The sequence below is a fragment of the Notamacropus eugenii genome, chromosome X (assembly GCF_028372415.1).
Source record: "Notamacropus eugenii isolate mMacEug1 chromosome X, mMacEug1.pri_v2, whole genome shotgun sequence".
NCBI lineage: Eukaryota > Metazoa > Chordata > Mammalia > Diprotodontia > Macropodidae > Notamacropus > Notamacropus eugenii.
In genome coordinates this window covers 77,583,875-77,728,053 of record NC_092879.1, presented here as the reverse complement: position 1 = coordinate 77,728,053, position 144,179 = coordinate 77,583,875, and the positions used below count along the sequence as shown (strand labels likewise).

General features: G+C 43.7%; 2 protein-coding genes across 2 annotated transcripts; both read right to left on the bottom strand.

The window, feature by feature from the left end:
* Window positions 1–10,030: 10,030 nt before the first annotated feature.
* LOC140516189 (TLR adapter interacting with SLC15A4 on the lysosome-like) lies at window positions 10,031–20,574 on the bottom strand. Its single transcript, XM_072627211.1, has 2 exons — window positions 20,020–20,574; window positions 10,031–15,323 (listed from the first exon to the last, which is right to left on the bottom strand). The coding sequence occupies exon 2, from the start codon at window positions 15,279–15,281 to the stop codon at window positions 14,376–14,378; it is 906 nt and encodes a 301-aa protein (XP_072483312.1). The 5' UTR covers window positions 15,282–15,323; window positions 20,020–20,574; the 3' UTR covers window positions 10,031–14,375.
* Window positions 20,575–29,603: 9,029 nt separating this feature from the next.
* Window positions 29,604–117,164, bottom strand: SH3BGRL (SH3 domain binding glutamate rich protein like). Its single transcript, XM_072627019.1, has 4 exons — window positions 116,876–117,164; window positions 42,854–43,039; window positions 39,414–39,494; window positions 29,604–32,628 (listed from the first exon to the last, which is right to left on the bottom strand). Exons 1-4 carry the CDS (start codon window positions 116,918–116,920, stop codon window positions 32,596–32,598), a joined length of 345 nt encoding a protein of 114 aa, XP_072483120.1. The 5' UTR covers window positions 116,921–117,164; the 3' UTR covers window positions 29,604–32,595.
* Window positions 117,165–144,179: the final 27,015 nt, after the last annotated feature.

The following is a 144,179-nucleotide window of genomic DNA, read 5'->3' as shown; positions in this document are numbered from 1 at the left end:
GAGGCTGAGACATACACTTTTATACATGGTCAAGGTTGGAATTTATCCTGCTCAATTAGGCATATTTGTTACAAGAATTTTGCTTTTCTTTTTTTTCCAGAGGAGGAGTAGGTAGAAGCTCCGGAGAAAAAAATAATGCTTGATAATTGAAAAACTTCATTATTTTAAGAACCAAAGTCTCTGTTTGTTTTCTTTAAAAAGGCATAAAGAGTAAAGGTAAAGGAATTGGAAGAGTTTAGTTAGAAAAGAAAGCTAAGACATAAAGGCACTGTCATCTCCAAGCATCTGAAGGATATTTATGAATGGAACACGAGAAAAGGATTTAAATGGAAACAGGAGAGCCTTGGGTATTTCAAGGCCTTCACAATGACTCCAGCCTACATTTCCACTCTGATTTCACATTCTTCCTTGTCAGGCCCTCTATGCTCGAGCCAAACTGGCTGACTTGCTACTTCCTATGCACTCCCTGCCATTTCCGATCTCCACACTCTTGCACAGCTGTCCCTCACCCCTGGAATGCTCTCCCTCCTCAATCCTCCCTTTGGAATCTCTACTTCCCTTCAAGACTCAGTCCACTTGCCACCTCCTATATAAGGCTTTTTCTGATCCTCCAAGTTGTTAGAGTCCCCCAAAAAGTTGCAATGTATATACTTTGTATATATTTTGTATTAATTTATCTGTGTACAAGTTGTATCTCACAAGTAGAACTAGCATCACATAAACTCCTTAGGGGCAGGGCCTTTTCATTTTGATCTTTGTATCCCCAGCCCTTAGGACAGTTGTTTTTGTCATTGCCATTCACTGTTCATTTTCAAAGAGGATCAATGTGATGTCTTCACTAGCAAGTGAACTGAATTTCAGTGAGGCAGAGCTGCACAAAGTCACCAGGTGCACTCTCTTCCTGAGTCATAGAAGTCCAGTGGCAGGACAAAAGTCAAGACCACTGGTGATGACCCAGAATGCAGTGGATGATCTCAGTGTGTAACTAGGCTCTAAATGCTCCACAGCACCTGCTTCGGCCGCCTTTGTAGCCACTGTTCTAATCTGCCCATTCTGCGGAGGAAGTCTCTGCATGCTTGGGGTAGACGTCCCTCTCCTTAGCACAGTACCAGCACATAGTAGATACTTAATACATTTTTGGATTAAATCAAAAACTGAAATGAAGGATCACAAGAAGTTGTGGAATCTTTCTCTTACTGGATTTACTTATGAATGTATGGATGAATGAAAAATCATTTATTAAATGCTTACTATATCAGTATGCTAAATGCTAGGGACATAAATAGAAAAGAGAGACAGTCCTTGCTCACATCCTAATGGGAGACATCACATATAGGAGGCTTCAGCTGCCAGTCAAATGGACAGGTCCAGTGGTCCTTAAGGAGCAGTGGGCAGACAGATGGTGATGGAGCTCCTTTAATGTCATTTTTTCACTAATAAAATAATATCCCTTCTGTTCCTGAATCATTTGGCAGGTCAAAGACTTTCTTTTCCAGGTCTTTGATATCTGGAAAAGTCCCTTCAGTACCTCAGACTTAGCCAACTGAGGCCTTTGTCTGTTGTGTGTTTGGGGCTCTACTTGTTGGAGCTTCCTTACAAAGGGAAAGGCCAGAGTGTTGTTGGGCTCATGGAGTCTTGTGAAAGATGTTCCCTCTGGCTGAGCTTTGCTGGTCCTGTGGCCTCAGCCCATCACCAATAGGGCAGTTCTGGAGGACAGAGCAGTCTGTACAGGAGCTGTGGCACAGAAAAGTCAGCCAGGGAAAGAGAAGTAGATGATTAGTCTCATTTTCACTTCCTTCTAGACATCAAGGATTTGTGATTACATTGGTAGGGAAGAAGATAGCAATCATAAGATCATGGATTTAGAGTTGGGAGGGGCCTTGGATGTCATCTAGGTGAGGGGTGTCAAATTCAAATAGAAAGAAATTCCTGTGGGCCACACATTGACTTAGAAAACCACATATTAACATTATTTATGTTGTGGTGTATTTTTATTTATTTTGTTAAACATTTTCCAATTACATTTTAATCTGAGGCATGAGTTTGTTACCTCTGATCTAGGATATTCCACTCATTTTAAAGAGGAGGAGATGGAGGCCTGGAGAAGGGAAGGGATTGGGCTAAGGTAGCAGGTGGTAGGGCTAGGATTCAATCCTCATCTTTTGCCTCCAAGTTCAGTGCTCTTTCCACTGCACTACCCTGACATGCTCTCCATGCTCAGTCCAAAGCACTTGTCAGTGCCAGAGGGTGACAAGAGTAAGGGCATGTGCCAGGCAAGTCAAATGATCACCTCAACCACCACTGTCCCTCACACCTGGCTAGAGACAACTTTTCTATCTTGTCAGTCTCCTTTGCTGAATCTTTATCTAGGTCAAGCTTGCTAATAGTAGGTGGCCCCCAAGGCTCTGTCATGGGTCTTCTTCTCTTCTCCCTCCATAATATCTCACTTGGTGATCTCATCAGCTCCTGTGGATTCAAAGATCATCTCTATACAGGTGGTTTCCCAATCTCTTTATCTTGCCCTAACCTCTCTCCTGACCTCTAATACTGCATCTTCAACTGCCAATTGAACATCTCTGATTGGATGTCCCATGTTGTTGTTGTTCAGTAGTTTTCAATCATATCTGATTCTTTGTGACCCCACTGGGGGTTTTCTTGACAGAAATACTGGCATGGTTTGCCATTTTTTTCTCCAACTCATTCCACAAATGAGGAAACTGAGGCAAATGAGGCTCATTGACTTGCCCAGCATCACAGAGCTAGTAGGTGTCTGAGGTTGGATTTGAACTCACTAAGAGGAGTCCTCCTGACTCAAGGACCAGCTATCTGTTGCATCACCTAGCTGCCCTACCTGTGCCTGCCTAGCTCGTAGATTAATAAAAGCTTGTTGACTTGATTTGATTCTCTAGACTTGTTGCTTCATGTGTGAAAGGAGGAATTCTGACTATATGGTGTCTCTAAGATCCCTTGTAGATCTAGATCTTATAGAATATAGTACAGGAAAGTGTTGTCAGTCAGTGGGGGGATCTGACTTTCAGAACCCAAATTCTGTGCCTGGTTTGGCCTTTCTATAAGTGGTACCTTATCCTTGCCCAGTGGACTGTAAGCTCTATGATAGGAGGGGCCGGGTCTTGTCTTAACTTCGTGTAACTGGGAGTCAAAGCCTGAGCCATCCCCATTGGTGGAGAAGCTGAGGACTTAGCAGTCACTTAGCACAACTGCTTAGGAGGAGAGAGATTTTCTTCTTATTTCCTGCTTCAAAAGAAGATACACATTCCAGACCCTTAGGGAGAAACTGAAAAGAAAAAGAACAGACTTTGGAAACAGACAAGTAGAGGAAAGCCATCCTTCCAGGTGTGTGCTGGTAAATGTTTAGTAATTGACTCTTAGGGAAAGCAGGCCATACTTTTTAGTTGGATTGGCACTGTTCACATTTTCTCCCTCATTTTATTAAGTCTAGACAACCAACAAAACAATAAATTAAGCCTTGCCAAATTCTGAAGTGTAAATGCTTGCATGGACAGTTTCATGGACAGGATGAGCTAGCACCAGCATACCCCTACATCTCCCCCGACTTGTTTGACTTCCAGAATCTGTTCCCTTCCTTTGGAAATTCTCCCCAGAGAGGATCTGGGAAATCTCTCTCCTCCCAAGCTGGTATGCAACAGTGAGTCTTTACCAGTGAAGGCAGTCATGCAAACGATCCAGGCTTAAACTTCAGGTTACGTTTGTTTATCCTCCACAACCAATATAGGGTTCTAACCAGTGGAGGTATATGTAGCAACAAAGTTTGGATGGATGGATGGATGGATGGATGGATGGATGGATGGATGGATGATTCTTTTGCTGTGTTGTGACAGACCTCTAAGAAGTAAGAGAACCAGTCTTAGGTAGTAGAACAGGGCCTATGTATCAGAAGACCTGAATTTGAGCCCTGGCTCTGCAAAAAAACTTGAAGTATGACCCTGGGCAAGGCAAGGTCATACTTTATGTGCCTCGGTGTCTAAAAAGAGGAGGGGAGCTCACCCAGTGGGCTCTAAGGCCCCTCTTGGCTCTTCCGTGGTTCTCACTCAACTTTTCTGTGTCCCCCATGGGTTATCACCCACATGGAAAAGAATATTATTATTGTCGTCATTCAGAGCTCATTTATCTGGCCCTTTCTCTCCATTTCACCAGAGTCTCAAAGTACCCAAGGGAAGTGAGTGCTACAAGTATCAGTGTCCCCCATCACAGTGTAGATGACTTCACCACAACCACACAGCTAGTATCAGAAGTAGGATGTAAACCCAAGTCTTCCTGACTCCAAGCCAACCCTGCTATGTGGTCTCTCAAAATAATAGAGATTTTTTAGCATTGAAATGAGAGGCTTAAACTGAGTGTATATTCCAGGCCTTCCTTACTTTATTGCCCTTCCCCACCCAAATTTCTTCAACAAAAATCACGTAGTACAGGAACTGTCTTCGTAGTACAGGAACTGTCTTCAGCAGTTGGGTCTCTTTCCTTCACTTCCACAAGGGACAGCATTAGTCTAGCCACATCATAAACTTTCTATCTGTAACTGTCAACAAAGCCGACAGGATTGGCCCAAGGGTCCTTCTCAGCCCTAGGAGCCGATGCCTGATCTCAGCACTTGAAGTGAAGTCACAAACCCAGTACTAATTTCTTTCAGATTCAATGGAGTAAAATGCATTGAGGAGGTTGAGAAATTTACAAAGGGTTAGTACAGGGAGGCCTATGGGACTAGCTGCCATGTCTCTAATGCTTTACAAGCATTATCTGGTGTGAGCCTCATGAATACCCTTTGAGGTAGTTATTATATACGTGACAGAGGAGGTTCAGAGTAAGGATGTGACTTGTTCATGATCACAGTGACAGAAATGGAATATGAACTCAGTTTGTCCTCACTGAGTCTCCCCATAAAAGCATTAGAGCTATGAATGAATGAATGAATGATAAAGCATTTACTAAGCACTTACTATGTGTTAAGCACTAAGCTAAATGCTGGGGGTCACAAATACTAGAAGCAGATAGTCCTTGTCCCCAAGCGCTTAGTGAGAAGACACACAGTGGGGAGTGGTGGCTAGGGAGAGGCAGTTTGGTCAGAACATATTACAAGGATGACCAGTGGGGCCATGGGAGTTGATTGACACACCCCATCCAAGAACGATAGCAGGGTGGTTTGATCATGGTTCAGAATTCAAGAGCTGGGTTTGGGTGAAGGGGAAGGGCGGAGGAGGTGAGATGAGAAGGCAGATAGTGAGACTTACAGAGGAGATGGGAGGGAAGTGATGTATGGAAAAGCAAAGAGCGAGGCTCCATCTAACTTTCTGTGATACATCAAGAGACAAGGAAGCTACTCCCTCTAAACTGTACTTCTATCCAGCTATGCCCCTCCATTTTGCATTTATGCATGTACACACACATACACACACACACACACACACACACACACACACACACACACACACCAAGGAAGCAATCATCCTGCTTTTCCATAACAGAGCAGTTATGTAAACCCTTCATCCTTTACCCAAGTAAAAAATCGTCCATACAAGGTTGCCCAAGATATTACAATATGACAGAGACATTTTTGCAACACACTCAAGAATCTTGCCAGGCTGATTGAGAAACAAGTGCCTAGCAGACTTCCCCTTCACTGGCCTCCCTCCCCATCTCAGCTTCTCATCATCCTGATATGATTCCACTCTGACGGCTCTACTATTAATCACACGATCTCCCTTCCATCACCTCCCTTCTATTGGATCTGCAGCAGTTGCCCTACCCCAAGGGAGAAATCTACCAGAGCACTTTCCCAAAACCCATGAGCTCAGCTAGACCTGGAGGGAGGACAGAGTAGCTGATTAGTAGGGTCCCAGCCTCTGATGATTAGTGTTTCCTAGGCTTGATTTTTCTATGTGGTAATACGTTCTATCTCCCTCTCATAGACACCAGACCCTCTGGTCCTATTGCAGTTACCTGGACCCCAACCTTCCTGGATTGATCCCAGACATCCAACACTAGAACAACTCTTTCAAATCTAGAACTACCCTTGGATATCCAAGACACACTCAGTCTCTTTTCATATCTTTAGGATCCCTGGGAATTGGCCTCTACAGGCTGTAAGGGACCATAAGAGTTGTCTACTCTAGCCTCCTACGTTGTGCAAAAAGTTTCTCCCAGACTTCAGAAAAACCTGAAAAGATTTACATGAATTGATGCTGAGTGAAGTGAGCAGAACCAGGAGAACATCGTACACAGAAACAGCAACATTGTGCGATGACCAGCTTTGATAGACTTAACTCTTCTCAGAAATACAAGGATCTAAGACAATTCCAAAAGACTCATGATGAAGAAAATGCCATCCACATCCAGAGATAGAACTATGGAGTCTGAATACAGACAGAAGCAGACTAGTTTCTCTTTCTTTTGGTTTCTTCTTTCTCATTTTTCCCTTTAGTTCTAAATCTTCTTTACAACATGGCTAATGTGGAAATATGTTTTTTAAAAAGTCTCTCCTACAATGACTCTGATAGCTTCTATGTGAAATACTCCAGTCATAAAGAACTCATAACCAAACCAAGCAGCCCATTCCCTGTGGGGGTTTCTAGACACTTAGTACGTTCTTCCTTACATTTAGCTGAAATCTGCCCTGTAGCCTCCAAGTTCTCCCTTTTTAATACTACCCAGAATAAATGTACTCCCTTTCCTATGGGATTTAGATACTTTTACCGAACTTAGAAAAATCCACATAGATGTTCCTTCCATCTGGTACAGACTGCCACCCAGTCAGGTCTTCTCATCCTCTACAACCCCTGGTCTTGTTTCTTCTATAACTGTGTGAATACCATCTCTAATCATGGATGTCTTCTGTCACATGAAAACCTTTCACATACTCAGAGGCAGCTCACAGGAGGGCTAGCCAATTCCAGAAGTTCCTGAAAAAAGTAGCCACCCTCTGACCTTTTGGCATTCCCAATAGGGTCAGAACCAATCATTCTGGAGCCTGCAGCAATCAAGAAGTATATACCAGGGTAAGCAGCAAAATCTAATTTTTAAGGGGAAGGGGAAGGAAGAGACCTTGAAAGTCAAGACACAATGCTGTGTGCAGAGAGGCAGGGAATAAGGAGAAAGAGTCCCTAGAGACACATGACCAATGTTGGAGGTCACAAGGGGAACAAAGCAGGGAAGGCTGGAAAGGAATGCGGGGGGTAGTGGAGAGCCACAGTCCAGTTAACAGCTTCCTATTTAAACTAATTTTGCATGTTAACTAGGGTTTCAAGCTTTATTGGTTTCTACCTGCTGAAAGAGTTCAAGAGTTGTAAATATCCTCTAAATTTCAGTACCTTGGGGCAACACTCTTATCACCCCACCTTAGTTATGGCGGATTCCCAGACTAGCCTGCATGTTCATTTGCATTTATTAGTCACACATGATATATTTCCCCCAATTATTTAAGGAAGTAAAAAGCAGAACTGCATCAACACTCTATAGAGTTACACACTTATCTGCCTTATAAAGAAGCAGCATAACATTTCAAAAGGTACTGGCCAGAGCAATGACTCAGTGGAAATGAAGCTGAGGTTTATGCTTTCCTAGCTTGGTTGTGTCACTTCCATTGAGACCACATTTCTATACACATTCTTCAAGAGGATAGTAGGGACCAGACCTCTGGTTTTACTGGCAATGGGAACTATTGGATGAGCAAACTCCCTCCCCCAACACAGGGTAATACCTTCTGTACAACTCGCAGTCTTAAAGAGTTGCCTAGATCACTGAGAGTTTACGTGACTTGCCCAGTATGTCAGAGCCAGAACTTGAACTCAGGTCTACCTAGCTCTGTGACTTGTTCTCTATCTACCATGTTATATGGTACAAGAAAAAATGGCTCTGGGGTTAGGAAGAACTAAGTTCAAATCCCACCTTTGGCACTTAATGGATAAGGATCCATAGTAGACGTCTTTTGAGGTCTCTTAGACTGTTTCTTCATCTTCAAAATGGGTATAATAGCACTTGTGAGACTCAAATGAGAAATGGTTTGTTGTACACATTTTTCAATATCGTAACTAAAGCAATGTCATTGTACCAGAGGAAGCACTATCTCCACGGTCACACCATAATAAATTCTTTGGAGGCATTTAATAAGGACGTTTAGGAAAGTTCTCAGTTCTCTTAACCTGCCAGGCTAAGTGGAGGCCCAGGCCATCTCTGATGATCCCTCAGATTCTGATCTGTTAGATCTCAGGAGGGCAGATGCCCCCATGGGCCTCCCACCTTCCTCATCTGTCCTGCCTTGTTCTCAGTAATATTATGAAAAGGCCCAGAGGATGGCTTTCAATGTGCCCATCAGAAGGACAGGTCCTCTACAAAGGAGCTATGGGTAGACAGTGACAAGAATGCCACAGGGTAGGTGGACGGGCTTCATATCACCAAAGGGTATGGCCACAGTACTTGCATGACAGAGCCACTAATTCATGGGAGTATTTGGGCACAATTCAACCCACATTTATTAAGTGCCTGGTTATTATTATCAATAATAATAATAGTTATGTGCCAGGTGATGTGTTGGGTGCTAAGAATACAGAGGCAAAGCAGATCAGCCTTTGCCCTCAGAGAGCTTACAGCCTTTTGGAATAGGATACAATATGTATGCAAAGAAGCAAGAACAAAGCAAACATAAAGAACTGCAAAGCAATTTCAAGAAGGAAGGAAGGAAGCAAGCCTTTATTAAGCATCTACTGTGTGCCAGGCACTGTGCTAAGCACTTCACAAATATGATCTCATGTGATCTTCACAAAAGCCCTGGGAGGCCAATGCTATGGTTATCCCCATTTTACAGAAGAGGAAACTGAGCCTGAGAGAGCTTAAATGGCTTGCACATAATCACAGACCTAGTAAGAGTTGGCAGTAAAACCTAAGCAGAGGTCTTTCTGACTCCAAGCCCAGTCAACCATCTCTCCATTGCACCACCTGCTGCCTCTGTGACAAAGTGTTAAGAAGGGCAGTAGATGGAAGTGGGGGGGGGAGGGGGAACAGAATAGCCAGATGGGCAGCTTGACTGGACCCTCTAAGAGCACACCCAATGAATTGGCTAATTTTGCATGTAAGTGACCATGCACTGCTACATGATCTTACTTTTAATTTTCATTTAAGATCTATACGGATTTGAGTTATGTGGGTTGCTTTGAAACTGAAACCCAGCTTTGAGTCATTTACCTTTTGGTTACTCCATTTCCCAGTTATATTATTCTCCCTTTCCATCAACCCCAAATTTATCAATATTTATCTTCTAAAGAGGAAAAAGATCTGGACTCTCTCTGGAAAACAATACATATATGGGCCCGATCTTGCCTTGAAGTCCCATAGCAAGGTAAATATCCCAGAAGACTACTGCCCTGGCCTCTTCATGGCCACAAACCAAACTGGCTCTGACCCAGGTCAGGAAGGGGAAGGCCAGAGAGCCTTGGGACTGTGCTGTCCTTGGTATCAAAGACCCCTGGGAGGTCAGTTTGTCTGTAAACCCAATCCAAAGGTCTGGATCCACCTTAAGCCAAGCTTGCACGGCCCCAAGTCAACCACTTCCTAACACCCCAGATCCTTGGGGCTGTGTACACATAGGGGAGGACCTTGGGCTAAACTGCCAAGAGATGGTTCAATGTAGATCTAAGGGAGGAACTGCACTATGGGGAGCTGGGACAGGGGAAGGCATGTGGATTCCCAGTCAGTTTCAGGTTGGAATCTCACCACTACTGTTCATAACCTAGTTTACAGCACATCCTTGGGCAAGTGCCTCAGTTTCATCTTTCAAATCAGGGGTAAGACTAGATGGCCCCTGAGGTCCCTTCCAGCGCTACATCTAGGCTCTTATGGTGCGTTCAGTGAAATGTTAGGCTCTACAGAGGACAACAAAGGATAAGAGAGGCTTAGTGGAACAGTCGAAATCGTACAAGTTCTGGACTCAGAAGCCCTCAGTTCAAATTCTGCCCCTGATGTTTATTCCTCACACAAGCTTGGCCAAGTCACTCAATTTACCTAGGCCTCAGTTTCCTTGCCTGTAAAATGAGGGCGTTAGACTCAAGGGCCCATAGAATTCCTTTCCAGCTGTAACTCTGTGATCCTATATGTGACCTTGGGCAAATCATTTCACATCCCTGGGTCTTTCAGCCCCCTTATCTCAAAAATGAATAGTGTGGACTGGTCCAGGGATATTAAATGCCTGTCACTAATCCATACATAAGGATCCCCGCCAAGCCCCATGCTGACTTCGTTTTAAAATGTGATATTCTCTGTTTGCTTGTGTTTTTATTTCTGTCAGGTATTTCCAATGATATTTGAATGTGGTTGAGGCACTAGTTGGGAGTATTGTCCCACTGACCCCTCAGACCTGGGTGGCTTTGGTAGTCCTTTCCAGCTCTGAAGCTCTATAGAGGAGGGTGGCAACTGCTGCAAGGCAGGCCACACTGGGCCAGACCGTAGCCTGGGCTGGTCCCTTTTCCCTATCTTCCTCGCCAAGGCACCTGGAGATGCTCCTCCTCAGTTGGTCCCAAACCATCTGGCCTATTTGGAGGCACCAACCTGATAGCTTGCCCTGTTCCCGGCCTCTGCAAAAGCATATGGGTCTCCTTACAGATTATGGGTTAAATGATGGAAAGGGAACCATGTAGGCTGGGCCAGGAAACAACCCAGGAAGAGAAACGGAATCATCTGTGACAAAGCATGGTGTCCCTGATCCAAAACCCTGAGACACGGTCATGTCATTCAAGGCCTGAAGTCTGCAGAAGCAACCCATCACGACTGGAAATGGCACCAGGCTCATCATCTTCTCTCCTTTTGGCAATATATTACCTATTCCACCTGCAGCATGACTCAATATCTGGCACAGAGTTCTGGCCTTGGACACCTATGTGACCCAAGGCAAATTGTTTCTCTTCTCTAAACCTCAGTTTGCTCATCTGTAAAATGGGGATAGTAAAAGCATCTACCTCACAAGGTTGATGTGAAGACTAAACAAAATCATGGACATGAAGGGCTAGGGCCATCGCAGCCTTTCAGGGCTCAACCCAAGGATGACCTACACCAGGCTTGTCCTGCTCCCCACTCCGCATTCCCAGCTGTTGATGTTTCCCGCCCTACACTCAGAAATTACTTGGGATACATTTTATATAGTTTCCCCTCTGCCACTCCCCCCAGTGGAAGCTCGGGTTTTTCGTTTTTTGTTTTTTTGTCTTTCTATCCCTGGCACTTAGCATAGTGCCCAGAAGAAGAGGTGCTTGAGAAATGTGGATTTGAGTAAGTGACTTATTTCTTCTGTCATTAAGAAAGAACAATTAGATGGGTCTAGCACTAGAGGGTAACCTAAATTGACATTTTTGAATCAGGGAGGAGGTTAAAAGGGGCACTATCTTGTTCGAATTCTCGCAAGCTCCACGTTGTTATGACAATCACTTGTTCTGACAAATTAAATGTTAGTCTAATAGTGTCTAAAAAAAGTGTTCCCCACCAGTGATTTTGGCTGATTAGTCTTTATTTACATCAACAAAGTTGATATATTTGAAGCATTAATTAATTTTACCATTGTGGTGACCTTTCCATTAAAAACAAACAAACTTTAAAAAGAAACAGAAAAACAGACATTTGCTTGTCAGTATTTTCAATTCACTCAGTCAGTTTTTCCAAAATCTTGACCCTTGGGAATATTCTGGGAGTGTCCAAAGACTCCAAGTTTCCCAACAGCTGGATGAGAAGGGCAAGTAGGGTATTGCTACACCATTTTCACTTACCAAGACACACCAAAACCATTCAAAGTGCTTTAAAAACATCTCATCTTTTTAGTCTTCAAAGCCCTACTTAACAGAAGGGTAGACTGAGGCAGAAAGCCCAAGTTAGTGGCAATGGTTCCATGGTTCTCTTCACCAGCCTGCCCATGCTGGGAGTGGGTAAGAATGTGTGCCAAGCAACCTTCCCAAGGTCATGACCTGCAAGGACAGGCAAAAACAAGCCTGTGGGCCAGCAAGATGGGGGAGGGCTGTGGTTTTATTTGCAAGCCAACATAGGTATCTGCATATTTCAGGAATATTATGCTAACTTTGGATTTCATAACCTTATCAAACCATTCTGAGCTCTATCCTGGGCCAGCAGTTGGCACTCTCCTACCAGCAAACCAGAGGATGACCTCAGGCCATTATCTCTAGCCTCACAGGCAACACTGTGGAGCCCACTCTAGAGAAAGGCCCCCAAGGAGCCTCCTCTGCCCCATAACAGTGTACATTCAGCCCATTTTCTGTCTTCATCTCCCTCCAGTGTCCCAGGGAAAAAGAATGCTGCACTTAGAGTCAAGTTTTGAAATCTGGCTCCGCCTCTCTGTGCTGCTGTGGCTTGGGACAAGTCACCTGTCCTCTCTGGGCTCATTTTCCTCTTTTATAAAATGAGGCAGCTGTATGAGCTGAGTTTTGAGTCCCTTATGGCTCTAACATTCTATGAATCAGAACAATGAAAACATATTGCCAATGGCTATCTCAGAACAGTGCAAAGGCATCAAGTTCCAACATCAAGTACACTGTCACAGGCAGTTCACTTTCCCTCTCCGTGTCGATGGAGCCCGGCAGAAGCACTGGCTTTGGAGACAAAGGACTGGATTCAAATCTCAGATCTGCCAAGTGTTAGTCGTGTGCCCTTGGGCAGTTCAACTCCTTTCTTTGGATCTGTTTCTTCATCTATAAGAGGAGGGGAGTGGAAGAGATGCCCTGTAAGGCCCATTTCAACTTTAGGCTTGAGGATCTGAGGAACTGAGTCAACCAAGTCCTCTGTCAGTGCCCCACTAAGGGCATGAAAGTGACCCTGGGTTCTCCAGGGTCATGCTGGCAAAACATAAGTACAACCAAGTCCCATCTAGCTGAAAGAACCTGGAGAACAAGCCGGCAAGGAACCACCGTGGATTATCTGTGGGCTTCGACTTCACCAAGTTCCTATGGCTCTTGAGGCAACCACAGTCTAATGTTTTGACCATAGTGGCTCTCTCAGACCCTGTCATAAATCAGGGAGGGGTGGAGCCCTGCCTCAGTGGACCAGAGCCTGCTGGTAAAGACCCTGGTCTGTAAAGGACTATTTTCCTTGGTGGCCCACTCTCAAGAGTAAATGTCATCCCATCCCTTGGCGTCCTTCACTGCTAAGGGGGTGTGCCGACCATGGCTCAGCCTCTGGTTGTCTGAGCTGCCAGGGCTCCCCTGACTGTAGTGGCAAACAAAGCTGTCAAAGGGAAGGCAGAGGCAAGGGGGAAGTCAGACAGTAAATGAAGCAGGCATCCCTTTGAAGCAAAAAGCAATTGAGCATCTCAAAGATACCTCTGTCACAAAACACAGGAGTTCATCATTTGAAGGGGGGTCCCGAACCTGTTGTGGTAGATAGACTCATCCAGCTGTCTTACAGTCAGAAGACCTAATGCTGAGTCCTGGCTCTGTTACTTCCAGGGAAAGTTACCCCAGGAAAGTCACCAACTTTCTTAGGCCTTGGTTTCCTCATGTGTAAAATGATGCTAATGGTACTTGCTCTCCACACCCAGCACCAGAGACCAAATCAAACTTTGATTTTACAGATTAGGAAACTGAGGCCCAAAGAGGGAAGGCAACTGCATAGAATACCAGCCTCCCAGGATCTCACAGTTGGAATGGCTTTCAGTGACCATCCAATTCAATCCATACCTGAAAAGGACTCCCCTCTGCAATATCCCCTGGTGATGTACAGGAAGTCTTGAGTCTCTGCCATATGAGAATCAGTTAAAGGAAACAGGAAGGTTTAGTTTGGAGAAGAGACTGGAGGGAAACATGATTGCTCTCTTCAAGTATTCAAAGGACTGTTATTAGGAAAAGAGATCTGACTTGTTCTGTTTGGCCCCAAAAGGCAAAACTAGAAATATAGGGCACACGTTGCAAAGGGGCAAGTCCAGGTTGGATGGAATGAAAGGCTTCCTGAAGTGCAATGGGAGGCCTCAGGAGGTAGGGGGTTCTCTCCCTTCCTGGAGGGCTTCACATAGAAGCTGGATGTCCCTTTGTTGGCTGTGGTGTAGTAAGGATTTGTTATTTTGCTCCTGGGTAGGACTTCATGCCTCAAAGGTCTTTTCCAACTGAACAATTCCGCAAGTTGGCGTTCCTGTCATAATGGTAGCAGGCAATGGTAGGGTTGTGATTTCAAAGTGGGTCCAAAAAAGCTGAATTCAGCACCTTTCCAATGTACCAGAGCCGATGTGAGAAAAGCACTTTTCAACTCTGAGCTCTCCAGAAATGTCTCCCTACATGCAACAATACCTCCTCCCCCATCCCTGAACTGAAAAGGCTACTGGGGCAGTCAATCTTCTGCCCCAGTAGCAGCCCAAAGGATATCACCTATACCTTCGGCAACTTCTCCCATTTTGTCTGACTGGAGATCTGCAGGTTGGGAGTGCTGAGCTCTGAGCTGTTTCCTTTGGAAGCATAGTACAGACTGCGCAAGGCCATAGACTGTAAGAGGGCCTCTCGAGCTCGGGACACCTCAATGTTTTGTTCTTGTGAGATCTGAAGGCTGATGTGATTCACGTTGTTCATCAGTAGATTGGAAGCCACAAGACTGGTCACAGAGTGGCACCGGGTCAGGTTCTCTTCAAAAACCTGCTTGTAGAGCTCATCCACCTTCTTTTCCATATAGCTGTTAAGCACTGAGTTGGACAGGGGCTGCTTGTGCAGGAGGATGCTTCTGTCTCGAACCTCATCCCCAGGCAGGAACTTGTATGCCACAGGGGGTGGCCTGCCAGGGATAGAAGAATGGCCCTGTGGGATGTCCTCTGAGAGAAGCAGAGGCCCAGTGAAAGCCTCATCATGGACATGGTCCATGAAACAGCCAGAATCATAAGCATGCCCTACACGATTCCCCCCGATATGGAGGTCAGGATAATTCTGGCAGATACTGGTACAGGACCATGAACGATACAGATCCAGCTCCTTTTCTTCTGGTGGGGCTCTTTGGGGGATCTGCCAAGCTGCAGATGCATTACCCTGGGGGGCTGCACCCTGCTGGCCCTGCACTGCTACCCCATCTGCTGATTTCTGCAGGCATGCATTTTTCCTGTGTTCTGGGCAGCTTGCAGGCCGTCCTCCGTCCAGCCTTTTTGTTTCAGTGTTAACATCTTCACTCTCCAAAAGCTGGTTTGTCCAAGTTTCCTTTTTCTCTTTGGGGTTCTGCTTACATATGTGTGGTTTGTATGGCTTAGTGTGCTCTCGGTACAGGATACCAGGCAGGAAAGCTTCTGCTAGCATTTTGTCAGACAAGCCTGCTAACCAGCAGGGTGCAGTATAACCCTAAAAATCAAGAGTTCACATAAGGAATAGTGAGAAAATGGGCAGGGGAAGGAATCCCATAGACCCTAGGCCTGCAGATTTTTTTTTTTTGATTGAGTACCCATATCAGTAAGAAAAAAAATTGATTATGTAGCCCCCAGTAACCACCTATGTTCTTATCTATAAATTACACACACACGCACGCACGCACACACACACAGCTGGCCATTTCTGGACTATCTTCTACCCAAGCTGCCCCCACTCCAGTCACCATCCTCACCGCTCCCCCCCCATAAACTTGGAATCTGCCCTCCCTCTACCCCTCTCTGAGAGGTAAGATTGTCCCTGCCCTTGCCCAGGCCTCCATCCAACCTGCCCTTATCTCCATACCATCCATCACCTCTTTTCAGCTCCCCTTGACATGATGCCTTTTCCCATTAGAACGGAAGCAGGGACTGACTTGCTTTTTAACATTCGTGCTTGCTGGGCTTAGCACAGTGCCAGGCACATAGTGCTTACTATCTATTAAGCTATATGCCTTATAAAACTTACATAGAAACAGCAATTAAAAAAGGATGAGATCAAACATTTATTAATTTCCTAATAAATCAATGATTTATTAAGCGCCTCCTATGTGGGCCAAGAACTGGTCCAGGTGCTGGTAACATAAGCACCAAGAATCCCTCCTCTCAAGAAGCTTCCCTTGGGGCAGACAACAAGTACATATCAAAAACATCTGGGGCAGATGTAAAGCAAATGACCATACTGAACAGAGAGACAGGAAAGGGAGTGAAATACAAGGCACCTAGGAAGTGGTGTAAGCAGTTTTGTGAGAGCAGCAAAGACTTTGTGCAGAAGGTGGTGCTTGAGCTCCATCTTCATGAAAGAGAAGGCCTCTAAGAGGAAGGTGAGGAGAGAACATAACCCAGGTACGGGGGATGGGCAGGGGGCCACCATGGAAAAGGGAGATGAACAGAGATAATTCTAGTTGGGTCTGGGAGGGCAGAGGGCAGGAGTGACAAAGAAACACTGAAAAGATAGGTTGGGGTCAGGTTGGATTGGGATTGAGAAGCTAACACAGGACTTTGGTTTGGATTGGATTATTCCAGAGGCCACAGGGACCCACCAGAGTTGGCTGAGTAAGACAGGTGCAGTAGGGCAGCTGTACTTCTGGATAATTGCTTTGTGTCGGCGTAGAGAATGAACTGGATCGGGGAGAAGCTGGAGAGACCAAGCAGGAGGCTGCTATAGTAATCTCAGGGACAGGAGAGTAGAGAGAAGGGGTGAGATAGGAGAGATGTGAAGGTAGCAACAGCGAAATCTGGAAACTGATTGGATGGGTAGAGCGAGGGAGAGGGAGGAGTGGGCCTGGGTGAGTGAGTGGATGATTTTGCCTTTGACAGAAATAGGGAAGAAGAAAAGGTTTGAGGGGAAACACTGAGTCCAAGATGTCTGTAGGAGATCCAGTTGAAAATGCCCAATAAGCAACTGGTGATATGGAACTAAAGCTTAATGGAGAGAATGGGGCTGAAGTCATCCACATAGACACTAACAGTTAAAGTCATGGGGTCTGATGAGGTCACAGAGAGAGGACAGAAAAAGGGAAGAGAAATCATGCCAGAACCTGGGGGGACAGTCACGTTAGGGGCCAGGATTGTGGATGATGAGTCAACAAAAGAGGTTGAGAACAAGTAGCAAGAGAGCTAGGAGGTAAACCAGGAGAGCATAGCATCAGGAAACCCCAGAGAGGGAAGAATATCCAGGAGAAGGAGGTCAACAATGTCAGATTTCGAAGATAGGTCAATCTGGATGAAGACTGAGAACAGATCATCAGACTGGATCATTAAGAGATGGCTGGTACTTTCAGAGACTAGTTGAAGTCAAGTGATGAGGTTAAAAGACAGGCTAAAGGGCTGGGGACTTTGAGAGGAGAGGAGGTGAAGGCAGGGAGACAATGTTTAAAAGAAGAACAGCTAATAACAGGAGGAAAGATACAAGGGATTGTCGAGGGATTCAAAGAGTCTAGTGAAGATTATTTTTTTAAGAATGGGAGAGTCTTGTCTGAAGTCAGGAAGCAGGGAAGCAACTAGTTGATTGGGAAAGACTGATGACTAGAGGTGGGGGGGAGCGGGGGGGGGGGGGGGGAGGGAGATGACTGTAGGGAGATTTAAGTGATATGTAGGGGAGGTGGCCTTGGCCAGGAGAACCCCTCCCTCTTTGTGAAAAACTGGAGGAAAGGAGACAATGTGAAATGACAGAGAATGGGACAAGAGGGAGCTCCATTTTTTTTTCAGTAAATAAGAGTCAAGGTCCTCAGCTGAGAAAGAGGGGGGAGGAAAAGGTGTAAGGGGCTTCAAGAGTGAACAGTAGATTTGAAATAGCTTCTGCGAGAGTGAGATAGGGAATCAATTAGGGATGAATAAAAGAACTGCCCTGCTTGAGTGAGGGCCCAGCTTCGCTTGGAAAGTCAGCATGGTTGTGAGATTTCCTCGAGCTTTGTGCGGCATCTCCAGCGTAGGAATGAAGGAGGCAGATGGGGGTGAAATAAGATCTGATTGCTGGAATTTATTGGGTAGAGGGAGTGACATGTTCAGGCCTGTGCTTTAGAAATATCATTCTGGTAGCTTCAGGGAGGGGGGTAAGGCTTGAAGCAAGGAGGCCAAGGAGGCTATTGCAAGAGTCCAGAAAAAGACCGATGACGGATGGAACAAAGGTGATGGACATAAGAGCTGAGAGAAGGGGATGTATGCAAGAGATGTCAGAGAGGTAGAAAAGATAAGATCTGGCGATGGGTTAGGCATGGGTATTATGGGAGTGAGGACACAACTGATTGGGAAGGGTGGATGCTGAGTGACTGAAGAAGATGGCACCTTCAAGATAGGCAAGTTTGGGAGAGAGGTGCCATTGGTGGGAAAGGCCTTGGAATGAGTTTGTTGACGAAGATCACACCCCAGTGATGCCATCTCATCCTGTGTGACTTACTTCACTCTCTCCCAAAACAAAAAGGGGGAGGAGGACCCTTACTCTTTCACTAGTGCTCAAGGCACCTAGCCAAGCCATGAAGTGATTTGGAATCCGAGGGGTGGAAACTGGGGGGGCAAGGTGGAGGTGGATGGGGTTCTGCTTGGATCTAGTTAGGTAAAAGACACCATAAGGAGTCAATCCTACCTGTGCAGCCTTAGTGGGCCAGGGTTGGAGGGGAAGGAGAGGAGTAGCCTTGAGTGAGAATTAGAGAAGGGAATAGAGTTAGAGACAAACCCAAGATTGTCACTGATGCCATACTACTTCCATTACTTTGAAAGATCTGCGTACAGACAAATTGCCTTAGGAAAGCAACGTTTTACAGACAAATGAAAGTTGGCTTAGGACTGAGAAGGTTCAGACACTTCATGCATTGGCCCACTTGCCCCTTCCTAGTCAACCTCTCATCTCTGCACCTTTGCACAGGCCCCATTTGTAGAACACACTCCCTTGGCTCACTGCCACTCTCTTAGAATCCCTGGCTTCCTTCTAAGGCTCAGGTCAAGTGGCAGTTCCTATACACAAGGTCCTTCTTTTTAAAGCCCTTCACACCCTGGTCCCAACCTGCTTTTCCAGGCTTGTCATACATTATTACCTTGCATGGTGCCTTCTAGTTCCTCATACACAACATTCCCATCTCCCCCACCTCCATGCTTTTGTAGGACCTGTCCATCATGCTTGGAACGCACTCTCACCTCCACTTCACAGAATCCCTGATGGCTTTGAATACTCAACTCAGGTACTACCTCCTTCATCACCTAACTGCATCAGCTACTGATGCCTCTCCCTCCCCCCCACCCCAATTACCCTGTCTTGAATTTATTTATTTCTATGTGCACCATGTCTGCCTCAATTAAAAATGAGCCCCTGGGAGGTGGGGACTATTTCACGCCTGTCACATAGCAGGCATTTTTTAAAAAATAAATGCTTATTGAATGATTGGATAAAATAAAAATTCAATTAAAATATAAAGTTATATGATAATTAAAATAAATAAAATAAACTACATCACTTCTAAATGTTTTCACACATATAAATGTCCCCAAGACAGTACTAGAACCTAGGAGTCCTACTACAGGAGGTTCCCATCACAACAGGGACTGTATCTATGCTTATATTGGTATAAGGAACTCTCTCCCTCATGAAAAGGATGCTGGTGCCCTGGCACTGTTGCCCGGGAATTGTCTCTCCTCAACTTATCCTAGAGCAATTTGAGCTTAAGTGATCTGCCCAGGGTTACCCAGCCAGCATGGGTCACAGGCAGGACCAGAACCCTATCTTCATGGCCAACTCTCTCTCTACACTGCCTAGGCACCATACTACCCCACAAAGCTGACTTGGCTTCCAGGGAAGTGGGGCTGAATAGGCCACGAATTACTAATTTTTTGAGTCCTAGGTTACTGACAAGTAAAGGTAGCTCAGAGTGGGGCATTTCACTGTCCCTAACCCTAGAGAGCTGCTACGGTTTGGCATTTTGCCCAGTGCTCCATTTGTCAGCATGCCCATTGACTGGTATGCCTTGAGAAGTCCCTTCCTCGGAGTCACAGGGAAGCCCTGGGAGCTTCCCCGTAATCAAAGCCTGAAGGAGGGCACAGAATACAGCCAGGCTCCCTCTCTGTTCCAGTCCTAGGCTGTGATCTCTAAGCTTGGAGGGGGCCAATTCCTTGGGGCCAGGGTTCGAGGGCCTGAGGCTTACCTTGCTCCGAGGTCCCAGCAGTGCAGCACATGCAGCCACTCAGGACTGGCTGCCTTTTCTTGGTTCCTGTCAGAGCTAGCCCTGACCACCGAGCACTCCTTCCCCTTTGGTGGCCAACCCAGTGGGAGAACTGCGTGGGCGGGTCACAAGGGCAGGACTGACGCTTCGAAAGAGGATGTGGGAATGTGAGGCCCGAGGGCCCAAGGCCAGGGTTTTCCCGGGAAGTGGGAAGCCTTCTTCCGGGAGTGGAAAGACGCCCCCCACCTCCGCTGTCCTCGGGGCCCCCACACATGGACACCCACACCGACGGAGCGGGGGGCTGCTGGCACCCCTGCGGGTACGGCCCATTCAGCAGCCTCATTAACCCTCACACTATTTGTGCACATGGGATAGAGAGTGGTAGAGCAGGTAGGGCCCCAAGTAGGCCCTCGGCTTTTGACAGGACAGGAAACTGAGGCTCAGAAGGCTAGGGGACTTGCCCAGGACGCTGTGATCAGTGAGTGACACTGCGGGGCCGCACCCAGCGGGGAGGGGCGAGAGGGAGGGGAGGGGCGTGGCCTGCTCGAGCTGCCGGAACACGGCGGGGCTGAAGGGGGAGGGGGGTGGAGTAGGGAACGGATGTGCGCGTGCGTAAGGAGCGGAGCGGCCGGGGGCGGAGCTGGAGGGGGGGTAGGGAGGGACTAGCGGGTGGCGCCCCTCCCATCCTCGAAGGCCGGCCCTGCCCAACCTCGCTCAAATAGGCAGCTCTGTGAGTATAAGCCCGCCCCGTCTCCTGCTCTCGACTTCCTTCTCCTTGGTATTCCTTTTTTACTAGGGAGCAACTCAGACGAGGCTTCAGAGGACCTGGATTCGAATCCTACCTACCATCCTTGTGACCTTGGATAAGTCACTCAACCTTTCTGGGCTCAGTAAAATGAGGAGGGAGGGAGTGGACTCGATGAACCCTGAGGATCCTACCAGCTCTAGATCTATGAGTGCCTGTCAGGTCCCCAGGACCTAAGGATCCTAGATCACCCCTGAAGTTACTGAAACAAAGAGGTGGGGGAATCTAGTCCAACCCTCAGGTAGTACCAAGGAGTAAACTGAGGTCCCGAAGAGGGGCATCGACTTGGCCTAGATCTCACTGCTAATCAGTGGAACCCAGGTCTGCTGATGCTCTGGACTCCTTTCCATTCGCCCACACATTTCACTGTTTATGAAACCTGCAGTCACAATACACCCCAAAGTGATCGAACTGTTCTTTTTCTCCAACACCAGGCTTGGCCATTTGATCGCCTGGTGGCTGGGACCGATGGATGGCCAAGTCTGAAAATGGGGGAGGGGAGAAAAGGAGACTAGGGAGGGGGCCGAGGAAGAAGAGGGTGGGAAAGAAAAAGAGGAGCATGTTCGCACAGCCCACTGTTTCAGATGATTAATCGCAGAACGGCCCTCTGTCATCCACAGATACTGAGAATTGAAAACAGAAGCCCACTGTCCTGTGCTGACCAATCAAGGGTGCCTCGACTGGTTTCCCTTAGCAACAGGAGAAGTGGGTGAGGGAGGGCGCTCCTCTTGTCTTCTGGTCACCACCAGTGAAGTAGCAGAACCCAAGCTACCCCCCTCAGACGTTGCAATGAACATCTCTAGCTCTTTATTAAAGTTTATTACATCAGTCAGTCCCAGTCCTTAGAGAAAAGTGAAACAAGAGGAAAAAAGAAAAGATGAAAGGAGGAAGGAGGTCATAATCTCTCCCTGGGAGTCAGTCATTTCATCTGTAAAATGGGAAACCAAAATGCTGACCTCCCAGCATGGTGGTAAAACATTCCATGTAACTCCAGAGAAATGGGTAGCCCCCCCTTCATTTTACTGCCCTTTCCTCAGTTTATCATGTAACTTAGAAACATGTTTCATCAGGGTAAACATATCCTTAGGCCAGTATCCTAGACACAGTTGCTTTCCCAGGGGCCCAAGCACTTTCAGGTCATCTCTACTGGAAATGGGAGGAACAGGGAGAGAGAGAATGTGAAAAAGGTTCAACCCCAGAGCTGTCTCCTAAGAAGCAGGTGTATTTGGCCAAAAGAAAACGTCAGCCTGATGAATTGAGGCAGAATGGGGCAAAAGGGATGACTAGCATCTTCTTCATCTAGCACCCAGATAGATACCTTTCTTAGTCTGCTCCAAGCTGGCATAAACGATCACAAAGTGCATCACCCTTCAAGGCATCTACAAACACAAATTGGAGTGGGAAGGGCTGAAATACATACCTGGGCTTAAGCCACCTGTATTGGCCAAAGCTGAGCAATGACAGGACCAGGGTGCTTCAAAAGGGCTGCTTTATTTATTTCACCAGCCCTCTTTCAGTAGGTGTGAGCTGGGTTTTTTTTTAAACTTTTATAGTAGTATAAACTTTTCATTTATAAGATGCAGCATGGTGTACTGGAAACCACACTAAATTTGATGTCTGAGGTCTGAGTCTGAATCATAGCTGTAGTACTTCCTATCTGTGTGACCTTGGTCAACTCACTTTCATGTCTCAGTTTCTTCCTCTGTAAAATAAGGAAATGGATTAGACCAGAGGTATCAAACACACAGCCTCCACATTACTGCTGTAATATTCCCCACTGTTCCTGGAACTGTATTAAGTGTAACTGGGAAATATTAAATGAAATAAATACAATGGAATAGAGATAATGTTAATATGTAGTTTTCTAAGGCAATATGTGGCTGTAGGGATCTTTGCGTAGTTTAGTGGCCCTGTTTTTACATGAGTTTGACACCACTGAATCAGATGATCTCTAAGGTCCCTTCCAGCTCATCATGGTATGATACCAGGAAAAGCCCCCGCAAGGAGGAGGACAAGTACTCGCTGCCAAACTTCCGATTCAGCATGGACTCCCTGAGGTATTCTTCCCTTTCCCACAGCATAGGTCAGCACCCCGGATCTCCTGAGGATGGAAGTCCCAATCTATAACATTTCTGCCCATCCTAGCCCAGCATCACCGTCTTCCTGCCTGGAGTCCCTGCTTCCCCAAGCTGAACTTGATGGTTAGATATTCATGGGGAGTAGAAAGTAATCTTTAAAAGAAAATGCTTTGGAATGAGGAAGTCAAGCATGGCATGGAAGGAGGTGGGGAGGAGTAGATACAATCATCACCCAGAAGGCATCCCTGCTGCCCTCTTTGAAGTCAGTACAAATTATTGTGGCAAAACACTCAGAGGAAGGAGACACCACGGGGGCAATTTTGGAATATTCTCAGCTATCCTACCAAAATGTGTAGGCCTTTCTAAGTAGGAATGGGTTAAATTGAATTTTCGTTTTATCCTTCCCATAAGGCAAGGCCAGCCATAAGCAAAAAGCCTGACAATGACTCCTGGGCAAAAATAGCATTGAGCTGGAAAGGAGGTGAAAGAACAGCGAATTTGGAGACAGAGCTCAGAGAGGACCTGGGCTTGAAAACCCAGCTCTTTTCAACTAGCCTGATCTCAGGCAAGAGGGGCAATAAATCCCCAGCTTTTATATACTGCTTTAAAGCTGGCATAGTGCCTTATCCTCACAGTAGTCTTATGAAATGAGTGTACGAGTATAGTCACACAAGCAGTAAGCAAAGGAGGCAGATTTGAATTCAAGTCTTCCTGGCTCCAGGTCTGGCACTCCATTCACCATGCTATTTAGGTACCTCAAGCCCCAACCTCGCCAAGCCTCACTTTTCTCATCTGTAAAAGGAGCCCAACATTGACACCACCTACCTGTGCAATCAATACTCTTTAAACTTTGAGGCATTAGGGAAAATAAGCCATTTCCCTAGAATTCTAGCACCTCAGAATTGGAAGGGACCCGAGAGGCCCTTGGCCATAATGCTTATCCACCTGCAATATGAAATTGAGTCTTTGTAAGTTGCTCTAGGCCCAGATCAGGGAACTCGAACAGGAAAATCCCCCAACTTCCTGTTCAAGGGGTTGTTTGCAAGCTCCTTTGCATACACTGGTTTTGCTGAGGCAATTGGGAAGGGGGAAAAGCCATTCCACTCTACTCCTTGTCTCTGTATCTTTCCAGGTGAGGCAAAGATAATCTGCTTTTTAGACAGAAGCTACGTGAAATATGAGTTAATCGATGTATCAATCAATGACAAAATCCTTCAAGAAATGAGGACAAAGACGGGTCACCCCAGGCTCAGCACCCCACCCCACCCCCAAATATTCAACAGGTGACTACTGTGGAATAAGAATAAAGTCAGATATGGGGTTTTATTTTTTTAACTTATTATTTTTTAACTTATTTTTTAACTTCTGCTTTTTCTCATGACATCATAGATAGGTGGGGAAAGTACTGTATTTCTAGGATCTTGAGGAGCAAGAGGAGAGTTCCCCATCTTGGAAGGTATAGTGACTGCCCTAGGAGAAGGGCAGTCTGTCGAGGGTGATGGCTGCCCCCCCAAATCTTCCTGATGCTTACTGGTGATATGGGATGTCCTGTCATGGATACAATCGATGGCAGATCGAACCAAGCTGCAAAGGCTTTGGGTATGGGTATGGGTATGTCTTTGAGGAACCATCTACCCAGCAAAGTCCAGCCCAGATAATTCTAGGAAAGCTAAATACCAGGTGATGAAAACTTAGGTCACCGTGGTCTGGGAAACACAGAACAATTTGCATTTGGATACGTAGTGTACTTGATGTCCCTTGATTTTTTTTTTAAGGTCTTTTATATGGAAGCCATTTGGGAGGGGGAAGGGAACGAAACTTGGGAGGGATACATGAAAGACTTGCAAAATATCCAAGCTCTTTATGTTGCAAAAGCTCTTTCATCATGTATTTGTGTTAAGTTTAGAAATAGGATCCAGTGACATATGTACTCTAAGGAAACTCCCCAATAAAAAAGAGGCGCATATTTTGTGAATACTTAGGTAACAGGCTAATTTAGGAATATATCTAGACCCTTCTGTGGAAGGAATGCCACCTCACTGAGTATTATCAGCATTAACACAACAATTCTATTTTAATTGCTTTCAGAGTTTGGAAATGTTTATTAATGCAAATCAATAAAAAGAGATCTAAGACTTCCTGAGGCTGTCAGCAGTGAACAACTGAAGACATGGAAATACCCAGACAGGACTGTCTAGCCTCCCAGCTCTCTAATTCATTGCTCTGTACTCCAGTCATGTTTTTTTCCTTTAAAGTTGTGATATAGATTGGATTGTGGTGACTCTAACCTGTGCCATTTTAGCATTTCGATTTTATAGAAAAACAAGGCAATATGGCATGGTAGAAAGAGAGTTGGTCTTGCGATCAGGAAGCCCTGAGTTCAAGTCCTGACCCTGACACAAATTGGCCGTGTAAAGGAGGGCACATCACTTAACCCCTTAGTGACCCAGGCAGCTCTTTTGAGACTACAACTAGCAGACAAGATTCTTATCTTCAGGTGAAGGGAGTAGTCACACAGGGAGGCCCCTACCCTGATGAAATAACAGATCCACATCCCCTCCTCCATCCCAAATAGAAGGGATTCTTCAAACCATCATCAAGGCAGCACCATTTGGGCTGTCATCAACTTGTCACTGTCATCAAATTCTGAAAGTCGTTTGTACAGGGGAAATCAAATTATGCTTTGATATATCCTTCAAGGGCTATCTACATGGAGACAAAAATATCAACTTTATTGCTGGCAAGGTTCTTGCTAGAGTCCTCCTTAATAGGCTGATCCTTCACCTGGAAGATGGTAATACACCTGAGGCCCAGTGTGGCTTCAGAAAGGGCTGAGGAACAGTTTACACGGTGTTTGCAGCCTGACAACTCCAGGAGAAATGCCAGGAGCAGAACAGAGGTCTGTACGCAACGTTTGTAACTCTGACCAAGGCCTTTGACACCGTTAGTTGTGAGGGCTTATGGAAAATTATGTCAAAATTTTGTTGCCTGGAGAAGTTCATCAATATTATACAATTTCATGATGGCATGTTTGCCTGGGTTCTGGATAATGGACAATGCTCTCATACTTTCCCAGTCACCAATGGAGTGAAACAGGGCTGTGTACTTGCTCCCATGCTTTTTAGCATGATGTTTTCAGTCATGTTGTCAAGTGCTTTCAATGAGGATGAACACAGCATCAAGGTCAACTACTGTACTGATGGCAAGTTCTTCAATTTGAAAAGGCTACAAGCCAAGACCAAAATGGAGGTAGTGTTGGTGCATGATTTTCTGTTTGCAGATGATTGCGCACTCAATACAGCCTCTGAAGCTGAGATGCAACAAAGTATGGATCAATTCTATGCTGCCTGTGCTAATTTTGGTCTAATAATTAACACCAAGAAAACACAGGTGCTCCATCAGCCACCACCACACCATCCATACGTGGAATCATCAATTATAACAAATGGAAAAGTTTTGAATGTTGTAGATTACGTTCACTTACCTTGGTAGTGTACTTTCCAGGGATGTACACATTGACAACGAGGTTGATGCACACATTGCCAGAGCTAGTTCAGTGTTTGGGAGGGGTCAAAGAAAGGTTTGGGAGAGAAGAGGTATTAGACTGACTACCAAACTGAAGGTCTACAGAGCCATTGTACTGACTTCATTGTTATATGCTTGTGAAACATCAACAGTCTACCAGCACCATGTCAAAAAACTGAATGGCTTTCATTTGAACTATCTTAGGAAGATTCTGAAGATCACCTGGCAGGATAAGGTACCAGACACTGAAGTCCTTGCTCGAGATGAACTGCCAAGTATTCAAACTATGCTTCAGAGAGTGAAACTCCGATGGGCTGGCCACGTTGTTCGAATGCAAAATGTACACTTGCCAAAAAAGACTATTTTATGGAGAACTTGCATGGGGCAGGTGATCACATGGTGGCCAGAGGAAGCGATACAAGGACACTCTGAAGGTCTCTCTCAAGAACTTTGGATTTGATTGTGCAACATGGGAGACACTGGCACAGGACCACTCATCATGGCGTACCCACATCAGAAAGGGTGCTGGGCTCTTTGAGCAAAGCAGAATTGAGACGGCACAAAGTACATGCAGGATGTACAAATTTGGGATATCTACCCCAAATATTCACACAGACTATCTGTGCCCAATCTGTAGTAGAGCATTTCGAGCCCGTATTGGTCTAATTAGCCACAGTCAGACACAATGAAATTTCACTTTCTCATGGTGATGTCATTTTGGTCCTCTTCGAACATGAAGGACAACAACCAACCAACATGGAGACAAAAATATCAACTTTAGGACATCTGAAGACTTCCTAATCTGATTTTAGTTCACTGTTTATGTCTTTGAGTGATGACATATCTGTGTCTTTGTCTCTATCTCTCTGTTTCTCTCTGCTCTATTTCAGCTCTCCATCTCTGCTTTCTCCACAACTCTCTTCTATGTTTATATATACATACATGTATATAATACATACACACACATATCCATGTCTGTCATCCCATCTCTTCATCTCTGTTCTTTCTCCCTGTTTTCTCCACCTTTGTCTCTTCTATTTCTCCATCTGTCTCTCCATATCTCTTTTTCTACTCTCCCTCCTCGTCTGTCTCATTCTCTGCTGTCCATCTCTGTGTGTGTGTGTGTGTGTGTATATACATATCTGTATATATGTCTCTCCATCTCTGTCTATGCTTTCTCCTCCTCTTTACATCTCTCTCCATCTGTGTCTCTCCATCCATTTCTCTTTTCTCCTACCTCTGTCTCATTCTCTGCTCTCTCTATCTCTCTCTTGTCTCTTTCTTGCTCTCCTAAACACTATCCACTAAAGTCCTCCTCTGCCTCTGAGTCCCTCTCCATTGCAGCTTGGAATGCTGAAGGTTCCACACAAAATGAGCCAATCTTCGTGTTGACAAATGGCTTGCTTAAATGCCCTGCCTGCTGGTAATGAATAAAGCATTGGACTTTGGATCCCCAGAGCTTAGCAATGCTTGCTCACAGTGTGTGTCAGTGACATTGGGTACGTAGCTTCCCTTCTCTAGCCTCAGTTTCCTCCTCTGTAAAATGAAGGAGTTGGACTAGATCTGAGGACCCTTCTACTAATAGTTCATTATTCTATGCATAAATGCCTGCCTCGAAAACTTTAAGCAAGACTTTGAAGGGAAGGACATATACTGGAGAGAGAGGAAGGTGCTCCCTTCAGTTCTACTCGGGAAAAGTCCAAAAGCCAAGAAGCTGGTGCCCCATATAACCGTTCTGCTCCACTCCTAGAAAGGCTAACTTTGATCTTGTAGTCAGTCATTGAGCTTAACAGACAGGATCTCAGTAATAACGTTTTGGTTTTCCTAAATTACTCACATAATTTGTTGCTTCAGAGCTCCATCTCAACATGCCTAGAGACCTTAATTCAAGTTAAGAAATGCAGATTTATTCAAGCATTCTCCATCCTGACTGTATAAGGAATTAAAAAAACAAGAAATGTACCCCCTTGATAGTAAGGCAACTCAGCATATAGGATGGTCTTATTTAGAGAATTTCCACAAGCAATGCATATACTGTGCTTCTTAGATTGGCACAAGGGAATTGGGAATTTCTGCTGCCATGGCAACAGCAGCATTCAGGGCCCCAGGCTCTCATTTATAAATTCAAGTCAACGAGAAGAAAAGGTTTGACATCTTGAATTTTTCCTTACAGCCAACTTTTCAAGAACACATTTTATATATGGAAGGATACTTGTGGCAAGGGGCCTGAAAAAGGGGGGGGGGGGGGGGCTGAGGGGGGATAAGAATGGAAAGGATTTTGTTTTCCCTCAGCTCTAACCCAACCCCCAGCCACCCACTTGTCTACCACTGTGGGCTTAAAGCATGGCAGAAAGGAGAGAGGAGAGGAAGGGGAAGAGGCAGCCAGGGGGAAAGGGGAGAGAAAGAATGAAAGAAAAGCAAGCAGAGGTAGGCTTTGCTCAGGAGGAGGGGGAGGAATTAAAGAGATGGAAAGAGATTTAAAAAAACCCCTGCTACCCTTCCATTCCACTGCCCCACTCCCTCCCCCCTCCCACATACATATCCCTGCAACCCTACAGGGACCCAGTCTGGGAAGAGGGAGTGGCCTGGCGAGCCTTTGAGAAGCTCAGTCCTCTCCAGATTTTGAGAAATACATTTTGGTCGAGGGTGATCTAGGTGTAAAATAGCGGCATTTAAGGAATTAGTCATCCCACAGGGATATTTACATTTTAATAGGGACTTGGGAGAGAGTGGCATAGTTGTAAAGGTCATGTTCATTACTTGACACTTTGGGGGCATACTTCCAAATATCTTGGTTTATGCTGAACCTAATTGAATTTTATATGTACATACAGATAGATAGATAGACACATACACATACACGTGTGTACAAGCACCCGTATGTATGTATATATGTGTGCCCATATGTGTGTGTGTGTATATATATATATATATATATATATATATATGTGTGTGTGTGTGTCTTTATGTATATAATGAAATCCTATCTGAAACAAAAAAGGGGATGGCGCTAAGTGAGATGGAATATGACAATCCTGGGAATGCTATTTTAGGTAGGAAGCCATATTTTCACTTGTGAAATAGAAGGGGTGGAGGAGTATATTTCTGTTCATATTTAGGGCCAGATCAAAGAGACTAGACAATCCAAACATCCAAAATGTGAAAGCATCTTAAAGAGTTTATTGGAATGGTAAATCATTTGTTTCAAAGCAAAGAGATTTCTATTTAGGCTAAAAAAAAAAAAAAAAGATGGGGAGAAGGGGCACAATGCCAATCATTCAGAATCTTCAGCGTTCATAATCGAATCAGAAGCACAGCACAGATGAGCTGCAGTTTTTCCCTTGCCTCACCTTCCTTTGGATTCCACCCTCCCCCTAGAGAACCACCAGGGCTCGGGCACTGGTGGCAGGGTCTTTAGCTCCTCAGAAGCAAGCCTCAGGCATCTATGGTTCTTAATATGGGGGACCATGGATTCCCAATGGACATTTGGATAGATTTCAGGGGTCCTGTGAATTTGGGTGGTAAAAAATGCATTTTTATTTTCATTAACCTCTTGTTGAATTTAACGTTTCCTGTATTTGTGATTTTTTTTTAAATCGTTCTGAGAAGGAGGCCATAGGCTTCAACAGAGTGCCTACAGGGTCCATGACATCCAAAGGTAAAACTCCCTCCTAAAGCATGAAAGCCATCTGTAGATACTAGGCTAACAATCCTGCTCTGTTATTCTCCAACCTGATGGAATAAATCTATTTTTCAGAGAAAAATATTAGCTCAAACACCTGAAAGTCATCTTTTTAGATTGATGGTCAACCAACAGATCTGATCCACCAAAAAAGTAATATGCCATGATCTCCCCTAAAAAATTCAACATCAGAGGGGAGGTTTTCTAAGGCAATCTGATTTTCTTTTCTTATCAAAACTCCCTCTTGCCATTCTGGTTTTCACTTTCTTATCTACTTTATTTATCAGACCTGGCTATAGAGGACACAGCTAAGGAAATAAAGAAGTACCCTTTAGTATTAAACTCAAATAACTGGGCAGGATAGACAGTGGTTTTTTCCATCTTGGATGAATGTGTTGCTTTATCAGTTGTGAACCACTTAGCTGGAGGCTAGTCACTCCACAGAATCCCCTCCTTTGGCTAGCTGCCTCCCTTGAGACCAGGATAGAGTTAGAAGTGCAGCCAGACAGTATTCTCTTCTACATGGGAAGATAAGGCTAGGGACGGAACTGGACCTTTGATTTCCCTGCTATCTGGAACGTGTGGAAAGTCCTACCAATGCAAGTTGGCATCTTCTCCAAGACTTAAAGTCTTCAAGAGTTGCCCAGAGCCACACAGTCAGGATAGGTCAGAGGGAAGACTTGAATTCAGGTCTTTCTGGCTTCGAGGCCAGCTCAAGAGCCACTAAAACCTGTTTCCCTCTCCTGCAAGGAAGCAGAGCAAAATCATTTGGGGCCCAAACATTTCCATCTGTTAGCATGTGATCCCCCACTATTCACACATAAGTCAGTTGAACATTTGGTCTTGAAATGTCTTTGCTGATGGCAACTTCAGAACCCTGAACAGGACTGCCGAGCAAACTTAGAAAGGAATATTTAAACAGTTTTCTTTCCACTGTTTCCTGTTCCCCTCCCTCCCCCTCAGAAGAAACCACATACTATTCATCTGGCATTACTCCTATTCATTTCAGATCCCCAGCAGTCTGTAATTTCTGTTTCTAAAAATGTTGCTCTCACTTTAAAGCGCTGTGCCAATGTTGAACCTCCATAAACAATGCCATATATTCATTACATGTTGATTTTGGCAAATGACACAGCAATGCATACAGTGCAGGGTAATGGAAAGTCACTTAAAGGAAAATGGGGGTGCCCATGGGGTGCTTTTAGGAGCAAAGGCTCTATGGTAAGAAAACTGCTCCCTAAGTAAGTGATGGAGGCCATATCGCTCCTTGCCCTTTTATCAGCCTTGAGGGTTATGGTTTTAAATTGGTCCCTTGCTTGGATGGATACTCTTATTGGATGTTTGCTATTACTGAAATGTAGAAAAGATAAATCCATCTAAACTTAATGTACTCATGAAAAAATATGCTTCACATGCTAAGAAAATGCATTTGCACAGTTGAGTTTCTAATTCCTATTTGCCAATTTCAGGAGCTTAGTGGCATGGTGATGTGTCATTTGAAAATTGAAGGGGAAAAAACAACAACCCACAAAGCCACAGTACCAATTATCACCTGGGGAACATTTGCTTCTTAGCTCCTCCCATGGAAACTCAGGCTCCTTGGGCGATGATTTTCTGCCCATTTTTCAACCATATAATTGAAGGATTCTGCAGCACCCATGTTGACTCAAAGCCCAAGGGCCAAGCGCTCAGACACAGACCAGTCTTTGCACACATTGAAAGAGAAGATTAAGCCTCAGCTGGGTAGTCATGCCAGGGATCCGTCACCTAAATGTTTTCACAACTTCTTGATGGAAAGGGGCTTGTTTCTGTAGATCACCAAAATGAGCAACACAGGGATATGCTAAGGAGCCCCAAGACTTTGTGTCATGCACAGTACACAGTTCCCATCTACAAAAGAATCAGAATATTGGAATGGCTATAAGTCATCATGACAGGTGCCAAATGATGAACATTGCTTATGGCTTCTTTAAAGACCACAACAGAAACACTTCAAAATTGTACACAAGTACTTGCTCGGAAAATCCAGGAGGGCACCAAGGGCACTGAATTAATTAGACAGATTCTCTTCCCCTCCCATTTTATTTGGGATTCTCATATGCTTAACGACAGGAGCTCCAGAGATATTTAAGCTGCAGTAACCATAAAAAATAATAATATAAAAAAGAGGGTTTTGCATGACGATTACAAAAAAGAGGGAGGCATGGATGCCCAGACAGATCCCAATACCATTCCATCACATCTACTTGTAATAATCAGCTCCCATAAGCTCTAACCATATAACATTCACATTTTAATCATGTATTCCATTGGCTATTGTTTGGACACTGAGCACACCAAGCAACAAATTGATGCTGTAGACATGAATCCTATTGTTTTCTGGAAGCCAAGATCATTCTGCTATTTTAGAAAAGCGACTGCGGTGGCGAATCCCTCACAGGAGCCATAGGGCCAGAAGGCAGAAGGGTTCACGCTTGCTGCTTTGCCAGGGCTTGGGCTTCCTAAAAGACAAAGATGAAGTCAATTAAAATGCCCCCCAAACAGTTGCCTGGAGCTACCAGGATGAAACTGGATTAGTCTAAATAACTACCAAGTTCCTCATGTTCCTCCACACCAGTTGCTTAGAAAGTAATTGTAGTTGAGTCCACAGATGATCATTCCTAAGTTCAGAAGGATGTGATACTTGCCAGTTTATAAAGTTCATAAACTTTACAACCGCAGAAGCTAAGAAGGGTGAGGATTATTAAACCCATTGTACAGATGCTCAAACTGAGGGTCAAAGAGGTAAAATAATCTGCCCAAGATGATTCAGGGAGTTAAGTAGCACAGTCAAGTCAAAGCCAGACCCTCTGACTCCAAGTCTACTGCCCAAATGTAAATGAGAAATCAGCAGCCTTTAATCTGGAAGTCTCTAATTTCAGAAACTTGTAAGATGCCTTTCCCACAACTCCAGACCTTCTCTGATGCTTTGTTGAGGCCCAGAGATGGCTCTGAGGTGTTGAACACTTGGAAAGTTCAAAACCCAAGGAGATGGAGTCTGGGAATCCTCCAAGGGCTACAGGGCTGGTCACAGCAGCTCCAAATAGTGGCAAAGAAGGCACAGAGGTGCTTGGCAATGACAGGCCTTCTGAGATCCCATGGTTCATGTGGTTCATGTGGATACTCCAGCAAGGGAGTACCCGATATCAAACATGGGGTAGGTCTGCAACAAGCCACTGATGAGCCCAGCGACTCAAACATCTGTAAACAAAACCCTTGTAGTTGAAAAGAGGCTGACAAAGGTGCCTGGCACACATGGAAGGACCAGTGCTGGGACTGGCAGGGAGCTTTCTATCTCTCGACAACACACGACATTTTGGCGGAGCTTTGAGGTCTTTCACAAGACCAAAGAAAGTGAAATGCACAAACTTCCTTCTCCAGCATCCATTTTTTTCGGGGGGAGTGGGGTGGGGAAGTAAAGAACCCTGCAGCCAGAGGTGAGAATTCGTTATCTGTCCTGAATGGACAAATAAGTTTGAGAAGGACAACAGAGTGTAACAGAAAAAAAAACAAAACAAACCCGCTGGCTAAGGTCTGAATACTGGCTGTCTCTTACTACCTGTGAAATCTTGGGTGAGGCCTTTCCCCTCCACAGGCCTCAGTTTCTTCATTTGGAAAATGACGAGACTGGGCTAGATGGTCTCTGAGGTCCCTTCCAGTCCTACCTGTGTGAGGCCCTGATCACATGAACAAAAAAACCCAAAAATAAGTCTCTACCAAAATCTTTGGTAAAAGATGAGACATCAATGCTTTCTGTCCTAGGAAAGACACAAAAACAGAAACTCAACCCTAACTGAACAGCACCACTGACTTTAAAGATAGGGGAAAAACAGAATGATGTGACCAGATTGGGCTAGACACGCATCTCCTTCAACAGCAGGCTGTCTGTCAGAAAGTACAAACTTTGCTGCGCAAATATTTAGACAGAAGCTTCATTGAAAGTGGGCAGGAAGTCCCGGGGGGGGTTTCAGCTCCAAAGGTGAGCAGTTCTAGACAGGCCATTTCTGGTGATTTTGGAAGTTCAGTTGGAAAACAAACAGATTCCAAGCGCCAAGAGAACAGGGGCCTAAAAGCTCATTAAGACACTTCATTGAAGTCCCCTCCCACTGCCCATTCCAGGGGGTACTATGATTCCCTGAAGCCAGTCTGTATCCAGGATGGAGAGCTGGCTCTGTATAAACCAAAGGAAGGTCAAGCCGACTCCAAAGGAGGCAGAGGACCTGGCTTGGAATCCTGTCTCCAACATTTAAGATCTAGTGAGCACAGACAAGTCATTTCATCTAGCTAAGCCTCAGTTTCTACAACTGTGAAATGGGGCTGTTACAACTCTCCTTCTACCTACCTCCTAGGGTTGTAGGGAAAGTAATTTCTAAACCTTTCAGGGCCACAGAAATGTGAGTTATCTGCCATCAGGAATTCCACCTGGTCTATTTCACAATGGTGGGGTAGAGGGGGACAGGGAGAATGTCAATAGGCAAGAATATAAAAAACGAAATATATTGTAACTCCAAATAACAGGGAAATGGACATTAACCACTCAATAAGAAAACCTTTCCTTGGTAAGTGAAGTAGAGCTGGTCCTCCTACTTTCCAGAGGGGTGAGAAACTGGGACTGTACATTAACGCTATTGCTGGCTGTGTCTCTAAGGCCAGGACTTATCCAGTACTGGATGGCAAAGTCCCATCTGCTTTGGGGGTCCCAGATCACCCTGGTGCCAATCAAGTGGCCTGGATGCATGAGCAACAAGCTGGGAAAAGGTGCCACCTGCCCAATGCAGCCCAAGGAAGGCCTCTGCTACAGTTGGCCAGTGGCCCATAGACACACAGTGGCTGTTTCTCATGCTCTCTCCCTTGTCACTTTTCTTACCTCAGCAGCTGGGCCTTGATTAACCAGAATGCTCAGGGAAATGGGGCTTGTGGTTAAATATAACTTTCTGGGTAAGTGAATCAGCCTCAAATTTCCATTTCAATTCTCATAAACAATGTTTCTAAGCAGCATTAGTGAGGAAAAGCCAGGGGTCAGGGTTGAGTTTGGTCTTTGCTGAGCACCGTGCTCACTGTCCATGTGGAAGGTTGGGAGAGCCTGCTGCATCTGGGCTGACTTTGCATCTGCAGAGTCATTCTCCAGGTGCACATGACCCATCTGCCACCAAATTACACCATCTCTGGTATGTAGTGCGAGCATCTTCAGTTCGGAAATGAGCAAAATACTACAGAACAAGGCTGCATTTGGCATTTTCTTGCCTGTCCAGATGTGGGAAAGTGATGGAGAAGATATTAATATGGCCAATTAAGCTTAAAAGTGTGTCCTGTGTCCGGGTTTTGTTTTCCTTTGTTTTCCTGGTTGCTAAACACCCTTCTCCATTCACACATGTTCACCCCTATTCCAGGTTATCACCTGCTGCCACATTACTGCAAAGGGCTTTAAGTCTCTCCACAGGGCACACAGCTGTGAAGGACATTTTCCTAAAGCTTAGGTCTGACCATGTCATCGTCATCTCCCTCCTTAATGAACTCTAGTGGCTCCCTCTAGAATCAGATAAAAAACTCACCTGTTGTGTATTTAAAGCTCTTAATAACATAGGTCTTGTGATTTCCTCCCCTCTACACATCCTATGATCCAGCTATACTGGTTCACTTACAAGTCCCTTTGGTTTCCTACCTCCTTGCCTTTACACTGGCCGCCCCCTATGCCTGCAAGGTTCTGGTCCCTCACCTCACCCTCTTAGTTTCCCTGAAATCCTTCAAGTCTCAGTTCAAATTCCTCCTTCTAGAGGAAGTCTTTTCTTCTCCCTTCCCCACTCCCCAGAGTGTCTTTCTGTTGAGATCACCTGCAACTTAAGCTGTATTTATCTCATATGTATCTTGTAGGTATCTAGTTATTACCAAATCATTTCCTTCATTAGAATGGAGTTCTGTAAGGGCAGAAACCATTTTTGTCTTTTTTTGTGTCCCCGATTAGCACAGCACCTAGTAGGTGCTGCTTAAATACTAAGTGACTTACTGACCAACACCAGAAGCAGTTTTTCTTGAATAAATCCATAGAATCAACAGGTTTCCTTATGTTTTCTGCTCCCCCCCATCTAGTTATTTGGTCATTCTGGTTAGTTGGTTTTGGGTTAAATTGAAGTTGTACCATATTGAGGAAATGTGCCCTTTTTTCAGGGCTGCTATTTTTATGTCCTGTCAGGTTGAAAAGAATGGCTTGGGGTAAGGGATCGCTTGGAGATCACATGACCATTACCCTTGTCCAGGCCTTTATTACCTCTTGACCTGACTGCTGTGATCACCTCCTAGCTGGCCTCTGGCCTCTACCCTTTCCCATCTACTGAAAGACTACTACCAAAATAAGCTTGCTAGAGCCCAAGTCTGACTATGTTGCTCCCTGCTCAACAATCTTCAGGGGCTGTCTGCTGTCTCAAAAATAAAAAACAAGCTTCTCAGCTTGCCACTTAAAGCACTGGCCTCCACTCTCTGTCTCCAAGTTGATTTCATGTCACTCCCTTTACCACAAATTACCATGTACCTACTATGCACCCATTTATCTGGGAGCAAGAATGATGACATCATTTAGCATCTGCCTTTTAGCTTTCAAGTCCACGTTCCCAAGCAAAGATGACACTGAAAAACTAGATTTGGAATCTTTCATGGGCCATAACCTCTTACAAGGAGGCTGTAACACAGGCCTCAAGAAAGTCCCCTCCAGTGGAGGGCTGGGTCATCAAAGTGTCCCTAGCTTGGTCACATGCCATATAGCTTGTTCAAAATTTACTTGTCTTTTTATAGAATAGCCTTCCAGAAACTTCTTCATAGAACACAATGGATTCTATAATCAATTAAGGCTCCTCAAAACCCAGGCATATGTAGTTAATGTACCAGTCAAACAGTAAAATAATGGGGTCCTAAAGTGAGTCAGCTGTGAGGAGGGAAGGAGGGAAGGAAGGAAGGAAGGAAGGAAGGAAGGAAGGAAGGAAGGAAGGAAGGAAGGAAGGAAGGAAGGAAGGGAGGGAGGGAGGGAGGGAGGGAGGGAGAAAGTGAAGGAAAAGGAAGAAGGGAGGAAGGAAGGGAGGGAAGGAAACAAGTATTTATTAAGTACCTACTACATGTCAGTCACTGTGCTATGCTCTCTTTACAAATATGACCTCATTTGATCCTTACAACAACCCTGGGGATAAGTGCTATTATTATGCCCACTTTACAGTTGAAGAAAATTAGACAAACAGATTAAGTAACTCACCCAGGGTCACACAGCTAATAAGTGTCAGAAGCCAAATCTGAACTCAGTTTTTCTTGACTCCAAGCCCAGCACTCTATCTCCTGTGCCACCTAGCTGCCCCATGAGGTACAGAACATTTGATCTCAAATCAGATGATCCAAGTTGGAATCCTAGATCTGTCCCTTGCTTGACCTTCTCTCCAACAGGATAGTCCATCTCCCATGTGCACACCTCTGCACTGGCTAGCCCACCATGGCTAGAAGGCTTTGGCCTCTCAGCTCTGCCTCCTAGTTTCCTTCCCTTCTGCAGGAGGCCTTTCTCCAAGTCCCCCTCTGACAGTGTCTTCCCCTCTGAGATTACCTTCCAACTCCTCTGCATGTATATTCTACATACATGTTGTTTGCCTGTTGGCTTTTTCCCCTTTAGAACATGAGTTGCTGGAGGCCAGGTTCTGTGTTTTTGTCCTTTGCATCCCCAGTGTTTGGCACAGTGCCTGACATAGCACAATACTTGTTCACTGCTCTGGTTTTCATTTTTCTCCTCTGTTAAACGAGGGAGATGATTCTTAAGGTCCTTTCCAGGAGGAAAAGGTCTATTATTTTACTCATGAGAAAGTGCAAATGTATCTGAGGAATTAGCTTTCTGGAAGCAATACAGATGAGAGAAATGCTCAAATCATAGGATATTAGAGCTCAAAGGGGCCTGAGAAGCCCCTTGAATAGCTTAAGCCGACATGGTCTCAGTACAAGAGAAGGAGTGTCACATTTGGAATCAAGATGCCTCTGTGACCTGGTGCACGTCATTTAACTTCTCTGAACCTGGGCACTCATCCATAAAATGGAGACGGTTTGTTATGAAACTCAAACAAGATAATGTTTGGAAAGCACTTTGTAAGACTTTCAGCACTAATTACTGATCTAATTTGAAATGAAGGGAAGGAGCCACCATATCTGAATATACAGCAGCAGCAGTAGCAATAGTAGCCAGAGTGGTGGTGGTGGTGGTAGTGGTAGTAGTAGCAGTAGCAGTTTTAGTAGTAGTAGTTGTATCAGTATCAGTAGTAGTAGTAGTAGTAGAAGCAGCAATTAGTAGCAATAGCAGTTGTAACGATGATAACAACTGACATTTTGATAGTACTTTAAAGTCTGTCACATTTGAGACTCGTAGCAGTGCTGTCTAACACACAACCCCTGACCTGCAATTCACTAAAAAGCTTTCCATTGATGCCCCTACTTGGCCTGGGTATCACTAAGACATTTACACAGTAAAGTCTCTGAAGACTTAAATTAGACAGAGCTTAAAATAGGACATTTCATCCATGGGAAAAGCCAGTTTGGCCAGGATTAGACTCAGGAGGGTGACTCAGATCAGCACTCATGGTCTCCAGTGAAAGCAATAAGCATATCAAGCCCGCCTCTCTACACTGGAGGCAGAGTGCCCATTAGCTGTGCTGCCTACCAGGGAAATAGAGAGATATCACCAAGGGGCCATTCTTTACGGTCTTTGTTTTTTGGCTTTGTCTCTTTGATTTGGGCTCTCCTGGGATGACACACTTGAAAAGGAGTCTGCCTTTGGCAAGGAAAAGGTCCCAAATTCAGCCAGCAGTTCACTGGCCAGCTTTTGAACCCTAGGGTTCACTTGTCAGGCTCACCAATGGAGCCCTCTGTAGCATTTCTCCTCGCATGCTGCCAAGAAAAGGACCGTGGCCTGGGACACATGTTGTAACTGAGGAAGGGACATGACAGCTCTAATAATGGAGTCTTTAACATTCTTTGTGCACAGACCAATGGGAAGTTGGCTGCCTGCAAGAACTTGGTGGGCAACTCTCACTGCTGCCTCTCTTAGCCTGGGATGTGATCGGTCACGTTTTGCTGTCTAGTCAGGGTGGAAGGGGATCGCCAGGATCGCCTTGCATTCAGGAGGAGGGGGGAGTGCCGATTGGGATAGCCTACACTGCCCCCAGCCTCTCAATAGGACTGCCGTACATCATCAGAAATCATCTGGCAACTAGGAAGCAGAAGGAGAGCCTACCTTTGACCCAGGTGGGGCTGTCAAGCCCAAAAAGGCATACACTGCATTGTTTTCTCTGGCTTCAAAGAAGGCATCGTAATCCTAAATGAAGAAGAGGGCAGAGAGAATTAGGAATGTTGAGGACCATGAAGGAAACAAGGATGGCAGACAGTAGAACTGGGCTGACTTTGGTGGCCCATGGGTAAGACTGATACTTTGTCCTTGCTGTAGAGTGATCTCAATGCCATGGTGCTATGCTATCAGGAGATACAGCAAAGGGGCAAAGCTCAGGTCCATGGCAGTACTGGGGGCTTTGGAGGCAACGTCAGCCCATGTCTAATTTCAAGCCACTTTGGACAGCTGCATCTTGGGAGAACCCTACAATTTCTCAGTGAGTAGTAGTTCCCTCTCCCCTTTGCTTAGAAATGGTCTTCCCCCAGACTGCTTCTCTCTCATTGTGAATCAGAGAAGAAATGTTCACTAGAGCCTCAGCTAGCTTGAGCTTCTGAGGAGGTCCTTAGGCAGAGGACGGAGGATAGTGGGTGCTGAGGTTAGATCCCCATGTGAGGCATCTGGGGACCTGAGCAACAGCAGTCAGACTTCTGAGAAGTTAGAAGCCGGGCTACATCAGGGCCTGGAAGGTTGAGGGAGGCTAGAGGTATGGTTACCTGCCAGGTCCACAGACCTTCTCCTAAGTGACTGAAATAATCACTCAAACAAGGCTGTAGGACATAACTCAAATTGTGCCAACCTAGCAAACAAGTGGCATTTTCAGATCTTGCCTGTCATTTAAAAAACTGTAGCAAAGTCAGCCTGCTGCTCTACCTGATTTATTAGAAGTGAAAAAGCAGTCCTGATGGGTTTGCTTCTCCAAGATGACCTCTCTCCCAGCTTGTCAAATAGAGCTGAGGCTCCCAGCACACACACTACAGCCAATGTTTAGGACCCCCTGGGGCTTTGTGGTGCCTCACCCCAAGAAGCCCAAGCAGTCATTACTCTTATTCTTGGCTCCTTTCAACAAGCTGGGGCTTGCTTTTGCCACATCCAACATTTTCTCCAGAAATCATGGCATCCATTTATAAGCAATGTATCTCATCAAAGCCACCCCAACTATCATCAATGCCATCTAGCCTTTGAGGGAGGGACACCTCCAGATGAGAAGCTGACTCGTGACATCAATGGCTCGTAAATAGTTCAAGACAAATTATGCAATTTTACAGGGGAGACAGCTAGTTCAACCCATACCCAAAAAAGAATCTGCCAAGTAGTTTCTGTTTGAAGATCTCCAGGAGGTAGGGAACTACCTCCCCAAGCAGCCTCTTGTACTCTGGGATAGCTCAAATCGTGACGAAGTGCTCCCTTACATTAGGCCTTTATTTGCCCCTTTGAGGCCTAACAGACTAAGTTTAATCCCTCTTCTACCCATAATACCTGACTTAAGAGTAACCTTGAGCCCTCTACTGTTTTAAAAAAAAAGTCTTCTCCAGATATGTTGGTCATTTTTGTTGACTGTCTCCAAAGCAGCAAACACACGTCACCTTGGACTCCAGTAACAACTGTGAAGACAGGAAGCTTTCATGCTAGTTCAGAATGGGATCAAACCCTGGTTTGACTGTAGCTGCTGCTACAGTCTGAGGATCTCAGCTATGAGCCCTCTGTCACATACTGGCTGCTAAGGGCCACAAATCTCGGGAGCCTGAAAAGGTCCCTTCCTATTTGAAGCTTCAGTAACATTTGAGACATGAAAGAATCAAGGCTTTCTCAAAGAAAAAACCATCTTTTTATTTTTCCCACCTGAAAACGAAGCTGGTGGGCCTTGGACTGCACTAGCACAAGACAGATGGGATCCCCAGGCCTTTCCTAATAACTGACAGACTCTCTTGTGGAAAAAAGCTGGTCGTGCCAGCTCAGGCTCAGGCTCTTTCTTGGCACTTCTCCCCAGGCTGCTGCTGCTGTGGATTGGCACAAGGAAGAACAAAAACTGTCCTTCCCTGCCCTCCCCAATCAAGACCAGTGGCAAAGAAGGGGGAGGTTAATGGATGTGAAAACATCCATCTGGGCACAGGAACCGGAGCAAGCTAGGAAGGTCTCCTTTTGCCTCAAGGCCAATGGTACTTACCTAGGATTTCTCTGCACAGAGAGGCCATTTAACAAATGGCTGTTGAACTGAATGACATAATGGCCGCTTTAGAATTTTTTTAGGTGCTTGATAAGTGCCTGTACACTTGGTTCATAGATGTCCCTTTTGTCTCTCCAATTAGACTGTAAGTGCTTCAAGGGCAGGGCCTGTGTTTCAACATCCTCTTATCTCTACCTGCTGGGGCTCAGCATGATGCCAGGCCCATAGCAAGTGTTTAATAATCCCCTTCTGGAATAAAGGAATATCTGAATAAATGTAAACATGAATGAATGAATGAATGAATGAATGGGGGCAGGGAGAGTGTTCTAACTTCTACAAGCCTTTCAATTCTTTATGATGTCACAGGAGCAAGTAAATATTTGTTGAACTGAATTGAGTAAGACATTCTAAGCAGCCAATAATAAAAAAAAAAAACCAGTCAAAATAAGAGTGCCATATGGCACTGTTTAGGCTCATGTTTATCATACCAAGAACCTGGCAAGACAACAGGGGAAGATGAACACATGAGAGCAAAGGTTACTGCCCAAAATGAAGCTGCCTAATGGCCAGCTGGGATTCAAACCCCAGATCTCTGGAGGCTGCTAAACCTTCTGGTGGCAATGACAGGGCTGCTGGAGCTGACCTCCATTCCACATGGCTGCCCCAAGCAGACTCTCCTACCAAGAAGCGGAGCCCCAGGGGCTTCTGGAACACTGTTTGGAAACTGCCTCCCCTACATCCTTCTATCAAGGCCTTATTTCAAAGGCATTTAGCTACCAGAGATCACAAACTGTTAGCACGGCTTCTGCAAGAGCAGGTCAGGCTAGATGACCCTTGTTTCTTTTTGGACAGGGTTACTAGACTGCTGATTTGAAGGAAAAAGGACTCCATGCCTCACACATCAAACCTGGCACTCCATCATAACCAGTACCTATGATTATGTGGAAACCTGATGGCCGAGTCAAAGACAAAAAAGATCTTGAAAACCTCCTCCATGAAAACAACTATGGACTATGAGAAAGGACGAGATGGTTGGGTCTTTTTTTTTACCTACTCAGAGTCAAGTAATGAGAGGAGTTGAATCCTTTCCAGGGGCTTCTGCCATAGACATACCAGAAATAAAACACCTAGTTGCTCTGACTGGAAGAAATCAGGATGAAAGGCTAGTAAAGGAAATCTGAGATCAAATTCCTTTCTAACGGCACTCCATTTCCTGTGGAGGATTCATGTGTCTGACAGCAGACAGGCCAAAGAAGCCTCCAGCCTTCTGAGACAGCAGTTGAAGAGGGTGCAGGGGAAAGGACTAGCTAAAAAATGGACAGAATTCCTGAAGAGCTCTTACCCCACGGTACTGGCACTCATTGAAGATCTGAGGGGGAAGCGGGTTCCCTGTGGCTGGACGATTTTCTTCAGGTACGTTTTCACGCATCCATTTCCGATTCTCTTCATTGGCTGCGATATCTTTCTCCTCAAATCCTATCTTGTTTGCTTCCAAGAAACCCAAGACATCCTGCTGTTTCTTCTTAATCTAGAATATAAACATCATTTCCCCCCACACCAAAAAAAAAAATTACTGATGAACCGACAAACATGACTTTAGACATGTGGATTTCAGGTCAAGTGAGTGGGGGGGGATTAAAAGAATTGGAATGAAGAAGGAGGAGCCTCTCAGCAGACAGCCTGCTTTCCTTCCCACACCTGCTTACTGAGGAGGCCCCCAAAGTTTTTTCTGAGCCCCAAACTATTTCACTCCCCCCACACAGCTGACAGCCATGAATAGCCTTAAGGAACAGATCTAACACTGCTCAGTTGACTTACAATCCAGAATATTTTCAATATAAGTGATCCTTGCCCAGCTCTTCTGCATACAGCCACATGTTTAGGGTGGTATGGCCTGCCAAGCAGCCATCATGTGATGCTAATCTTCTCATTCCCTCGTGGGGCTTAAACTGAAGGGACTACACTGAACAGATGTGGTTGAAAACCATACACTCCAGGCACAATTCGGGGTGAAAATGACACAGATTTTTCTAACAAATGAAATATGTATCTCCTCCAGGAAAAAAAAAAAGACTTTGGGATTATTGCCATCCTCTTTCGGACATGGATGCAATTTGCAAGTAGATGGAGGAGGCACCCAGGAATGAAGCCCCCAACCCAGAGAACACTAAACCACTTCTGGCCATGTGTCAGAAGTCTGAGATTTAAGGTACCTTTCCCCTGTGCCCCAGCCCAGAGCAGAGCAAGGGAACAATTGCTGCCTGGAGGGAACAGCTGTTCTCCAGCTAGCTATGCTAGGCTTCTCCTCTGTCCTGCCAAGGGTCAAGTTTCTTTGAAAGAATGGAAACTCACACTGGCTTGGGGATGACTGACAAGGCTTCTGCTTTAGAAAAAACCAGTGTGAGCATTCAGAATGCCAAGGGAAGAACAAAACCTTGCTCCCGATGTTGCTGCAGATGCCAAATCCAGAGCTACTTTAATGAAAGCAAACGCCAACCAAACACAGAACAGTTCAGGCCCAGGGGAAGGGGGGTGGGTGGGGGTGGTTTGACCTCATTTTATAATTGTGCCATTATGTTTTCACAATGAACACCTTAATAAGTCCTGAAAGAGACAAATATCTAGAAGTGACTGACAGAGACTACTTTTTGTTATTGTTTGATAATATGATACGGGCGAAAAGAAGATTCCGATATTAAATTAGTGGCATTATTATTGAATGCCTACTATGTGTGAAGAGCTGTCCAAGGTACTGGGGAGCATAAAGGAAGTATACCACCACAGATTACCTTGCTCTCAAGGAGCTTACCATCTGGATGGACAGACAAGACATAAACATTCAATAATAAGATGAGATAATGATGAGATGCAGCCTAGTGTGGCAACAGATTTAAGTCCTGCCTTTCACTCAGACAGGCTATATGACCACAGACAGATCACATCACCTCTCAGCATAGCAGGCAACTCTTCAATCTGCACCTGTGGAAGGAGCTCCCTATGTTGGGAGATCCAACCCCCACAAAGAAGCCAAGAGATTTGATTAGACAGTATCGAAAGAATAGTGCTAGGAGGTTCAGAAGATGGCATGAACATTACTCAAATTATTCACTCAACAAATATTATCTATCTATTGTGTGCCTAGCACTGTGCTAGTGCTGCGGGAAGAGACATAAACATGTAATACAAGGCCTCTTACTTCAAGGAACTTACCATCTAGTGTAGGAGGGGAGCATGACATGTACATAGATAAAGAAAGAAATTAGGATATAAATACAAAAAGAGTATTGTGAGAGGCAGCCCCAGGTTCAAGTCATGTCTCTGGTGCATACTAATGCCCCAAGCAACAGTCTAAAATTAGAAGGCATGAAAAAGTTGCCCATCTGAATTGATGAAGGGAATTTTCACTATTGGAATTCACAGCACTAAAGTCACAGATCCAGACCAAAACAAAACAAAAACCAGTTCAAAGGCTTGAGGATCAGTTGAGAAATCCAAAATGCTAAGAGAACAGAGGAGGGATCACTTCTTCATTAGCAGGATTGGGTTTAATGGTAACAAGGCAAATGTTGGCTAGATCGGACTTCCCACAATTGGCCTGGATCCATGATGTCATCAGTGACCACTCCATCCAACAACACAGATTGCAACAACTTCCTTCACCTTAGAGTAGACTGTTTCATGAGCTATTGTGACCAAAGGAATGCAGCAGCTGGTCTGGGTCACTGGTCTTCTGGGAATGAGCACTCTCAGGGCCCTTCCCCCCAACAGGACCTGGCAGAGTTTGTGCCTCAGACTTTGAGGGGCCAGACTCACCTCCAGGCCATCAATCGATCGATCAAAAAGCCACTACTAAGTTCTACATGGAGGAGTCAGAGTAGGAAGTGAATGGAAATAGCCAGACGCATTCAGTCTGTGGATCATGAGAATCTACCCTATGCAGTTTGAGTTAACTCACCTTCCTTGAAAACAATGAGACAGCATTAAAGCTTCAACAGATCCTTCCAATGGAGCACATTAATACTGGAAGGGATCTTGACAATAATCTAAACCAGGGGTCAGCCAACCATGTCCCCTCCTTTTATAAAAGGGGAGAAAAAAATGGAGGCTCCCTGAGGGCAAGGACTGCTTTGTTTCTGTCCACGTGTCCCTACTATCAGTACTTGGCATACAATAGGTGCTTACTGAAGACCAGTTGAAGTGAATTGGATGAATGATCACAATTTCTAATGTTCAACTCTGAATTTACAGACTAGAGCCCACAAACGGATTTTTTAAGAAGACACGTCAGAAAGTGGATTTAAAAAATCTTCTCCTCCTCCAAGTGGTACTGTTTCTTTTCAAAGGCCACTTCAGGAAAGGCCGCACCGCTTCCAGCAGAGTGAGAGGGAGGGTGTAGGAAAAGCATGGCTGTTTACCTAGCAGGCTCCTCCAAATTTACCCTGGGACAAAACAAGCTGACATTTCATCCCATAAAACACTCCTGAAGGCAAAGTCGAATGTGGAAGCCCTGCCCCCAGTCACTGGCCAGGTCACCAGGCTGATCCTGGGACTGCTTTGAATGACTGTTATCATGGGACCTTAACTCCCTGGCTCCCTCTTGCTCAATCCGATCACCACAATAAGACCCACTTGTTTCCAGCTGTTCATTCTGCAATGTTTTCAAGGGTAGCCAGACCAAAACTCTTTCTTCACATACTCTCCTCAGTTCAGTCAAGAGGCCGGGACGGAGATGACAACACACATGGTTTCTCGTCCCCCTGGGATCACTGGATCTCTCCTGCCAGAGGACCCAAGCATCTTCCTGCCACCAGGGAGACAACGTCAAGTGCTCTGCTGACCTCTGTCCCTTCCTCTTCCGGCAGGGGTGTGTCTGCAGAGTTGTGGAGTGAGAAAGGCTAAGATCACTTAGTGCAAGGCCCTTATTTGACAAAAGAGGAAACGGAGACCCAGAATGGAGGAAAAAAGTTTCCCAAGGTCACACAGGAAATACGTTGTTGTGTGCAAACCCATACATAAGTGCCATCACATGAGGAGAAAAGTTAGTGGGCCCTGCTCCTAAGTACACGGACCCTGGGGAAAGAACCAGAACAGCTGCTTTGAAAAGAATAAGGCTCCAGGAAGCGCAGTGAAGCCAGAAGAATGCTTAGCTCCCTGGCAGTCACAAGATTTTGCCTTCTCATTTAGCTCTGATTCTTCCTAAGTTCCAGCAATTGGTTTGCCTTCTTTTCTCAGTCCTAAAGATCAGCACCCCATCTGTCCCTAGCCACCAAGCCAGATTGCCTTCCCAGCTTCCGGTGACCCACTTCCCAAATGAGGCTCCACCCCCTCAATTCCCAGGCTGGGAGAGCCAATCATCATCCACACCCCACCAGGTCCCAAAGGCAGTAGCAATGGCAGAACTGGGATAGGAACCCCAATTCCTTGACTCCCAACCCTGGGATCTTCCCACCGCCACCTCTGATAATATTTTAGCACATGCTGTTTTCCATTTTCCCATAAAAAATTAAAATTCTCTACAGAGCTAAGCCAGGCATAATTAAAGAACATTTGATTCCTAAGATGATACAGAATTAGACTGAGATTTGAAGAAATACAAACCTAAGAACAGTTTGGTACCTCTCACTTTATTTCTAAAGAGATGCCCAGAACTGTGGTGGTTTCAGAATGAAGGTCTGGTAATGACTTCCCTGGAATGATCAGGTAAATACCAATTGTAAGGTTGCTTCCCAAAGGGTCCCTTATGGCTCAAGTGTATGGGGTAGCCAAGACATCCCAATGCCCCCTCCTTCTAGCCCTCTCTAGATGAAATGCCAGCACGAACCAACCTCATCTAATCAGCCCCTCATTCATGTGACCAAGCCCAGCTCTTCATCTGTGGCTGTCCCAATTAGGCTCCTTGAAGGTGGGGACAGTTTTGACCTTTCTTTAGATCTCCAATGCCTGGTACATACTAGGTCCTTAATAAATTCTTATTGACTTGACAACTTGACTGTGTAAAGAGCTCTCTGGTACCTTTCCCACCATGGGCAGGACCAGCTAGCATTAGGTGAAGGTCACATGGTCTAATAGAGGGAGACCCCTTCACCTCCAAATCTCTCCTCCACTGATTGTGAACATTTCTCCTCAAAGTATCTATTTCTATGGCATAAGCATTGCCCTGATCCTCACCTCATATGTGACCTCACTGAAAATGGTACAGATGGGGAGAGCCACTGAAGCTTCGCAGAAGGTTATGGCTAGAAGGGATCCTTTCACAGAGGAGATAACTGAGGCCCAGAGAAGGGAAATGACTTGCTAAAGCTCACATTTAGGTGGCAAAGCCAAGACTCAAACCCAGTTATATTTTGGCTCTTTCCTCTATCCAACACCTTCAGCTGCCAACATTCTGCCCTACACAAAACATAGGTGCCCACATGCGTTATGTGGGAAGGAGGCTGCTAGGTCAGTATAATGAAAATGAAGCAGCTCAGTAGGTCTGGAGCCCAGGTGCTGCCCAAACATAGCATTGTGATGTATGAGGCATAGCCCTCGCCTATGAGAAGGCCCCCACCTCCCTCGGGATGTGGTACACACATAAACCCACAAGAGAGTCAATGACCTGGCACTCAGCAGCAGAATGGCCTGTTAGCAACATGAGAGCTCAAACAGCCAATTTTCTGGACAGATACTAGCCAAGCAGATGGTGTTTATTTCCCCAGGCTGCAAAGAGGTATGACTGTACTTCCCCTTGTTCTAGGCCCCCTTCTTTCTGACAATCCCGATCCGACCGCACCAAAGACCTGGAGCCCCTAACATGCTCTGACTCCAAGCACGGCTCAAATGAGCACACAAAAGCCCGGGGGGCTGCATTTCCTCATAAGCTCTGCTATGAAAACTGTATCTTTCAACTGATCCCTGTGTAGTTATAACAATGACCAAGTTTGGTTTTCAAGATGAGATGAGAAAATGCACCTCCCTCTCTCCTTCCTTTGAAGAGGTGGGGGGCTATGCATGGGGAACACTGCATACACTATCAGACTCAGTTGATGAGAATCGGTTCTGCTGACCTTCCTCAGCCTCCCTTTCTTTTTTGAATCTTTGTTGCAAGGGAAGATTTACTGGGGAAGGTGGGGGGAAAGAATCCATCTGGAAATGAAGGCGATGTAAAAACACAAGGCATCAATAAACATTTTCTTTTTCAAAAGAGAAAAATGGACCTTTTGTCTTCCCTTGCTTAGTGCCCAGGTCCTGTCTAGGCGGCATCATGGGAGCTGAGGGTTGTGGGCAAGGACTCCAGCCAGATCCACCAATCTTATCTAAATGGGAGAATGACTACAGAAGTCCCTATTCACAAAGTCCTTCGACACTCTAGATGTGCTAGGTGTGCACAATTCTGTTTGTTCTTCAGAGCAGACTAGTGAGGGATGGCAGCTGCCACCTGATGATGGTCCTGGCCACATGGGAAAGGCACTAGAGGGCTGCCCAATGGTCATGGGTGGCAGCAATGGTCCCCCACCTGCCTAGATGGAGGTGTCCCCTCAGGAGTATAGTAGGTCCCAGAAGCCAGGGAAGGCTCCAGGCATGAGCTAGGGGACAGGCATGCCTGGCAACATTCTAGAAAGGAAAGTGAGAGGGCCAGTGGGCATCTCAAAAGTTGGAGCTGATAAAAACTCCACTAAAGCATAGAGACAACAGAAGGTCCCTACAGCTTGAGAAAGATACAAGGAAAAGACACAAAAAAAAGGTTATGGGGGCTACATGCATTTGACAATATTATGGATGGGGGAGGAGGAAGCTGCCAAGCAATTTAAACTGTTTTCACACAGTTGACAAGTAAATTGGAAGAAAGGGAGATCATCAGATGTTTTCATGACAATTTCAGTGATCTGTCACAAGCAGGCGCTGTTGGAAATGGACATTTCCCAGATGTGACCTTGGCCAGTGATTTCATCTCTTACAGCCTCAGTTTTCTCATCTGTAACATGGGGGTAACAATATTTGCACTGTCTTCCTAGAATCATGGAATATTAGGCCTATGAAAGGCCTTGCGTCATATTATGCTACAACATGACACAGCTTCTGACACATGGCCATGACCACAATCAACATGCTTTATTTCTCAATTCCCCTGGCAACTCTGAAAGACTATATCACAGATTACTTGTACTGGGAGAAGGGGTTTCTCTCAGTAGGACTTTCCTACAGAAATGAAATCATGGGTACAGGCAAAAACCACAAGAGACTTTCAAGATCACCTGTCATCCAACCTCTTCAGCACCCAGCATCCTACAGAGGACAGCACTTTGGCCAAGGTCACAGGACTGAGCAGTAGCAGATGTGGGCCTGGACTCTAGGTCTCCTTGTACCCAATCCAGTGCTCTGTCCGTTTCACCAGGGAAGTGGGAGGAAAGTGTTCAAGAAACACAAGCCTATGTTGGCCACTGGAGTCAATGTAGGTGACAGGTACCAATATACACGATGAAGTCCTGCTACCAAACGTTGTGGATTTCTGGAGGACAACAGGTGAAGTAGAAAGCACTGTGACTTAGGTGTCAGAATCCCGACTCTGCCCACTGTGAGTTGCTTCCCTCAGTTTCCACATCTAGTATGGTAATGTTTCCATTACCTCCCTCACTGGGTTGTTGGGGAAAGAAGACTGTCAACCAGAAAGTACAATAGCAGTATAAGCCACAAGAAGACAGGGTCCTAAAGTGGCAGCAAGTTAAGTAATGAAATTTACCCCAGCCTATAGATCCTTGTCTTAGGGCAAAGTGTTTCTATCTTTGTTAGACTCTGGCTCAAGAAAATGGGAATGTTCTCCAAGCTGTCCCCTTCTCCTCACATCAGCTGAGACAGGGGCCAACCTGAGTGGGACAGGACCAAAAAAAGCTGCACTGAAGACAGCTGCTGGGCTCCTACTTCAGGTCCCCTTGATTACCCAGGCAGCCTTGCCATATTTAGATGAGCAAAAAAAAAAAAACCACATGAATTCTCCAACAGACTGACGTGAAGTCATTGGACAGGCAGATGAGCACCAAATATGGTAGCTAAACTCTCCTGCTTGCAACAGACACAGAGAACGAACACTGTAGTCCCAACCTCAAGCTAGTACTGCTCAAACCACAAGCCAACTACTAAGCAATCAATGGAAAGGCATTAGTGTTCAAGACCCACATCTAGGGCCCAGCCCATCTGCCCAGCTGTATAGCCACTTGGCTTGTTTTCCTTTCCCAGGAAGCAGCTGTGGAGGAGCCAGGGCTACATGATGGCAAGAGCTCTGGGCCAAGAGTCAGGACACCTGGTTTCCAGCCCCAGCACCTATCACAAATTTGGAAGGGATCTTGAGCATTTGGGTATACTCCAAATGGCAGGGAGGTATGGGATGAGGTAGGCTAGATGGTTCAAGGATCACTCCAACAACACAGACATGACTTTGGCCCTGGGAAATCTCCCTGGTGAGTCTGGAACCTCTTCTGGAAGCAAAGGCATAACAGGACCTGAAGTCATTTTTATCAACATGGACACCCTTCCGGAAATGTGGCTCGATAGTCTGCCACACCTCAGGAAAGACTTCTCATGAGTTGTTGTAGCAACTATCTCCATTTTACAGTTTAGAAAACTAAGCTTTCTCTTACCTCAAGCCAGAATCTGCTGCTTTGTAACTTGGACCAACCTGGACCCCTCCACTCTCATGGTGAGGAAGCTTTGGCCCCTAATACTTGAAGATGCCTAGCAGATTCCCCTTACGTCTTCTCTTCTCCAGGAAAAAATGTGTCCAATCCTTTGCTCTGATCCTCGGAAAACAGGGACTTAAGGCCCAGTCTTTACCATGTTGGCTGCCCTCCCTTAAATAGTCTCCAACATATCAATGTGCTACTCAAAACTGACCCCAATGTATTAGATGTAGTCTGATAGCCAGGACTGGCACCCTTCTTACTTCCTGCAGCCCAAAATCACAGGAGATTTTTTGGCTCCTTACCACCGTACACCATTAACTTATATTGAGCTTATGGTCCACTAAAACGCCTAGATCTTCAACAGAACCACTATCAGGCAATACCTCCCCCATCTTACACTTGTGAGGTTGATTGTTTTTAACCCAAGTGTGACACTTTACATCTGTCCCCATTAAATGTCATCATCTTAATTGACTCAGGGCACAGACTGGGACATACATTTTTGGGCAAGGCCACTGCAGAACTTTAATTTGCTTGACTATGAATGTTGTTATAAGGACTTTTGTTTTTTCAACTAGAATGAAAAAGAGAAAATCTACTTCTATTCATTGAAAAAGTAAAATAAAAAATTTTAAAAATTTCCGCTTGAGAGATTTGGCCCAGGATACTAGCCTGCTGAGATCTTTCTCTGGATCAGGATTCTGTTGTTCCAGATGTTCGCTATCCACCTCTTCCCAGGTTTCTGACATCTAGAATCTGATAACCATGCCAACAATGCCTTTATCCAAGTCACTGGTAATAGCACAGGATCAGGCACAGATCCCTGGGGCACTCCACTAGAGACATCCAACCATTAAGAAGTTCTTTGGGTCTGGCCATTCAACTAGCTCTGAATTTTCCTAACTGTACTTTTGTCTGGCTCACATCTTTTCATCTTTAAGAGAGAATGTGGAGAACAATAATATGAGATGCTCCGTCAAAGGCTTTGTAAGAATCTGTAGCATTCTTCTTATCTACCAGTCCAGTAACACTGTTAAAGGAAAAGAGGTGCGTCTGACATAACCTGCTTTTGATGAAGTGATGACTCTTTGTGATCCCTTCTTCCTCCCCTTCCCTTCCCTTCCCTCCTCCTCCTCCTCCCTATCTCACTCAAGCAGGACCCAATCCCATTGCTGATTTGTGTGGAAGCTTTGGACTGTTTCGCTTTCCCAATATGAACCTGTTGGTCCCTCCTTAAGCAGTCTGACAGCTACATTCCCAGGGACTCAGCATCTTGGTGCCTCTGTCTTAATGCAGACACGAGATCCATTTCAGTGCCACTGTAGCTCTGAACTCCAAACTCAAACAATGCACCAACCTCAGCCTCAGCAGCAGCAGGGACTATGGGTGGACAACACCACACCTGGCTCTGCTTCTTTCTTTAGATCCGAACTAACCATCTCTTCAATAAGACATTCTAGAATCTCACTAATCATCTAAGTCAAAATCGGAGGTCCTTGATTTGAAAACACAACTTTCTTTCCTAGGGGTGGAACAGGACTTTTGTACTTCATCAGGGCTCTGGTATCTTTCTGATTCTCCACAACCTTCTCATCTAGCAATTCTTTCAGAACTTATCTCCTTTACTAAGCTCAGGAATCAAGTCCCTCTTGGTTACCTTGGCTCCATTCTGCCCAGTCCAAAGATCATTCTCCTTGGCAGACAAAACAGAAGTAAAATAACAATGGATCAGCCTTGTTTTGTCTCTGGAATGAATTCTTATCACCCTCCAAATGCTAAGCAATAGTCCGAACTGTACTCTGATCCTCATCTTTTCCCCAAAACAGCTTTGAATGCCCTGTCTTGGTCATCTTTAGCCCATTTCAGCTCATTCTGAGCTCTGGAGGTGACACTCACCTTGCAGGACTGGGCCACTTTTTTGGATTCATCCCTCATTCACTGTTTCTGCTTCCACTTCTGTTCAAGTCTTTTAACAATCTAAGTTTCTTAGTGAGTACCCTGTGCATCCATATTGGTTCCCTTAGATGCCACCTCCCTGTTCCTACTCAGAGCAACTGCTTCTCTTTGGATCTTCAGAATTTCATTCTTAAATGCTTTTCACCAGTTGATTTTACCTATAGAATTTTTGTCCACGGGATCCTAAACTATCCTTTCTCCAAATCCTTTGAAATGTGATGTTCTACAATCTAAAACAGGGGTGGGGAACCTGTGGCCTCAAGGCCACATGTGGCCTTCTAGGTCCTCAGGTGCAGTCTTTTGGCTGAGTCCAAGTTTTACAGAACAAATCCTTTGATTAAGGGGATTTGTTCTGTGTGGTTTGGATTCAGTCAAAGGGTTGCACTTGAGGACCTAGAGGGCCACTTGTGGCTTTGAGACTACAGGTTCCCCACTCCTAGTTTAGAGTATATTTGGGAGCTAACCACTCCCTTCTCTCACACAAATGTCATTTCCCCCAAGGCTCCTATTGTTTCCACCCCAGTTACCAGTTCCTCTTTGTTGGTGAGAATCAGATCCAGAAGTTCCTCTAGTTGGTTCCTCTACCTTTTGAAGGGTGGAATTATTAAAGAAAGTCAAGAAATGTTAGCTGTTCTACTTTTGGCTGCCAGCTGAAGGCTTCCATCACAGAAGCCTTGTGCCAGGCTTCTGACTAAGAGACGGTGTGCATAGAGGAATCAGGAAGATCTAAGTTCCAATTTCACTTCAGCCATTTACTAATTGTGTGACTATGGGCAAGTCACTTAACCTCAGCTTCAGTTTCCTCATCTGCAAAAAAAGCCTAAGAGAAGAACCTATCTCAAAGGGTTTTAGTACGGATCAGCTGAGATAATGGCTATAAGGCACTCTGCAAACCTTAAAGTGTTATATAAATGTGAGTATCGCTATTATTCTCTTGCATCACATCCTCATTGAGACCTTCCCATTCACTCAGAATCTGAGCTCCCCCTACCCCTCCCCCACCCCCATTAGAGGGTAAGCTCCTAGAGCAAGGAGGGTCTGGCTTTTTTCTATTTGTATCACCTACACTTAGCACAGTGCTTGGCACATAAATACTTCCTTATTCATTCATTCAGTCAGTTATATTCCAATGACAATGTCACTTGTTTCTGTTTCCCGAGATCCGGGTAGTTGAATGCTGTCCACCATGCTGCCCCTATCTTGTTCCTGGATTTCCTTCTTAATACAGAATCTCAACTCCAATCCCCACTCTGCCCCATCCCCCTGGCCCTTTCACCCAACTAGTTCCTTTTTAATCAAGGGTATATCCTTCCAAAGCTCGATTTCCACTGATTTCCTGGGTCCTATCTCACCAAGTCTCAGTAATGCTTACTAAGTTAAATGTGTCCTCTTGTATTAGGAGCTAGACTTCACCTTCCTTGGTACCTATGCTTCATTATTATGTACAGATACATAAGGCCATGGGTGTTATTGCTGGCATCTTTCTTGAATTTGAGGCACTATTCTGCCTATACCATAAGTAGGCTACTCTCTGTGGTAGCTAGCACCATTTCCTGCCATACCAAGTTAACAGAGCTTAATGTGTTTATGAAAGTAACAGAGTCCATAATGTATTTGTAAAAGCTATTTGCAAATGTATGGGGCCTGTTCATTTTGGCAGAGATAGAGCATTCAGCAGATGCACACGATTCTCTGCTTCGATAGCCAGATAAAAGAAGTCCCCTATCAGTACTCTATCATGCCTCAGTGCGTGCCAGGCTGGTGATTGAGAGGCTTCTATGTTTCACCCAGACTTCAGCATTAACACAGGAAAGCTTCCACCCCCTAAAAATATAAACATGGCCACCCTCTAGGCAAAAGCCTTAGAATTCAAGTCAATTCAATAGCATATACTCAGTCCATACCAAATGCTTGTATCACACAGTCAGGAAGGCCCAGTTTGGTTCTTTCCTATCGGTGCCCAAACATTCAAGTTTGCATCTCATACATAAAATGGCTTCCTCCTAACACAAGCACAGGGATTATTAGAACCTCCCTTCACCACTGCTCTTTCCTGAACCAAGCGTTCTTTATTAAATTAAGAAGCCACATTGATTAGACAATTCTCACAAACAAAAAGGTTTGAACAAAGCAAGGATAGAGAAGGACAAAATGAGAAAACACAGAACAGACAATGAATGACTCCTACAACTTTGTCAGGTCATTCAATTTGACTCAACAGATGTTTATTATACGTTGGCTATGGGCGAATTACCTGCCCCAACACTTTCCAAGTCAAGCCCACAACAGCTCATTTTCTGAGGCAGCTAGGTGGCCCAATGGATACAGCACTGGAAGTGCTAAAACTAGATACAGTCAGAAAGAGCTGAATTCCAATCCAGCCTCAGACATTTACTAGCTGGGTGACTCCATGCAAGTCACTTCACCTCAGTTTGCTTCAGTTTTCCCAATGGCAAAATGGGGATTATGATAGCACCTACCTTTTAGGGTTGTGGTGAAGATCAAATGAGATAATCTTTGTAAAGTGTTAGCACAATGCCAGGAACACAGTAGGTACCACAGAAATGCTTATTCCTCTCCTCCCACCTTACAATAAACCTGTAAAGTAGGTATTATCAGCTCTATTCTTTTAACAGAGGGAAACTGAGGCCCAAAGCCACATCATAGTTTTACAAATATTGAGCTGAATGGAATATCAAAACCAGTTAACTTAAACCCCTTATTTTACAGATAAGATAACTGAGGCCCAGGGAGATCAAGGGACTTGCCTGAGGCCACACAACCAATAAAGTGGTTCAGTTGGGATTGAAATTCAGTTCTTGGGTCTCTAAATCTAATACTTCTTCCATTATACCATGCTGCCTATTTGCTCCTGAAACCAGGGGAAGTCCAACAAAATCATGAAATCAACTAGAGTAGGGAAGTCATAGAGGAATGTACCAAAACGTCCCTCACATCATTCTAAGAAAAATCAATTTCACACATACACACATACACACACACACACACACACACACACACACACACACACACAACCCCCCAGATGAGCTGGTTCCTAAATGGACTAAGTCAAATAGAAAACATTTTCTTTCCTATTCTTTTTTCCAAATCAAACTCATTCTCTGTTCCAGCCAAACTGGACTGTCTGCTGTTTCTCCCTCACAACAGGCCATCTACCAAGTCCATGCTTCTGTGCACCCTCTGCTGTTTCCCATACCTACAATGCACTCCCAGCCCATCCTCACCTCTCTTTCTTTAGGAGCCCTTTAAAGCTCAGCCCCAGGGTTACCAGAAGTTCTTCCTGCTGCTAGGGCCTCTCTTTGTTTATTTCTATTTACTTTGTACAGATTTCATATTTACTTACATGGGTATTCCACACCCCCACTCTCATCCCTCACCAAAATAAAAAAACAAAAAAACCACTTAGCTCCTTAAGGACAAGGATTGTCTCATGCCTAGGACAGTGCCTGGTATACAGCAGGTGCTAAACAACTGCTTGCTGACTTATTGAAGGGAATGTGCTTGATTTTTTTTTCATTTTCAACCTCAGAACGGTAAAACCCTTTCTATAGGGGGCAAACTTTTCTGTATTTTTTTTAAATCACCTTTTCAGTTAGACTTTTAACTGGATATTAATGTTGGCATTTTGCCCACTAGCCCTAAAAGCAGCAGAAATGGGATGACTGTGGAAAGAGAAGTGAAAGCAGGTACTATGTAGACTAAAGTGAGTCAGATCTAAACTCACTAAAGTGAGTTAGTCAGATCTAGTCCTATCGCTAGCCATGAAGAGAACGAGCCAGATCTGTAATTCCGCCCTCAAATTCGTTCTCACAAGCAGTGCCAAGTTCCCCAAGGGGCTGAAGGTTTCACATCAACTTATTCCAAACTCCAAATACGTCTTATTACGTACATTGAGGACCAATACTTTGCATCAGTAGAGGGGATACCCACGCCAAAGAAATGAACAGATCTTGAAAGAAACACCAAACTATAGGGCACAAGAAACACTCCGCCTCTGACTACATTACTCAAGTGAGTAACTCCTAAGCCTGTCAAATTTGGGGAGAATAAGAATGCTTTGTCCGCGTGATCTCTTTTGAGCTGTACCCATACCCAGGGGTGGGTACTACAGATATTACTATCCCCCTACTAGACATGAGGAAACTGAGACTCGGAGAAATCAATGTCCTGCTGAGGGTCACAGCTAGTTGGTGCCCAAGGGAGGAGGATCACAGGGTCAGTTAGAGATGCTGAAGGGCAGCTGGTAAAGCTACCAGTTCACAATTTGCCATTAGGTGTCATGTTACACTATTTTAAAAAGTTCGGGAAAAGTTTTTACTGACTTTCCTCAAATATATCCATGATATTTATCAACTTTTAGCTGGTCATAAGGAACTCACTATGGCCTTTCCAAAACCTTTTTCGTTATTAAGTATTGATTGGCCATCTGGACTCCTACTCTGACATATCTCCCCTGCATCCAGCACAAGGTGTTTAAAAACTGTTTGGTATGATCTGAGGACCAGACTACGTAAGGGGTGGAGAGACCCATTGCCAGAAAAATTGCCACTAGAGGCTACATTCTTGTATCTATAAGGAAGACTTAATGCATGGATGGGTTAAATGAAAGGATTGTTACCTGCACCTGTGGAGAGCATATCCATGCTGGAAAACACGGTCCTTAAAGCACTAAGCAGGTAATTATCTAGTCAAGATTCTCCAGAGTCAATATATCTTTTTAATTATCTGAGAGGCCAAAGTCATGGACTTTGTTGCAGGCACTTTCACAAGGAGAGCTCCAGACTATAGCCTGAACCCTGATGGCACACTGGTCACAGCTCTATAGCACTTCTGAAAAACTGTTACAAAGCCCACACCCATCTGATCTGAAGGAAGTGGGAAGGGGAGTGTCCTCACCAGAGCCAAAGCCCCCCCCCCCCCCCCCAATCTATTTGAATTTGCATACCCTAGAATAAAAATAGGAAAAATGACACCCTTGTGACCACCACTATCATGTCCCCCTAACCCTTGCTTGGCTACAGTTGAGATGGTAACATTTCACTTCAAAAGAAGTTAAAGGCTTTTTTCCTATTCTGGGGAGGCAGCAGGCCCAGTGCAAATGCATAGGCCCTAGGAAAGAGTTGGCTGCCCTGGGGGTTTAACTGGGTACACTGCAGACTGCAGCTCCAGAGGGTGTTAAGAACAGACTCCCAGGCTCTAGCCAGAAAGGCATGTTCCAAAACATCTAGCTGGGGACAACCACCAAACTGAAGGCTTACCTCATTCACATTGGCCACGAAGCCAACAACCCATGCAATTTACCCATGAGTCAAACCAAGTTGGTGAAAGGAAAGGAGCACCTGGTTCACATTTGAGGTCTTGTGGCCTTGTCAGCAACTCTGAGATCTGCCTGCAACCATAGCCAGGGCCATGTCTGCCAAGAGCAATGAGGGAAAGCCCTAGTACCTGCTTTCCCCAACCTCTGCCAGCATTATGAAGGGTGATGCTCTATTTCTTGCATCTGAGACTCATCTGATCCTCAAGGGCAGGAATGGGTGATGAAAGCTTGCCACTGCATCACCTGCTTCTACACAAACCTGTACAAGTTAGGTGGTAGGATAATGCAATTAAAAAGAGAATGCTTTCAGAACTCTGAAGGACCCACCTCACACCTCTCCTGACTGAACTCTCCAGCCTCCACTACAAAAGCCATTTGCTTTCTGGAATCCCCTTTCCCAGATGTGCCCTTTCTATCTATGCAGAATCATTCCTACAAATAATCTCTTTTGCATTTCAAATTTCTATCACTGTAAAATTCCAGGTGTGCATTTGCACCAAAGGCCTGCAATGAAAAAGAATTACCATGATGTCATTGGAAGATCCTGGATTAGTTGGAAGGAAACAATTTCCTTCTATAAACATGATGGTGTGCTGCAAGCATTTCCGAAAGTTGGTCCTAATTTAGAAAATGACTCATTCAAAGTAACCCAAACTGGGTTCTCCTGAAAAATACCTCTTTCCAGACCTGGGTAGTTCCTTTCCAGAGGCCTTATTTGTAGGAATCTCCATCTTATTTGTAAAAATTAGGGATCTTTCAGCCAAGTATTATACAGTGAATTCTCTAATATCTGGTGTCTCTACTCAAAAGCCAGAACAAGCAGGGCTAGATTTTCTCAATTATAAGAATTAAGTTAATAATTTTATTACCAAAAGAAAATAGAACCAATGAGGGGAGAAACGAGTATGAAATCACAAACACCAAAATACCCAGAGTGGTGGCAGAATCTCAGTATTAGGAAGGACTTTGACAGCCGCAAAGCGGCTGATACCTGAACAAGAGGCCCCTCTATAACATACTGGAAAAGTAGTTGCCCAATCTTTACATGAATAACTTTGGAGATTGGAGAATGATAGCCTCCTCTTATACTTTTTGATGGTTCTCATTGGCTAAAGTCTTCCTTAGACTGAGGCAGAATCTACCCTTTTTATAATGTCCACCCATTACCCTTGGTTCTGCCTTCTGGGGCCACGAAGACCAAATCTGATGCTTCTTCCATGTGAGATTGCATTTGGACACGAATATCATGTCCTTCAGCACCACTTTCTCCATCCGAGTCTCATGTCCAGTGCATAAGCGATCTCTCAGCTAAGCCACAAGGATACAAGAAAGGCAAAAACACAGTCTCTGCTGTTGAGGAGAAAACATGAAAACAACTACATATACTGGAGGTGGATGGTCAGACCTGCGCTTTAGGAAGATCATTTTGGCAGCTGAGAGATGGCTGGACAACTCAAGTATGGAGAAACTTAAGGAAAGGGATACCAAGCAGAAGGCTGCTTAAATAATCCAAGTGAGAGGTGATGAGGGCCTGCAGCAGAGTGGCAGCTATCTGCAGGGGAAGAGAGGTATAAGAGAGATGGTGAGAAGGACGAATGACAAGATTGGGCACCAAATTCGCTATGTGGGTTGAATGCAAACAAATAGCAGAGGGTGTGGACTTGGGGAACTGGGGGAATGGTGGTGCCCTCAACAGTAATTGGGATGTTGAGAACAGGCAGTTTGGGGCGGGGGGAATAATGAGGTATTTTGGGGGCATGGATATGTAGGATGTTGGATGGATACGTAGAGTTGAGAAACATCTTAACAGAGATAATAACTGAACACATGGCAGCTGAAAAGATCACCAAGTAAGACAGTACATAAGGAGAAGAGAAGAGGTCCTAAGAGAAAGCTTTGGAGGGCACCGAGGCTTAGAGGGCATGACCTGGGTGAAGATCTAGCAAAGGCTAGCAGGCAGGGAAGCTCAAACAGGTAGATGATCGACTTCGCTTTTCTCAGTAATGCAATGATCCAAGACAATTCCAAGGGACAATGGAAAATGCTGACCACATCCAGAGAAAGAACTATGGAGTCTGAATGCAGATGGAAGCAGACTAGTTTCCCTTTTTTTTGCTCTTCCTTGTGGTTTTTCCCTTTTGTTCTGAGTCTTCTTCCCCAACATAACTAATGTGGAAATATGGTTAACATGATGATACATGCATAACCTATATCAGATTGCTGTCTTGGGGAGGGAGGGAGAAAAATTTGGAGCTCAAAATCTTGCAAAGATGAATGTCGAAAACTATCTTCCAATGTAATTGGAAACAAATAACATTAAGCAAAAAATAAATAAATGATTTAAAAAAGAAAGAAAGAAAAGGCCATTAACTTTGGCAAGTTAAGAGATCATTGGTACCTTTGGAAGAAGCAATTTCTGATGGATGATGAGGTAAGATGAAAGACTACAGAGGTTTATAGAGGTATCACATGACTTGAACCAGATTAAAATGGAATTGAGAAATGTTTTTAAAAATTAATAAAAATACCAGGTGAGAGGATAGGAATGGTTGCATGCTCTGAGATTTGAGGAAGGATGAAAGAGTCTGAAAAAGCCACTGTAGTGAGTAGGATAATAAATCAGTTAAGAGGTGAAAATGGATCAATTGCTTTGCTGCAGCTGAAATTATGTAACTTAGATTTGTGGAGGATCTAGTCAGGAGTTTCATGATTTTTTTCTGGCTCCATTCAGTAGCATGTGAATAGAAGCAAAGGAGCCCCTTGGTGGGAGTATTCCGGGACTGAGGTTTCCAAAATGTTGATAGGATAAGTGGGTCTGGGATAAGACTGGAGAGTGTGGTGCTGAATTGAACTAGGTGCAGAGAGGCAAAGAAGGAAAGTACAGACAACGTAGAAGGGAGAGGGGTTAGCCTAGGAAAGATCTGAGGACTTCAGGGATAGGAGGTCATGGAGATCATACCGGAGAGGGGAAGAAGAGGAGGAGAGAAGCAGGGAGGCCAGGGGGGGGGGGGGAGGGAGAGAGAGAGAGAGAGAGAGAGAGAGAGAGAGAGAGAGAGAGAGATGATATAAAGATTATTACTAGAAAAGGAATTTCCACGTCTGTGAGCACGGAAGTGGAATATTTGTGGGCGTGTGGCCAGACCAAGGGGGATGATCATCATCTATGCATAGCTGAGGTCATGGGAACTGAGTAGAATGAGGAACTGAGAAGTTAGGCTATTTGACAGAGTATCAATATATATGTTGAATTCCTCTAGTACGAGGATAGCAGTTGGGACAAAGAGAGACTATAAGCCAAGCAATGAACTTTCACAGGGAAAAGGAGAATGTCCTGGCAGTCAGAAGATAATAGCTACTAGAATTGTAATTGGGTGATAAATTTAGATTGAATCAACCTGAAAAGAGAAGAGGTTACTGAGTGATGACGGGGAAAGTCTGGAAGTAGCAATGGAAAAAAGAAAATAAGGTCAGTGTGGGATGTATGGCCTGTTCCTGATGAAACTATGCTGGCTCTTGTGAGCATGACTTTCTTATCTAGACATTTATCAATCTTCCTTTGAACAATACAGTCTAGAATGTGGCAGGGAATTCAATTCAAACTCATTGACCCACGGTTTCTCAAAAAAAAGAAAAAGAAGAAGAAATGGAACGTTTGACCACACAATACTTTCCATGATTTTTCAAAGATCATGAACATGAAATCACCAAGGACAGTTGACAGTCATTCATTCTGTGTCATTGACAGTGTCATTAATCTGGACCCGGGTACCTGAGTTCCTCAAGGGCAGGGAGTTCCATTCTTACTAGCTCCCTGCTTGCTCTGGACAGAAACTATAAGCTCCTGGATGGCTGTCTTCCTGTTCCCAAGTGCCTGGCACACAGTTGGTACTTAACAAATACTCATCAAATTAACTCCCTATTAGCTGTTTTTCTTCTGTCTTTTTTAGCCCAAAGATCATTCTCTTTGGCAGAGAAAAGAGAAACAAAATTAAAAATGAGTAATGCCACCATCTAACTTCTTCAACTTTGCAAAGTGCTAAACAGGATGCTGCCACGTTTGTTGTGGTAGCCAGCACTTAGACCTGGAGGCCAATTTCCCATCCTGGAAGATAGGAGCTAGCATGATTCTAGGTTAGCTCCCATGATAAACCAGTGGGCAATAACACACGTAGTATGACTCAGGAGCAGAATGAATTTTTCCACCTAAAGTATGACCTAATGACCTGAAAATGGATTAATTTGCTGAAAAAATGCCTCGGTGCCCTAAGCAACTTTATTTACATGACGCAGGTAAAGATTTTATTCTGGAAGACAATGTTCCACCCTGTGGCCTAGCAAAGAATCAAAGGCAAGCCAATGGTGCCAAAGATGACCTTTCTGAAGTTCAGGCACGCACCCTATGGGCAGTCTACCTGAGCAGTAAAATGATGTCTCTGTTGGCTTCCTAGGAGACAAAATAGTTTCCTTCCAGGTTTATGAGATTTTTTTTAATGACCTACATACTAAACAACCGTTAAAGTTTCTTTATTATAGAACTCTAAAACATTTTACTTTTGCTCCCCGAACAATTTTGCCTACTACTCACTGGCCTGGGAGGGGAGGAAGAAAGGAGACCTCCCTATACCGCTCAAATAAATAAATGTCCCTTTACTGAATGCTATGAAAAGGAAAGCAAAGTGAAATCATTTAAAAGTGATCTCCCATTCATTATTTAAAAAAAAAGAAGTGAGGAAAAAAGGACCAAACGTGTCTATCTATCTCCCCAAAGACTAATACTAAATGTGTCAGCAATTTACCCACTTTAAGAGACTCTCCCCAGGGCTTCCTGATGTAGTGCCCAGCACTGTCGGGAACAGAAAAACAGAACACACTGCCCAACCCTTCAGGAGCTTCCAACTTGCCCGGCCCCCTCCAGGTTCACTGTGGCAGACTTACTTTCCAAGCCCAAGGAACTATGATTTCACTGGTCTTGGTTCTCTCTCCCACTAGGACCTAGTAAAGTCTTCATGAGGTTGGAGGGCCCAAAATGTCACCACCCACACCCTCAACGTGGTGATGAGCTGCTCTGCACACAGTGGGGCTGGTCTTCAAATGCTAGATGTCTAACCCACATACTAGGCCTTCCTAACATGGTAGGACTTGCCCCCATAACCTTCAACAAGCACCTCCATGCCAGAATGAGGCACTAGCAGAAGATATACCACTCTTATATACTGTTCTAATAAAATACCTGTGGGCTGCAAAGAGACTTCTGGGTTATCTTTGCGTAGCCAGAGAGAAGGGATGTGAAGCTAGGATTTCCTACATACGGTGCACTACCAGTATGGGAAACTTCCTCCATCAATGCAGATCAACAAGTCTAGACCTGCCACTTAAGAGTTTCTGAGTGTTGCCTAATGCACAGAGAGTTTGAAAGATTTGCTCCTGGTCATAAAAATGAGGATGCAGCAGAGTCAGGAAGACTGGCCACTGCATCGTGCTGCCTGAAATAGGTCCAAATAAAAATGGTAGGCTATACTACTTCCATCTCATTCATTCTAAAAACATGTATTCAGCACCTACTGTGTGCAGAGCGTAGTGCTGAGTGCTAGGGGAGATGCCAAGGTTCACATGAAGTTTATGATCTGGCAGAGGAATAAGGCAGAATAAGACACACTCAAATAACTGTAACACACAATATTACATTGGTTTTTCAATTTTTAGTTCATTGCATTACTGAGTCACTTTTCAAGAGGTATATGCACCCGAAGTTATATTACTGAGTTACATTTCAAGAGGCTTGTGCAGAGAGGTCTATGGCCTTTATCTGGGAAAAGCAAAAACTCTAAAGTACTGTGGCGAAAATCCCTTTCATCTAAGCTCCAAGAACCTGGTTGGAGTGGTTCTTTTCATTTGAAATACATATTTGTTCCCAATACTCAAGCCTTTTTTTTCTTCAGCAAAATTGACTGAAAGAAGCATTCATGTCTCTTACGTTTCAATTCCAGGATGGAATTCAGCTTTATAAAAAGAAAATGGATTTTTAAAGAGACTAGAATCAAATTCATTGAAAAGAAAGTAAAGTGTTTTTACCAAATTGTTTAGGAGGCTTGGATATTTTTGTTTGCTTTTATCATTGGTTTGATATGGAGAGAATAAAAAGGAATTTTTTTAAAAAACATGCAACTAAGAGCCCTAATAATTGTATGGCTTCTCAATGCCCCATGTATTCGTTTCAGTTAAGTAAGCGGTATACTTCAAAGCCTATATATATAGATATCTATCTATCTATCTATCTATCTATCTATCTATCTATCTATCTAGCAATGATTGGGCTAAGTGATGGCACCCCTCTATAGATGGCGAGAGGTGGGCTGGACAATAGGACAGGTCTCTGCATAGAAAGATGTGAGCTGCATCAAGCAGATTCCGAATTGACTAAGTAATTATATCCAAAGAAGAATCACTAATAAGGCCCTCTCCAGCGGGAGGGCAGCCTGAAGAGCTAGGCCTCAGGCGCTGCTGTTCGGCAGGGGATTTTCTAAACATTTCTATCAGTAACTTGAATAAATTGCCTCCACATCAAATGGACAATGACACAAAGCGTAGCTCACCCCTGGGAGACCCAAAGAAAATGTCACAATATCCACGCAGCCTGCCACACTGCGCCAAAGCTATCAAGATGAAAGTTCACAAGAGGTGAATTTGATAGTCTTGCACTTGGGTTCAAAAAAGTCCACCTCCTAATATCAAATAGGAGAGACATGGCTAAGCAGGACGGCCTAGTGCAGGGTGGGAAACCTGCGGCCTCGAGGCCACATGTGGCCCTCTAGGTCCTCAAGTGCAGCTCTTTGAATCCAGACAAGGATTTGTTCTATAAAACTTCTATAGAATCCAGTTGTATAAAATCCAGTCAAAGGGCTACACCCAAGGACCTAGAAGGCCACATATGGCCTCAAGGCCACAGGTCCCCCACCCCTGCTCTAAAGGAAGGTCTTGTTCATATGCAGGTTAGAGTTGATGGCCTCTGAGGTGCACTGGGGAAAGTTCCAATGAGTTTTTAAATACAGCTAGCATTTAGATGATGTTTTAAAGCTGCAAAACATTTGGCATGTATTATCCCATATGTATTTATCAGGATATGGCAAAAGATATCTGACTGGACTGACATGGGCACTGCTTCCACTAAAGCAGGCTACAATCCCTTCACACTTCATAATACTATGAGTTGCTATGGCCCCAAAGTTAGGTTGGCAGTGACCTTGCTCTCCATTGGTTGGTATTTGAAGAGAAAATTCAGTCTGTCACTGGGTCTGTACTTGACACCTTCCCATCCTGACTGGGCCTGCCTGAACCTGTCCTCCACTGTCACAAGCTTTAGGAATCCCAGGCCCCCTCCACATGATGATGAGAGAACAGATGGATAGACTGCTTGAAATCAACCAAATTAGCTTTTTTAGCAACAGGAACATAGAACTGGGGCTAAGACCTAAGCTGAAACTTTACTTTCTTATCCTCTGAATCACCTCCTATCACACAGTGCTGAATAGATCTCATTTTCCATACAGCAGCAAGATGCTTCCAAGAATTGGTCTGAGCATTACTTTTGGCCCAAAGCACTGGCCTGCTTAGACTATATTGAGCCAGACAGAACCCAGAATTCCTGGTCCCTTGGATTCCCCCAATGTACAGGCAGTTGGACCAAGGGTTACAGCTGGGACTATCCTCAGATCCACCGTGCCAATGAACATGCAACAATAAGCAAAATTGATTTTTTCCACATAAAAACTTTTCATTTACAGGACAACTTCATCTTTATCTGGCTCTTACCAGAACCTTGGTTCATGGGCGTCATTTTCCTGGGCTATTTAAATTTCTCTAGCACTTCCTTTGGTACCGGGTAGTCATCTCTTTGGAATGACCAACAGACTGGGGGAAAAGGGTTCAGGGTATACTCACACAGCAAGTCATCTCCCCACTTGGGGGAATTCTGTCCTACCACCCTTTCCATGTAGGGGAACAGCCTGAGCCAGCTCCCTAGACTAGCCACATATTAGACTATCCAAGTCGTTCTGATCTCAGTCAATTTGGAGGTGAAGTCATAGTGTAATGAAAAACCTTCTTGTTGGTAAATGACATTTACCTAGAAAAGAAAGATATGCACTAAGGACCAACATTTCTAGCTACAGATTTCCTGAAAATGAAAAACATGTCCTTCAGTGCCCAGGAGCAGAATTGGGCTTTTCAAAGAAGGGTGAGAGTAGGGGGAAGAATTAGAGTTATCTGATCTTTGAAAAAATGTACCATTTGGATTGCCACATGCAAACCAACAGTATACTTCCACAATAGTTCCACTCAAGGGTTTGTGAAAAGCAGACCCAGGGTGATGTGTATGCCTGAGATGGGAAAGGGAAGTAATTATTCATCATTATGGCTGGGACATTTCCAACAGAGAAAGAACCTGAACCTGTAATTCTCCATTATAGGAACCAGATGAACTGACAAGAAAAAGGAAATGCAACAGTTAAGACCTTCATCAACTTTTATGAGGAAGCTTTCTGTTCACCGATAGCATACATCTCCATTGAAATGGGTTAACTGGCAGCCTACTCTCTATCCCCTCTAAAAGTCAAGACTTTAATGTACAATAAGAACTAGAAAGGAATTTATCTCCTTCGACCAAGTGATCTCACTGCTAAAACCACATTCTAAGAATGTTATTGAAATATTTAAAAGACTCACCAAAACAAAAATAGTATCACAGATCTGGAGCTAGATGTAATCTTCAAGACCAGCTAGTACAACCTTCCCATTTTACAGAGAAAACAACTGAGGCCCAATGCAAGGGAAGTGACTTGCCCAAGGTCACACAGGAAATAAGCAGCTGAGCCTAAAACCCAGGTCTGCTAACTGCAAATCTGGCAGTCTTATCCACTGTACCACACAGATTTGCTCTAATCATAGCAGCTTTAGAATCATTTGTAATAACTAAACGATGGAAACAACGCATGTTTCCAGCAGTTGGGGGATGGCCGACTCAACTGTGGTGAATGAATGCCATGGAATATTATTTCACCATGAGAAATGACAAATAGGGAGAACAAAAGACATATGGGAAGCCTCCTATGGGGTGATACAGTGTGAAGAAAGCCAAACAAAACACACACTGATTCCAATGATGCAAACACCATCCACAACAATTGGTGGAGGTGGCAGGGAGGGGAGATGAAGTTCTGAAGGGGCCAGGGAAAAGACATGCTCTTTCAGCGACTGCCTAGTTAAAAGTTCATACGTACTTTTTAAAAAGTTCAAATAAAGGCAGTTTCATGTACGGTTAGCTGAATATTTATTGATGGTTATCAAGTTTAGAATAAATACATTAAAGCTGGAAGGCCTTCCTTTTCCTTCATCCTATGCAGATACTGTGTGTGTGTGAGAGAGAAAACACTAAGGGAACAATCATCAATTAAGCACTTGCTGAGTACACAGCACTGAGCAAAGTGCTATGGGTATACAAAAGGCAGCATGGTTCAATGGCAAGAGGACTGGATTTGCAGTCAGAGGACCCGGATTCAAACTCAGGCTTAGACAAGTGACTTTAGGCATCTAGGTGACACAGTGACTAGAGGGCAAGACTTGGAGTCAGGAAGACTGAGTCCAAATCCTGACTCAAACACTAGCTCTATGACCTTGGGCAAAGCACTTCACTTCTCTCAGCCTTAACTCCCTCATCTCTAAAACAGGGATAATGATAATAGCACCTCTCTTCCAGGGTTGTTGTAAGGATTAAATGAGATGACTCTCTAGAGAAAAGAAGCAGAAGGAGAACAATTAGTTAAGAAGTGAAAGTGGTAAGCTTTACCCTAGGAAGAAAAAATCTGAAAATTGGAACAGATCAAATCAAAAACAATTCCAGAAGACAGTAAGAAATATTAGAACAAAATCAAAAGACTGAAAACACAAAAGAAAATGTAAGATGTCACATATCAAAAACAACTGACCTAGAAAATAAGTCAGGCAAGAGAATTTAAGGGTCATTAGACTCCCTAAAAACCATGACCCTCCCCCTAAAAATAAAGCCTAGACAACATTTTAAGAAATCATAAAGGAAAACAGGCCAATCTATTAGAACCAGCGGGCAAAGAGAAGACAGGAATAATCTCCCCATCACTTCCTGAAAGGGATTGCAAAAGAATGCCATAGCCAGAATCCAGAGCTCTGACATTAAAATAAAAATGCTGCAAACAGCCAGAAAGATTCAAGTGCCAAGTTCTTAGTTCAAATACCAAGGAACCACAGTCAGGGTCTCATAAGACCTGGAGATTTTGACTACAGATAACAGGAAATCGTGGAATACAATATTCCAAAAGGCAAAAGCTATAGGTTTACAACCAAGTATAACTTACCGTGCACAGCTGAATATAATTAAATGGGGGGAGGACAAGCTTTATAGACTTTCAAGCATCTCTGATGAAACAAGCTGAGCTAAGTAGAATTCTGAAAAGCAAACACAAGAATCCAGAGAAATCCTGAAAGGTAAATTTATTGGAGCGAGTGGAGGGGGCTATGTGGTGATGTAAGGCTGACATTTAACAGGGGAGAGAAGAACCTCCATTTTTTCCAAGAGTATTGAGGGAGTGAATATGAAAACCAAGGAAAATGGGGGTCCATTAGTCCTCTTCTGAAGACTTTAAGAGAGGAAAGACAAGGGAAAGTAAAAGGAGGAATATAGTAGGATGGAAAAGAAGAAAGGGGGCAGGAAAGGGGAACTGGCTAGTTCTCATCATCAAGGTACATGTGGGGAAGGGAGCAGGCGTTAGACAAATCTCACTCATATCCAAACTGGACAATGGCAGGCTGAATTTAAACACGTGTATGTACGTATGTACACACACACACAGGCAGAGACAGAGAGACAGAGAGAGAATTTGGTAGAAAACACACCAAACTCAACAGGGAAACAAGAAGGAACACGGAGACTGGCAGTAAGAGGGAGGGTTTAGCCACAAGCAAATCAAACTTCCTGATCTCGCAAGGATTAGTAAGAGGGGAAAAAAAAAAATCCAAAAAACTAGCATCTGGAGCAGGGGGTACGGGTCAATTGGGGAAAAGCAGAACAAACTGTGGTCTATGACTGTAATGGAATATTATTGTTCTGTTAAAAAAATGATGAAAGAGACAGTTTCTGAGAATACTGGATACTGTGAACAGAGTGAAACGTGTGGAATGAGAAGAACCATTCATACAAGGTCAGCAGCGACATAAAGACAAACAGCTTGGAAATTCTCATCAACACAATGACCAACCATGTCTCCAGAGGGACCATGAGGAAATGTGGTGCCTGCATCCTGCCAGGGGATGGACACAATGGACAGGAAGGCACACAGCCACCACGTGGCTTTACTTTGTTTGCTTGTGCTTTTTTGTCACAAGTGCTTTTTTTCTTGCTCCATTTTTAATTTGGAAGTAGGGTGGTGAGAAGCTTAGCAATCATGATGCCAAAAAGGGGAATCACTGAAACCTTTTTTTAAATGCCCAGCAAAAAACAGAAGAAAGCACAGACAAGAAGGACATTTTTGAAAGTAACATGTAGAATTATGATATACTTTTTTTTTTTTAAAGTAAGTGGTATGAAATAAGAGATTCACAGATTCATATACAGTCCTCTTTTATGTTCTGCTGTATATATGGAAATGCTTTTTTGGGTGCTTAAGTTCAGAATAAAAAATCTTTTTTCAAAGAAAGCGAGATACATACACATGACATGAAAGAACATGGGGGTAACATGCAATGAATAACAGACCCTACGTACTATTAGAGTTCTTAAAAGGGAAAGGCTATTGTGAGGCCAATAGCTGGGAGCTAAGGCCATGGTAAAACTTCGCAAGCCCCAGGTAGCAGGGGGCATCTCTCTCTTCCTCCCTAACCATCCCACCACCCTCTGGGATCTCCTCCTACCTACCATCTAGCATCTCACTTTCCAGTTTTTGCAGGGCAACTGAGGTAGAACTCAATCCCAGGAGCCTCACCTTGGGCTGAAGAGATTTCCTTGCTTATGAGACTGGGTGTGCATAATACTTTAGAAAATTGCATAAAATCTTATAACTTATGTGCTTCATGACAAGCCAGCCCCCAACCATGCTTGCAACCTTCCAGTCCAGCCATCTTCTTGCCACCTAAGGAGGCACTGAGAATAAGCATGGGGTCATTGAAAACAAGTCTTGTAACACCAACCTCATTTCCCATTTTGATAAGGTTATAAGATTAGCTGAACACCTAGATCTGCCGCTTTGCTGGGATCAAGCCACACAGATTGCTCCTAAGAGACCTGTGATAGTTAGGTGGGTTGTAAACAGACTGTGAGTAGTATGGGTTAATGCACATTAATGGATAGACATCGATCCAGAGGGAGGTTTCTGGTGCCATACCAGGGAGAGTCAGGATATGAAGCCAAGAAAGCCGAGAGCAAAATGGGGAGGTGAGGAATTCAACATGGGGATAGGACCAAAAAGAATGAGGGTGGGAGGTGGAGCGGCCAAGCCATCATTAGCTCAAATCACTGTCCTGAGGATTACATCTTTCCAAGTTTAATCCCCAAACAAAAAGAAATCCTCTTCCTCTCTCCACTGTACCTAACCCACCTCCTCTAAAAACTCTCTCTGCTAATGCTTCTTCCATTTGTTGACAAATCAAAGAGTATTTTTTTAAAGTGTAAATTTAAAGCTCTGAACATGAGCCACTCATAGACCTGTTCAGAACCAGCTGAACAGCCAAGACGATTATATCCATGTCCCTATTTCATTTTCCCTCCTCTCATCTTGTTTGAGCCCTAAAACAATAAAAAGATGGGAAAAGCCAGCTCAAGGCAAAGAACATGATGGTGCTTGTGCACGTACACATACCCAGGGAGTGTTCCTCAAAAGGAGGCAGCTGAAGTTTTCAGAAAAATACAAATTGGTAGCTGACATTTTGACTCAAGTGCTGATGGCCAGCTGCTTCCTAAAGCAGAGCCTTGTTCTACGTGAAATGCCTTTTTCTTTAAGCAGGGCTACATATGCCCTGATTCACATGTTAAAGACATTCCAGCCTTCACACACATCACTCCCTCCCTGGCCCCCAGCAAAACAAAACCTTATTCTACTACCATGAAATTCTTTTCTCTGGATGTTTCCTGGTCCTTCAAGGTCCCTTTCCACATCTTTTCCATTTTTCATGAGCACCATGACAAAAGAAACTTTCCAAGTTTCCTATTTATTTTTCCCCTCTTTCTTTTAAATATTAGGCCTCTGTCTAAGTCCCTTGCTTGGCACTGACTCAAGCCCTAGAGAGCGGTCAGAATTCAGGCTACCCACTGCAGTTTAACATTTGGCTTGACTTCTCAGCATAACAGCCTTCCCAGGGCCTCTGTTGCATTCCCTTACTAATCTGGGCCTCGGTTTCCTCATCCTCAGGATCCTCTTGAGTAGCATTTTACTCTTTTTATCCAGTGCTTCTAGATCATTGAAAAAAAAAAACCCCACAATTTTCTGAAGGAAGTCCTGAAATTAGACTCTTCTTCTGTGTTTTTCAGGAAAACTAAAAATTTATCATTTGGTCTCAACAAGCCCTATATTCAGGGTCCACTGCTTGGATTTACACAGACCTCAAGCATTTGTCCCATTGTGCTTAGAGTATTTTTTTCTTATTTGTTGCATTTCTGATTTCTTTCTGTGTCTACTTTCTGCTACCGTCATACATCTCTTCTGCCCTTTGTAGCTACACTCTAGGTTTTGGTGACACCCCTCTCTCTTCACTCTCCTCTTACATTTGTCTCCTTTTCTGGATCCTCTTCCAGATCACGGCCTCTAACTGGAGGCATCCCTCAAGCTTCTATTCTGGGCCTTCTTCTCTTCTCCCTCAATGCTACTTTATTTGGTGATCTCATTGGCTCCCATGGATTTAATGACCATCTCTATGACGATGACTCTCAAATGTAACCTATCCTGCCCTAACCTCTCTGGTGACCTCAAAACTGGCACCCCCAACTACCTTTCAGACATCTCAAATTGGACGTCCAGCACACATCTCAAGCTCATTGTGTCCAAAACAGGACTCATTATCTTTCCCCCTAAGCCTTCCCCACCTCCTAGCCTCCCAATTACCATACAGGGCAACACTATCCTCCTAGTCACTCAGGATGGTATCCTAGGAATCATCCTGGATTCCTCACTCTCTCTCATCCTCCTCCCCCACATCTAATATGTTGTCAAGGCCTGTTGATTTTACCTTTACAACATCTCTCCTCTGAGTGCCACCAATCTGGGAAAGTCCAAGAGTCAGGAGCATAGCCCGGAGAGGGATGAAGAAATGGTTGACCTGGGCCTTCTCCTAAAATACAGGTGCTAGGAATAATCAGCCAATCAGAGAGAGAGGTCAGGGAATCAGAAAGAAAGGTCATAGTCAAGGATGCCAAGGACCATATTGAAGTTGTAGGCCTGGGTGACTGAGAGCACAATGGTGCCCTTAATGGTGACAAGAAAGGTCAGAAGATGTGAGGAGGGGGGAGCTAATGAGTTCTGTCTTGGGCATGTTTAGTCTGAGATGCCTATGGGATACCACCATCTGGGACGTCCAAAAAGCAGTTGGTGGTGCAAGACTACAGGTCAGTAGAGAGATTAGGGTTGGATATATAGATCTGGGAATTATCTACATAAAGGTAATTGAATCTATGGGAGCTTATGAGATCAAGGAGATAGTGGAGAGGAAGAAGAAAAGAGGGCCCAGCACAAAGCCTTGGTGGAGGGGGGACACCCACAGTTAGTGAGAGTGACTTGGAGGAAAATCTAGCAAAAAAGAGACTAAGAAGAAACAGTTAGGAAGGTAGGAGGAGAACCAGTGGAGAGGAGTATCATGAGAGAAAAGCATTATCAACGGTGTCAAAGGCTGCAGAGAGGTAAGGAAGGCTCAGAATTTGAGAAAAAGTTATTCCATGTGGCAATTAAGGGAATCACTGGTAACTTTGGAAAGAAGTTTCTGTTAGATGATGAAGTCAGAAGCAAGACAGCAGAAAGTTTGGAAGAGAATGAGAGGGGAGGAAGTGGAGTCCGTGGTTGTAGATGACTTTTTTATGGAACTTAGCTGAGTGAGGCAGGAGAAATACAGGGCACCAACTAGCAGGGATGGTAGGAATAAGTGAGTGCTTCTAAGGAGACATGGGCAGCAGGGAAGGAGTCGGCATATTGGGAAAGATGGACGATGAGAGAGTGCGGATGAGGGTAGGGGCTGTGTGCTGGAGAAGATGGGATGGTATCAGAGGGGCATGGAAAGGGTTGAGATGGAACCAAAGGAGGACAAAGAGTGAGTGGTGTGAGATGAGATGGAGAGAGGAGGGAGTTCTTGGCAAGCAGCCTCAGGTTTTGCAGTGAGGTGTGAATCGAGCTTCTTAGCTGAGAAGGTAGGTGGAGAAGGAGTCATGGGGGGTTGTTGGAGGGAGGAAAATGTTTGGAAGAGCTGCCGTGAGGAGTGGGAGAGTGAATTATTAGAGAGGTTTAAGAGGATTACCAGACTGCAGTGAAGGCACAGTTGAAATTAAGTAACAGAAAGTTGTAGCAAATCTAGCCAGCAGAGTTTCCCAAAGTTTCTCCAGCTCTATTCATCAGAACGTGAATAAGATCAAAGGAGGCTAACAGTAGGTGTAATCCAAGGGAAAAGTTTGGCAAGGCACAGAGACAAGACAAGGGAAAAGACAGTGAAATGGAGAGGACGATATAGAGCTAAACGAGTTCACCAAGGGATCAAGACGAAAAAGAAGAGGATGGAGCCCAAGCAAGGGTGATGGCCTGGGAAATAAATGAGTAGTCAAGGGACTGGAGGTCATGGAGGAGACAGGACTGTGTTCTTCTGTGACTATTAGGCATCCCAGAGAGCAAGAGAAGAAATGAGGAGGTCTGGGGTGGGACTCTGGAAGGGGGGAGGGTTGAGAAGAGTAAGGAGTAGGCAGTTGTCCATAGGGAACAGAGTTTGTACATTGGTGGCTGGGGGTACAAAAACACCAGGATGGGGAGAGAATGAGGGGAATAGGTGCACGTTAACCATTGAGAAATTAGTCTAGGCAGATTTAAGTGGTTGGAGGGACATAGCTCATTAAACCATTCACGGTCCTGCCTTGAGGTTCATCCTTGTGGTAGGTAGTGATTTCATGTCCTTTAATATCCAAGAGGGCATCACACTCGGCAGGAGCAGGCAAAGGTGTGGCCAAGGGGAATAAGATCAGGAAGCAAGAAAAGGCCACAGTAAGTAAGTTCGGTTGGGAGTCAGCCACTAGAACACTGGAGAAGGTTTGGGGGTAAAGCCAGAGGTGGGTTACCAGAATCCACTGCTAATAGAGCATCTCCCTGGGAACGACTGGAGTAAAGAAAGAGGCTGGAGGCAGGTTGCAAGAACTGGAGAGGCCTCAGTCTCTCCACTGAGATCTAGTCCTTTAGCTACCTAATGGAGGTTTGGAACTGCAGACCCTACAGAGATCCCAAACTAAACCAGTTATCCTTCCCCCAAAGCCCACCCTTCTTTCAAACTTCTCTCTTTCTGTTAAGGGCACCACCCCCCTGGGCTTCATCCTGAGCCTCCCACAGACAATTGGTTAGCCAATCTTGTGGTTTCTCCCTCTCCATCTTAAATCGGTCCCATTTCCTCCATGCACACAGCCATCACCCTAGGCCAGGCCCTTATCACCTTTTACCTGGACTACCACAATCACCTTCTCATTGCCCTACTCCTGCTCATTCTTCACAAATTACTGAAGGGATGCTTCCTAAAGCTCAGGTGTGACCGTCCCTGTGGCATTTAAAGCCTCTAACAACCTGGCTGCAGCTTAGCTTTTGCGCCACATTGCACAACACTCCCTTTTACACACACTACACCTGGTTCAACTGTTCCCCATGCATGACATTTCATCTTCTGCCTCTTCCCCTTTGCAGCTGACATGGCCTCCCTTCCCCCTCCCCCAATGTGCCTGGAATGTACTCCCTCCTCACCTCTAGCTCCTGGAATCCCCAATTTCCTTTAAAGCTCAGCTCAAGCAGCATCTTTGAGATAAAGCCTTTCCTAATTCACCCCCACCCTAGCGGCTCATCTCTTCTCCCAAATAGCTTTGGATCTACCTTGTATCTCATTTGGATATACCTCTATCTGTACATGTTGTCTCCACTGGCTGGCCTGTAAGCTCCTTGAGGGCCAGGACAGTGTCTGACACACAGCAAGGGCTTCATAAATGTGTTGTGATTGATGTCTGTCCATATGACCTCACACAAGTTCCTTAAAGGACCTGGGTCTCAGTTTCTTCATCTGTAAAAATGAGAAGTCAAGATCAGGACTTTTTTTGTTACAGTCTTTTTTTCCCTAGCAAATGGCACAATACTTGGCACTTTTTTGGGGGGGGGATGAGGAGGAGGAAACCTGTGATTTCATGGAGCTAGACAATTCCCACCATGAAAACTCTCTCCACTAGTACAGAATAGCAGCTCTTGCTGCTACTTATCAAGTGACTTGCTCATGGTCACAAGGGCAGTATGGGTCAGAGGCAGGATTTGAACCTGACCCCAAAGCTGGCCTCCATCTTAGGTCCCTAATAAATGTGTGTATAGCATATTTAAATTCAACTGCAGGGGTGGGGTAGAATGAGGGGGTAGACTAGATAATATTGAAGGTTCCTTTGCAGCTTATGACCCTACAATCAGTAGGACAGGACCAGACAACTGTGCTGTGGAACTGGGGAGATTCATGAGAAAACAGCAGGGAATGCAGGGTGGGAAGACAGGCCTCAATCAGAGCCCTTGGCATGGGAGCCTTAGGCATGGAGACTGACTCTAGGGAGTTACATAGATCAATGGCGTTTACGGTTATTCTTTCCAGCCTCCCCCTCCCCTACCTTCCTTTTCATAGCACTTGATTCTAGAAAATGCTTTGCTCACAAGTGGGGAGCTGGTCTCAGAATTCAGGGGCACTGTTGCAGGCATTCCAATGCTTCCTGAGTGGGCGCCACAAGTCATGGAAAATATGGGGCAACAATCCAAGAGTGGGCCTCACTCTCTGTACAATCCATGGCTATACTAACCCAGCACCATGGAAAAGAGAGAAAGGAAAAGGTCAACTGGCCATAGTCTAATGAACCTTTGCCTCAGGTAAATTAAAAGATGTGGGAAACCAACTTGATCAATACTGTCCAAAAACTGGGGGTGGGGAGTAGAAGCTTGCAACATTACTTTGACCAGGTGTAAGTATTTTAGTTGTTGAATAACCTTTGTGCAAAGGGCGTGTACCCAACACCACCTGAAGAATTTGGAAGGAGCTGAGCTCAGGGCCACCTCTGCCCCATTTTTGGTTACCTACCAGAATTCTGCCTGAAGAAAGAAAGCTGTTTGGCCATTGTGGAAGAAGTGTGGGAGGGAGAGTTAATCATTAATGTCAAACTGAATCAAAGATGAAATCATCTTTTGAATGACAGATAGAAACAGCATAAAGTTTCTCAACAGGATATGCAATACTCATAACAAAAGCAACAGCCCCCCCAAAAGCCCAGACCCAACAAATGAGGAAGTACAAAAAACAAACAACTGCCATCTCCATGGATGCCAAGTTTATCAGAGATCACATTCGTTTTCTAAGCTGAGAGAACAGTAGCATTACCCTGCATGCACTGCTCCTGGAATGAAGACCCTAGAGAACTCACGGGTTGGGGAAAAAGCACTCCCCACCACAGACCCCCCCCCCCCCCCATCCACCCATCCCCCACCAGAACTCTCCAAATCAGACCCATTTCTTCAAGGCCCAGCTCCGGTGACTCACATCTGAGAAGCAGGTTTCTCTTCCTCCCAACTCTGCTTTAGGAAACTTTGCCCAAGATAGCATTTTACAATGGGAAAAGCACGACACTGGGAGGCAGAGGGGCTGGTATAAATCCCAAGTCTGTTACATATTGCCTGTGTGATCCTGGGCAAGTCTGTTAACTTCTGTTGCTCTGTCTGTTTAGTCACATCTGACCCTTTGTGACCCCATTTGGAGTTTTCTTGGCAAAGATACTAGACTGGTTTGCTATTTCCTCTTCCAACTCATTTTACAGATGAGGAAACTGAGGCAAACAGGATAAAGTGATTTGTCCAGGGTCACACAGCTAGGCAGATTTGAACTCAAGGAGATGAGTTTTCCTGACTCCAAGCCCAGCCCTCTATGCACTATGCCATCCCCCAGCTGCCCTCTCTTAACTTCACTGGGTCTCAATTTCTTCAAAATGACCCCTTGAGATCCCTTCCAAGTTTAAACTGATAAAGCTGAACAGGAAAACTGCACTCACAAGGATGCCTCCTTTCTCTGAAATCCTCCAACCCTTCTAGCCAGCCCTTGATCAGATGCAGGGCTCTCTAATTGCTTTATGAGTAGGTAACCTCATGTTCCAGCTATGGGGTTTAAGCTCCTTGAGCTCAAGGATTGAGTCTTGAGTAACAACAGTGCACATTTATATGGTTTGTCCATTATCTAGCACAGGGCAAAGGCTCAAGAACTTGTTGGCTGACTGATACACATCTGGACAATTTGGATTCTGCTTTCTTCCCTGTTGTTTTCCTGAACCTAGGATGGAATCCCAGGCTCTGCCACTGAATTGCTGCTATGTGTGTGACCCTGATGGGGTCATTTCCCTGCCCTGGAGCTCAGCTTCTTTATCAATAAAATGGAGAAGGGGAGTTGGAAAAGATTCGGTAAAGCTCTTCTAGTCCCAACATTTTGAAAAGGTAAGGGCTGACTGTGTTATTCCCACCTCCACTTAAAGTAACTGACAAAAAGGAGATGCCCTAATACCTCGTCAGGTGGGACTACATCTCTAGTGAGTCAATCAATCTGAAATATGAACTAGCTAACCCTTTGGGCCTTTTATAAATCCAGGAAGCTAGTTTGGAATCAGAGATTCAATAATCTAGCAGCTTACTAGTGGAAACTTCCAGCCAAGCCTCTGAGAATGCCTTAGCCTCTGTCTCCATCTTCCTGTCCCTCCACCCACCTCCTGCAATCCCTTCTGAACTTCAGAGGCCAAGAGGATTTGAACTTTTCACTGATATCCTAGAGGTGTCCCCAGCACAGTAGCCGCTGACAGCAGAGTCTACATTGGGAGCCAAAAGTACACTGGATGGGATGAGAAAAATAGATTCAAGATAGATCCTACAAAAAGCACAACAGAAAAAACTTCCAAATGCCTAGGAGAAAGTTTGTGGGTACCCCAAAGAGAGGAGGGAAGGACTTCCGCCAACAAAAGCTGTGAGTTAGCCCTTTGCCATATGTGCCCTCTAAACTTCAGTCTACTTTCCCTGGGACTCCGTACTTTGGGACAGTTTGTCACAGACTTTTTTCGAAGTAAAGGGGGTAGAGATGATTCCTACCACCCACATCACTAGTAAACACATATTTGTAAAAGTTGTTTAAGTCTGCCTAATTGATATCAAAACTTATAGCCTTGGGGGTGAAGCACATTGGTGGGGGCTCATGCGCTATAGCATTAAAAAGATACTCTCAACCCCTCAGGGCTATCCCTAGACTCTGAGGGGACAACTAGTAGCCACACTTTGGAGACTCAGGCTGATAGTGAGAAGATTAGAAGAGTAATACCAGAGTGTGTTCCACAACATACAACGTTGGTGATTTTCTGGTACGGCAGAAAGTACATTGAGTTTGGAGCGAGAGAACCTGGATTCAAATACTGGATCTACTTATAAGGTGTGTGACTTTAGCAACTTACTTAACTTTTGGGAGTCTCAGTTTCCTCCACTGTAAAACAATGGGGTTGAAATAAATGACTTTTAAGGTCCCTTCGAGCTCTCAATCTATGATCCTATAGTCTGCTTTAGTATTGGGCTACAAGACATTCTAATATTCTGTTGACTGAACAGAAAGGGCTCCTTTGTCAACCTAACATCAAACGTGGCACAGAAACTCAGGACAACAAAGAGGAAAAGAGCTACCTCAGCAGGACATTCCTCAGTTTCCCTATTTGCAAAATGCAGTTTGCCATGATTTACTTCACACAGTCTTGGAGTGGATGATTTTCTTAGTTCTGGTAGAATGCCAGTCCATCTATCGCAGGACTTGACACACAGGGACATGCATCCTCCCCACCCACAAGTGAAATGCATCCTGTGCTGGCATGATTCTTTTTCCGTTATAATTCCAGGATAAGGCATTCACTAATGGGATGATGGCCCAGGTTAAGCCTTTTGACTTCCCAGTCGTTTTTCCTCAATCTGTCACATTCATTTCTTCTCTCTGCCACTTAACTGTACACATCATAAAGGGCCAAGTACAAAAACACAGGATCATGGATCATGGATCTGAATTAAACGGACCTCTAACAATCCAGTCCAACCCACTCATTTCACAGAGGTGAAAACCAAGGTCCAGACAAGGGAAAGGACCAAGTGAGAGTAAATGGTGGGAGTAGGATTTGAACCCAGATTCTTTGACTCTAAGTCCACAGCGGTTTCTACTGTTCCATTATCCTTTTGTTATTTATGTAGGAGCTGGTTGGTATTATTTATAGACTGCCTCCATTTGGAAAAGAGAGCATGGGCAGAGTAACTGGGAAACACCAAAGGAGAGAATGTCCCTTCATGCTGGAAAAACCAGTGTAGAGCTAGGTGAGCCACAGTCATCTGGGGGATGGATTCCCTGAGAGCAGAGGCATCAAACATGAGGTAGGACAGGCCCACGTGGCTGCACTGTTATTGGTAAATACTGAACAAAATAAAGAAACAAACAAAAATCACAAGTAATATTACATTTTAAAAACTAAGTCACTATGCGGCCTCAGGGATCCTTATGCATCATGTGCAGATTAGTGGCCCCCTCATCCATTTGAGCTAATACCGCGGCCTTAGAAGAGTAAAGTCAGCAAAAGCTTTACCCAGAAGCCTTGGCATTCTCAGTTCCAGTTCACAAATAGATCCAACAAAACAGCTCAGATGGGTAGCGGATGGGTCAAGGAGGAAGCATATGGCTATTCTAGCAAAGATTCCCCTCCACTCATTCCCTGGAGGCAGTGACCTCTAAGGAGGTCAGGCTTTGTCTCAATTAGCCCCAGCCCCCAACTCAAGCCCACTAATGGAAGGAGCTGAGGGGAGAAGGGCAATAAAGAGTACTGAAAAATGAATGTACTCACAGAAAAAAAGCAATCAGCTGACAATCCAGCAGCATTACTGTAAAACCATGGCTGCATCCTCAAGACACCGGTTACTCCCACGGTACGTGTCTTTTCCAAAAGAAGAGCACGCTTTCACTGTCCATTTGGCAATGAGGCATTGAGAGAGGGGGAAACAGGCAAGATCCCATGTACACTGAACACATTTACGAAGTGTCTGTTGTGTGGAAGCCCTGGCGCAAACACAGGGGAAACCCTGAAGCCTGACTCACGCCCTGCCTTCATGGAGCAGTGTGGAGAGTCAGTATGGCTACAAATATGTTTAACACAAGGTAGGACATAATCAGGGAGAAGAGCCAGACCATGTGCTCTCGGAGAATCTGAGGCCAGAGAGTGGGGCCGGGGGTCAGGTTAGAGGAGTCAAACAAAAGAAGTGACCCGATTAGAGAACAATACAGTTCATTCATTAATAGGGAAACAAGGGGTTTGTTCCCCCAAAAACCCCACAAGCATTTCTTTTGAGGCTGCCTGGTCTGGTTTTCTAGATGGATGGAGCATGTGTTGAGGATCAGAGAGCAGGCTGTAACTTGCCCATCTTAGAGCTTGGAGCAGCTTGGCATACGGTCTTTAGCCTTGGGCTCTGGGGCCCAAACCTTTCAAGGTGTTTCTAGTGGACTCTCCTGGATACTCCACCTCCATAACCCTTGGGAGCCAGCCAGGGCCACAAAAACAAAACTGAATAATCACCTTGCAATTTAAAATACAAAGATGCCCAGAACCTATTATGATGTAACCCAAGGGACAGTCTATTCCCATCCCTATCTTTCAAGTCATCTGAATGATAATTTACATTGTACCCTCTTCATTTAGGTGGATAGATTGGATAAACTGCTTCAAAGACAAATACCTAGGTTTTCTCATAAAGACAGTGTCTCAGGGTGACACATTCTTTCTTTGCTTGCCTCGATGAAAATTCTAGAGGTTACTGGTTACCCGAGGGGTAGAAGACACTATGCATTCAACAAAAAGTGGTTTAGCAAGTATGAGACAAACTTCAACCCTTCAATGGATCCATGGTCTTATTGGTGTGGGTCCACTCTCCACCAGGGCATGTGACAAATCCTTCCCATCTTCTCATTCTCAGCAATTCTTGTCCATATCTCCGCATAAATCCTCCCTGAGGACATGCCTAATACCCTGGAGGTTGGGGTTGGGATCTTTCACAGAAGTCAGAGTATTACTGGGGCAGTCCATCTGTCCAACCCTCACTCTTGCAACCTCACCCGCCCATGTCCTTTACTGGTAATAACTTGTCTTTGATGTTGCCATTTTTACAACTTCTCAGGCACAGTCATCACTGGCAATGTGCAACAGACTACTTCCACCTACCGTGTATCTTTCCATTGCCCTCAGGATCATGCAGAATCGTGGTGGGGTTTGGCATTTTTTTTCTGAGATGATGATGACATTCAATGATGTACAACCATAACACAGCACTGGAAAAATATGGGTGTGAAAAGTGGTGCTTGGGCAGAAGGGAGCCACCTGGGACCACCGAAAACACTATGCAGTTTCCTAAATGTAATGAAGCCAATTCTTCTACTCAAGTCTTGGTCTAGATCATCTGGTTCTATCTAAAGTACCCATCAACTTATTTTATTTATTAATGCATGTACAAGAAACAAATATATACATATATATTTATTTACCCATATGGTATAGTCTGGAGATAGATACATATATGTATGTGTGTACATGTCTGTATTCATATGTCAATGGGCTGCCCATCCATCTACATGGTATAGTCTGGATACAGACTGCAGACAAGATATGTATGTGCTGTATATTATACTTTATATAGATGAGAGAGAAATACACATATACATATGTACATATATATGTATCTTACCTGTAGTCTGTGTCTGGACTACATGTGAGTAGATGGGCAGCCTACTGACATGCATATACAGACACAGACAAATATACATACATATACATATAAATGTATATATTTCCATCTTTTCTATACATTAATAACTAGGTCAATGGGCTGCCCGTTGCCCATCTACCCTTACCGTGTGGTTTGGACAACATGCATTCTTCCTCCACTTTGTTTTTTTGGTGTGGTCTATGGTGACTACAGATCACAGTCAGGAGGCCCTGGAACTAATTTTCAATTCAATTCAATTAAACCAAGAATTTATTAAATTACTATTAGCACACTGCTAGGAACATCAATAAATGCTCACCTAATTGAATTGAATCCTATATAGGATTCCGGCGATACAACGACCAAAATGAAAAAGTCTCTGTCCTCAACCAGCTTACAGTCTACATGTTCTAGGGCTTGATACACTAATCATGACGGCCCTCACAACTATAGCTAAATATCTGGTGGCTGGAAATCGGTGGCTGAGTTTAGCAAACTTACATCTAATCTGCTGGGGATACTGTGTCACAGAAACAAAGCAACCAAAGCAAAGGCAGGGTGAGGGGGGGGGGAAGCACACCCATATCCAATTTCCATATAAGCATCTTAGAATTAAGTCTGACTGATAAAGAAACCATTCAAAACAAAAGAAGATCAAAGCTGTTCCATTCTATCACACACACACACACACACACACACACACACACTCTCTCTCTCTCTCTCTCTCTCTCTCTCTCTCTCTCTCTCTGTCTGTCTGTCTGCTGACCTCTTCCTTGAAAGGTTTCTAAGCAAAACAAAATCCAGCTTGCCATATATATAAAAAAATTACCAACACTCTGCCCGACAGCTGTCTTAAATGATCAACTGAGTTAGACGTGATGAGTGGTCATGTGATTCCCAATTTATACAAACAAAATCTCAGCTGCAAATATTTCTTTCTGGAAATGTGACTGGTGAAGTATATCCTTCCTGTTGGCACCAAGTCATTTTCCTAAAAGCTTAAACGTGCACAAAGCTTGCTGTAACACGTGACCCTACAGAGGCAGATTAAGGTTACCTCTAAGTGGAAAAATTTCAGAGGGATGTAGCTTCTCTGCCTCGTTTGCCTGGCAGACCACAAACCACAGACCACAAGTATCTGACTTAAACATGTAGAGAGGTTGCTGGCTAGGAGTCAGGAAACTGGGCTCTCCACCTCTGCCACTAACTGGCTATATGACACTGAACAAGTGAAGTCATTTCCCCTCTTTGGAACTGTTTCCTCGGTTGTAAAACTGAAAGTACTGACCTAGAGTCAGCTCCTTTGAGTTCTGGCATTCATCACTGAAAGGCCCCTGAAGATCACAGGTATTCAGGTACTCTCCTGCATGAATCCCATGAGGCCAAACTCCCAGTCCTCCATTAACCATCAGGAAGATTCTGAGACTCCAAGCTGGCAGCAAGTTCAGAAGCCATCTGGAGTAGGCCATACCTACGTGTAAATAAATGCCCTCTACACCATACCTAATGAATGATCACAGGGCTCTGCTTGAAGACTCCCAGGGAGCAGAACCTACAACATCCTTTGCAGTGGTGGGAGAGCTCTAATGATTAGGTTTGTCCTGATATCACCCCTAAATTTGCCCTTTTTGCGGCCTCCATTCATTGCTTCCAGTTTCTATCATCTGGAGTCAAAAACCAGAGGTGCAATTTCTCTTGGACATGACAGCCTTTTTAAATTAAGCCCTTGCGGAAGAATTTTTGACTAAAGTAGAGACAGAAAGCATTATGAAGTGCAAGATGGGTAATTTTGATTACATTAAACTGAAAAGTTTTTGCACAACCAAACCCAATGCAACCAAAATTTGGAGGGATGTAGTATATTGGAAAAGAATTTTTACAGCTAATCTTGGGGATAAAGGCCTCATTTCTAGAATATATAGAGAACTGAGTCAAATGTACAACAATACAAGTCATTCCCCAATTGACAAATGGTCAAAGGATATGAATAGGCAATTTTCAAAGGAAGAAATTAAAGATATCTATAATCATATGAAAAAATGCTCTAAATCACTTTTGATTAGAGATGCAAATCAAAACAACTCTGAGGTACCACATCACACCTATCAGATTGGCAAACATGACAGAACAGGAAAATGATAAATGTTGGAGAGGATGTGGGAGAATTGGAACAGTAATTCATTGTTGGTGGAGCTGTGAGCTAATCCAACCACTCTGGAGAGCAATTTGGAACTATGCTCAAAGGGATACGAAAATGTGCATACCCTTTGACCCAACAACATTGCTTCTAGGACTATATCCCAAAGAGATCATAAAAATGGGAAAGGGTCCCACATGTACAAAAATATTTATAGCAGCTCTCTTTGTGGTGGTCAAAAACTGGAAATCAAGGGGATGCCCATCAATCGGGTAATTGCTGGAACAAGTTGAATGTAATAGAATACTATTGCGCTATGAGAAATGATGAACAGGAAGACTTCAGAGAAACCTGGAAAGACATATATGAACTTATGCTGAGTGAAAGGAGCAGAACCAGGAGAACTCTGTACACAGCAATAACCACGGTGCCCGAGGAAATTTTCTGGTAGACTTAGTACTTCATTGAAATGCATGGACTTAAAAAATTTCCAATGGACTCTTGAGGTAAAATGCCTTCCACATCCAGAGAAAGAACTACGGGATTGGATCACAGATAGAAAAGACCATTTTCTTTTGTATTATGTTTTGTTTTGTTTTATGGTTTCTCCCATTCATTTTAATTCTTCTATGCAACATGCATTTAATAGGAATGTACGTGTCAAACCTAAAAAAAAAAAAAGAATGCTAGGAGAGACAGACAGAGATCTATCTACTTAATACTTACCTATAGTTTGCAAACTCCATCCTCTTTCCTTTTCTGAAAATGAGAATATTTACCCTTCTCCAGTCCTGTGGCTTCTCTCCCATTTTCCATGACCTTTCAAAGATCACTGATTGGTTTAGCCTTGCCCTCTTTCACCTTTAACTCTGGTAGGATCTTGACAGTCACATTCAATGCCTTCCTCCCATTACAGGACCATAGAACATTGAAGGTGCTCAAGACCTAAGATCATCACATCACCAACCTCTTCATTTTACAGATAAGGAAACTGACTTGGAATGGTCAAATGACTTGCCCAAGGTCACACAGTCACTCATCATCCATCTTTCTCCTTTTCCTTTGACTTCCCCTCAAATCTTGCTAAATTTCCCTTCCTCAGGCCCTTACCTTGTTCAGTATTTCAAACCCTTCCCACTGTCTTTCACAATTTCTTCCTTTGCTTCAGCTCAAGTACTTTCCATGTAACTTTTCCCATTGAAGTTGGAAGCAGGGCTGACTTCCCTTCCCTGATATGATGCAACGAAGCCAGCTCTTGTGGTTTCCCAGAAATGCCATCTTGAGACTTTTGGTGGTAAATTCCTTTACTCTTATGCAACTGTACTCCAAGAAAGTGAAAATGGGCCACTGGAAATCTGAGAGAGAAGAGGAAAGGAAAGGAAGAGAGAGAGAAGAAAAAAAGAGGGAGAGAGAGAAATAGAAGAGAAAGAGAAAGGAGACAGAGGAGAAGGAGAGAGGGGAGAGAGAGAAGAAAGGGGAGGGAAAGAAAGAAATAGAGGAGAAAGTGATGAGAGGAGAGAGAGAGAAAGAGAGAGGGAGGGAGAGAGAAAGAAGAGAGGGAGAGAAAGGATGGAGAGACTGTCTATGTACTTAATAGTTATCTTGTTACTCAAATAATATATGCATTGCTACATAGAGGACCACTTTTCATCCACTCTACTGAAGTCCCTCAAAATGATAATCAGATACACAAACTCCAGCAAGAGCTTACAAGACCTAACAACCATATTCATCTGACAGAGCATGGTTCACATGTCTCTGCTGTCGGATGGTGTGTCCTCTGTGGTGAGTGATAATCTCTGAAACCTGTTTCCCTCTTCTCAAGAAATCACTGGCTTTTGTGGCTGGGTACCAGCATGTGAACCAAGTGCCTAACATGAGAGGCTGGCATCGTGCTTCCAGAGCTGTGGGCTCACCTACATGGGTGCTCACTCCTTCCTCCTCTGCCAGTCACGTGACTCCCATGTTGGTATCCACTCCATCATGTGTTTGAGGCACTCCTCTAGTTCTCTTAATATTCATACAATAGGGCCCTAATGAGTTTGGTGGATCCTCTGTAGCAAACTTGTGGGAGATAATAGACCAGAGTCATACAGGATGGGCTGACATCTGTATCCTCGGAGGGAATACTGCCTCAATGAGAACACAGAGCCACTGCAGTTATTCAAGTACCAGGGACACTGCCCCCCTCATCCACACACCTCCATATCTGTCATCCCTTGCCCTTGCTGTCTTTTCTGATCAGCCACATCCCTGAGGAGCTCTTTTATGTGACCTTCCACACATTACCATTGGCACGCCATGGGGGCACCATGCATCTTTCCATTGCCCTTTGGGGCACCTGCAATTTCTATTTTCAGAGACAATCACAATTTGGACAGGAAAAATTGATTGTGATGCTTTCGTGATGATACCAATGAATCATAGCTCCTGCGTCAGACACCCCCATGCACTAAGTAATGCTACATAAGGTCAGTCTACATAGCATAAAGAAATGGGAGCTGGTTAACAATCTTCCAGTGAATTCAAACAACAGAGTTAACCAATCTAGATATAATCAGGTACCACCCACCCCAAAAAAAGTCTTTCTTCAATGAGTCATTAATTCTGAGAACTTCACCTGGATTATACAGTTGACTGCTAAGGATTCCTCGATATAAACCACTCCTGTGATGTCATATGTTGTACATACATGAAAAAGTAATTGAGATTTAGCCTGGAAAAACCTAAAAAGGGGACATATGGTAGTTTGCTTCCAAGTATTTGTTTGTTTTTGAGGCAGTCAGGGTTAAATGACTTGCCCAGGGTCACACAGTTAGTAAACGTCAAGTGTCTAAGGCCGAATTTGAGCTCTGGTCCTCCGGACTCAGTGGCTGGTGCTGGTTCTCTATTCACTGGGTCACCTCACAGCCCCACTTCCAAGTATTTGAAGGGTTGTCATGTGCTCGAAAGTAGAACTAGAAACAATGGACTGACATTACAAAGAGGCAGATTTCAGTTCAGCATGAAGAAAAACTTCAGCGGAGCCAAGATGGCAGAGTAGAAAGACACACATACGCAGGGTCTCTCCACACAGCCCATAAAATACCTGTAGAGAGGGACTCTCAACAAATTTTGGAGCAGCAGAAGTGGAGAACAACAGAGTGGAGAAGACTTCCAGCCCAGTGTCACCTGAAAGGCCCACGGGAAACGCCTGTTGCACCAGACGTGGAGTGGAGCCCAGCCTAGCCTTGGCCTTGCAAACAGCCCTCAGGGGAGAAATCTCCAGTCGCAGAATCCCCAGTCCCAGCAGCAGTAGGTTCGAAGATCCCTCAACCCATAAGCACCAAAGGTCAGTAATGGGGTTTTTTCAGCTGGTCAGGAAGGGAGAAGGGCCTTCCATAGCTCTGGCAGCAGGTAGCTGCCTCAGAGACTACATTGCAGGCGCAGCAGCCACATACATTGTTGGAGCATAAAAACCCTGGGGGCACTGAGGAGCTGAGTCTTGCCTCCCCGCCATGTGGAGGCCATGTGGAGGCCCTGGGCGAGCTGGTCTTTGTCTCACACTGAATGGTGGGCCCTGCCCATCCAGCTTATCTGAAAATCAGTCCCCAGTGCTGACTTGGGAACTGGAGGCCAGGTGGCTGTGGAGAGGTTAACTGCTAAGATTCTGGGCACAAAAATCCCTCTCTGCGTCCAGACCAGTACACACTTGATCGTGCCACCTTGGAGGAACTGAGATCTCACAGATTCCCAGAGTATACCCTACTCTTGACAAAGGATCCAAAAGTCAAGTAACTGGTTGGGAAAAATGCCCCAAAAAGGGAAAAAAAATAAGACTATAGAAGGTTACTTTCTCAGTGCACAGATATCTCCTCCCATCCTTTCGGATGAGGAAGAACAATGCTTACCATCAGGGAAAGACATAAAAGTCAAGGCTTCTATATCCCGAACATCCAAAATAAATATTCAATGGGCTCAGGCCATGGAAGAGCTCAAAAAGGATTTTGAAAATCAAGTAAGAGAGGTGGAGGAAAAATTGGGAAGAGAAATGAGATGAAAGAAAAGCATGAAAAGTGGGTCAACACCTTGCTAAAGGAGACCCAAAAAAAAATGCTGAAGAAAATAACAGCTTTAAAAATAGGCTAACTCAACTGGCAAAAGAGGTTCAAAAAGCCAATGAGGAGAAGAATGCTTTAAAAAACAGAATTAGCCAAATGGAAAAGGAGGTTCAAAAGCTCACTGAAGAAAATAATTCTTTCAAAATTAGAATGAAACAGATGGAGGCTAATGACTTTATGAGAAACCAAGAAATCACAAAATAAAACCAAAAGAATGAAAAAATGGAAGATAATGTGAACTATCTCATTGGAAAAATAACTGACCTGGAAAATAGATCCAGGAGAGACAATTTAAAAATTATGGGACTACCTGAAAGCCTTGATCAAGAAAAAGAGCCTAGACATCATCTTTCATGAAATTATCAAGGAAAACTGCCCTGATATTCTAGAACCAGGGGGCAAAATAAATATTGAAAGATACCCTCCTGAAAGAGATCCTAAAAGAAAAACTCCTAGTAACATTGTGGCCAAATTCCAGAGTTCCCAGGTCAAGGAGAAAATATTGCAAGCAGCTAGAAAGAAACAATTCAAGTATTGTGGAAATACAATCAGGATAACACAAGATCTAGCAGCTTCTACATTAAGGGATCGAAGGGCGTGGAATATGATATTCCAGAAGTCAAAGGAACTAGGACTAAAACCAAGTATCACCTATCCAGCAAAAGGGGAAAAACATGGTCATTGAATGAAACAGAGGACTTTCAAGCATTCTTGATGAAAAGACCAGAGCTGAAAAGAAAATTTGACTTTCAAACACAAGAATGAAGAGAAGCATGAAAAAGTAAACAGCAAAGAGAAGTCATAAGGGACTTACTAAAGTTGAACTGTTTACATTCCTACATGGAAAGACAATATTTGTAACTCTTGAAACTTTTTTCAGTATCTGGGTAGCTGGTGGGATTACACACACACACACACACACACACACACACACACACACACACACACACACACACACACACACACACACACACACACACACACGGTGAGTTGAATAGGATGGGATCATATCTTAAAATAATGAAATTAAGCAGTGAAAGAGAAATATATTGGGAGGAGAAAGGGAGAAATGGAATGGGGCAAATTATCTCTCATAAAAGAGGTAAGTAAAAGACTTTTCAGTGGAGGGGAAAAGGGGGGAGGTGAGAGAAAAAACATGAAGCTTACTCTCATCACATTTAACTAAAGGAAGGAATAAAATGCACACTCATTTTGGTATGAAAATCTATCTTACAATACAGGATAGTGGGGGAGAAGGGGATAAGCAGGGTGGGGGGGATAATGGAAGGGAGGGCAGTGGGAGGAGGGAGCAATTTGAAGTCAACACTCTTGGGAAGGAACAGGATCAAAAGAGAGAATAGAAGAAATGGAGGGCAGGATAGGATGGAAGGAAATATAGTTAGTCTTACACAACACGACTATTATGGAAGTCATTTGCAAAACTACACAGATATGGCTTATATTGAATTGCTTGCCTTCCCAAAGGGAATAGGTGGGGAGGGAGGGATGAAGAGAAGCTGGAACTCAAAGTTTTAGGAACAACTGTTGAGTATTGTTCTTACAACTAGAAATAAGAAATACAGGTAACGGGGTATAGAAATTTATCTTGCCCTTCAGGACAAAAGAGAAGATGGGGACAAGGGAAGGGAGGGATGTTAGAAGGGATAACAGATTGGTGATAGGGGTAATTAGAATGCTCAGTGTTTTGGGGTGGGGGGAGGGGAAAAATGGGGAGAAAATTTGGAACCCAAAATTTTGTGAAAATGAATGTTGAAAACTTAAATAAATAAATTTAAATACAAAAAAAAAAACTTCCCCCCACCCACAGTTGTATAAGAATAGCTAACATTTATTATAGAGCTTACTATGTGCCAAGTACTGTGCTAAGCTTTACAGTTATCATCTCATTTGAGCCTCACACCAACCCTGAAAGATAGGAGCTATTATTATCCCCATTTTATATATGAGGAAACTGAAGCAAACAGAGATTCAGTGATTGACCCAAGGTCATACAGCTAGCAAGTGTCTGGGGCTGGATTTGAATTCAGTTCCTCCTGACTCCAGACTCTATGGACTGTTCCCTAACAAAAGGCAGGGGTGCTTTCTTCACATCACTGCAAATATGTGAGCAGATGCCAACCAGATGTTAGGGCTGCTGTGGAAGAAATTCTTGCCCTGGGGGTAGGGGAGAAACTAGATGAGTTCTAAGAGTCTCTTACCATCTTCTCAAAACCTACCAAATGTCTCTATATTAATTCTGCTTCTCCTACTAACATCCTTCCTTTGTGTTGCCAGGATACTCTCACGGGACAAATCTTTAATCAAATGCCTCCTACATGCAAAGGCCTAGGGTACAAGGAAAGAAAGTCAAAGCCCCCGAGTCCTTCATGACTGTCCAGTCATGGGAAGACCATGCACAGACTGAACTAACTACCCACCTGCATCGCAGTGTGGTGGTGAGGAAAGTACTTTGGTAAGTGTCAAAGTACTGGAGAAATGAGAAAGGGGAGTGATTACCAAAAGACAATTTTAAAAGCAGCAGGAGATGAGAGAAAGGAGCCGTGCTGACAGATGTTGGAGGAATGAGATGTCGAGAAGAAGAAAGACTGAAAGAAAAGGCCATTGGGTTTAGCAACTCACATCCCTAGTGATCTCAGAGTAGGTTCAATGATAATAACAGTAATAACTTACCTCTCCATGTGGCTTCAGGTTTACAAACCACTTTACATAAATCACCTTAAAGCAAATTTGAGAACTGACCTTTCAAGTTGCACAATTATCTGCTCAGCCTTCCTTGGGAGGCAGGTACCGAGGGATATTATTAGCTTCACTTTAAAGATGAGGAATCGGGGCTTGGAGAATAAAGTGACCTGCCCGTGCATGGTCAGCCACTTGGGGGCAGAGGCGGATTTAACCCACTTCTCTGACTCCAAACAGAACTATACTACAAGGTAGAACTGCTCAAGGTAGCTCTTGAATAGAGTGGGACAGACAGAAACCAGACTGCAAAGGGAGTAGGGAGTAGATGCCTCCATTTCTACATAAGTGGAGATGATGTGTTTGAAAAGCTTAATAATGAGAGAAATGGCCGGTAGCCAGTAGGGTTGGTAGGGTCAAAGGTTTGGTTTTTGTGCTTCTGAGATACAGATCTGTACATATTTAGAGGCAGTATTTAGAGGCTGAGGCGAGAGGGTCAGTGAAGGTGCCAGAGAGGACATAATATACTGGAGGAGGCCAGCAGGGAAGGCTACATGCTGGGCAAGCAGGAAGGCTGGCTTTGCTTCTGAAACCCAAAATTAAGGAGAAGAGAAAAACACCCCCCATAGTACAATTATAATTGAGTTGTTTTTCAGTTGTGTCCAATTCTCCATGACCCCATTTGTAATTTTCTTGGCAAAGATACTGGAAGAGTTTGCCATTTCCTTCTCCAGCTCATTTTACAGATGAGGCAACTGAGCAAACAAGGTTAAGTGACCTGCCCAGGGTCACACAGCTAAGAAGTATCTGAGGCCATATTTGAACTCAGGAAGAGGAGTCTTGCTGACTGCAGGTCCAGCGCTCTATCCACTGCTCCACCTAGCTTCCCCTATAGCAGACTGAATAGGGCATAATAGTAGAGAAAAGTCCAGCCACCTGCCATTTCACTATTTCTGAAAACAAGTCCTGACTAACTGATGGCTTATAAGATTTTAGAACCAAAGACTGGTGATCATTCATTTTCAATTTCAGAAAACATCCCATCACATCATTTTAAATCAGCGCATGTGCTGAATGCCTGCTATCCGTCCAGCTCTGTACTGTAGGTATGCTGAATAACAAAAGATTTTGTGGTGAGCAAATTAAGTACTACCAATAGAAGTCATGATTTCCAAAAGGGTAATTTGTAAGAGGCAATTATTTCATTAGTATCCAATTAGGCCCACTAAAAGTTCTGTCCCAGCCTGCAGACTGATGAGCCCTCATTTTGTACCTACTTCAAAGTGTCTTTGATTTATCCACGGAGATGAAAGGGGAGAAACTTTTCCAGACGGAATGCCTCAGAGCTTCCTGACCATGAACCCAGACTCAATGTGCCAAACAAGGCCCAGGAACAGCTCACTGACCCACTGACAAGTTATCTGATGTTCTCTATCAGCACATCTAGTCAGACGGGACTGTGGTGTCCTCCACTCAGGAAGGGCCACCCATAAATAAGGCTGTCCTTTGGACTTAGTTCAGTCCATCTGATCTACTTCAGGCCTCATTTCCTCTAGCTGTCTAGTCTGGTCTCCTCTGGCATGTCTTAGAAATCAAGGCATGATAAACAACCCTCCTGTTCCATTCCTGCTTTCATGGAAACCTGTCCAAGTGAAATGGTTTGCATTCTAATCTCTAAACCACAGGCAGCCCATGGAAAGAAGCCTCATCCCCTGGATTAGGCAACAGTTCTGTGCAACAGCATATTTTCCTTGAGGAGCAAAAAGGGATTGTGCCAACTGACAGTCTACTCTCTGAGGTCTGGGGCCAGATCCTAGGACATGTCAGTTAACATTAAAATGAGAGTGAATGAGAGAGAATTAAAATTCCCAAGTTTCACTTCCCTAAAAAGGTCGTTGGTTTTTCATGGATCTTATCTGGAATACTCCTGCATCATATGAGGAGAAGCTTGATTTTTCTCCCAGGAAAGGAAAAAAGATCCCACTCAACCCTGAAGGATTTCAGCAAAGTACAAGGCAGTAAAATCCTTACTACATGAATATAGGTTTCCAAGCCATGCCCTACTCCTCCAGCCTAACACTATGGACAGAAACTCCATTTGGGAAAAAAAGGACTAGCATAGGAGCAAAAATGAAAGGATTAAAAACAAACAACCTCTTTTGTTTTCACAGGGAATTCTCAAAAGTGTCACAGGCTAAATCTAGTTGAGTATCCAAGTTACAGAGCCTTAATTCAATGAGGAATTTTTCAGGGGACCAGGCATAGAGAAAAGAACAGGCCAAAACATAGCATTGTTGTTTCTGCATGTTGGCCATCACTTACAATCCAATCCATAGAGTGGACCACTTGCTATAACACTCCCGGAAGCAGCGTTATGGGAGAAGCAGCTTGGTACGGAGGAGAGTGCCCTGGGCTACATGCCAATAGACCTGGCTTCCAATAATGGCTCCTCCCACTTACTTGCTGTGAGTGACCTTGGCAAATCATTTTTTTTTCCTTTCTGAACCTCAGTTTTCTCATCTGAGAAGTAAGGAGGTAGAATAAATATCCTAGGTGCAATTCCAGGCCTATTGTGGGAAATGTTTGCTTAAACCCTTCAAGGCTACAGAGAGGAGAGCTTTCTCCTAGTCAGAATTTTACAAAACCCTCTTCAAGAAATGTTTGTTGTTCATGACTAAGGGGAAAATGTATTAAATAGGAATGTATGTGTATAGAACCTATATAAAATTGTATGCTGTCTCAGGGAAGGAGGGGGGAAGGAGGGGCAGGTAGGGGAAAAAATCTAAGATATATGGAAGTGATTGTAGAACACTGAAAACAAATAAAATAATTTAATTAAAAAATAAAAACTCAAAAAAAAGGAAATGTTTGTTGCTTTCGTTTGTTTGTTTGTTTTGGCGGGGGTGGAGGAATGACAGTTTTTTACCAGGCCTGAAAGGCTTTTGGGGGGAAAAGTGTAGGCCCCATCTAGCACTTCCTCACTATTTGTACATGCGGAGCATTTACAAGGGAGACAGTTTACTGAGAGCTTTACATTATCATCTAGCAGACTACTATCTCATCATGGCTCCTCCACAGACAGGCCTGAGCTTGAGCCAGCCTTAAAGCAGCTGTCTTCAGCAGGGTGTAGCACAAGGCCCCTTCCATCACTCCTCAAGTAAAGGTTTCTCCAGGGGTTTCATCTGCAAGGATTGTTGGGCCACCAACAATGTGCCATTAGGACAAAAGGTGGGGTTAAAGAGCAAAGCAGGAAGACGGAGTGGAGTTCAGGCCACAGAATCCTTCAAATAGAACACACATACACACCTATTTCCATTTTCATACAGCTTGAAAAGGAAGAGTTTCCAGGTCTTATGTTCCTGTGTTCTTAAAGAAATTTCAATTTCTGGTTGTACGAGTATTCTTTACACCATTAACTTGGTTTTACCACCTAAGGTTTGAGAAAGAGCTCATGGGTCATGCTGGGATTTACCTGAAAGAGCCAAGTGCTTTTGACCAGCAGATGAAGAGATCCAAATAAGGAGACACAGTAGAACAGAGTGACAGGTCATCTAGCTCAACCCCCTCATTTTATAAAGAAGGAAAGTGAGGCCCAGATAAGGGAAGTGACTTGCCTAAGGTCACACAGATGGTGAGGCCAGGATTTGAACCCAGGTTCTTGGACCCCAAATTCAGCAGTTTTCACTATACCACATTGGTTCTCACCCACCCACCCACCTACCACATGCACCCCTACCTGAGGCAGTATGCACCATGTGGTTCAAACCACCTGCACCCCTTAGATCAATACTTCCCCAAATCTTAGGGTCTTTTCTCAGTGTTGCTTCTCTTCCTGGGCTTACCTGCCTGTTTGTGGTGGTAGAGATGGTGGTAACAGGGATGGTGGGCCTCTTCCCTGCAAGAGTTTTTCCCCTCCATGGTAGCTGTGGGGGTCAGACTGAAAGCAAGACTGGTAATCTGGGGGCACTGGAGTTCTGAGGGTCAACAAACACTGATTAAGCACTTAGCAGGGGCCAGCTACCGTGCTCAGCGCTGGCATACAAAGGCCAAACAACAACCAAACCAAACCAAAGCCAAGAAAGAATTCCTGCTCTCAAGGAGATTGTAGTCTAGTGGGGGAGACCACATGAACTCCAGTGGCCAGACCAGGGAGAGCAGTGTCCCTCAGACCTCCACGTCTGCTGCCAGCCCAGTCCCTGCAGCCATCATCAGGGGGAGCAATGCTTGGTGAGGGGCCTCTGGAGACCTGAAGATTGAAGTACTGAAGACCCTGAAAATCAAGTTCTTACCACCAAAGTCCTTAGCACTGGAAACCAATATGGAGTGACATGGAGGACAATTTCAGAGAAAACAGAAGACTTGTAAGAAGTAAGGAAGATTGAAGCGAGTAGAAACAGGAGAAGAATATGTGGTATAACAACATTGTAAAACTGAACACTTTTAAAAGACTTGAACTCTGATCCATGTAATAACCATCCATAAGTCCAAAGGCCTGATGCCGAAGAATGCTGCCCACCTCCTGACAGAGAGGTGCAGAATGGGACATGCAAATTGGACGCAGATGGGCTTTGCTCTATTATGTGTATGTGTTATAAGAGTTTTGTTTTTCTTTTTGGGGGGAGGGGTAACAGTTGAGATGGAGAGGAGAAATAAGTCAGTAACTGAAAAAAAAAATTTAACCTAAAAAAGGTTTATATATAAAATTGCTTAGCATCTGAAGCTTCCCCTCAGAGAAAATTCGTAACCCAAAGAATTTTTTAATAAATGTCAAAATAGGGGAAAATAAAATATTATTTTAAAAAATAAGGTTTAGGCAGGGAAATAAGGAACCAATGTGGTTTTATTCATGGAAATATTTAAGATTTGTTACCATCAACCTTGCCACTGCACCCTGAGGATCAAAGGTGGAACCTTTCCATGTCATTTGTGGTTGAAATCTCTGCCACCATCATCTGTGTTACCTGTTGCCGTTAGAATACAAACTCCTTGGGAACAGGGACTGTCTAGCTCAGGGGTGGGGAGCCTGCCGCCTTCAGGCAGGTGAAATTTGGATTCTGCCAAAAGGTTGCACTTAAGGATCTAGAAGGCCACATGTGCCCTCAAGGCTGCAGGTTCCCCCCCACCCCCCACCCCCCAGCTTTTCTATTTGTATCCCCAGCATTAGCATATTATACAGTAAGTGCTTAATAAACGCTTTCTCATTCATCTCACTTTTCAGATCACAGGCATCCTTGATCCAAGCTTCCACATTTTAGCCACTGGAGAACTGAGGCCCCAGAAGAAGTTACAAGGTGGCAAGGTCTCTCAGCTCAGTAGCAGCAGAGCCAGGTCTGGCATCCAGAGCTCTTTCCATTACACTAAACTGCCTCCTCTTGAGGAAGAGACTAATCAGACCTCCCCCAAGGAACTTCTCCAGATGAAATCTGACTTTGAGAAAACAAAATGTCACAGGCCGCTTATTTGCAGTAGCTAGAGGAGCACGCTAGCTCTCCGCCAGTTTCCTTTGCCTTTCCAAAACTTCAGATTTAAACTGAAATGCTTCAGGGCATGAACTGTGTTCTTAAATGCCACATTCAGCCAACTGTAAATTACTGTGCATACTTCCAACAGGACAAAAAATAGAGAGCAGGCAGCCCACTCACCATTCCCCCTTAGGATAATAGCTCCTTTTGAATAGAAGAGGGATGATGGGTGGGCCTCCCTTCCCTACCACCGGTAGCCCTTCCAAACAAAACAAGGAGCTAAGGGTTTGACGAAAACTGTACTTTGTACTGTCAAGATTAGATCCACACCTAAAAAGGTTTTAAAGAAAGAAGGATGAGCTGTCCTACTTTCAGCCAACAGTTTTAACAAATAAGGACAGCCACGTGGCACAGTAGAGGGTGTGTGAGCCTTGGAAATGGAAAATCAGTGTTCAAATCATGGCTCTGTGAGTCACTACCTAGATGACCTTAAGCCAATCATTTGGCCTGCCTGGGCCTCAGTTTCCTCAGCTGTAAAATATGGTTCCTCAATTAGATCATGTCTAAGGTCTTGTCTCAAACATTAACTAGTTGTGTGACCCTGGGCAAGTCACTTAACCTCTGTGTACCTAAGTTTTCAGAACTGTAAAATGGGGATCATAACGACACCTACCTCCCAGAGGTGTTGTGAAGATGAAATGAGCTAATATTGACAAAGTAATTAACACAGTGCCTGGCACATATCCTATGAATCTGAGAGTCCTCCTTTTTTTTACAGATAAAAATGGTCTAAGGTCAAGGTATCAAAATTAGAAATTCTCTTTACTCTACCAATAAGAGCTGCTTTCTGACCTAAGTTTACATACCTAGGGTATGATGCCCTTGGGCTTCGACCAAATGAGATAATGTTTGTAAAGCACTTAGCACAGTAGTTGGCACTCGGTAGGCAGTTTAATAAATGTTTGTTCCCTCCCCCCACCACCCCCATCCCATCTAGACCTTTCAAAGGGAGCCGCATAGGAACTCAAAGGACTGGTGGGAAAGGTCAGACAGGCCCCACAGGAGATCCTGCAGAGAACTCTGAAGCCCTGAGGGTAGTAGTGAGGGTACCCCAAGGAGTTCCTGGGCCAAGTTAGAAGCTACAGGAATAAAATCAATCAGCAGGAGACTTACTAGACCAAGTAAGATCATGGTTCACGTCAGAGCCCACTAGTCTGGGGGCCAAGGAATAATGAAGCACAGAGCCACAAGGAAGAGCAAACTCCTGCCTCCCTCTTCACCCATACTGTGAGACATCTGGGCTGGGGAGGGACCTGGGTGGGAGGGGACTCAACAACCACAAAATCTTTGTCTCCAATTCTGGGGAGTGCTCTAAGTCCAAAGGGGTGTATAGGGCTGGGAAGGCCTGGTGCTTTTCTCCTACTGGGGTGGAGGGCTGAAAGGGGCACCTACCCAGAGAGGTATCCTAAGTTTTGGACTCTTCCAGTTGACTGGAAAGACCTCTCAGCAGAAGGAGGACAACCTGAGATCAAACTGCAGTCCTGACATTTTCTTCTTGTGCTGCCTTGGACAAATCACTTCATCTCCCCAGTTCTCTGTTTCCTCATATATAAATGAGGGACTTGGATTAGACAATCTGAGATCCTTACAGCTGTCAAGCTATGATCCTTTGGGGGAAGAGATTCTGGGAAGTTCCGTGGACAGGGGTCCCACCCAGAGCAACATTAGAAGTCTGGAGGATGTTATAAGTCCCAGAGGAAAATGGAGGCCCATTGGAGGGGGAAGAGGAGTTGATCTGTTTCTGGGCCTGGGTATGAGTCCAAGATGTTTTCCATCAGGCACAATAAAATACTCTATTCTGCACTTTGTCAGCCTAAGCCAGAGGCTCTTTTCCTTTTGTTGTGGAAACCAAATTCCGAAGGTTCCAGGGGAAACCCTGAGTGGGGGCCCAAGCCACAGAATTATTCCAAGATTGAACCCCATCCAGATAAACCCCAAATGTTGCTCTCCAGCAGTTCTAGGCCACAGGTAAAGCTTATGTGATTAGATTCCTCATATTCAAAAATACCTTTCTTTTAAGGAACTCAAAGTACTTGCTTCTAATCACCCATTTCTTTAATCTCCAACATTCTTGGGAGGTAGGGATAAAGTGATTATCCTCAGTTTAGAGAGGAAGAAAAGAAGGTCGGGTGGTAAACTGATTACCATAGAGTCCTTTACTCCCCAGTAAGGAACTCTATTCCAGACTAATATACTGAGAGTAAAGAAGGATTAGAAATGAATTACAGTTAGGCAGCATTAAGCCATCCTGTCTTTATGAATTCTAAAACAGCAGGCTTCATAATTGTGTGAGAGAGAGAAAAAAATAGGTTTGGCCCTGGAGGCTATGCAGTTTTTTTCAATGTAGCACAAATCTCAAACCCAAGCTTCTTCTGGAAACAAAGGTCCTTCATTTTAATAACGATACTTGATATTCATCCATATGGAGGGATGGGTGAGACACTGGGACACAACAGTCCTGAAAAAAATGTTCAATAAATATCCCACTTTGGGGGTGGGGGATGGAGGGAGACATGGTAGGTGTAAGCAGGTTGCCATCTATAACTGAGCAGGATGGGTTGATGTAAAAAGAGTCATTGTGTATGACTGCCAGGACAAGAGGATGGGCTAGTCAGATGGCAAAGGCAAGGATGGTGGGCAGGCCAGCTGGAGTACTCCACCAACATCCTTGAGATGTGTGGAGAAAGTGAGGATGGCCTCCAGTTACAGAGAGTGGACCATCTGTGAACTCATAAAAGGACCAGGACAAGAGGGGCACAGGATGGGCAGGTGGGGATGACTTGTGAACTACAATCAATCAACAGAAATTTACTAAGTGTGTGCGATGTGCCAGGTACCATGCTAGGGCTGGGGTCACAAAGAGAGGTGAAATAGTCCCTGTTCTCAAGGAGTTTAGCTAAGTAGGGGAGGCGGGGTACACATATATGGTTATATGCAAAATGAATCTTGAAAAAATACAAAGTAATATATGCCAGTAGACTTCACAAGGTAATGGGGGGTGAGCACCAGTGTCTGCAGGGATCAGGAAAGATGTCATGGAGAAGGGGATGCTTAAGCTGGGCCTTGGAGGAAACAAGAGATTCCAACACTTGGCAGGGAGAAGTGAATGCATTCCAGGTCCAGGACTGGGGGACACCCACCCAGAGATGAAGCGTTATATGTAAAGAAGAGCAAAAAAGGCTGATTTGGCCAGTGTAGCATATGGGAAGGGGAGGCCTGTGCAATGAGGCTAGAAAAGGAGGCCGGGGATTCGAAATGCCAAAGAGAGCACTTGCTATCTGATCCTAGAGGTCACAGGGAGTCACTAGTAAATACTGGGTAGCAGTGACAGTGACATGGTCAGACTTGGGCTTTGGGTAAATCGCTTTGGCAGCTGCGTGGAGGATGGCTTGAGACAGAGAGACCAACCGGTGGGCTGCTGTCCAGGCCACTGATGGGGGCCTGAACATGGGAGGTAGCCACAGGGATAGAGAGGAGGGGCTGGGGAGAGAGATGTTGTGGACGCCAAAATGCTAAGATTGAACAACTGACTGGCTGTGTGGGGTGAGGTTAGGAACTCAGGAGGCTGGAAGGATGGGGTTAAGGAAATAGGGACATTTGGAAGAGGAGTAGGTCCAGGGGGAGGAGATGGGGATAATGAGTTCTGTTGAGTTTGAGACGCCTATCAGACATACAGTATGAATGTCAGATCTGCAGTTTGTAATGTAAGACTGGCACTCAGGACAGAGACTAAGCCCATCTCTAGATCTGGGAGTAGAGAGAGAGAGAGAGAAGAGATCAGAGCTAAGGACAAAACCTAGGAGGACCCCCACAGTTGAGGGGCATTACTAGAGGGAGATCCAAATTGACACGATCACGCATCAATTGGAGTAGAAAGGATGCTAGGTTTGGGGCCAGAAAATCTGGGTTCTAATGGCACCATCACCACTGTGAGCCCAGTTAGACAACTTACTTGTCTAGGTCTTTTTCTTCAACTATAAATGATCTGTTGGGTCCCTTTTAGTTTTAAGTCCTCTGATTCTACTAAGTCTGACTTTTTGAGGTATAGCAGAAAGAACATTCAATTTTGGAGTCAGAAGACCCGGGTTCAAGTCTTGGCCCTGTCAGTCAACCACCTTGAGTGACACTCCTTTCCCCACTCTGGCCCTTGATTTTTGGTAGGGTAAAAGGATTGCTGGATTTGGAGTCCAGATACTTGAGTTCAAATCACACTTCTGCTTACTATCTGTGTGACTGCAAACAAGCCACTTAACCTCTCTGGGCCTCAGTTTTCTCATCTGTGAAATGAGAGGACTATACAAGACGACCTCCAAGGTCTCTTCCAGTTCTAAATCTATGATCCTAAGACTCCATGATGTCTAAGACAAGGGGGCCAGTTTCACTGACTAACAAGATTCCTTCTGGCTCAAAATCTATGATTCTGTGATCTTACAATGTCCACTTTCCTCATTTGATACATCACAACATCAAGGATTTTGCCCTTGTGGGCATTCCTCACAGACCTGAATCACAACTCCTTCACACACAGTCATTATGAATTATTACATCAAAAAAGAATGAAAGGGAAAGAAGGAAGGAAAGAAAGTTAAGAAGGAAGGAAGAAAAAGAAATTATCACACCATGGTGGGTAACCCTTTAGGAATGAATCTCAATGAACTTGCTAGACTGGTCCTGGAAAGACAATCCCCACAGGGGACCTGCTCGTAGATCCTTGGTAGGCCTAGATAGAGCTTGACCTCTGTTGGTAAACTCTGCCAGAACCCAGGTTTACCTCCTTGGCGAGACAAAGCACCATCCAATGTTTTGGGGAAGTACTGCGGGAGAAAATAACAACTTAAGAAACAATGATTTTGAAATGAATCTGTAATCAGTAATTGAAAACTCCTGACCAATACATGGGAATTAATGTGAATAGCCCCAGGACCAGATCCTAGCTTCATGTGATGTAATTTCCTAACTTTTTCATAGCCATGGCCAATGACAATTCATACTTCTAGACTTCTTAAAAGTGCTTGCTGCACTTTCTTCCCAAGAATTCTTTTTGAAGTAAATGCTATATAAGTATGCCTGCCTCCATTTTGCAGCTGAGGAAACAGAGGTTCAGAAACAGAATGTTTTCCCAGCACCACATGTTCACCAAGTTGGAGACAGAATTTGCATATGAGTCTGTCCCAACTCGAAGGCCTGGGCTTGTCCTTCGCTTTCCCAATGCCCAATGATGCTTCCTTAATGGACAAAGAAAAGAAACATGTTCTGAAGTTCCTGTGGGAAGGGGCCCAGTTGACCAACTTTCTGGGGTGTTCTCTCTAGGGCCTAGATGTGATGGATGCTTACATGTAAGATCAGAGAATTTCAGACTCCGAGTTGGAAGGGAGCCTAGAGGCCACCCAACCCAACCTCCTCATTTGCCTGAGGAGGAAACTGAGGCTTAGAGGTCAAAATGATTTGCTCAAGATCACACTGGCAGGAAGTAGCTGATTTGAACCCAGGTCCTCTGACTCCAAATTCAGTGTAGCTTCTGCCACACCATGCTGCCTCCTAGGTACTCAATAATTCACAGTGAGTTTCTAATGCTCACATGACAAAACAGGAAGATGATAAATGTTGGAGAAGATATGGGAGAGTTGGAACAGTAATTCATTGTTGGTGGAGCTGTGAGCTGATCCAACCATTCTGGAGAGCAATTTGGAACTATGCCCAAAGGGCTACAAAAATGAACATACCCTTTGCCCCAACAACATTGCTTCTAGGACTGTATCCCAAAGAGATCGTAAAAATGGGAAAGGGTACCACATGTACAAAAATATTTATGGCAGCTCTCTTTGTGGTGGCCAAAAACTGGAAATCAAGGGGATGCCCATCAACTGGGCAACGGCTGAACAAGTTGTGGTATATGAATGTAATGGAATACTACTGTGCTATAAGAAATGATGCACAGGAGGACTTCAGAGAGGCCTGGAAGGACTTGTATGAACTGATGCTGAGTGAAAGGAGCAGAACCAGGAGAACTTTGTACACAGCAACAACCACAGTGTGTGAGGAATTTTTCTGGTAGACTTAATACTTCATTGAAATTCATGGACTTAAAAAATTTCCAATGAACACGAGGCAAAACACCTTCCATATCCAGAGAAAGAACTATGGAATTGGATCGCAGACAGAAACAGACTATTTTCTTTTGCATTATGTTTTGTTTTGTTTTATGGTTTCTCCTATTCATTTTAATTCTTCTATGCAACATGCATTTAATAGGAATGTACATGTAGAACCTATATAAGATTGGATGCCATCTCAGGGAGGGAGTGGAAAACATCTAAGATATGTGGAAGAGCCTGTTGAACACTGAAAACAAATAAAATAATTCAATTAAAATAAATAAATAAATAATTCGCAGTGAGCATTAGCAGGTCAAAGGTGTGGGGATCTGTTTCCCGTTCTCTAACAAGATGGCTGGCTACACAGCTTTGGGCAAGTCTGCCACCTCTCTGGTCCTCAGTTTCCTTGGCTGTAAAATGTAGTGCTTGGCCTCCATCTCAGAGATCCCTGCCAGCTCTTGAATTCTGATTCTATCTCCCAGTATTTCACAACACAGTACTTCCTTGGCTTTAAGAGTTCCAAGAATTTGATCTCTTTCCCCATCAAACAAAAGGAGGTAAAAATATCCACCACTGATCAGCCAGATGGTCACAAAACTAGTTCCAGAGTGCAGGCCAACATGGAACACAAAATAACACTGGGCCATATTGCCAAGGGAGGCTGGGTACTTCCTCCTCTGGGGATTCCACTAATGGGGGACTAAACTACCATTTTTTCTAGGATAGTCTAACAGCAATCCTGTTGTGGAAGATAGCAATAATGCACATTTCTCTAGCTTTTCTTTCGAGATTTTCAAAGTGCTTTCCTCAAAACAACCCTGAGACCTCAGAAGGGCTACAAGTATTACTATCTCATTTTGCAGATGAGGAAACTGAGGCTCTGTAAGGTAAAATGTCTTGCCCAGGGTCACACAGCTAGTAAGTGTGGGGGCCAGAATATGAACCTGGCTCTTTCTAGACTCCAAGATTAGCATTATGTCTGCCGTACAAATTGCCTCTCAGAACACAGAACTGGCCTGGAACAGATTCTATGGTTCTGTGAAATTCTAAGAGTCTATGATCTAGTGGCCTGAATGCAGAGAATACAGCTTCTGATAGGCCTTAACTTTCAGCGACGGAGTGACTGACCCATCCATGAAAACTGTTCTATCCCACAGGATTGTACTAGATTGTCATATCTGACCCAGACAGGATTATGGGATTTTAGAGCTAAGAGGGACCACAGAGATCACCCAATCACAGAATCAGAGACATAGATGTTCACACTCTCAGAGGTGAATTCCAAGCCCCTCCCCCAGAAAAGTGCTCCCTCCCCAAAGATCCTTTTACACTGAAACCAATCCTATTTTCTGTATATTTATGAAAACTGCTCAACCCACTCAGAAATGTCCTCTAGTTGACATCCTTGGTTTTTCATTAAATTCAGTCTTTGGTACTTTTACTTTTCCTCCTCTTCTGCCACTGAGTTCACAAAATCCCAAGTCAAACCAAGTCAATTTCCTTTCTCAAGCATTACCTCTCCCCACCCCATCCTCATTTCATACCTCTTGAATGCAATGATCATCTATTAGAGTTGTCTGTGATAGTGTTTCCTCCCATGTGGGGTCACAACTCACAGTTTAAAAAGTGCTGAAGGGGTCATGAGTGGAAAAAATTTAAGAGGCCCTGTAAATAACTTAGATGATAAGTTCCCTGAAGGAAGGGCCTAAGTCTTAACTTATCTCAATGTTGCATCTTCCTCCAGCACAGGCTATGCAGCTAGTAGCCAGGCTGGAACTAGGGTATGGTAATCAACTCTTTAGGGGCTGAGGGTGTCATTTACCACCATCCCACAGTACTTTGAATACTTCCATGTAAGTGCCTAGAGTCTCTTCGATATTTCCCCATTCCTGCACCTGGAAGTAGAGACTCTGTGCATCCTACCACCATCCCCAACCACAATCACCCAAAGAATTCTTATCTACTGCCTTACACAACAGGCAGGCATTAAATAAATATTGCTTAAGGTGAAATTTTAAAAAAGCCTTGAGGGAAGTCTTTACCACTTTCTCCCCCTTTTTCATTCCCCAACCCCATTATTTAAAAAAAAAAAACTTGTAGTTCCCAAAGAGATCATAAAAATGGGAAAAGGACTCACATGCACAAAAATATTTATAGCAGCTCTTTTTGTGGTGGCCAAGACCTGGAAATCAAGGGAATACCTATCAACTGGGGAATGGCTAAACAAGTTGTGGTATATGAATGTAATAGAATACTATTGTGCTATAAGAAATGATGAACAAGCAGACTTCAGAAAAACCTGGAAAGACTTATATGAACTGAAGCTGAGTGAAGTGAGCAGAACCAGGAGAACATTATACACAGTAACAGCCATAGAGGGCGAGGACTGTTTCTGATAGACTTAGACCTTCACAGTAATGCAAGGACCTAAAACATTCCCAAAGGACTCTTGAGGCAAAATGCCACCCATATCCAAAGAAAGAACTATAGCGTCGTAACTCAGAATGAAGGAGACTCTTTTCTCTTTTGTTGTGTTTTGTTTGGCTTGGTTTTTCTCATGGTTTCTCTCATTTGTTCTAATTCTTCTATGCAATATGACTAATGTGAAAATGTGTTTAATAAGAAGGTATGTGTAGAACCCGTATGCGATTGCATGCCGTCTTGGGGAGGGAGGGGGAGAAAATTTAAAACATATGGAAGTGATTGTTGAAAGCTGAAAACAAATAAATTAATAAAAAAAAAAACCTTGGATTAACATTCCAGGAGTTTTCAATTACTTTCAATTGATTAAAACTAGGTTTAAAAGAAGCCAAGAGTAATTAAGATTTCATATGGTGAAAATGATTTAGGTTCTAGCAAGAAGTCTGGGGGAGGGGGACCGGGGGAGGAGAACATGTATAACCCATCCAACAAGTCTCAGCTTGAATTCTGTCAAATACGTGTAGCAGAGACAATGCATCAGTTCTACCCATAACTTGTCTGCGAGATCCTGTCTTCTTGGGTTGCTGGTTTGGGCTAGTGTTAAGTTCCTGGGACTTGCCAGTCTAATCAGAGTCTGTCTTAATTACCTGACCAGCAAACAGACACTCTACAAGAGGGGTTCTTAGCCCAAAGTCTAAAAACTTAGTGATTTTTTACTATTTTGAGAAATATCTTTAGTTTCCTGAGGGGCTCTGAATTTTCCAACTCTTAAGGATTTATCTTTTAACTCCCTTCACTTCTCTCTACAGAGTCTCCCTTAACATGATCATTTATTCTCATGGCTTTAGCCACCACTTCAGGCCAAGTCAGACATCTCTCATATCCTCCATTTCCCTATCTTGAATGGCCTGCCTGACGTTTCCACCTGGACGTCTTCCTGGCACCTCGGATATAATATGTCCAAAACCAAGCTTGTCTCTCAGCTTGTCTCTCTCCTCCAAATAATCCTTCTTCTCAATTTTCCCATTTATTTTCACATCAACTGCTTCTCAAATCTATGACAGCTCTTCCACTCACTACATGGGTGACCTTAAGCAAATGCCTTCACCTCCCCACGCCTCAGTTTCTTCCTAAGTGAAATGAGAGAGGACAGAGATAAACTAGATGACCTTGTAGGTCCCTAGAACCCCTTCAGCTGTACTAGTCTGTGACCTTATGACAGCCCTTCACCCAAGGCTACCTTTTTCCGGAATCCCTTGTTCTCCAGCTTACATTGCCCAGGGTCATCAGATAATTGCAGTTTCCTCTTTGATTCTAGGCCACCAGGCGACATAACCTCAGGAAATCCTGCCAATTTCAATGTTGTGACTGAAGGCAACTTTTGGCTAGACCATCTCTCAAACTATTTTCTAAAATATGAAAAACTGCTAAAAAGAAGCAGAAATTGCTCATGACATACCATTTGCCATTTTGTGCATCTGCTTTTTGGAATTAATTAACAGGTAATCAGTGTCAAAATTATTCAACATTCAATGGAGAGCTTTATATGGAGCACAAAGAGAGACATCTTTCAGCCAGTCACCTTTAAAAAGGGGGGTAGGAGGAAGACTGTCCCTTTAAATAAAAGCCAAGTAAGGGAAGACTTTACAATGTCCCAAGAAGGCTAATTGTGTACCCCAAGTATGAATAAAAAATTAGGACATAAAAGCCCTTTTCTGTCTTCCTTTAAGAATCAACTCCTGTCACTTAGGGGCAAGGCAAGGAGAAGGACAAGCATTTATTAAGTGCCTATTATGTGCTCGGCACTGTGCTAAGCGATTTACAAATATTATCTAATTTGATTCTCACAACAATCCTAGGAGACAGGGGCTATTATGATCCCCATTTTACAGATGAGGAAACTGAGGCAGCAAAAAGGTCAACTGACTTGCCCAGGAACACACAAGTAGTATCTGAGGTCAAATTTGAATTCAGATCTTCCTGACTCCAGACCCAGTGCTCTATCTACTTCAATACCCAACTGCCCACTTCTTTGGAAAAGTTCCGTTTGATCCTTCTGGTTGCTGGTACCCTCTCCTTTCTCAGATGACCTTGTATTATATTTGGTAGACCTCCTATTTCCCCACTCCTAGTAGCATGTAAACTCCCTGAGGGCAGGGACTGATCTGGTTTTGCACTGGTACTCCAAGCATCTATCTAGCCCAGATGTGGGGAAACCCCTAGCCCTGAGGCCACATGTGGCCCGCTAGGTCCTCAAGTGTGGCCCTCTGATTGAATCCAAACAAATCCAAGGATTTGTTCTGTAAAACTTGGACTCAATCAAAATGCTGCACTGGAGGACTTAGAAGTTCACATGCGGCCTCGAGGCCACAGGGTCCCCACCTGATAGCCTCTTGCACAACCTTGGCTTCAGCAAATGCTAAATCAAGTCCTAGGAAACATAACATGTCACAGCTGGAAGGAAATTTACTGCTAACGAGCATCATTGCTAGCATTTATAGAGAGCTTTAAGGTCTGTAAATCACTTTACATACGTTATCTCATTTAATCATCATGACAGCCCTATGAAGGAGGTGCTATTATTATCCCCATTTTATAGATAAGGAAACCAAGGCTGAGAGACATTAAATGGCTTATTCAGCACTACACAGCTAGCAAGGAGCTGAGGTAGAGTCATGTGGGCAAGTCTCCTCATCTCTTTGGGCCTCAGTTTTCTCATCTGTAAAATGAGGGCACTGAACCTTTGAGGTTCCTACCAGCTCTCCATCCAAGATCCTATGATCCAATCCCACCCTCTCCCCCATAAACCAAAGCATCAGGTCATCACATAGTTCCTGAGTGGAGACAAGCATACGACCAATAGACAATCCATATCACCAGCACCTTGTAAGTGACTATCCCAGGAAAGTCAGCTATCTTGATCCAACTTCCAGTTGGAATTGCCTGGTATTTGAAAACTGCTAAGTCCCATTCCAACCTTCCCAGTCCCCAAAGAGCCATCAGCATTTCAATATGTGGGACAGATAGAACCTTATTCTGGTTTCGTCAGGCTCCCTCTCCAGTCATTCTACAAGTCCAAAGGCCCTTCTCTTATCCTCTGGTCACCTTCCACTTCACTCCTCTTGCACTCACGAATAGCATTTGAGGGATTCAGTGGCAATTTCTGAGATTTCTTTCCTTCTGTGCAAAAAGCAACTGAAAGTCTTCACAATGACTGAGGAGGCTTCTTCTTACAAAGCTCCAAATCCAGCTAATTCACAAGGCAAGGTATTCAAAGTTTTTGAATTCATCCACCCCAAAGTCCCACTTCTCTGCCTCACAGGAACACTGAACGCGGCCCTGTGCTCTCCAAGGCTGCATCACTGGCACACAAACTCTGGCAGACGCCAGTGAGGTAGAAGGACTTCCAGTATAGACTTGGCCACACACTGTCTGGCACCCAAAGACAGCAGAGTGGAAAGAGTGCTTGATTTGAAGTCAGAGGACCTGGGTTTTTCAAATCCTAGCTCTGCCACTTAATACCTGCTTAACATTGGGCATTTTACAGAGAAGGAAACTGAGGCTGAGAGGTGCTGTAGCTTTCCCAAGATCACACAGCCAGCACTGATCTAAGGCATGATCAAGTCACATGAACAAGTCACATAACTTCTGTGGGCTTCAATTTCCTCATCTATAAAATGAGAGGATTGGGCCAGATATCCTTCCAAGGTTCCTTCCAGCTTGATGTATAGGATCCTATGACCTGCCTGAGTAAGGAAACTCAGAAAGCCTCACTTCCAGGGACTGGCCCCCAGGCCACAGCATTTCAGAAGACCATCTACTGAGGCATGTATGGGGTATAATCAAAACCAGTGCCCACACCAATCACATCAGAGCTCCTGAGGGCTCCACAATCCCTGAGACTCAACACCACTTTTCAGTCCCCTAATTTCTCTTTGCTCTTAATGTGAAATAACACTTCTTAAAGCATGTTTCTTCCCCTGAAACTAAGTATTTTACACATTTTCTAACACTTGTTTTTGCCATGTGAGGCTAAGTAGCAGATATTAATTTTACTTTGCAGATCCAGAAACTGAGGCACAGAAAGGTTAGCAACTGACCCAAATCACACAGCCAACAGATCCTTCATTCTCTGGGTTCAGTGTCCTAGCCAAAAGCTTACAATGCGTTGCAATTTCACTTCATTCCAAATGCTTCTGGTTTTAATCCCTTACATAAAGTATCTTTTTTTTTAATGGTCATATAAAAACCCACATGTTGCTTTTTGAGTTAGTAATAGATCGAACTACCAGGACTTTGGGTCTCTCTCCTGCCAAGTCTGCTGGTTCTCTGCACTGCCACCTTCTCCAACACTATCTATTATGGAGGTTCAGTGGGAGTCCGTGACTCGCAAAAGCTGGGTTCAGTCATAAGACATCCTTCCAGTCTCAAGTGGAAATGAATTCACGTCTCAGACTGGCAGGAGAGTCAAAGGTTTTTCCTTTTCTTCTGGAAGTCTGTCACAACAAACAAAGATGGCAGCTCAGGCATGGGCAGGCCTTGGTCATTTCACCCCACCAGCTGCAGGGGGCGTATTTCCTGGGATATCTCACTAGCAACACTGGGCTTTCACAACCAACCGCACAACTCAAGCCAGTTTAGGAGATTGGAGTTGACCCTAGAAAACCACCACCATGAAGACACTTCAAAACTGACTAGAGAGAATAAAGCATAGAAATCTTAAAAGTATCATAAAACTATATTTTACTTTATAGTCCAACACATCAACATTAATGACTATTTATGGAGCATTCCTTAGGGGCAAGGCATTATATGCCATTAAGAAACTTTAAAGGCCGTGAAATTATTATATACAGATGCCCGTTAACAATGGTATCTTTGGCAAATTATTCCATTCCAAATAAAAGTTCTTTTTTGAATGTTAGCATGTAGCTATCATCAGCAGGACACATTCTGAATTACTGTTGGATTTGTTCTGGATTGGTGTTTTCTGTGTACTGGTAAGAGACGAGCAAAACGAATTAGGCGAGTTAACTCTTAACTGACCACACCAGCAAAGGGGAAATAATTTGTCACTCAATTCCACAAATATAGTAATAATAAAGCATCTTCCGGATATCATAAAGACTATAGAGTGTTTGGCTTTGAAACGTATTTTTACTTGCATGTGAATGGCTGCCACAAGGTTGAAGCACCTACAATGTTTCAATGAAGAAAGCCAAAAATCAGCATTAAGGATCCCATCATGTCCCCAAGCTCGGAGGGTCTAGCCTTCTATTTCCCAACTTCATTCCTGCAGGCAGGCTACATCAGGCCTAAAGAGGAGCTGCTCTTTCTCTCATAATAGATATTTTGTTTGTATCTTCCCTCTCTAATTCTGACAGCCTAAAACAGAATCAAGCATTAAAATTAGGAGACTTCTTGGCTCCTAAGTCTGTTTGGGGTTGGCCAGGCTTTCCTAACACTGACACTGGAATTATAAAGCACTCTGGGTTTGAGTGGAAGGACCTGGTTTAGAGTCTAGGGTCTGGCACATGATAGCTGAGGGATTCTGGGTAAATCACTTCTTTTCTCCTCCCTCAAAGAGAATGCAAGCTTCTTGAGGGTAGGGTCTGGGTTTTGGAATATTTTTTGAGGGGGGAGGGCTTTCTTTGTATCCCCAATGCCTGGCACACTGTAAACACTTAATAAGTGCTTGTTGCACCTATCAGATTGGCTAAAATGAATGAAAAAGAAAATGATAAATGTTGGAGAATATGTGGGGAAAATTGGGACACTAATGCATTGTTGGTGAATTGTGAACTGATCTAACCACTCTGGAGAACAATTTCGAACTGTGCCCAAAGAGCAATCAAACTGTGCATATCTTTTGATCCAGTAATATCACTAAGTCTGTATCTCAAAGAGATCATAAAAAAGGAGGAAAGACATGTACAAAAATATTTATAGCAGCTCCTTATATGGTAGCAATGTGGAAATATGTTTACATGATTACACATGTATAACCTATATGAGATTGTTTGCCATCTTGGGGAAGGAGAAAAAATTTGAAACTCAAAATTTTATTAAAAACTATCAGAAAACTATCTTTACATGTAATTGGAAAAAATTAAACATTATTTTCAAAATAAATGAAGAAATGGTGTTGATTTGACCACCTCAGTCCCACATATACCTATTTTTACCTTCTACTCTCCTCCATTAGCTGTCAAGTCATCTTGGTCTCTTCCCCAAGGAAACCAAGGCCAGGGTTCCCATCCTCCTTCTCATTTCCAGGTGTTAAATAATGGCACCTAACATGTCAAGAACACTCTACTGGTAGAACAGAAGCCATGGGCAGTCACTACAGCTGAATCCCTTATCCAGATACCTAGCTCCAGTCTCACAGTTTCCCCAGCACCAGTCCCTTATTACAAATTGCCAACTGGATGTTTAAAAGTAGGTTCTGGAGAGATTTTCAACTCCACATTTCCAAAACTGAAGCCATTTTACACCTGCACACACATACACACCGCCCCCCCCAAACTCTTCTGTCTTCCAAACTTCCTCATTTCTGCCAAAGATACTACCATCCTTCCAGTGTCTTGGGTTTCGAAGTATTATCTTCATGATCATAAGGATGCTATTATCAGTATTATTACCTTATCATCCTGGACTGCTCTCACTCCCTCATCCCAGATAACCAATCAGTTGCCAAAACTTGTCATTCTGACTTTCCAGACATTTCCCACATCCAACCTCATTTCTCCAATGATGAAGCCACAACTTTGTTCAGACTACTGCAACAGCCTCCTAAGCCACCTCCCTAACTCCAGTCTCTAACCACTACCGGCCATTCTACAGACTACTGCCAAAGGAACTTTAATTAAGAACTAAAATTAGATTTGACCAGATGACTCTTCTGCTCAACCACTTCCACTGACTTCCTATTGCCTCTACGATAAAATACAAACTTTTAACTTTTTTTTTTTTAAATTCTTTGAAAACCCTACACAACCTGGCCTCAAAATAGCTTTCAGTCTTCAATGAACATCACTCCCCTTCCCAACACTGTGATCTTGCCAAATTGGTCTTCTTTGTTCCTCACACACAACACTCAATCTCCAGTCTCTGTGCCTTTGCACTGGCTGTTCTCCATGTCTGGAATGCACTCCTCTTACCTCAGAGTGCCTCTCTTTCTTTCAGATGCCAATCAGGCACCCTCTTCTACATGGTGATCCCCTCACTGTTAACATCTTCTCTCTTAAACTGGATAAAGAACTTGTTAACTACTTTGGACGTATGTGCGTTTATTAACTTTATGTTTGGGCTGCACACATTTTGTATGTCCTTACTGTCTCTCCAATTTGGATGTAAGCTCCTGGTAGACAGGGATTTTTTCATCCTTGTCACCAGCACTTAGCACTGTGGCCTGGAGAATAGTAGGTACTTCATCCTTGTTAACAGATACAAGGCCATCATGTTCCCCACTGGATCACGACAGCGACATTGGGAGCTCAGTAGGGCTTATATTTCATTCCTATTTTTGATACCAGGATACCAAGGCTCCAATGTTTGTCCAAGTGATGGCGCTGAGTCTTCTGCCTGCTAACACATTCGTTTTCCCCACAACATCACACAGACTCTTTAAAGAGGGTGTGAGCATCAAGGATAAACTTAGAGTTTTTCTTATCTTTTTTTTAAATAACAGAGGTGTTTGGGACAAGATAGGAAAGAAAGGCGAAATAAATAAGATTTATCTTACCAATTGCTATATTTCTCAAGGAAACTACTTCAAATGGTCATTTCTATGACCTGAAAGGTCAGAAAATGGCCAGAGACCAAAGGCAAAGTGAAAGAAAAAGAATGAGTCAGAGGACTTGTGTTCAAGTCCCAGCTTTGCCCTTTATAGCTTGTGGGGCCTTGGGTAAGTAAATCACTTCCCCACAGAGGCCCTCTGTTGGTTTCCTCAGCTATAAAATGAAGATGTTAGACTAGCTGGCCTCTGAGGCCTCCTCCAGCTCTAGACCTAGTAGTCTCTAAACCAATCTGATCATTTGCAGGGTGGTTGGGAACAAGTCACTTTCTCTGTCTGACTCTCAGTTTCCTCATCTGTGAAAGGGAGAAATCACCCTCCCCTACTTACCCCACAGGGTTATAGTGAAGCAATCGCAAAGCACTAGAGCAAAGTTGTTTATGAAACAAGCTTCAAATAGTTCCAGCTTGGGCCCCAACAGCTAAGCCTCACTTCATGCAACAGGCATGCTCCAGCAAAGCTGAGCCCAAGAGTTCTTATAAATCAAATCCTATTTTAAATAAAAACAGGAGGGCTGTGTATTTAAAGGCCCCCTGGGACAAATCCTATTGTAAACTGAGGAATCCTTTTGTAATCTGATCAAATCACCCCCTTCCCCCTCCTCCCCATCCTGGGGCTCCCTATTGCCTCCAGGAACAAATGCAAGATTCTGTTTGGCATTCAAAGCCCTTTATAACCTAGCCCCTCCCACCTTTCCAGGCTTCTAACACCTTACTCCCAACACGAACCCTGAGATCCAGTGACACCGGTGTCCAGGTGGCTCCACCACCCAGACATCTCTCAGCTCCCAGCATTTTTTTTCCTCTGGCTGTCCCCACTCCTGGAACTTTCTCCCCCCTCTGCTCTGGCTACTGAGCTCTTGGCTTCCTTTAAATCCCAAATGAAATCCCATCTTCTACAGGAAGCCTTCTCCTACCCCTCTTAATTCCAGTGCTTTCCCTGTCTTAATTATTTTCTATTGCTTCGGATATGTTTGTTTGCGTGTTGTCTCCCCCACTTCACAGGAAGCTCCTCGAGGGTGGGGATGGTCTTGTCTCTTTTCGTATCCCCAGCACTTAGCAAGGTTCCCGACAAATAGTAGGTGCTTAATAAATGTTTGCTGAATTGAATTAAAAGGAACCAACTGATGTTTAGTGAATTCTGATTCTCAGATAGCAGATTCTTTTACAGCAAGGTTCACCTGCACAGTTATTTACATTCATTACAACAGGCACCTCCAAAAACAATAAAATAAACAACCTAAGTCTCATTATAAAAACTTTAATTTCTTTAGCACCTGAAGATCTATTATTGCCTGGGTCTCCCAAACCACTAACTTTATGGAGGACTCCAGGAAGACCCTATGATTAGTTAGCAGCAGCAGCTGAATGAAATAACAGTGGGGGTGGCCATTGATCATTGGAGGATGGGGAAAAAAATTGCTACTGGGACAAAATGGAAATTGAATCAGGAGCTCTAGTCCAGAGAATACAAAGTCCTGGTGCCAAAGAGGAGAAAAAGATGCGAAGAGAGCTCTTTGCTCAAGTCTGAAGAGTTAATGACCAAGGGAGTGGGGAAGGCTGTTTTTATTTTTTTAATGATCCAGCAATAGAAAATAGGGCAAGCAGAAGCAGTATTGTACTACTATCTGTGAGAAGCCTTGTGAGTGTACAAAGATTATTTTGAAATATGAGGCCTAATGGGATGGAGGTACAATCACTGTTACTCAAACTAGGTTCCTTATGATGGGTCCATTTGTCTAGTGTGTGTTGGGGTGGGGAGTGGGGAAAAGTAGATGATGGCCAAAATGAATCTCCTTCCCACAAAGCAGTTAGATTTTAGTTTTTTAGTTTAGTTTTTTTGTTTTTTTTTTTTAGTGTCACTGTGACTGCCCACTGTCTTGGTTTAGTCTAACAAAATGAGCTTTAGAAGCTGTACTTATCTCTATCAGATTCAGTCATTTTTCAATCGTGTCCGACTTTTTGTGGCCTCATTTGGGGTTTTGTTGGCAAAGATCCTGGAGTGGTTTGCAATTTACTTCCCCAGCTCATTTTACAGATGAGGAAACTGAGGCAAACGGTAAAATGAGTTGGCCAGGGTCACAAAACTAGTAAGTGTCTGACATTAGATTTGAACTTAGGTTTTCCAGACTCCAGGCCTATCACCCTATCCACTGCACCACCTAGCTGTCCAACTCTATCAGAGTCTACTTTCTTCTCTCACCCCATCTCCCATGCTACCAAAACATAAAACATTCAGGAAAAGGAAATGCTCCCAAAACCACCGTGGCCTAGACTTTTCTTTGAAGGTCAGATTGCAGAATAGAAGTAGGAGTGCTGGGTTTGGAGGCAGAGCCACTTACGTGAATGACTTTTGACTAGTCATCTTACCTCTTCTGGCCTCACTTTCATTCTCTGCAAACTAAGGAGACTGGACCACATGACCTCCAAGGTCTCTTCCCACTCTCTATCTATGATCTTATTCACCTAAGGCATAAAATTGCTAGTTGAATGTTTTGTCCTTTAGTTGCAAGGGCCTCCTTTGTGCAAAGCATGGTGTTAGGTGCTGGAAAGTCAAAGACAAAAAGAACCAGTCTTTATGCATGTGATTGTCAGGAACTTCCAGAGATGCCCATATGGCCTGCTCTGAACAAGTCCCCTGCCCTCCAGCATGGTTACCAGTTTCCACCTCCCAGCCCTGGGATTTCACAGACGCTCTGGGCCCACCCCCAACCCCAAGCCTTTTTGCTGCTGTTCTAAAAGCCTGAGAAAAGGAGCCCCTACTCCCAAGGGCCTTACCCACTTCCTCTAACTCCCAGACATCTGCTCTCCCTACTGTTGGTCTTTCTTTAGGGATATGGGGAAGACGGAGGGAAGCACTTCCATCTATCACAAACACACACTCAGACTCCACCCCAGGTTATCGAATCTCGAATATCTGCTCCCCCCCCTTCCCAGCTACTTAAAAGTGGTTTTCAGAAATTAAAATGAAAGGGCAGTAAAGGGAGCCTCTTGTTCATGCCCCTATAGAAAGAATATGCCCCTTATTCCTTTCTTTGGCAGTTCTCCGTGCTTGGGCGTGAGAGGAATTGGAACCTATGGAAAGAAAAGAGCCGGGGAAGCGACAAAGGGAGGCAAACAGCAGCGGGCAAAGCTGGGGCCCTCCGCAACTTCAAGGGATCCAACTTGGCATCCTTTGCCTAAAGGCCCAGCCCACCTCCCCATTTTATCTAGTGCTGTCAGGCCTCTCCAAATGAAGCCTCCCTGTCGTCCACATTCATCCCAAGTGTGCCACCCTCCCTCCATGAATCCCTAGTATCTCGGGAGGCATCGACGGAAGCCCCCCCCCCTCCAATCACGATGTGACTCAGTCTCCCCCTCTGGAATGTTCCCTCAGCCTAAACCCTGTGTGCCCGTATGCCCACGGGGCAGCTAACTTTTGCGCTGCTTTCCTTTCCCGGATGAACCGTGGTACCCTGGCGAGTCCCGCGGGATGCGTGCTGGGGGGGGGGGCAAAGGGGCCGGGGGCGGAGAGCTGGGGTGTCGGGCAACTTGGGCCGTCGGACGGGGCCAGCGAGCAAAGCCTCGGCCGGGCCCCGCTTACCGCGGTGGAGCCGGAGGAGGACGCGATGTACACGCGGATCACCATCCTGAGGGCGGCGGCGGCGGCGGCGGCGGCGGCGGCGGCGAAGGCTTCTGGGGAGGATCGACTGAGTCCTGGGGCGGCGGCGAACGTGGCGGGGGGAGGAGGAGGAAGAGCGGGACGAGCCGGCTGCAGGCACTGCTGGGACAGAGAGAGGCCCCGGGCGGCTCGGGCCCAGCCCCGAGGGGAGGGCGGGGGCGGGGCCAGCGCCGCAAGCCCCGCCCCTCCGCCTCCCCGACCGCCCCCGGCGGTCCCGGGCCGAGAAGGCGCGCGCAAGTTTGCATGTTTTCTAAATTGCTTGAAAACAAAAAAACCCACCCGAGCCACCTCGGGGATCTCGGAGAGCCGCGCGAGAGCTGCAGAAACGTCCTGAGTTCTCCTGCGGGGACAGGAGGGAAATCCCAAGGGTGGCTCCCGACCATGAAAGTGCTCCCCCCTTCCCCAGAAGGGAGCCAAAGCATCAGGGCCTGCTTCAAGAGCCGCTGGAGGCCCGAACCCTGCTGGGTTTGAATCCCATTACCTGGGCCAAAGCCTGGGCATGGGGGAGAGGGGGTCCCGGGGCACGGTACACTCCCCCACTAGAGGACAACACATGAACGAACAGATTCTCAGATCGGTCATGTCCAATAATGTTTTGCGTGTTGAGGCCGTCACATCTGAGTCTTCATCTTGTTGCTTCATCATCCTCTAGAATCATTCTGGTCTCTGCCTCAGTCAAATTTCTTGTCTCTAAAATTGGTTTGCTTGTTTTTAACACTGTTGTTGTAATAAAAATTGTCGTGGTTCTGCTCATTTCACTCTGCATCAGTTCAATCAAATCTTCCCAGGCTTCTCACAAAATGTTCTCTCATAATTTCCTATGACACAATAATATTCCATTACGTTCAGATACCAAGATTTGTTCAGCCCTTCTCCAGCTGATGGGCATCCCTCTTGGTTTCCATTTTTTTGGCACCGCGAGTCAAATTAAGTCAAAAGAATTAATTTCATTTAATTCTTACCCTGTGCCAAGTACTGTGCTAAGCCCTAAAGAGGCCAAAATAAAAATCCCTGCCCTGAAGAAGCTCATGCTATAATGGGGGAGAAAACATTCCAACAATGTATATTATAAAGCTATATACAGGATAAATTGGAGGTAATCTCAGGGGAAGGGACCAGCATTAAGAGAGACCAGGAAAGGTTTCTGGCAGAAGGAGGATTCATTATGAGATTTCAGAGAGGCCAGGAGGTGGAGAGGAGGATGGAGAGAATTCCAAAGATGTGATTTCCAGTCACTGAGATGAACTAGAGCTGGGAGATGGAACCTTGTATGCAAGGAACAGCAAAGAGGCCAGTGTCACTGGATTGCAGAGTATTAGGAGGAAGGTAGTGCAAGAAGACTAGAAAGGTAGGGTGTGGCCAGGGTTCTGAAGGGCTTTAAAAACCAAATAAGATTTTATATTTGAACTTGAAGGTAATAAACTAGAGTTTATGGAATAGGAGAGGCACATGGTCAGACCCATGCTTGAGGAGAATCACTCTGATAGCTGAATGGAGGATGGATTGGATGGAGGATGGAGGATAGTTGAGTGGGAGAGAGACTTGAGGGGAGGATATCAACTCAGTAGGCTATTGCATAAGGTGATAGGGGCCTACACTAGGGTGATGGCAACACTGGAGGAAAGTTGTATACAAGAAATATTGCAAAGGTAGAACCAACAGGAAGGATGTGGAAACACATTGGTTGGGAATGTAAGCTGCTGAGAAGATGATGCAGCTCTCAACAATAATATGAAAATTTGGAAAAGAAGAGGGTGAGGGAGGGGAAGATAGTGAGTTTGTTTTGGAATATGTTCAGTTTAAGATGTCTTCCACATATCCAATTAAAGATGTCCAACAGGCAGTTGGAGATGTGAGACTGAAGGTCAGGAGAGATTAGGGCTAACAAACAGATCTCAGAGTCATCTGCATAGAGATGATAATTAAATCCATGGAAGTTGATGAGATCACCAAGTGTGATTGTATGGAAGCAGCAGAGAATGGGGTCCAGGACAGAGCCTTGGGGGAAACCTGTAATTGCTGGGCATAACTTGGAGGAAGATCCAGCAAAGAAGACAGGTAGGAGAAGAAATAAGAGAGAACAATGTCACAAAAACCTAGAGAGAAAAATATCAGGAAAAAGAAAGTGATCAAGTGTCAAAGGCTTCGGAAAAGTCAAGAAGGATGAGAATTGAAAAAAGGCCATTAGATGTGGCAAGTAAGAGATCATTGGTAAGTTTCGGGACAGTAGTGTCCGTTGACTGACGAAGTTGGAAACCAGACTGCAGAGGAGAGGAAGAGAAAGCGGAGGCACTATTTGTATTGGTCTGATGGAATTTAGCCACAAAAGAGGGGATAGATATAGAATAATACCTAGCAGAGAGAGATCAAGTTAAGGTATTTTAAGGATGTTTTAAGTAGATATGGTAGAAAGGGCAATCTACTGAAGATGATGGGATGGGATGGGATCCTCCATGTGACACACAAGTCCTGAGATGTCTTATCTGGCTGGAAAAGCTTCAAGTACAGACATGGTGATGAATTATTTGTATACTGTTCAAGGACTAGCCTAGGGAAGTTTAGAGAGGCTTTTTCACAGGTTGATTGTGGGATAATGAGTTTTTCAGCTATGGCAACTTACTGCCATGGCTGCCAGTTCATAAAGGAGTCAAACTGCCTCAGGAGAATAAGCATGCACATGCACAATTGCAGAGCAAATCCTTGAGGCACAGTATTGAAATAGTCAATAGGTCACTAAGTCATTGATTCTATCATGTGAAGCCTCCCTGAGATGTTCTCCTTGCTTTTCATCCCCACTCCTACCATCCTTGTTTAGGTACTCCTCACCTCAATCCTGGATTACTATGATCAATAAAATGACTTTACATGCAGTAGCCATGGTACTTTACTGTCTAGGAAGCACTTTCACATAAATCAGTTCATTTGATTCTCACAGCAGCCTTGTGGGGTAAAAAATCATTCTGTTACCATCTTCAAGAATACAGAAACTCACCAATAACAAATGACCAGCCCAGGGTCACACAGAGCTGAGACCAGCAACAAGGACACCACCTCACACAGTACCACAGTTGCCTCGGAATTGTTTCAGGAACTTCCCAACTGCTGCCCACAATTCTGATCCAGCCTACATATATTTATATGAAGAGTCTCACTGTCTATCTGTAATACCAGGCTCATTCTCACCTCCACACTTTTCCTCACATTCTCCCCCTGCCTCCCATGCTCCATTCCCTTCTATCTGCCTATTTAAACCCAGCCCATCTCTTGAAGATTCAGCTGCAGTCCCATCTCCTCCTGGCCACTCCAAGTTACAGGGAACCCTAGCTCCTCTGACCCCCACCATAGCATTTACTGTTTACATCATTCTTCTTTTCTAAATTGGACTCTCAGTTAACTCCTTAGGTGCACACGCCTTATCTTCCTAGTGGACTTTGAGTTCTTTCTTTTGTATCTCCCACAGCCACTGCCTTGTGCCTAGGATGTACTCTGTAAATACTTCTTTATTTTTGATTGATCCTCCTTTCTCCAATTGCTTCTGGACCACACCTTTTCTCTCTTCAGTTACAATAACTGTATTTCTCCTGTATGCCCCTAAGCATTTCTCAGTGCTGATGTGTTGAGCTGAGACTGAAGGGTGCTGAAATGAGGAAGAAAGGTTCAATTTTCAAGGAGACAAGAGAATGGGGTGTAAGGTCATGTAGCATCTAGGATGGGAGAAAACTGCTGGAAATATTAGTGGGAAGTCAAAGAGAACTCTAGAAAGGAAAGGGAAAACTTGGGGAACCAAGTCAAGGATAGAATAGGATCTTTGACAAAAGCCCAGGCTAACTACACAGTTTGGGGGACAGGAGCAGGGAAGGATAGAGGAGATAGTAGGGCTATGTTATGAAGGATACACTGAAAGTATGAAGGTATATAGAATAAAGAAATGAACTGGTAGGCCTACTGGCCCTATCCTACCACTGAGGAAAATACTGAACAAATTAGAAAGAAACAGTTTCTACTTACTTAAAACAGCAAAAGCATCTGCATATATCTCTCAAAAAGCAAACTCTCAGTGGTACACCATGTAACATGACAATTTCTGGCTTATAGAAACTACAAAGCATCAACCCAAACAATTAACTAGCCAAGAAATTAATTTTCCTTGGAAGTGATCGCTCCCAAGGCCCCTCAAACAACAGCTTCTGTAAGCTGAATATAGGGCAAGCAACTAATCACAGAGCACTTGCAAATACAGGCTCAGCCTTCCTGCCTGCCGTTCCCTCCCTCTATTCAAGAGATATGCCATCTCTACTTGTAGAAAACCCACTCCAGTATCAATGAGACCTAATAATGATGGAAGATAGATGACTTCACTTACCTGGACATTGGCTAGAGCAGTGGCATCAAACTCAAACAGAAACAGGTCTGCCTGACATACATTGACTTAGAAAATCATATATTAACACTATGTTCTATTGTGTTTTTATTTATTTTACTAAATCTTTCCCAATAACATTTGAAGCTGGTTCAGCCACACTATGGCCTGCATGTTTGACACCTCTGTGTTAGAGTGCCCCTCCAGCCAGAGGCAGAGCAGCTAATAATAACTTCATGGCTTGCTTTCCTGATCGTTTCATCTGTCAAAATGTAAAAGAACCTAAAATGGACAATTGTACACTAGATCTGATTCTCATCAGTAAGGAGAAGTTGGTCACTTGGATGCGAATGATGAAAAGCTTGGGGAAAAGTGACCATTTTGTCTTAATATTTGTGATGAAGAAAACAAGAAAACCGAGAAGAGTCTGACACACACACATCCTAGATTTTGGAAAAGAAGATTTTGAAGGGTTCAGGAAAAGGATAAGTAGGATTTTTTAGGGACTAATATTCTACTGGTGAAATTAACCCAGGAGGGACAGGCAGATGTAGAGTATGAAATTCTAAAGACACAAAGAAAAACAATCAATAGAAGAAAGAAAAGGGGAAGGTATCTAAAGGGGGAGATGTGGATGCACAGGGAACTCATGAACCAGCTTAGATTTCTAAAAGACATCATCACCCACCCAAAGAAAGATGAATACAGAAGATGAAAGCAAGGGAAAGTAATGAAGAACAAATACAAAGGCATGGGCATGGTCAAAGCATATCTAAGGAGAGCTAAAGCTCAAAATGACCTAAGACTAGTAAAGAATGGGAAGGATTTTTTTTTAATTTCTTTTTTTTACGTACTGTTGGAGAAAAGAAGAGAATTAAAGAAAGAAAATTGTTTCGCTCAGAGCCAAGGGAAGAATAATGACAGACAATGAATGGAGAGAAAAACAGAGGGGCTCAAGTCTTATTTTATTTCTATATTCTGTGCCAAGGAGAATGACCTTTGAACTGTAAAGGACAGAGCCCAAATGACTAACAGGGAATTGAAAACAAGGATAAGAAAGGAGATGATTAAGTAAGTTAAGATAGTAAGAGAGAGTCTAGCTGTCCTTAACTAAGTCCAAGTTACCAAAGCCTTGAGAAACTATAATGCAAGATACTGAAAGAGGTGACTGCTGAACCACTGCTTCGTTCATTTCTTTTTATTCTGAATTGAATGAATATCAGTCCCTCCAAAAGAAGTGAACATTTCCTCATGCAAAAAAAAAATAGAACAGAAAAAGAGGACTATGTATGAAAGTGTGAATCTCTATTTTCCACAGCTTGCTTGATATATCTATGTTGAGTGGCACAGTAGATAATGTTAGGCTTGGAGTCAGGAAGACCTGAGTTCAAATGTGACCTCAGGCACCTATTAACTATGTAACCCTGGGCAAGTCACTTAAACCCTGTTTGTCTTAATCTACTGGAGAAGGAAATAGCAAACCACCCTAGTATCTTTGCCAAGAAAACTCCATGAACAGTACTGGCATTTAGGAGTCACAAAGAGTCAGATACAACTAAACAACAACATGTACATACAGATACACTTGGATTTCTATATACATATAACATTCAACACTATTTTCTTTTTTTCTAATTTAAATTTATTTTTTTTTTAGTTTTCAACATTCACTTTTATAAGATTTTGAGTTCCAAATTTTTTTACTCCCTCCCTCTCTCTTTTCCCCCCCTCCCCAAAATGACAAGCAATCTGATGTAGGCTATACACATATAATCAAATTAAAAATATTTCCATATTAGCCATCAGCATGCTATTTTCAAAGCTGTCCTAGTTGTCTGTGTTTCCTTCTGAACTTCCATTGTCTCTGATTTTTAAATGAGCCTGGAGAACAAGAGATATACTACAGGATTGGAGAAAGGCAAATGTGGGCCAGATTTTCAGAAAAAGGAAACAGAATGGATCTGTAAACTAGAGGTCAATGACTCATGGCAAAATTCTCAAATGTCTCATTAAAGAAATAGCAAACATCAAGAAAGGGGAGCTATAATCAAAAAGATCCAGCCGGGTTCCATCAAGAACAGGTCATACCCATCAAGCCCACTACTGGGCATGGAGGTCCTGTGGAGGTAAAAGAGAGCAAAAAATGTTGGTAGCACCCATTTTGTAGTAGCAGAAAACAGGGAATGAAGTAGTTGCTCACTGGGGAATGGCTAAATAAATTATTGTAATATGAAAGAAATGGACTGTCATTGCAACATAATAAACAACAAACATGAGAGTGATTCAGAGAAATATTAGAAGACGCGCATAAAACAACAAAGAGCAAAGAAAGCAGAAATAGAAAAATATACACGATGATGTGTTCATATCAATGAAAACAACTCTAAAAGGCAAACAAACTAACAAATCACAATCAGTCAACAAACATTTGTGAAGTGCCTAATATGTTATAGGCACTATGCTAAGTGTTGGAGTTACACAGAATGGCAAAACACAGTCCCTCATCTCAAGGAACTCACCGTCTAATGGAGGAGGCAATACAGAAACAATTATATAAGTCAAGCTAAATACAGGACAAGTGGGAGATAAGCAACAAAGGGAACACCCTAGCCTTACCAGGGCTTGGGAATGGCTTCATGCAGAAGGTAGAATTCCAGCTGGGATTTGAAGGAAGCCAGGGAAGTCAGAAAGGGAAGAGAATGCCAGACATGGAAGACAGTCAGTGAAAGTGCAGGTATCAGCAGACAGGGTATCTTGTGGGAGAATGGGGTGTAAGGTATAAGAAGACTGGAATGGTAGAAAAGGGACAGGTTTTCAAGGGCTTGAAATGCCAGACAAAGGAGTTTATAGTTGATCCTGGAGGTAATAATGGAGTTGGGGAGTTTCATGATGACAAGTAGATCACTTTGGCAGCTGAATGGAAGATGGTTTGGAGGTCTGAGGCAGAGAGACCAATTATGAAGCTGCTTAAATATTCTGGGTGCAGAGGGGTAAGGGTCTACACCAAGGTGGTAGCAGTGTCCGAGAAAAAAGGCGGTATATATGACTAATCTTGGCCCCAGAAAACATAATGAAGCTTTTCAGTCATGGCCAATATGTCGGGTTTTTTCGCTTGATTATATTTACTTGTTATAATGTGGTAGAGAGGGGACTTCTGTTTGAGTAGGGAAGATAGATAATACCAGAGGTAGAAAACCAAAGAGCAGCTAGGTAGCATAGTCGAGAAAGTACTGGTGCTGAAGTCAGGAAGATTCATTTTCCTAGGTTCAAATCTGGCCTCAGACATTTACTAGCTGTGTGACCCTGGGCAAGTCACTTCACCCTCTTTGGCTCAGTTTCCTCATTTGTAAAATGAGGGGGAAAATACAAACCACCCCAATATCTTTACCAAGAAAACTCCAAATAGGGTCACAAAGAGTCAGGACTAAAAACGAATGAACGGCATTCAAAAAATGTAAGACCTAGAGGGGGTAAGAATGGTTACATCAATAGAACACGTGAAAATGCATATAAGAGAAGAAGAAAGAAGTTTGGAATGGGACACAACTGGCCTTGTCACTCCTTTGATAAATGTAGCATATGTTAAAAATAACTTGTAATAACAATAATAACTTGTACAGAACACAAGCTCACCGGCACAGAAAGTTTCCTTGTTTGCTCTTCATACACGGAAATGCTTATGCTTGTTGATAATTGTTGGATTCGTAATAAAAAAGGAATGTTTAAAAACATCATAAAACAGAATTCTGCCCCTGTCATAAAAGTGGGGGTGATATTGCTGACACTGTCAAATGTAGTCACGTCACTGGTCTGTTTTTTGTGACTGGTTTACTTTGTTCCAAGGAAGGGTCCAAGATCAGGTGTCAGGGGCTAATATAAATAAAGGACATCAATGAGATCTTTAAAAAACAAAAAAGGATGATATTTAGTAATTTTCCATCCCTCCCACCCCATTCTGACAGGTTTATGAATCTGGGAGAACAGAGGGAATGTATGTGTGTGAGCGTGTGTGTGTGTGCGTGTGTGTGTTACCTAGATTGCACTGAAGTACTTGGTAAAGTTTCTCATGATATTTTTGTGGAAAAGATGGAGAGAATGGGAGCTAGAGAACAAGACAATTAGGTGGGATCAGAATGGGTTGAATGGCTGGACTCAGAGAGCAGTCATTAATGGTTTCATATCAAATTGGAAGGAGGTCTCCAGTGGAGTACCCCAGGCATCCATGCTTGGTATAATGGTGTTTAACATTTTTATCCATGATTTGGATAAAGTTATACAGGGCATGCTAATATAGTGCCAGGCTAGAACATTAGTCCAAAATGAATAAGATGAAGTTAAATAAAGATGAATAAAATTAAATTAATCTTAAAATTAAGCTTAAAAAAAATCAGCTTCATAAACACAAGATGCAGAGAATAGTGCATCCATTCAATTTCATTAAATTTAACAAGAATTTATGAAGCACCTACTATGTGCAAGGCAATCTACAAGGAGCTGGAGAGATAAAGACAAAAACAAAATAATCTCTGCCCTCAAAGAGCCTGCATACTGGGGATGGGAGGGTAGGAGTGGAAAGTACATGTACACCAATAAGTAAACAGAAGGTAATCTGAGGAGGGGGAGAGCACCAAAAACTTAGGGAGGAAAGCAAGAATAAGGAAAAGAGTTGTGAAGGAGGTGGCACATGAGCTGAACCTTGATCTTAACTTGGCATTTTAAGAGATGAAAGTTGGGGTCAGTGTGGGAAGTTCAACCACGGTGAACAGTCTGAGCAAAGGCACAGAGATGGGAGATGGCGGGCTTTGGGCAAGGTCTTGTGCTAGAAAACATACAAGACCATTAAAACACAGTCCCTTCCCTGAAAGACCATACAGACTAGTATGGACAGTGAGCAGAAATGAAAGCTAAGGTTAGATCTTCCTAACTGGGTAGAATTTTAATGGCATTCTAAGGCTAATTCCAATGGCTCCCTATTACCTACATGATCAGTTCAAAGGGTATTGCTTTCCAGAAGGACTGGGCCAATTCACAGCATATTCTGGAAAGTAATTTGAAACTATGTCCTAAAAGTTATTGAACTATGCATACCCTTTGAAGAAATTATACCACAACTAGGCTCACACCCCAAATAAATCAGAGAAAGGGGAAATGGAGCTATATGTACAAAAATATTTATAGAAGCTTTTTTCATAGTAGCCCCAAATTGGAAACTAAGGGGCTGCCTTTCTATTGAAGAAAGACTAAACAAGTTATGCTACATAAATGAAAACAGAATATTATTGTGCCATAAGAAATGACAAAATGGACAGTTTCAGAGGGAACTGGGAAGACCTCTATTAACTGATACAAGTAGAAATGGGCAGAACCAGAATAATTTATACAAAGACAACACTGTAGAGAAAAACAGCTTTGGAATCTTTTCTGATTCTGATCAATGCAATGATGAAACCATTCAGTCCAGAAGACTAAGAAGAAATAAGTCACTCACCTCCTGCCAAAGAAGTGATGAGTTTAAAATGCAGAGAGAGAGATGTATTTGGGGGCGTGACCAATGTGGGACTATGTTTTGCTGGACTGTGCATGTCTCAAAACATGAGAGTTTTGTTTTTCCATTTTTCTTGTCATTATTTTTGTGGCTCAATTGAGGGGAGGGTGGAGAAGAGAGGGGCAGATTATAAATGCATGTAAAAAAATAAATAAATTTATTTTATCCTATTTACCTCATTGCTAGTGTTTTTCCTCTGAGATTACCTCCCGTATGAGAGAAGAGGTATTAGACTGACTACCAAATGAAGGTGTACAGAGTCATTGTGTTAACCTCATTGTTATATGCTTGTGAAACATGAACAGTCTACCAGCGCCATGCCTGGAAACTGAATCGCTTCCATTTGAACTGTTTTAGGAAGATTCTGAGGATCATCTGGCAGGATAAGTACCAGGCACTGAGGTCCTTGCTTGAGCTGAACTGCCAAGCATTCAAACTATGCTTTAGAGAGTGCAACTCCGATGGGTGGGCCATGTTGTTTGAATGTAAAATGTATGCTTGCCAAAAAGACTATTTTATGGAGAACTTGCATGGGGCAGGTGATCACATAGTGGCCAGAAGAAACGATACAAGGACATTTTCAGGGTCTCTCTCAAGAATTTTGGATTTGACTGTGCAACATGGGAGACACTGGCACAGGACTGCTCAGCATGGTGTGCCCACATTAGAAAGGGTGCTGTGCTCTATGAGCAAAGCAAAATTGAGACAGCACAAAGTAAATGTAAGATGAGCAAATTTGGGATATCCACCCCAAATATTCACATGGACTATCTGTGCCCAACCTGTGGTAGAGCATTCTGAGCTTGTATTGGCCTGATCAGCCACAGTCGGACATGCTGAAATTTCACTTTCTCATGGTGATGTCATTTTGGTCCTCTTCGAAGGTGAAGGACAACAGCCAACCTCCCATATATCTTGTACACATCTTGCATGTTTGTAGTTGTTTACATGTTATCTCCCACACGAAAATGTAAGCTTCTTGAGATCAGGGGCACTGTTTTTGCCTTTCTTTGTATCCCCAGTGCTTAGTATGGTACCTGACACATAGTAAGCTTCTAATCAATGCTTGGTTACTTATTGACTAAAGAGCTCAAGGTCAGTTAGGTGGTGCAGTGGATAGAGCCCAGACCTGGAGTCAGGAAAACTCATCTTCTCAAGTTCAAATCTGACCTCAAACACTTACTAGCTGTGCTACCCTGAGCAAGTCACTTAATCCAATTTGCCTTAGTTTCTCCTCTGAAAAATGGGCTAGAGAAGGAAACAGCAACAACTCCAGTATTTTTTGCCAAATAGGATCCCAAAGAGTTGGACATGACTGAAATGACTGAACAACAAAAAGAGCTTAAATTTTATTCTGTGGCCAGTAGAGAGCTTTGTGCTGAGTGGGACCTAGAAGGATCTGTTCATAAAGAAGCTTCTAGAAAACCAAGTAATATGTTTAATAAAAATATAGATACTACACATCATGAACAAACTCATAGCTCCTCCAGACAAACAATATACTAGAGAACTCCCTGTCTTTACTCTGTCTCTTGTTTCCCTAGAAATGTTACCATAAAGAGTAATATGAATAGGAAAGGAACTAGATTAAGGAGATGAGAAGCGGGCCCCAGGCCCCTGTCAGCAGCTTGATTGGAAGCAGAAGAAGGGTTCCAGCAAGATGGCAGAGGACAGAGTGGTCACAGATATGGAAGAAGCCTCTGTCCACTGGGTTGTAGGCACAAGCCTGCTGGAAACAATTTTTATTCATTTTAGATTGCTCTAATTAAAAAACTTCTGCTTAGAAGGAGAACAAGCGAGGCAACCCATGACTCGAAAAGTCCCTGTTCAACCCAAACCATTTCAGAATTGCAGCTGCTGTTGTATTCTCAAACAAGAGACAAAATGTTGCAAACATAGTTATAGAGCTCAGGGTGAAAGTTCAGTTAACACCTGGCTTCAGCAAATAAAACAATAGTCACAATTTTCATCTACCCTTGCAAAATCATTTTCCTACAACCCTTCAATCCCTTGTTGACCACTACCTTCAAGGATTCTCCTTCCCGACTTGTCAATATCCCTCTAACTTCCTTCAAATGAAGGCATGGGGTGGGGGTGGGGGGTTCTTTCTCTTAGGTGGATCATTACCCTAATTCCTTCTGTACTTGGAGAAAGAAGCTACCATTCTTATGTGGATCCATCCAGAGCCCATTGTCCTTCTCAAGGGAGGAGTCTTTACAGGGATCATGGGGAAAAAAAGGGCAAATCTTTCCAGGGTTCATCAGGAAAGAGAGGAGCAGGATACTACTGTTGGGAAAGTCATAGCAAAAGAAAGACTGATAAGGTTGCTTGCCCTTTCAGATTAATTCAAAGGTTTTAGATGAGGATAATTTTAAAATGCTGTCTTAATATACCTAAAGGAAGAGGCAGGAAAGGCTTAGTGTCCACAGTGAGTTCATACTCCCTGTACCACCTGAAAATAGTGAGGAGCAAAAAAGGAGACTGAAAACATTAAATAAATTTGGACTAAAAGAGAGCAAGAAGTAATCTTCAGAAAGAACTAGACTTCAACAAAAACAATTGTTTCTCTAGAAAAGAGAAAAGACAAATGCCACAAGACCCTCCAGAGTGAGACTCACAATAAGAAATATAAAGGAGGATCTGGTGTCCACAAAATTGGAATAAAGACCATTCAAGAAAGAATTCAAGAAACCAAATATGAGAATCAACAACCTAGAAAAGCCCATGGAAAATCTCCATGAAGCTGTGCACTTATTGTCTCCCTCACTGCAGTGTAAACTCTTTGAGAGTAGAGATTATTTTGTGCTTTGTATTTGCCAAAATTGGAAGATTTCACACAGATAGATAAGATAAGATAGATAGATAGACAGACAGATAGGTAGATAGACAGACAGACTGGTCTTCCATACAGATGTTTTAGAGATGCATTCAGCTGGATTCATACTGCTTGACTGGCATTAATTTTTGTTTTGTGTGTATGTTTTAGTTCATAAGATTCTTTGATATCAAAAGGATGCTTATGAGTTTCTTGCATTATAATTTTGGAAAATATTACATTGTTGTTAATTTTTAGGAATGACACTTAGAATCTGATACATTTATAACACCAGGAGGTTCATGTGCTCTTTGATCTGAAGGCTCTGATTGACTTATGAGTCATTACACAGGAGAGATTTTTCTGGAATACTGGGTGCTTTTCTTCCAGTTAATGATGATCTCAAGTATTCAAATTTATATAGTCTGGCTTGTCAAAGAGTTAATTTAGGTTTGGCAAACAGTAAGGAAGACTATCAAAAAGCATAGTTTGGAAATAGTAAAGGTCATAAAAGCTAAGGATATCTGAAATGTAATCCAAATGTAAAGCATTGTCTTTCAGTGACAAATTTAGTGACTGTTTCACAGAAATTCAAAACCATACTGAGACAGCCTATCTGAATGTCTTCCATCAACAATGATAAAAAAAACAAAAACACAACCCTGTATCCATTGATGATTATAGCAGAGCCAGTACAACTCCAGGGAATTGCCTGCAGACCCCTTCTCATTGGTGGAGACATTCCAGAATGTGAGGTACTGAGTGAACCTCAACCTGTTTGAAGGAGACTGGCTCAGGGGAGTAAAAATTAAGTTAAAAGAGCAAGTGATTAACAAACTCAGGCACTTAGCCAGGCTGGGAGACCTTGTTCATCTTCAAAAGTAGTTTGATTTTGCCTAAAGTGATCCTTATCTTACTTCCATGCTTGGCACAGTATATGTGGACAAAAGAAGAAACTGGTACTGCTGGATTGAAAAAAAAGAAACCATGGGTTGACATTTTTCTTAAGTAACCTAACAATCGTATTTTAACTGCCTCACCTGTCAGGAACATAATGTTGGGAAACCAAACCAAGATAAGGAGAACGTTTATCCATGATGAGTCCTTTCTTTTGTTAATGTACAAGTTGCTTTTATTCAAATGACAATGCTAGAATTGTGAACATGTTCTTGTTATAGCGTGTATGTGTTTGTTAGGATGGATTGAGATTTACCCTCCTTCTAAAGCAGATTCCAAAGCAATCACAAAGGAAACCCATGAAAGATTTTTGTAACCACCCAAACCACAGATGAAAGCCAACATGCTCAATGCTTAATTCATGTTTTAGGGGAGAGGGATCTGACCAAAGAGAGGGCAGTCCTTAGATTATGTGCAAATTGTTCTACCAATCATCCCTCCACAGCAGAAGCCTACTTCCAGAAATTCATCATGAAGGGAGAGGAGCTTTCTTCCCACCTAATTCAGAGCATGTACAAGTATCTTTTGACTGTTTCCTGTTGGTTTATTATTCAGTCATGGAAAGTTTTTAATTGACTGCTGAGCTGGAACAGGGTTGGCATTCAAAAAGCTGGAACAAACCAATAAGGCCTCTCTCCCTGGAAGCATTCAAGTGAGGATAAGGAAATACTGTAAGCCTCCAGGTAGGGGAATGGTAGCAGTAACAGCACCAGCAGCAGGTTCTTCTGTTGTTGGTTAGTCATGTCTGACTCCTCATGAACCTATGGACCATAGCATCCCAGGCCCTTTGGGGTCCATAGGGTTTTCTTGGCAAAGATAATGGAGTGGTTTGCCATTTCCTTCTCCAGTGGATGACCTTTTGTAGTTATAGATACTGTATTTCCCAAGCTAGGTCACCATGTGGCCATGAGCACATGAGCTCTTATTTATGTGTCCATTTTATATATTCTTTACCAATCCTAGATGAATGATTTTTGAAGACCAGTCAGACCTGGCTATGACCTTTTGAGCTTTTAAAGGAATGAAGAACCACAAGAGGTCCAGGAACTGTAATCTGTAACAAGGGTCTGCCAATAACTACAGTAACTCACCCAGAAGAACAAGTTGCTTGACTCAGACCAGCAATAAATCAACTTGACAATCAAAACACCATATACTACAAGCAAAGATCATTGTTTTTCTCCCCCTGTGCATTGGCTTTGCCACAACCAGAAGTGAACTTGGAGTGGGGGATGCTTTGTAACTACCACTTTAAGTTTGAACCCATTCTCTCAGGGACTGAGTTTGTAGAGGAGAGACTGTGCCCTGATTTGGGAGTGGAACATTTTTGTAGCTCTCACTCTGCTATATTTTCTCAAGAAGTATCCCTTTACAAAAGTTAATTGATGTTAACTGGTTGAATGATATTGAATAAAGATCAACGGTTAACTTGCAGTTGATATTGAGGACAAAACACTAGATATGGGTTTATAAACCAACAGCATTAGAAAAACCTCAACCCCTCAGGGTTACCTCTAGACCCCAAAGGAGAGATATAGCAGCCTTACTGTGGGACCTTGATTTGGCAGTGTGACCGGGCACTTATTTCCCATTGTAAATGAACATGTTTTACCAAGTCTGAGGCAAAAAGTCAGGGTGATTTTGCTACTGCTCTCTTCCTTGTCCAAAAGAAGAGCAAAGAGACTATGCCTTGTGGTAGTGCCTCCCATTTCTAGTGTGGCAGCTAGGTGGTGCAGTGGATAGAGCACCAGTGCAGGAGTCAGGAGGACCTGAGTTCAAATCTCACCTCAGATACTTGACATTCACTAGCTGTGTGACCTTGGGCAAGTCACTTAACCCCAAGTGCCTCATCCTGGGTCATCTCCAGTCATCCTAATGAATATCTGGTCACTGGATTCAGGTGGCTCTGGAGAAGAAGTGAGGCTGGTGACCTGCACAGCCCTCCCTCACTCAAAACAAGGTCAAGTGCAAGTCATATCATCATTTCTCTGATGGCATGGTCTTCTTCAGCAACAAAGGACGAATACACATCATTTCTAGGACAAAAAGACTAAACATGAATTCCAGATGAATGCCTTTACAGAGAAGGGACTATGAGAGGCATAGCTGAGAATGTGAGATCTATTATGACCTAAACTTTGGAACAGCCAGTTGTACTTACTGGTTTGTACTTTTGCCAAACATTTCCTACCTCAGGGGCCACAAATATATTATTTAAGAAGGTATTTTATAAGCGTGAATACTAGAAAACTATATGTCTGCCATGATTGATATTATACGTTGTACCACTGATGGCCACACTCTTATTTACACTTATATCACTGACTACATTTTGTAAGCTAATAGATACAGCCGTGGTTCCTGATACTGGTGATCTGAGGGAAAATGCGATCATATTTCTGATTACAGAATCTAAATGTGGGAAAGAAGAAGGTAGATGGCTATAGATGTTATGCTAGGGGAGATAAAAAGAAAGCAACCTTTTCTTGAAAAACCTCTTCCATTTTGGTTCAGTCAGCAGAGACAGAGATGCTTCTGGAAGAACTGTCATGGTGGCTGCCAAGGAGAACCCCCAGTTCAGTTCATACTTGTTGGTGATAGAGATACTAGGAAAATCACATTTATAAAATACTATTTGACTGGCAGATTCAAGAAGTCTCTAACCACCTTGGTGTTGAGGCCCATCCATCCTCTTGTGTTCAATACTAGCACAAGCTCTCTTAAATTCAACATATGGGATACAGATGGTTCAGAGATGACTATTATATCCAAGCTCAGTGCACCATTATTATGTATGAAGTAACACTGAGTTACTTACAAGAATGGGCCTAACTGGCAGAGATCTATCTGGTATGACCATGTGAAAATATCTCTAGAGTGTTTGTATGGCACCAAGGTGGATAGCAAGAAAAAGGTAAAACCCATCATCTTTCATAAGGATAAGAATCTATGATGTTTCAGCCAAAAATAATCTCAACTTTGCGAAGCCCTTCCTTTGGCTTGCTGGAAAACTTCCTTAAGTCCCTAATTTGGAGTTTGTCACTATGTCTGTTCTTGCACCTCCATAGACTGTCAGCACAGTACAAGTAGAACTTCCAAACTGCTCAGACCACTGAGATGCCTGATGAAGATGATAACCTGTACTGGGATGAAGCAGAAGTGCAGCATCATGGATTGAGTGTTCTAGGCAATTGTACTGTGATTTCTGTGGCATTGACCACTTTATTCCAGAACTGAACAGAGCATGTGCTTCATCTTTGGGATACAGAAGAAAGCAAATGGACACCAGAATGAAAGTGGTGGTTTAAAAAATATACATATATATGTATATATAAGCAATCTATAGAATTCCTATTTTAGACCTGTATATTAAGCTGTTTTGGACCCCAAATATGGTCCCTTTGAGCTTCAATTATAAGACTCCTGTAGTCCCAAGACTATAGAACTTATCAGTCCCTCCTCATGGGTCTGAGATCTAGATCCCATGATGCATTGCAAATTTCAGTGGTGAATCTTGTTGGTCACTGTCGCTCTCAATAAAGTTACATTTAAAATATTAAAAAGAAAGACACAACCATCTGTTACTTCTCAATACTCTCCTTGACAGGGGTTCTTAACTTGGAGTCAATGAACTTTTTTTACATATATATTGTAACAACTGCATTACAATCTAGTTGGTTTCCTTGGCAATCCTCTATATTTGATTTTATGCTTTTACAAACATTACTCTGAGAAGTGCTCCATAGGTTTCATCAGATCACCAAAGGGGGTTGTGGCATAACAAAGAATTCGCACTCACAGCTAAGCATCATTGATGCCCAGGGGGCACAGCAAGATCAGATCGCATCCTTTTGGGATGGGCCAATGCTGCTGCAGGTGCCACTGTTTAAAAAGCCGCTGTCCTTCTGCCAGGATGCTAAGTGATTCAGCACCAGGTGGGTCCAGGGGAATAGTTTATGCCCTATCATTCTTTGGCTGCATCTGGTAGATTAAAAGTAGAACACAGAAGAACTTTCTGTCTGGGACCATCAAGAGTAATGTATCACATTCTTTGTTAGCAGGTTCAAAGTGAGAGCACAGTTTTAATGAACATAGATTCTGCTTCAGATTAATTTGTGCCCAAGTGTGGAAGTACAATTTTTTAGAAATTCCAAGAGAGCTCTTTTCTCAGTATTTTAGTCTGAAATCTTTGAACTGATCTAAGAGAAACTTCACTGGCCCTTCTTTAACTGTTCATTCCAAAACAACGGCCTGTACTAAATCTTTTTTTCCCTCTTACCAAGGACCTACCCACTGCCCTTTGGTGGACTGAGCGAACATTCCAGGAGGAGTTGTACTATCTCAGAGGATGCTCAAAGAGGGCCAAAATGACATCTTGAGGTCAAGGTACAGTGCGTCTAACTGTGGCTGATCAGTCCGGCATGAGCTCAGAAGGCTCTACCACAGAGCAGGCCCAATTCTATCCCAGAGGATGGAATCAGGTGATGACAGAACAAGGGTAAGGAGAAGAGGCCCTTGATTGATCTACATCATAGCAGTCTCCCCTTGCCTTATTGGTTACCTCCAATTTGTCCTGATTATATCTTATTTATATTAATTTGTTTGTATGTTGTCTCCCCCATTAGACTGTGAGTTCCTTGAGAGTAGGGACTGGTTTTTGCCTTTTGTTGTATCCCTAGCATTTTAGCACATATGCCTTGCACATAATAGGTGCTTAATTAATGCTTACTGACTGACAAAGTGGCTCATGCCTTCACTGAAGTAGGGCAGTGAGCAGGCTATGTCTTTTTATTACTTCAGTTAACAGAACTATCTCTTGCATTAATTACCTTTAACCAAGCTGTAAGGAGAATCCATAAAGGGAGTAAAGGGTTTTACAAAAATGATGCTCCACAGGCAAGTAGCCATTATTCTACATAAGGAAGCCCACTGTTCTCTAAGCTCCATTACAACGTTCTACCCTGGGGTGGAATTTTGTCTACTGCTTGAAAATATCATAAAGCCTAACTTCAAAAATGGCTTGTGTTACAGAGAAATTTTCAAAGGTATGAGCTAAATGGCCATCCTTGGACTTCTCTGTCCTTATAAACTGAAATATTTGGAATTAATTTAATCTAAATGAATAAAAATTGTTTCTTCCAGGTTTGTGTCTAAAATACACAATAATGATAGCTCAAATTTACATAGCACCTACTATGTGCCAGGTACTGTGCTAAGCACTTTACAGGTATTCACACTTAATCCTCACAACAACCCTAGGAGGCAGGTGCTTTTATAATTCTCGTTTTACAGATAAGAAAACTGAGGCAAAGAGAGGTTAAATGACTTGCCCAGGATCACACAGTTAATACATGTCTGAGATCACATGTGAACTCAGGCCTTCCTGACTCCAGGGTGGATGCCTCTATCCACTCACTGCATGACCTAGTTACGTCAACTCAGAATTTTCTTCCACACAACTCATTCATGCCATCTCATCCTGTGTGCTTCAACAGATCTCCCACAGAAAACCTACTCAATGTGCTAGAGGTTTTTCTCTGGGTATTTTTACTTTTTTGAACATCAGTAGAGTACCCAGGTTGTCCAACTATTATCTCTCACACCACATAACTGATCCATCCCCTTTCTTGTCATATGTATCTTTAGTGACATCCCTCACAATTGTGAATGTCAGCCACAATTACAAATATGCTGCAGCCTCCTTCACTTAAATTCAACTGAATCCAAAAAGCTTTTATTAAACACCTCTATAATTCTTGCCACTGTGGTAGATGCTGAGCATATAATGATAAAAATGAAACAATCCTAGCCTTCAAGAAATTTGCATTTACTTTTGTCTACCAGATGTCTTTCCACTGGACTGGCAGACCAATCTCTTGAATAATCATGAATTACATTGTGGAGGCTTTGAAATGATCAAAAGTTTAATGCAATCAGTACAGTATCATTTGCAAACCAGGACCTCTGAAGGATCTGACCATCTAGAAGAAAACTTTCTTCCATTTGGATCTTAAGTAAGACATATTCTATGACAGCAGAGGACACCTTTGGTGAGTATATATCTCCCTATTTTAAGATTCATTTAATATTAACAATTAGAAGGTCCATGTGAGGTAATAATACTGGCCATGTTCCATGGGTAATACCTTAACTTTTGATGGGTTGGTATTTTAATTTTTCAAAGAAATATCTTTTCATTCCAGGAGCTAAGGAGAACAGTATTAATATTACTTACACATAATATAGGTAAGCCACTGTTCATTTTTATTATTGTGAAACTTTAAGCATTTTTATGAAAAGACAACAATAAAAATAAACATTTAGCAAGCTAGGTCAGTAGGTAGAACACTGGGCCTGGAGTCAGAAAGACCTGAGTTCAAATCTGGCCTCAGACACTAGCTGTGTGACTCTAGGCAAGATGCTTATTTGCTATCTGCCTCAGTTTCCTTATCTGTAAATTGGGGATAATAATACTTATCTCCCAGGATCAAATGAGATAATATTTGCTGTGAGGATCAAATGAGATAATATTTGCAAAGTGCTTTGCAAGCCATAAAGCACTGTAGAAATGCTAGCTATTATTGTTACTCCTGTATTTAAGCTCTCCCAGATTTTTAGGACACAAAATTCCCTATTCTCAAGGAAGCGTGCATTCTCCTAGAAGAGAGGATGGATGTACATGGATGGCATAACACACCACGTGATCAGGACAAAGGAAGGCACCAAACAAATGGAAAACTGGATGAGCCAAGGGAAGGAATGGAAAAGCTAAACTTAGGCCTGATGTAGGGACCCAGGAGGAAGGAATATCTTCCAGGTATGTAGGACAACCTATGCAAATTCAGGGGGGTTTGGAGATTACTCTTCAAGATCCAGGCCAGGTAGTAGTCTAATCTGCCTGAAAGGGAGCACGGTAAAATCAGACTAGAAAATCTGGTGCCAGATTATAAGGGGCCTTAAATACCAAGTCGAGGAGTTATATTTTTCTCCTGCAGGCCATTGAGAGCTCCTTGTTGAGAAGGAGAATGACATTTCTGTCAGTGTCATCTGATTTCTGTCATCTGAGGTAACAAAACTCATTATAGAATCTGACTTTATGTTATACACTTACAATTGAGGTCATCTTAAAACCATTTCAGCATGGGTTGAACTAGCTAACATTAGGATGCTCCAGAGGAAACCTCAGCTCTTGGCTCCTGTCCACCAACAACATACATGCCATCACTGGTTGAATTATGCTATCTGGTCTGGTGAAAATATTCAATTAACTGTCTCTTCATACCACCCTTCACTCCTGAAAATTTGTAGAGTACTAGAGCTTACCCACAACAATGAGCAAGCTACCAGCATGGCTGATTTGAAAAGGGGAAAAAAAACCAATCAGTGAGTATTTATTAAGTACCTACTATGTTCCAAGAAGAATCCAAAGTGCTGGAAGACAAAAATAAAAGTCCCTACCCCAAAGGAGCTTGCATTCTACTGATGGGTATTGGGAGAACAACATGTATCCTCATAAGTAACTACACAGCAACTCTCTCATCAATCCACAGTCATCTCTCTCTCCACACACAGAGTAGCGGACAAAATGCTCTAGGCTTAGTGGAAGCCCACATAACCCAAAGACACGGAGGTAGGAGATGGAATGTTGTCTGTGTGGAACAGCAAGTTGGCTAGTTTGGCAAGAGACACTGTACAGTGCATAAAGAGAGGAGTAGAGTGCTGGTTTGTCAAAGACCTAAAATGTCTAGTAGAGAAATTGTCATTTGATCCTAGAGGCAGTGGGAAATAGCTGGAGGTTTCTGAGTAAAGATGCAGAGTGATCAGAGCCATCCTTTACGAGTATCATTTTGGTAGCCAGAGAAGACTGGCTAAAGAAGAGGGAAGAGGCTCAAAGAAGGGAGAACCTGGTGAGAGTAAGGACTCATGGTCCTTATGGTAGTGGATTCACTGTTCACCCCATCTCCATCTCCTTTCAACCTGTCTTCATTGTTAACCTGTATGCCCAGCCAGCTTTACTGCTGACCTTGGAATATTTGGGAGATAAAGCAAATAGCAAATGTAAAAAAAGGACACACACACACACACACACACACACACACACACACACACACACACACACACACACATTCCTCAAACCCCTAGAGAGCTACTCCCAAAATAAGAGGTTTTAGGTGATTTTCTTTAACTAACAAAGTGGGGATACAGAATGAGACGTGCATTGTCTATGGTCAGGCCTGGTCAATGTGTAGATTTGCATATTTGTTAAAAGAATTTTGTCTTTTTATTTTTTTCAATTTTGTCAAAAGAATGGGGAGGGGGAGCTTACAATAATACCGTCAAAAAGAAGAAGAAAGGAAAGAAAAAAGATTCATTAAAGAATTTTTTAAATGCACAGAAATAAAGAGAAGGAAGTTGAGAAGGAAACATGAGCAGGGCAGTTTTGAAAGTAATATTGAATTTATCATAGACTTAAAAAGAAGACAAGTTGGATGTAATATTCATGGTTTTATATGCAATTGTACCACTTGGTATATGGAAGCACATGTTTTATTTAGTATTTCTAAGTTCAGAATTTTTAAAAATAAAAAATAAACAAGGTTTTCTTTTTAAGTGACTGCCTCTGAAATGGTGCAATTCATGCATGTATTTGAATAAGTATATCTGTGAATGTCAGCTCTATGCAAGGAGTAGATCTAGGTTGGCTCACCTCAGGTCCAGTAGTAGGTTTCCAAAAAATAAACTTGGGCTTGCTGAAATATCCATTAATCTAGGAACTTTTCCTTTTATGATCCCAAGGTCTCATAGAATATGAGTTGGAAGAAGCCTTAAGGGCCCAACTAATTCAACTCCTACCTGAAAGGAATCCCCATTATAACATGTCTGACAAGTGGCCTTACAGCCTCATCCCCATCTCTTTAAGCAGCCCATTTCACCTTTAGACAGCATTTCCTGAGATCAAGCCAGAATTAGCCTGTTAACAACTCTCTACCTCCCCCCCTCCACGCTCTGCATCTCCTAGAGTTTCTCTTTTTCAAGCTAAATATACTTAATTCCTTTAACGAAGCTTCCTATGAAATGGCCTCCAGCTCCTGTGCTATCCTGGTAACTTGCCTTTGGACAATCTTCAGCTTTCTTAAATCTTGATATCTTTCGTAAACTGTAATGTCCCAAAGTAAACCCAACAGTTCAACTGTGTTCTGACTCAGGCAGAGGGCAGTGGAACCATCACCTTCCTAGTCCCAGGAACTACAAACTTAGAGCTTGGAAACTTGACTGGAACAAATGAATCCAAGCAGATACATGTATTTTTCACCTTTTAAAATGTTACTTCAAATGCGTTTCTTTTTTTTTTTATTATTATCCCAAATAGCCTTACCTAAAAAGCCCACTGTCTCTGCCTAGTGAGAGCTTAATTCTCAGCCAGTTACTGTCCATTCGTACAATTCCATTACCCACAGAGTAATCTCCAAAGTACATTTTATCAACCATTTAATAGTTATCAAATGAGATTTACTGTTAAGTGTGAAGCGTTTTCCCAAACTCTCCTGTCCTCAAACTTCATCGTTTCCCCTCTCTCAGAGGATGACCCATCTCCTACTTTACTGGGATAATTTAAAACCATCAACCTCCTGTTACCTCACTCAGTATTCTCACCCATCCTCTCCTCTTTCATTCTAATCTCTTAGGACAGAAGTGTTTGTTCATGCTAAAGCAAATCCCCTTTAATTTTCTCCTCTACTCTGTCCCTTAGAGGAAGTGTGGTATAGTAGCCAAAACCTATCCTGCTTCCAAACTTCTCTATTACTGTCAAGAGCACCACCATCCTCCCAGTCATCCAAGCTCAAAGCCTCACTATGGTCCTCAATGATTCACTCCCTTTCAACCCCCATATTCAATCTGTTGCCAATTCCTATCCATTCACAACATTTCTCATATATGTTTCGTTCTGTCTATCCTCTGACACTGTCACCACCCTGGTGCAGGCCCTCATCAACTCATGCCTAGACTATTAAAATAGCCTACTGGTCTCCCTTCCTCATGTCTCTCCCTGCTCCACTCTATCCACTCAACAATTAAAGTGATCTCCAGAAAGTGCATGTCTAACCATGTCAAGACTCTGCTAAACAAACTTCAGTGTCTCTATATTACCTCAAGGATCAACTAGAAAAGCCTCTGTTTAGCTTTTAAAACCCTTCATAACCTGGCCCTTTCCTACCTTTCCAGGTTCTTATACTTTACTCCTCTCCATGCACTTTGATTCAATTCCATTAGCCTTCCTTGAGTCCTCTCACACAACACTTGATCTCTGGACTCTGTGCCTTGACCCTGGCACACCTTAAACCATAATCCTAGGTGTCTTTTCCCCTTCATTGCCTAACTAGAGAAAGGAGTCTACATTCACTGCCTCCACTTATTCATAATTCAAGTCAACAAGCATTTATTAAATACTTACTATGTGTCAGGCACTATGGGGAAAATACAAAGATGAGGGGAAAGAAGGGAGGTTAAGGACTCTCTCAGGGTCATACAGCTCATAAATGTGTGAGGTCAGATTTGAACTCAGGCCTTCTTGACTCCAAATCCAAAGCTCTATCCACTTCCCCACCTAGCTGTCTCTCAGGGCCTGACTAGGTCAGTTCTTTCCTCTCTACTGCTAGACACTCAAATTCCTGATTCCTAATTAGCTCCATCTTTTTCTACAAGTCTTGAAGGGATATGTATCTGTCTGATTCAGTCCAAGAAATCTAGGTTCTCAATAACTATTGAGGTAGGGGGGATAGGATCCCCTTCTTCCAGTATAGTTTCTATTTCAGTCAACCCATTGCTTTGACTAGCCATCTCTCTAGTCCTCATACCTGTTGATTTTTCTATCAGGAGTGAATTTCATTAGATAACTGCAGAAATCATCTCTAATTCTGTGACACTTTCCTGACGCTCTTGTTTTAGCAAACTTCAGATCTTTCCTCAGTCTCTAATTTAAATGTGTCACATTTGGCTAACAAATATTCAGCATTCAAATATACCAATAACTTTTATTTAGATTTCAAATCTCAGAGGTAAATAATGTGTCAGGATTGAGCTTTAAGGCAAAGTAGAGATTTTCATTTCACCATTCACATATGAAAATCATGCCTTACGGACCTATCTTTTTTTTAACGAGGGAAATAAGGTTGATGCAAATGATAACCAAGAAAAATATTTATAGCAGTATTTTTTTGTAGCCGCAAAGAATTGCTAAAGCAGGTCCACATCGATGAGGGAATTGCTGAATAAATTTTGTGATGTGAATACAATAGGATATTATCATACTATAAGAAATCATGAATATGAAAGATTCAAAGAAATTGAGAATATTTGTAGAAGCAGTAGGATAGTGATCAGACTGCTGGGCTTGGACTCAGTCAGATGTGGGTTCAAGTCGTACCCTGACACTTATTGGCTGTGTGACTACGGTAAGTCACTTAACCTCTCCTGAGCCTCAGTTCCTGTATGTCTAAAATGAGAGGATTGGTCAAAATTCATTATGTGATGATACAGAATGAAGTAAACAGGAACACCAGGATATGTGTGTGACACAACAGCCCTGAAAATGTAGAAGAAAACTCCAGAACTGCTCTAGGGCTCAAAGTCATGCTGTAACCAATCTCAAGTTCAGAAGAATGATGGTGGGTGAAGCATGCTTCCTGCCTCTCAGGCAAAATGAGGCATGAGCTGTCCAGCATAGTCAATGCACTCATGCTTACCACCCACCTCTACTCCTTTGTCCAAGGGGGGGCTCTGTTGAGCGTATTGGTTGGTGAGAGGATGGTTACTGGGAAGTGACAGTCACACACACACACATACATACACATAATTAAGAAACCATTTCACAAATGAAAAAAGGATGAATTCAAAACAGTATGCTTCCATACATACCCACTAACAACCAGAAGCAAACTTTGAATCACAGGACAGGGATAAAAAAAAAACCCTCGAGAAATCCTCTAGCCCATGGCCACAGAGGATTAGCCCTATCCACTATTCTAATAGTTGATGGAACATACTGAAGAATCCCAGGCTCTCTGTTGTCCCGGGCCAGTTGGCCCCACTCATCTTCTTGTGGTGATCTATGACACAATGTGACAGACTTTTTAGTATGCTGGCCCTGGAGTCAGGAAGACTGAGGTTCATATCCCACCTTCAGCACTTAATCTATCTATGCCTCAGATTTCTCATCTGTAAAATGAAGGAGTTGGACTCAGTGGCCTTTTAAGGTTCTAATAAGATTCACTTCTAGCTCTAAATCTATGATCCTCTGACCCTAGGTGATGTAAAATAGGAAGATGATACAAAAACTAAAGGAGGCACAAATAAGATAACACAGGATAAGATGGTTTGCACATTTTAAAGTCCTATGTTTAAGTACCCGCTATTATTTCCAAGCACTGAGCATCTATGCTATTTGCTAAGGTCTCCAGGGCTTAGAGTGGAGCGTCCCTTTGATTAGGGCAGTAGTTAACCCAGTATAGGGTTCAACAACTGTCATCATCAGTTGTTCTTTTCATTCTAACATGGACCTGTGGTTGAGCTGTACTTTAAACCTATTTCGGCTTCTATTCCTTAGTGAAAAGAAAGGAGTTCAGCACCACCCTTTCTGTAATTGTCTTTCAGATGTTGAAGCCTGTTATTAAGTTATCCTACAGGCCTGCCTAAGCCACCCTGATTCTTTTAACCATTCCCCATTGATCTCGGTTTTCAACCCTTTCATCACCCCCAACACTCTCCTCAGAATCTAGTTATGAGTCCTCAAAAGGAAAACGGCTTGTCAGCTGGATTCACTTGCTTTGGGTGACAATGAGAACAAGGTCTTTAATGAGCCAGATGTCACCACCACGGAAGCCGCTACCTGTGTGAGCTGCCCTCTTGGGAGCAGACTTCTGACAGAATGGTACAACCAGGGGTCTGACTTCCCTCTGCGTGTGCCCCGGGAACTAACAAAACAACAACAGAGAGGACAGGAGAATGAAGAAACCTTCATGAATGGTCTCCAGGGAAGATTAACAGCAAATCAGAAGAAATAAACAAGCAGGAGAGGTCCACATGCAGTAAGCGAACACCCCAGGGTAAAAATGAACAAACAAACAAAAAGACCCCAAGATAACGAAACAAAGAGGAAGCTCCAAAAAGAAGGGAAATGAATGGATCGGCACTAGCTGCTGTCCCAGAGGGCAACTGTCCATTTGGATGGGCCTGCTCTCCTGGGGAGAGGAAACAGGGCATACTTAGCCTGCTGCTGCTCCGAGTTCCCAGCATCATGAGAGTTTCCAGCCTGCTTTGAAAGACTAACCTAACCAATAGGATAACTTTAGAAACCACACTAACTCTTTCAAATCACAGCTGCTAGTATCTTCCTTTCTGTAGGGCAGTTAGGTGGTACAATGGATAGAACACTAAGCCCACAGTCTGGAAGACCTGAGTTCAAAGCTGGCCTCAGATATTTCCTAGCTGGGTAACCCTGGGCAAGTCACTTCACCCTATTTGCCTCAGTTTCCTCATCTGTAAAATGAGC

Excerpts from the sequence above, each read along its gene's own strand:
- LOC140516189 (XM_072627211.1), bottom strand. The coding sequence starts at position 15,281 with ATGCTAGCAGAAGCTTTCCTGCCTGGTATCCTGTACCGAGAGCACACT.
- SH3BGRL (XM_072627019.1), bottom strand. The coding sequence starts at position 116,920 with ATGGTGATCCGCGTGTACATCGCGTCCTCCTCCGGCTCCACCGCG. Across the intron at positions 43,040-116,875 it reads CCTCCTCCGGCTCCACCGCG|ATTAAGAAGAAACAGCAGGA; the intron begins GTAAGCGGGGCC and ends TTTATATTCTAG. Across the intron at positions 39,495-42,853 it reads ATGAGTGCCAGTACCGTGGG|GATTACGATGCCTTCTTTGA; the intron begins GTAAGAGCTCTT and ends TTCTTCATTTAG.